Source organism: Lissotriton vulgaris, chromosome 3_2 (assembly GCF_964263255.1).
Source record: "Lissotriton vulgaris chromosome 3_2, aLisVul1.2, whole genome shotgun sequence".
NCBI classification, from domain to species: domain Eukaryota; kingdom Metazoa; phylum Chordata; class Amphibia; order Caudata; family Salamandridae; genus Lissotriton; species Lissotriton vulgaris.
In genome coordinates this window covers 14,669,537-14,813,715 of record NC_141690.1, presented here as the reverse complement: position 1 = coordinate 14,813,715, position 144,179 = coordinate 14,669,537, and the positions used below count along the sequence as shown (strand labels likewise).

Sequence of the window (144,179 nt, the reverse complement as noted above, 5' to 3'; positions counted from 1 at the left end):
TCTCACTACACCATCCCAGCTCAGAACCTGGCTATATGCAAATCAGTCTGTCCCTGGCCCAGTGCATCATGGGAACAGGGCAGACTAAACTACCAAGCCAATTCTTCACCAGAAAGGAGACAAGCTACCGGGGACCGGTTTCTGGCATTTCAGCCGTCTTCGGCCCGGCTTGCTTGAATCCTGATGGTGCAGTGAGAAAGGGACTAATGTCTGAGTATACCCTGCCACACCTATAGTGGCCAAAAACGATTCAGAAAAGGGGGTGGTGATGAATAGAGTGTCTGAATTAAGCAGACCACTCTTACCCAGTCCAAAGATCAGGGCTTGATCCATCACCGTTATTTATCTCACTACACCATCCCAGCTCACAACTTGGCTATATGCAAATCAGTCTGTCCCTGGCCCAGTGCATCATGGGAACAGGGCAGACTAAACTACCAAGCCAATTCTTCACCAGAAAGGAGACAAGCTACCGGGGACCGGTTTCTGGCATTTCAGCCGTCTTCGGCCCGGCTTGCTTGAATCCTGATGGTGCAGTGAGAAAGGGACTCATGTCTGAGTATACCCTGCCACACCTATAGTGGCCAAAAACGATTCAGAAAAGGGGGTGGTGATGAACAGAGTGTCTGAATTAAGCAGACCACTCTTACCCAGTCCAAAGATCAGGGCTTGATCCATCACCGTTATTTATCTCACTACACCATCCCAGCTCAGAACCTGGCTATATGCAAATCAGTCTGTCCCTGGCCCAGTGCATCATGGGAACAGGGCAGACTAAACTACCAAGCCAATTCTTCACCAGAAAGGAGACAAGCTACCGGGGACCGGTTTCTGACATTTCAGCCGTCTTCGGCCCGGCTTGCTTGAATCCTGATGGTGCAGTGAGAAAGGGACTCATGTCTGAGTATACCCTGCCACACCTATAGTGGCCAAAAACGATTCAGAAAAGGGGGTGGTGATCAACAGAGTGTCTGAATTAAGCAGACCACTCTTACCCAGTCCAAAGATCAGGGCTTGATCCATCACCGTTATTTATCTCACTACACCATCCCAGCTCAGAACCTGGCTATATCTAAATCAGTCTGTCCCTGGCCCAGTGCATCATGGGAACAGGGCAGACTAAACTACCAAGCCAATTCTTCACCAGAAAGGAGACAAGCTACCGGGGACCGGTTTCTGGCATTTCAGCCGTCTTCGGCCCGGCTTGCTTGAATCCTGATGGTGCAGTGAGAAAGGGACTCATGTCTGAGTATACCCTGCCACACCAATGGGGGCCAAAAACGATTCAGAAAAGAGGGTGGTGATGAACAGAGTGTCTGAATTAAGCAGACCACCTATTGGCTAGGTAGTTTGGTCTGCCCTGTTCCCATGATGCACTGGGCCAGGATCAGACTAATTTGCATATAGCCAAGTTCTGAGCTGGGATGGTGCAGTGAGCTAAAAAACGGTGATGGATCAAGCCCTGATCTTTGGACTGGGTAAGAGTGGTCTGCTTAATTCAGACTCTCTGTTCATCACCACCCCCTTTTCTGAATCATTTTTGTCCACCATAAGCGTGGAAGGGGATACTCAGATGTGAGTCCCTAGCTCATTGCACCATATGGATTCAAGCAAGCCGGGCCGAAGACGGCTGAAATGCCAGAAACCGGTCCCCGGTAGCTTGTTTTCTTCCCAGTATATGAATTGGCTTGGTAGTTTGGTCTGCCCTGTTCCCATGATGCACTGGGCCAGGATCAGACTAATTTGCATATAGCCAAGTTCTGAGCTGGGATGGTGCAGTGAGCTAAAAAACGGTGATGGATCAAGCCCTGATCTTTGGACTGGGTAAGAGTGGTCTGCTTAATTCAGACTCTCTGTTCATCACCACCCCCTTTCCTGAATCAGTATAGATCCAACTCGCCTGCTGTTGCTGCCCGGGCTGTTATGTCATTGCGGTTAAAAGCGCCCTGAGACCTGTCGGTGACTTGGCGCTATATAAACCGACATTAACAATAACAATAACAATGTGTGTGTGATATAGGCCCTCATAATATCTGCAAAATGTATCTGTTTTGCTATCTTCATTATATAACATTTGCCCCTAATCGTCTGAAAGCTCTGCAATCCCTGCTGCCTGACATTCGGGACGCATGAGAGCCACCAATGTGCTCTCAGGCGTTCCCAATCACCATATATCCTAGCCCCATTTATGTACTCTGAAATCCTATTTGTATGCGTAACAACATATATTATCACATTTTGTCTCATTTATCTCCCTACGATTAACATGCTGTGTGAGAGTTCCCCATGGTCCATACAGCAGTAGAATTCTTAAGGGTCTGAAATCGGGCTCGCCTGCTGATCCGTGTTTAGCTAGGCTGCTAGCCTCAGCCGCTAACATCATTAATCTTGAGGTCAACTACATTGTTAATATGTCCCTATCAGAGGGTCGGGTGCCTGTTACTTGGAAGCAGGCCATGATTCTTCCTCTTCTAAAAAAGCCTTCACTTGACCCTTTGTCCCCTGGAAATTACCGTCCAATATCTCTTCTGCCAAGTTTGGCAAAAGTATGTGAGAAGGTGGTCACGAGACAACTTACGGTCTTTGTTGAAGATGCTGGCCTGTTGCACCCAGCGCAGTCTGGCTTCCGAGCCACCTATAGTAAAGAGATTGCGCTGATAGAGGTTTCTGAAGCTATCCGAGAGTGTCTGGTTGCTGGCGGGAGGGCAGCTTTGATTATGCTGGACCTCTCGGCGGTATTCAACACAGAGCCTCACTCCCTTCTTCTTGCTCACCTTTCGGAGATTGGTATTGCCGGTTCAGCTTTAGGCTGGCTCACTTCTTGCTTGGCCGACCGGTCGCAGCTGGTCTGGCTTCCACCTTGTGTCTCAGCATCCCAGCCAGTAGTTACATGCGTCCCGCAGGGATCATCCCTTAGCCCATTGCTCTTTAACATCTATGTCACCCCGCCGATATATTTAGCGGAAGAGCTTGGGGCTAAGAGGTTTGCTCTGCCCAGCACTGCCTCCTCTCAATATTTCGCTGGTTGGCTCAGGCCCAGCTAAAGTGTAATGAGGAGAAATCCGAAATACTTCTCTATGGTAAATTTCCACCTAACTTTAGAGAGTTATTATGGCCCGCCGGGTTTCCCCTGCCCTGCATGTCAGACACTGCTGTAAAAAATCTGGGCGTTTGGTTTGAGGAGAACCTAACCTTTGCTACCCAGATTAAGAAATTGGCTGGGTCTTGTTTTGGCAGTTTGAAAACCTTGAGGAAGTTTCTACCTCTTTTCCCAAAGGATGCGAGGGAAACTGTGGTCCGGGCACTGATCCTTTCTCGCCTGGACTATGCTAATGCACTGTATGTCAGGACCCCCGGCTATTTGGTGAAGAAGCTCCAGGTGGTGCAGAATCCTGCAGCCCACCTCCTCCTGGATCTCCCCGGAAGGAGTACTGTGCGCCTTCATTTGTGCACCCTGCATTGGCTTCCTATGGAGGTGCGGATTAAATTTAAGGTCTTGTCAATTGCCCATTCTGCCTTGTACGGTCGGGGACCCAGCTACTTGAGGAAGAGGTTCTCTTTTTATACGCCGTCAAGACAGTTGCATTCCGCCTTCCAATTGTTGGTTCAGATCCCTTGTTTTATCCGTCAAAGGCTGGGCGGTTGCTCTTTTGCTCGGAAGGCGGCTCTTGGTTGGAGAGCACTGCCTTTGGCTATACGTAGCATTCAAGATTCACGGATCTTCAACAAAAAGATGAAAGCTTTCCTGTTTTATTTCCTAGAGCTACGATTTGTTTTAGGATTTGCGCCAGAACACTCTTTGGAGTAGCTGCGCGTGCTACAAATGCATTTAACAATAACAGTAGGTAGACCTCTTGACGTACATCAGAACCATCTTACCAATAATGTAGATGCGAAGGTCTTATGATACGTTGGCCCCTCTGCCCGCCACAAACTTATTAGAACATTCTCAATAGCAGATCTCACTACATGACACGCCAAACATTCCCACCATCTCCGAAGCGGTACCACAAGACTAGTACACACCTCTCCTTATTCTTTAATCCTCCAGCAATATAGTCAACTGTCTACTGTGCTTCTGAGTAGTGAGTGACTTCTTCTTCACTCATGGTGTGTCGGGGGGGTTTTCACCGAATTCCGGTGCTCTCTCTCTGTTTGAGGAAATGCACTCCCTGCCTGGGATCTGTGAAATAATGTACCTTACCGTACGCCATTACCCGTAGCTTGGCAGGGTATAACATACTTGTTAGAACTGGCTATTTCTGGTAGGCTAAGGCTGATGCCAAAGCCAAGCAGAAACCACCATTCTAGTCAGGGCAAGGAAGTCACACGCCAAGATAACCCCTGCTCACCCTCTAGGTAGCTTGGCACGAGCAGTCTAGGCTAAACTCGGAGGCAATGTGTAAAGCATTTGCGTCAGCGCACAACAGCAACAACATACTAGGCACACCACAAAAGAGACTCCACACAAGGTTATTATAAAAATAACTTTTGTATTGTAAAATCATATCAGATAGAGTCACACATATACATTGTGCCAACTGGCACGGGCAATATTCACATGGGATTATTTACAAGACAGGGCCACATGGGCCACTGTCATAATCAGCACTTAGTAGAAATGAAATAATGTCAGAAATTTGAATAAAGGAATATAAAATCACTGTAGCACAAAGTAACAGTTAGAAATCACAGCCAGTATCTACTAGCAACAGGTAAGTACCACCTACGCAACCCTAAACACCTTAGGAGCATGTCACGCAGGGGACCAGGACCCCACTAGGACCACCTGTACTAAAAAGAACAACCACCTAAGCATAAAATACATTTAGGGGTATACCAGAACACATTACCCATGATGCAGGAAACACATTCAGAGGAGTAATAAAGAGAAACACATGATGCCTAAAACATTCAGAGGTGTTAAGAATAAAGCACATGATGCAATAAAATACATTCAGGGGTGCAGCGCAAGAAGACACATGATGCCTAAACATTCAGAGGTGCAGCGCATGGAAAGAAAGACACATGATGCCTAAAAACATTCAGAGGTGCCAGAACAACACAATAGCGCAAAAACACACAGTAGGCAATCACTATTACAAACATAGGAATCACATTGCGCATAACTTACATATGCCACCACCTGTGGCAGTCCCTAGGCCAACTGGCCTGGATGGGGCAAGGATGCCCTGTGTCCAATGTCAAGGCGCAAAAAGTACCAAAAGCCTAAACGTGGCAGCTGCCCACAAAGTGCTGGGCAGCTGAAATCAAAAAGCTGTGGCAGGGCTCTCAGTAGCCCCTAGAACAAATCTGCGCTACCTGAGCCACACAGGCTCTAAAACAAATACCTCTCTGGAGCCCTCTGGCTCCTTAGCAAAGATGTCCCCCCTGAGCCTAACAGGCTCTATTCGGCGTTGGGGCGACCCACTGCCATCCGGGGCCGCCCTGACTCGTGCCTTTCAACAAAAGGGGCCCTCGAGCCTCGCTGGGCTCGTACATCCCAAGAAATGGCCGCCCTAGAGCCTCTCTGGGCTCTCCCACGTTGGGGCGACCCACTGCCAACCGGGGCCGCCCTTGGAGCCCTCATGGCTCTACACGCACAAGGAGCGCGAACTCGCGCTACTGCGGGGGAGGGGCGGACACCGACAATGTGTCCCGGTGCCCCTCCCTTTCTCTTGCCTCACTCACCGGACTCGGGTGCGGGGCTCCTCTGGGCGGCTTCACCGGCGGCGGGGGCGGGCACCGACAATGTGCCCCGCGCCCCCTCCGCCCTCTCTTCACTCGTGCTGCAGGGCTCCCTCAGCTCACGGGAGCCCTGTCGCCCGCCGCCATGATTCTTCTACGGTCTCCCTTCCAGCGCGGGAGACCGGCCACACCAGCAATGGCTTCCCCCCCGGCAGGGGGAAGCGGGAAACACCTCCTCTCTTCCGCAGGGCTCCCTCCGCTCATGGGAAGCCCTGCAAAGCCGCCATGCTTCTCCTCCTCGCCTCTTCCCTCAGGGCGGGACTTCCGGCCGGCCGCAATGGGATTGGCCGGCCGGCCGGGCACTTCCGGGTCGCCACGGGCAGCGCGGCGGCCCGATTCAAGCAGGCAGGCGGGCAGGCATTAAAAATATTGGCGTGGGCAGCCGAAGTTAAATAAAAGTAAAAATAAGCGAGGTGGGCACTCGCAAAGTAAATAATCAAATAAGCGGGGTAGCACCCGCCAATCCTCACGCAAAATGTGTGCAACGAAACGCTCGAAATGCAGCCAGGAGCGCTCTCAAGCGCTAGGATCACAGCACAGCGCTCCCAGGTGCCAAAGGTCCCCAGAGCAGACCCCTACAGCAAGAAGGGTCCACAGGAAGCGCTCTCTGCAGGAAAATCCATCATCCCTCTAGGAAATGCAGCTGGCAGGGGGACAGCCAGGAATAGTCCCCCAGCAGTCCATCAAATGTCCAGGAGCTGGGCCGGGCCCAGGGATTCCCCTGAGCCCCAGCAGCAGCATGCCCCTGGCAGATTCAAGTTAGAAACAAGAACATTTTGGAAGGGGACACAGCCCCTTCTTATACAGCCAAAAGTCTTTGAAGTCCTTTGAAGTCCTTTGAAGCAAGCAGTGTGAGAACCAGCTAGAACTGGTTATAGGGAAGTCCCTTCAGTATCAGGGACAGAGGTGACAGTCGCCCAGCGGGAGGTGGAGCCAGCTTTGTAGTTAGGCAGGCAAAGCCCTTCACTATCAGGTGCCATCTCCTCCCACTTCCCTGGCAGCAGATGCTGCCTTTCATCCATGGGCTGACTCAGACAACCTCCTGGGCTCTCCAGCCCCTGTCACCCTCAAACCAGACAGTTAATCCACAAGCAGGCCCAGGCACTCTGGGCCAGGCTCACCAGCCAATCACACGCCAGCACCAACTTACACAAATATGCCAACTTCCAAAAGTAGTACTTCTAGACTAGACACAGTCATGCCGCATATATCATTTTGCAGCATTCATTCTCTCGAGTTCATACATACCAAACTCGCCCCTGCACTCCCCACACATCAGGAACTACCATAGGCATACATATTCCCCATTCATTCCTATGGGAGGGCAGGTCACTCACCACACATACAGAGAGCTCAAGCACTTTACACTGTACCACAGTGAAAAAGTGCGCCAAGGCCTAAAATCACCAAGACCAGGTTCCATAAACAGGATAGGAAAAAGCAAAAAGTCTGGGGGTGAACCTGCCCAATGGGCCGGGTCCAACACAACCCCCTTCCAGCCAAAACGCAGGGTAGACCAATCACTCCACTGATGGGCTTCCTTGCTTTGGGCGACAAAACACGGACACGGACCCGCACAGCAGGGACACCTTCCGGTTTTACCCAACTCTGAACCCACCTGGTTACATCCAAACAATAACTCTCTGACACAACTAGGATACAACACTGGTACTCCCTAGTCCTCCACGGCCAAGACCAGGCCATAGGCCATCCAAATTACAGGTCCTAACCAATCCACAGAGCGGGGGGTAGTAACCCCTTGTACACAATAGCCATTCTCCACTCTCTCTCAGTGTAGCTACAACTACCACTGATCCTTCAACCTAGGGACCACACCCTCAGGCTGACCAGAGGTCACGGGCAAGAATGCCCCACCCTACCTCTACTTCTGGGTTTCCGCACCCTCACAGAAAAGCACTTCACCAGAACACAATTCTCCTACCAGATCAGGACCTCACTCCATCACTGGTCTACCACCTGGAAACTATTTCACTTCTGAGGGACAAAGCACACAGCACAGTTCCTCTTCAAGCAGGTGGGGGGACACAGCACACAGCAAAGTCCCCTTTCCTCTACCTTAGTGGAAACAACAAACTGCAGGTGAGCCCCAGAACACACAGCAAGGGCAGCCCCCTCAGTCTCTTCAGCTGATCCACTTTGGCAGAGATTCCTCTTGACCTAGAAGTTTCCTAATCTCCCAACCTAAGATCTAAACCCTCAGGTTACACGGGGGTCAGAAGTAAGGACAACGTCCCTCTGCACCCCCTTCCAGTTCCATGACTACAGACCCAGTATGTCTCAGGCTAGACGGAGCACACGCCAGCGGCGTATCAGCGACACACTCTCCTCCAGTACTCCCTATCACAGGGTGATTCTCAGTATGCCCCAGGCTAGACAGAGCACACGCCAGCGGCGTATCAGTGACACACTTTCCTCCAGTACTCCTCCCAGGTCAGGCCCCACCCCAACCTGGCTTTCCCCCCTCCTCGGGGAACGACCTCCAGAGGCCCCACAAATGGTCAAGCACTCTAGACGGTCAAATGCTCAGCGAGCCAGGACTTCTGCACCCTCCACTTAGGAGTGGTACTGCCCAACACTAGGACCGCCGGAGTTCTGGTTACAGACACTCCCCGTCCTCTAGACACAGGAAGATCCTCCTCAAATGACCTATGTACAGCTTAGGCCCCTGACCTGGCGCTCCCTTAGGGAACCCTCCAGGCCCTGAGATAGGGTTTCAGGCCAACGTGGGACACACCGTCCCACACTCACTCCGCCTCCACTGAGACAGGACGTGAGCCCCTACACCCTACCCTTTCTACCCTAGCTGGGATACATAGTAACCTCTTCCCCTTCACAGGATCATCAGATACACAAGCCACTCCTTTTAGAATCACCTCCTAATGCCTCTGCAAGACATCTAGCACACCGCCAGACATCCACCTTCTTGTCCAGTGCCTCTGCAGGACCTCCTGCTTACCACCAGAGGTACACCTCACGTGCAAGCTCCTTAAAAAAACTCACACCAACTCCTCCAGTTCAAGACACCACTCATCCACACACTCCCCCTCCAGACTGGTGAGACAGTTCCTCACTGCCCCTGACTCTCAACCTGTACCCCTTTTACTGAGCACCAGGCACCATACTCTGGGAACTGGGAATGGGACTTCACACGCACTGGACACATTTAAGCTGCCACCACTGGATCCTACCACACTGGGGAATCCAGACACACACACTACACTCAGGGAACAACTACCCTCCTGAGCTAGTCATTTCTCCTCACATTCCCTCTCTTCCATCTACCCACACAGGGACAGGATTTGGGATTGGACACTGGACCCAGCAAGAGATTCCTAATCTATGGGAACCTCCCCCTCTACTGGCGTCCTGCCCTGTCACTTTCTCTCATCTGCCACTAAACATAAAGCGCAGTAACACATTTGAAAATGACACTCTTGAGGAACAAAATCAAAAACAATAATCCCAAACATGTGACTATCTGAAAAAAATTGCAGAGTTTTGTAATGTAGCCAGTTGTCCCTATGGCACTGCGCAAACACAAGTCCAAATCCGCACCGCTGACCAACAATGTTAGAACTGGCTATTTCTGGTAGGGTAAGGCTGATGCCAAAGCCAAGCAGAAACCACCATTCTAGTCAGGGCAAGGAAGTCACACGCCAAGATAACCCCTGCTCACCCTCTAGGTAGCTTGGCACGAGCAGTCTAGGCTAAACTCGGAGGCAATGTGTAAAGCATTTGCGTCAGCGCACAACAGCAACAACATACTAGGCACACCACAAATGGACTCCACACAAGGTTATTATAAAAATAACTTTTGTATTGTAAAAACATATCAGATAGAGTCACACATATACATTGCGCCAACTGGCACGGGCAATATTCACATGGGATTATTTACAAGACAGGGCCACATGGGCCACTGTCATAATCAGCACTTAGTAGAAATGAAATACTGTCAGAAATTAGAATAAAGGAATATAAAATCACTGTAGCACAAAGTAACAGTTAGAAATCACAGCCAGTATCTACTAGCAACAGGTAAGTACCACCTACGCAACCCTAAACACCTTAGGAGCATGTCACGCAGGGGACCAGGACTCCACTAGGACCACCTGTACTAAAAAGAACAACCACCTAAGCATAATATACATTTAGGGGTATACCAGAACACATTACCCATGATGCAGGAAACACATTCAGAGGAGTAATAAAGAGAAACACATGATGCCTAAAACATTCAGAAGTGTTAAGAATAAAGCACATGATGCAATAAAATACATTCAGGGGTGCAGCGCAAGAAGACAAATGATGCCTAAACATTCAGAGGTGCAGCGCATGGAAAGAAAGACACATGATGCCTAAAAACATTCAGAGGTGCCAGAACAACACAATAGCGCAAAAACACACAGTAGGCAATCACTATTAAAAACATAGGAATCACATTGCGCATAACTTACATATGCCACCACCTGTGGCAGTCCCTAGGCCAACTGGCCTGGATGGGGCAAGGATGCCCTGTGTCCAATGTCAGGGCGCGCTGCCATGCAGCGCCAGTCCAAAAGTACCAAAAGCCTAAACGTGGCAGCTGCCCACAAAGTGCTGGGCAGCTGGGATCAAAAAGCGGTGGCAGGGCTCTCAGTAGCCCCTAGAACAAATCTGCGCCACCTGAGCCACACAGGCTCTAAAACAAATATCTCTCTGGAGCCCTCTGGCTTCTCAGCAAAGATGTCCCCCCTGAGCCTAACAGGCTCTATTCGGCGTTGGGGCGACCCACTGCCATCCGGGGCCGCCCTGACTCGTGCCTTTCAACAAAAGGAGCCCTCGAGCCTCGCTGGGCTCGTATATCCCAAGAAATGGCCCCCCTAGAGCTTCTCTGGGCTCTCCCACGTTGGGGCGACCCACTGCCAACCGGGGCCGCCCTTGGAGCCCTCATGGCTCTACACGCACAAGGAGCGCGAACTCGCGCTACTGCGGGGGAGGGGCGGACACTGACAATGTGTCCCGGCGCCCCTCCCTTTCTCTTGCCCCACTCACCGGACTCGGGTGCGGGGCTCCTCTGGGCGGCTTCACCGGCGGCGGGGGCGGGCACCGACAATGTGCCCCGCGCCCCCTCCGCCCTCTCTTCACTCGTGCTGCAGGGTTCCCTCAGCTCACGGGAGCCCTGTCGCCCGCCGCCATGATTCTTCTCTGGTCTCCCTTCCAGCGCGGGAGACCGGCCACACCAGCAATGGCTTCCCCCCAGGCAGGGGGAAGCGGGAAACACCTCCTCTCTTCCGCAGGGCTCCCTCCGCTCATGGGAAGCCCTGCAAAGCCACCATGCTTCTCCTCCTCGCCTCTTCCCTCAGGGCGGGACTTCCGGCCGGCCGCAATGGGATTGGCCGGCCGGCCGGGCACTTCCGGGTCGCCGCGGGCAGCGCGGCGGCCCGATTCAAGCAGGCAGGCGGGCAGGCATTAAAAATATCGGCGTGGGCAGCCGAAGTTATATAAAAGTAAAAATAAGCGAGGTGGGCACTCGCAAAGTAAATAAATAATCAAATAAGCGGGGTGGCACCCGCCAATCCTCACGCAAAATGTGTGTAACGAAATGCTCGAAATGCAGCCAGGAGCACTCTCAAGCGCTAGGATCACAGCACAGCGCTCCCAGGTGCCAAAGGTCCCCAGAGCAGACCCCTACAGCAAGAAGGGTCCACAGGAAGCGCTCTCTGCAGGAAAATCCATCATCCCTCTAGGAAATGCAGCTGGCAGGGGGACAGCCAGGAAGAGTCCCCCAGCAGTCCATCAAATGTCCAGGAGCTGGGCAGGGCCCAGGGATTCCCCTGAGCCCCAGCAGCAGCATGCCCCTGGCAGATTCAAGTTAGAAACAAGAACATTTTGGAAGGGGACACAGCCCCTTCTTATACAGCAAAAAGTCTTTGAAGTCCTTTGAAGTCCTTTGAAGCAGGCAGTGTGAGAACCAGCTAGAACTGGTTATAGGGAAGTCCCTTCAGTATCAGGGACAGAGGTGACAGTCGCCCAGTGGGAGGTGGAGCCAGCTTTGTAGTTAGGCAGGCAAAGCCCTTCACTATCAGGTGCCATCTCCTCCCACTTCCCAGGCAGCAGATGCTGCCTTTCATCCATGGGCTGACTCAGACAACCTCCTGGGCTCTCCAGCCCCTGTCACCCTCAAACCAGACAGTTAATCCACAAGCAGGCCCAGGCACTCTGGGCCAGGCTCACCAGCCAATCACACGCCAGCACCAACTTACACAAATATGCCAACTTCCAAAAGTAGTACTTCTAGACTAGACACAGTCATGCCGCATATATCATTTTGCAGCATTCATTCTCTCAAGTTCATACATACCAAACTCGCCCCTGCACTCCCCACACATCAGGAACTACCATAGGCATACATATTCCCCATTCATTCCTATGGGAGGGCAGGTCACTCACCACACATACAGAGAGCTCAAGCACTTTACACTGTACCACAGTGAAAAAGTGCGCCGAGGCCTAAAATCACCAACACCAGGTTCCATAAACAGGCTAGGAAAAAGCAAAAAGTCTGGGGGTGAACCTGCCCAATGGGCCGGGTCCAACAATACTGTATAACAGCTGGAGCTCGCTTAGTTGCCTCTTGGCCGGCAGGAAATGCCTTTGTGCATCTTGGACTTATTGAGTAAAATCCGGGTATAAGAATAACTCAGAGCCCTCATAGCACAGTGTTTTCAGTTCCTACGTTTTGAGGAAAGCAGTATCTCGATCTCTGTAGTTTAGGAGTCGTGCTATAATTGGATGTGGGCTTGCACCTGGAACTGGCCTGAACACCTGACAGTATCATCACTCAGGGCCAGTGCCCTGTAGGTCCAGTGTGAGGAAAAACAGCACAATGACCCCTCATGCATTTTGCGGCCTTCTGAGTACACCTACAACACAACGGCAGGAGTCATGAAAATCTGCCACGCGGTTGTCCAGGTGGCGAAGTCAGGGCCCACCCAGTACTCCTGCACAGGTCCACAGCGCGCCACCTCATTTGACCCAGTACCCAGAGGGTCGTGCAGCCCTCTATCTCACCTACAGGCTGGAGGCTGCCAGTAGGCAATCTGTGTCCCAGCACCCTCCGGGCCCACGCAGGCCTCCTCACCTCAGGTCATGTGCCGCAGTATTCAGTGCCCTCACGAGTCGCACTCACTTAAATGTCCGCTCAGCAGGGCACCAGGGGTTCAGTGGCACACCCTCCAACTTTTTGCCACCTTTGGGGTACTCTGTTTGTCAGCTTCTCCACACCATAGGCCGCAATCCACGTCCCAGGGCCGTGAACGTGCTCTAGTGGGGCTATCGTCTGCCTCACTGTGCCACCATTCCGCCCTTGCCACTCACTCTGCGGAACTAGGTTCTTGTCCATGGTGGGTGCCCCAGGCAGGTGGGCCACCGCCCACACGTGAAGCCGACGCCCTGCGCCACAGGCCTAGGGAGCAACAGTGACCGCGAGGCCTTCCCGACAAGTGGAGGGCCAGTACAGCGCCTGTTCTATGCATGATACCAGGACTTCTATAGCGGCTTGCTGGAGTATCCGCACCTGCTGGCCTGTGATGGTGCAGTAGCTAGCCGCTGTACTCGTTAATGCCGGAGTCGTGCCAGACCATTGACAGCAGACGGGACTCACCGCCGTCACATGCGCGGACCCCCACCATGATTTAAGTGGCTTATTTGTGCATCTGGTGGGCTTGCTTCTTGAACAGGGGATGTCAAGCTCTCAATATGCTTTAGACGCCTTTTGCAGCAGGATGATGACAGATGATAGGCCGGGTTGTCGGAACCTCATTATTTGGCGGCCATCTTGGAGCCAGGCAAGCTCTGCCCACCAACTCCCCTTTTACTACATATAAGTCACCCCTAAGATAGGCACTAGGTAGCCCTATCGGCAGGGTGCTGTGTAGGTAAAAGGTAGGACATGTGCCTTTATTGTGTGGCATGTCCTGGTAGTGACAAAAAGCCTATTTGGTTTCTCACTTCCGCGAGGCCTACCCCTCTCATGAGCTATCATTGGGAATTCCCGTATAGGTGAAGTGGTCATTCTTGATCTGAAAGGAGTAGTGTTGCCATGTTTGGTTAGTTTGGAATAGTGGTGACATATACTGCATACCGTGTAAGTGGATTTTTCATTACTATTGTAGAAATGCCCCTTTTATCAAGTGGGCATTTCTGTGTGCTTATAACTATTTGCTTTGCAGCCTGACGCCAATCCACATCTGGGCCTGGTTGACAGCTACACTTTGTGAATACTTTTCTGACAGCCATCACACAGGGAAGGTTTGGTGTAAAAAGGTTGCATCCACATTAATCTACATACTGATGGCCTTCTTGTGCTGGGAAAGAGAGAGTTGGGGTGCACTTACATTTATATCGGCTGTCTCCTGCCCTAATACAAAGGGCTTGTTTACCCCATACGGTACGCCTGGAGCCAGGGTTGAATTAAAAAGGGATGTTGTGGACTCTACAAACTGCACATTGCCAGAAGGACCTGCTATGCTGCAAGGAAGAACCGCCATTGGACTGACTTGCTTGTTGTGCTGACCTCTAGGCTGCAAGAAGGATTGCCACTGTGGAGAGGTGTGGGGCAGCGGCCAGGGCAGCTGACTTTGAAGCACAAGGTTCACGGTTCGATACCTGGCTCCATGTGACTCTGGGAAATAGCTCACTTCATTTCCAAGACTGCCCCCAGTGCCATGAGACACGTAAGGGTGAGTAGTTAGCGCTTTACAAATACGGATTTACATTTTGTACTGCTCTGCACTGACCTTGCTGTGCTAGCCTGCTGCTTGTTCTCTGTTTACGTGCCCCCCTGTTGTTCTCCTGGTGTTGATATTTATAAATACAATGTCAATGTACGCCATAATATATATCTGTATAAGAACGAACTTGCATCGCTGTTGTCGAATCCACCCAATATGACCTCCCCATCAACCCTGAGTCAGAAATATGAGGTCAGGCAGGCCCGGCGATCTAGGCCTGAAGAAAGTGATTGACGATCACGGGTGCGATGACACATAACCCTTAGGCAAACGCACAAACAGGAAAACCCAGATAAATCCCACAGACAGGCAGAAACACCACAATGGTCTGAGGAGAATGGCCCCCAAAAAACATGTTTTGCGGGAAGGGCAAGAGTTCCCAAAACACCATAAAGTCAGATGCCACACTAATTTAAGAACACTCCCCAAATCAGAACACAGTATGCACAGTACATGTATTGATCAGGCAGTCCCAATGCGAGACTTCTGGACACATACCCACTGGTCTTACATTGTGTCCACACAAGTTTGAGACCCACCTACACTTCTTATCAAAAGACCAGATTTATGGTGGAGCGTGGCCGGGCTGCGAAGCATGATGGCCGCAGCTTAGTGTAGCTCCGCGCCTTCCCTTCTCCCTTTACCTATCCGCTACAATTATACGTGGGCCTGAAGTGGACATTCTTCGTCGGAGGTTTCTGTGACCTGATCCCGGAGCGACGGACCTCGGAGAAGCACCGCCGATTCAGATTCGAGAGCAGGATCGATCACTGCCTGTACACAGAGGGAAAGCCGGGGACTCGCGTGGAGGGGTGAGCTGACGGTGAGCCCAGCAGTACCTACTCCTCTGTCCTTCCCATCAAGTGCAGCTGATCGGCGGCCCGTGCTGGCGTCAGGGAGCCGTCGGTGATCCCCTGGCCCCAAGACATCATCTGCAGCTCGAAGCTCTGACCCACTGTGACGGAGAAGGCCACGACCAGACGCGAGACCGAGGGCGATGGCGTGGATCTGCCACTCTGCAGGGCTCCTGGAACCGGAGGCAATTGATTTTGGCCCTTATTAACCTGAGAGCATTCGGTGGGTGAGAGTCGGGCCCACAGAACCGGGACAGTAATTTGGCTGGGTTGCGGGCTGAATTCAAGGGCCCCTTCCGATCCAAGGGATAAAGACGGTCCCGATCCCGAGGCCTGCTCGCATTATCACAGACCTCGCCGGTGTAGGAAAATCGAGATCAGGTGTGATCTCTGAGGCAGACCTGGACACCCCGTAACATGCGGGATAACCAAGACGTCACATTCCCCAAATTGACCTGGACTTCGGGACCCGAAAAGCCTTGAATAAATGACTGGGGGCTGGTGGGGGGCCCGAGGCGGTGTGAGTCAACAGCGGCTGGAGAGAAACTTAATATCCCCGATCAGTCCATTGTCGTCACTGAAAGGGCTTTGTGACCGCACGTTCCCCCAACTGCGCGGGGATACTACATTAAAGGGGTGAAGAGTCTAACAGGAGTATCGACCTGCCACGTCCCACTGGAGGGGGGATGCATCTATTAATTTTACTGGAGACCATCAGATTGTCCTACTGCTCCATATTGAGCCCCATTGAGTGCTAGAACCAGTGTCCCACAGAGACATACACATAGATGCACATCACCACAGGTTCTTACCTCAAATACCAACCTCGCTCTCCTCAAAATGCATCTCCATTCTGGTGAGACTACCCCAGACTTCAAGCTGAGGGTGGGTGTAGGCCACGCTGCCGGGTGTGACGCCCATCCATACTGTCACCACCAAGGCAGTGCAACGAGACGCAATGGCATCATCGAGGGGAAGCAAGCCGGTGCAGCAGAACAGGCTGGACCGCTATACTCTTCCCAGAACCTTGTTGCCTGAGTCTTCACCCGTGAGCAAAGGTGGTGGAGTACAATCTGACACAGATCCAGAGCCTACACTCACAGACGTAATGGCAGCAATCGCAGGGATTAAAACGTCTCTGGAACACAAGATGGACGCACTTACTGTGGAAGTTAACTTGCTCACGGCGGACCACAACAAGAATAGTGAGAGAGTTAAGGAGGTGGAGCTCACAAAGGCAAGTCTGGTGGAGGATACTTCTCAGCTGCAACTTGATATCAAAGAACTCCAGACCTTCCGGAAGTATGCAGAAACCAAACTAGATGACTACGAAGGGCGGCTGCGGGGCGCAATAATGTCCGTATTTTAGGGGTCCCGAAAAAATCAGAGGGACAAGGCACTGATCTTTTTGTGGACGACCTCATCCTCAAGCACCTGCAACCCAAGGGGCTTGGGAAATGTTTTGTCATTGAAAGAGCCCATAGAGTTTGTGGTGGTCGTCCGAAACCGGGGGCCCCCCCGCCTCTAATCCTGGCCAGAGTCTTAAACTTTAGAGATCGTGATGTGATTCTTCAACATGCCAGAGCGGGACCTCGATTCTGGTAAGACAACGCGTAAATAACTTTCTTTCCGGACTTTACCCAGATGGTTCAGAGACAAAGACACTCCTTCCTTGGGATAAAGAAAACGCTAAGAGACAAAGGATACAATTATGCCATGCTTTTCCCAGCCAGGCTGCATGTGGAGGCAGATGGTAGGGCCTGTTTCTTTGAACACGCTGAAGCAGTAGCCGACTGGTTGGAAAGCCGCTGAATGACAGGCAGCACCTGGCCAGGGGTAATGTACTGAGTTGGGGTGATCGTGGGCCAACTGACTTCATTGACAAGGATGTTGATTGTAATATCTGTTAGACAGTAGTGGAGTCTTAGGGCCTGCTTAGGGGCACTATAAATTGTGTAAAGCTTTCTTGTTCTAGGTAGAATGCTGCCTCCTATTTTGGGGGCATCCATTGTAACGATAAACGTGATAAAGAGGGGGGAGACACCACGCACCTCACTTTACTACTTTTAGTTAACGTGTGTGGGTGACAGGCACTCTGCAAGTTGTAAGATGGGCAGTTTGAAGCCAGGTGGGCAGGGGTGCAGGGAGGGGGGAAGTTGGGTGTAGATGTCAAATTTTGACAACTTTTATTTGTACGGGGCAATTGTTTTATTGACATTGTTTGAAATGTATTCAGAGTTGGTTATATCGACAACACCATCATGAGCCACCGAGCAGGAGCGGCTTCTAATTCTCAACAGAGATGGGTACACAGTGGGATATAGGGGTTAGATTCCTCAGCTGGAATGTAAATGGACTGGGTGTCAAGATCAAGCGTAGCATGGTCAACCAATACATCAGGCGGCAGGCCCCTGATGACATCCCCCTACAGGAAACACACCTTATTGGGAACACATGCCAGGCTCTGAACAGGGGAGGATATAGGTTGGTGGCACATGCAGGCTTCACTATAGGGTCGCGAGGGATATGCATATTAACCAAAAACGTGTTCCCTTTCACTGTACAAGCCACATGGTCGACACACGTAGTAGATATATCGGGGTCTCGGATAGGTGGGAGGGCAAGATGGTCACATTCGTCTCAGTGTATATTCCCCCAGCTTTCAAAACGACGCATTCATAGACCTGGGTTATATACTCTTGTCACTCCCTGTTGGCCTCCTAGTGATAGGAGGGGATTTTAACGCAGTACTGTCTGGAACGCTTGACCATTATCCACCGCAGGAAATCAGACCCGCACAGAAGTGGTTACCGGACTTTCTCGAGTCCATGGGGCTGGTAGATGGCAGGCGGACACATAATTCAGACAGGACCCAATACACGCTCTTGTCGGGAGCTCACCACAGTCTATCTCGTATTGACTATATCCTAGTCCCGGCGGCACAGGCATTCAATAACCGGGAGGTACGCCACTTGGGTAGAGGTATCTCGGACCACTCTCCGGTCTGGATGAAGGTAGTCCTGGGTCAAATGACAGCTAGGAAGATAGCCCCCATTAATTCATGGTACCTAAACGACCCGGAAACCCAAAAGAAAATAGCCCAAGCTACAGACAACTACTTCCAAGATAAAGAGGGGACTGTTGATTCAGCTCAGACGTTATGGGAAGCCTACTAAACAGCTATTCGCGGGGAAACTCTATCCCTTTTTGCGGGAAAGAAAAAGGATAGGCAGATAGATTTAGTGCGAGCAGAAGACAAAATACTGAGAGTGGAGAAAGAATTAGATCAGGCTGTGACACCCGAAAAACTACATCTCCTTAATTTGAAACAAGACAACTTGAAAAGTACAGCTGAGGACAGAGCTAGGGTACAGGGCAGAGACACGCAGAGCAGAATCTATGAACATGGTAATAAGGCGGGGAACCTAATTACGTGGGTGGATAGGAGGGAATGGGCGGCCCGTCTGGTGCCCGAAATACAAGGCAAGGACACCATCCCCATAACTGACCCGCAGGAAATAGCAGACCATTTTGCTGGCTACTATCAAACAGTTTACCGCGCGACTGGTATCCACACAGACGAAGACAATAGTGAATTGCTTAGCGATATCAGACTTCCTGCCCTCTCAGATGAAAATAATGAATATTTTGAGTCCGCTCTCACAGACGGTGAGGTGGCGCAGGCAATACGGGGGGTGAATACGGGAAAGGCATCAGATTCCAATGGCATTCCAATGGAATTGTACAAATTGAGACCGGACAAGATAGCCCCATACCTTCATTCGATGTTCTTAGAGAGCGGTGACAAGGGGACGCTCCCCTTTGACCAACGAGTTGCAAATATCATAGTCATCCATAAGGAGGGTAAACCCAAAACCAGCTGTGCGTCCTATTGACCAATATCGCTGCTTAATGCAGAACCTAAGATCCTTTCAAAACTATTAGCTACGCACCTGATTAAAGTAATTGATACACTAGTGCACCCCGACCAGTCCGGCTTTATGCCACATCGAAATACCGCCCTCAATTTACACCGTTTGCATGGTGTTCTGGGCAGAGTGTTGACCATCCTAGAACCCACCATATTGGTATCTCTAGACGCCACCATGGCATTGGATATGGTCGAATGGCCATATCTCTTGACCGTGCTAGACAAATTGGGATTTCGCCCCATCTTTAAGAGCTAGGTCAGCCTGCTATACTTCAGCCCCATGGCCCAGGTTGTTTTCAACAACCGCAAGCCTCCAACTTTCCAACTGAGCCGTGGCACACGCCAGGAGTGCCCCTTATCTCCACTCCTCTTTGCATTAGGCTTGGAGCCCCTGGCGGCATGAATCCGTAGAGATCAAGTGATTCGCGGGATGCAGTGGTCTCTGGGTTGGGAAGATAAAATATTGTTATACGCAGACAACATTCTTCTGTATCTGACCTCCCAAGAGCCTCCTTGATCGGCCTCCTGGACATTCTTGCGGTGTTTGGGAGGCACTCCGGATTCACCATAAATTGGTCAAAGTCCATGGTTTACGTCCTATAGGGAGAACCGCCCAACCTCCCGAGTGGCTGCCTGATACAGATAGCATTGGACGGCTTCCGCTATCTCGGCATCTTCATCACGCTGGGCTCCGCTTTGCCCGCAACCTGGTGCCGCCTATACAGAGGCTGAATAGTGACGTCAAGGACTGGAAGTCTCTACCTCTCCCGCTGCTAGGTAAAGCGGTCCATTTCAAAATGATGGCTCTACCCTGCTTCCTATATGTCCTCCAGAACTCAATGAATCCAGTTCCCACATCTAACTTCAAAGAAATAGAGAACCTTCAAAGAGATCTTTTATGGGACGGTAAACCCCGAATATCCCTAACCAAATTGATCCTTAATTGGTACGACGGTGGCATCAGCCTCCCAGATGTTAGGAAGTATTATTGAGCGTCCCATTTGGCAGCTATCAATCAATGGTTCTATGGTCGACCGGATGACCCTGGGTATGCCATGGACAGATGGCTACTCCCAGGGGGGAATATAGCAGAGCGCTCTATGCCAGGCCCCGCAGGTACCCTCTCACAGGACCAACTGCATATTCGGTCCATGTTTGGCATGTGGCAAACAAACAGCTGGGTTGGGACTTTGACAAATGTGACCTGATGAGAATCTCACAGATCAAAGATATCTGGGGTAAGGAGACTATTCTTCCTTTTGCCTCCCTCCAACAGCAGTATCGCCTGGCAGATGGTGAATATTAACGGTATCTTGCTTTGCCTTGCCTTGCTCACACACGTCACGAGTAAATCCACACTTCCGGAAGCCTCCCTCTTGGAGGACAGACTACTGGATGGCCATCTCCCTGAGAAGACCAATCCCTGATTTAGAAAAAACTGATTAATAATATGGAAGAGCCATTACAATCGCTGAAGGAGAAATAGGCTAGTGACAGTCTAGAACTGGACGAGGAAGACTGAGGATGCGGTCTCCTCCCCGAGAGAAGTAGCAGTCCAGGCAAGGCTACGTTTAGTACAGCTGAAAATTCTGCACAGGATTTACATCATGGGCCAGGCCTGGTATGCATGGGCACAGCAGAAAATGGGGAGTGCAGACATGGGTGTGGGGAGATCGGCACATTTATACACATCATGTGGGACTGTGTACACGTACGGTCTTAGTGGCAGGCCATACATCACACTCTACGGGAGGTACGCAACATTGATCTGCAGCACGAGGCCCGCAGATGTCTCCTGAACATTTGGGAACCTACGGATCTCACCTCCTATACCACACAATGGGCAACTCTGGCATTAATGATTGCAAAAAGAAATATCGCACAGCACTGGGGGGGGGGGGGGGGGGGCGTCAGTCACCTACGCTGGGAAAGTGGGAGGAGGACCTAGATTGGTGTATGTTCAGGGAGAAGCCCGTCTATGTTGCAAGGGGGTGCCCTGGGAAATGGAAGAGTGTGGGGGCCATGGAACCACTACTAAGGTGATATCTGTACTCCACTGACTCCCTTGCATGAATCTGAGACTCTTGAGACCCCTCGATGTGTCCTACATTGTACAATGTGACTTCATTTACTGTGATCCAGATTGGAAATTTGGAACTTGTACGGTTTCCTGCACATGAATGTCAATGGTGAATTATGTTGATGATGTTTAATAAAAATAACTATAAAAAATAAAAATAAAAAGCTGAAAGACCAGATTTTTTTAAATTCTTTTTATTAATGCAAGAACAAAAAGACACAATAACATCAGGTGAAATAGCAATTGTCATTATTGCGAGGTTCAACTTGTCGTTTGTACAGAATCTCACAGAACAATACATACATGATTGGCATCATGGGGAATCCTGCACTTCTGCTTCTACCTGCAGCACCCAGGGTGTACATATCTCACCACGATGATTATTCCATACCCCCCAGATCTTTCCCATCTCTCCAGACAACCCCTGGCTACATGTACTGCCCTCTCCCTAAACATGCACCAATCCAAATCTTCCACCCACTTGGAAATTCTGGGTGGCTGGCTGGCTCCCCACAACTGAGCAATATTTCTTTTCGCCACCATGCACGCCAGTGTCACCCATTGTTTCAAATACACGCTCAAGTTTGTGGGTTCCCACACATTCAGTATACATCTCCGGGCTTCCGGTCGTATCTCCTCCCCCAATACTTCTTTCATCTCGTCATGAACCCTCGTCCAGAAGTCTTGTATTTCAACACAGTGCCAAAGAATAGCATGAAAGTGCCAAGTTCTCTACAACCTCTTCTACACTCACCACTCGCCCCATATGCACTAATCGAGGCCCTGTAATATACGATCTGTGTGGGATCTTCAGCTGTACCAATCTAAGCCTCATCTGATTCGCAACCACTTTAGGGGAGGAAACTGCCTCTACCCAATCTTCGTCGTCCAACTCCAACCCGTCTGCCCCCCACATAGCTCTAATACGTCCCAGCGGATCTTCCATATTGTTTACAAGTAAAAGACCAGATTTATGGCCTCATGACTTGGGAACAACGTATACCAGATGGTTCTTTGCTTTCCTGGGATGCTGTGAGCACACTTACAGATAACAGTCTGTCCAAATGTAAGTATTGGCAAATTAAAAGCTGGCATCAAGCCATTGGTGGAGAAGTGTGGCTCAACGGTTAGAGGTGGCAGACCCGGAGGCAGAGGTCGGCCCGGGACCAGGGTTCAATTCCCGATGCGGCCGGGTGCAGGACCAATGTCAGGGGGCCCGATAAATCTCACCTCTGTGCCACTCTAACCATGGGGTCCCACGCTGCAACTCTGGGCAATAGCTTGCTTAATCTCCACTCCGGCCCCATCACTGCCGGGGATGCCGGGCTGCACCTTGGGGATGCCCAGTAAAGGGACCATCTCACAGGGAAAGCCAGGACGGGTTCCCCAGTGGTACAGCGCTGGGACGCCCCAGGGTAACCACGCGCTCTATAAATACAACATTCATTCATTCATTGGGATAGCTGTTGGCATGTCTAATGAACTGGAAAAATCTTGAAAAAGAAAGAAGTGGCGACTCTCTATTGGCTATTGCTGTTCCTAGCGGGGGCGAATTCAAACTGCCCTCAGAGCTGTGGGGAGAGAACTTGCCTGGCGTTCAGCTTCAAGCTTCATGGCAAGTATCTCACTACATTTTGTATACCACAATACAGCCTGCAAATTTAAGAAGGAACCATATTTTCTGTATTCACAGGGTATACTGGTCTCCTTTAAAGTTATCTAAATTTATGAAGGGTCCCGTGCCAAAGTGTCCAAAACTTTCCCAGATCAATGTTGATGACGTCCATATGTTTTTAACCTGACCAATGTTGCCTCCTTTTTGACCGCTGTAACTAAAGGTATGGAAAGTGTGTTCGGCTTAAGCATCCAGGTAAGCGTAAGCTTGGTGTTTTTTGGGTTGCTCCCATATCATGAGTCATTGTCTCGGGGGGGGGGGGGGCGGGGGGGATGGGAATACGTTTTTATATCTGATTTTACTTGCACAGAGAGAAATATGTAAATTGTGGGTCAGGAATACACCGCCGACGTTTTTAACTGGCTGATCTCCATTAAATATACGATGAATTTGCTAGAGTTACATCAGAAAAGGTTCATAATAGCAGAAAAGATTTTTGGGTCCCATGTGAGGAATGCTTGGGTAATCTTTGATCATTGGGGTTCTATCAGTCCAATGATTATTCCTTTACACTGATCTACTTTACCCCTCTGGCTATTCTGCGAGGCGTCCAGAGAGATATAGAACAAGCCAGCAGAGAGGCTCTGTGTAAAGTGCACCCATCTAGATACAAAGTTCTCCAGTTGGTGCCATTCATGAGGGGCGCCACAGGAGTTATAATCGAATTGCTCCGAGTATATCTGATGGCGAATGAGGACTAAATAAAAAAAAAAAAGTTTGAGGCCCACCTGCACTTCTTATCAAAAGACCAGATTTATGGCCCCATGACTAGGCCCAGATTTCGGTCTCCAAAGGAATGTACAAATTGCTTAAACGCTTCATGTAATGTATAAAAAGACAGCCAAAACCAATGTGCTGAGAGAGACTTCAGACCCTGACTCTGTTGCCTGTTTTCCCAGCCACTGCATCATTTAATTGAACCAAATGTTCCTGTTTTGCCAAATGCATCTTGTCTTTCATTATTTCAAGGTCTAATCATATTCGAGCAACATTTTTTGTGAGTTACATAGAAGAGATTGGTTTTTTGAGCCCGAATGCAGCCGAGGGACAAAGACCCCCCAACTCCCCCATATGGATTAATATTTGTGCAGCAAGAACGGTGAGCAGGCGCTGCAATTGACTGGAAGTTTTGCTGAATCCAAAGGGGTGGAGGTCCATCCTGAAGCTGCCATCAGTGCTGCTTATACCCCACGTGATGGGAGTGGACAGACTTTACTTAACCCATGAAATAGTCCCTGAAAAAAGCAAAATGTTTCATTCACCTGTACCCATGTAGGATTAGACTCAAAATACGAAATAGTAGAGTAGAACCGCACTGAATAGTAGTTACCTCAACTGGTATGAGATCAACCCCACTGCACTCTACTTTCTCACCGAGCCTAGCGATATTCAAACTGAGCTAGACAGGATGAGCTGGCGGGGCACCTTAGGGGAGAACACTGTTTGTCCCTGAGATTTTCCAGAAAAGAGGTTCTTGGAAGTAGCAAAACCACTGCACCAATGCACAAACACGTCCGCCCCCGCCTCAGTCTGTGGCCCCTGGGTGGCCCTTAGCGTGTCTGGGGCAGTCTTCTTTAACCCCTCCCATGCTTGTGACGGAACTGGAAATGAGTCTAGAATTGAAGGGTTGAATGCCAGCATAGTTACCCCATGTCAAGAAATCTGGGACACTGAGACAGATTGGAACACGTGGCTAGAAGGGAAGGGGGCAACCCCTAATTGTACAGAAACATACGCTCTATTCCTTGTGTTTCAAGGGCAAAGAAACAATCCAGTTTGGCACAAATTAAAACTGTGGTGCAATACTGCATGTACCAGACATGAAATGGGGCACCTCCGTGCTGATGGATTTCTACTGGCAATGTGGGGAGTTTGCCTTCGCTCAGTTTGTCCCTGGATGGCAGGCCCTCTGCGCCCTTGTAACCATACACACCCGACCCTACTCATCCCTGGGGAAGACCTCAGTCAAGAACTCTGTGATGGCCTATCGCACTTCTTTCATCGCAAAATTGTAGATATTTTCTCCTCTTTCACACCGTCAAAGGGGCATGGTGAGGTGATATCAGTCCAACCTCCTCTACCGGCCTGCACAACCACATTTGAAGCGTTCAAATCCATCGTAAGGGATTCTGTCCCACATAGAATGCTAAAATGTAAATCCGGCTCTCCCCTAGATCCCGTCCCGGCTCAAGTATTCACGTGTCTGGGGCCACTCATCACCACCCCCCTAATTTCTATCTGGAATACCTCCCTATCCTCTGGCCTATTCCCCTCGGAATGGAAACAGGCAATGCTAATCTCCATATTGAAGAAAGTGGATGCTGACCCGTCGGTACTTAGCAACTACCGACCCATTTCACTCCTCCCCAAACCTGCCAAAATTCTGGAAAAAATAGTACATGAGCAATTGGCTGACTACCTGGAATCTAACACCCTCTTGCATGACACTCAATCTGGATTTAGATCTGGATACAGCACAGAGACGGCCCTCCTGGAGGTATCAGAGACCATAGGAGAGAGCGTGGACAGAGATGAGGTGGCCATGCTGGTGCTCCTCGATCTGTCCGCAGCCTTCGACACCGTGTCTCACTCTATACTACTGGAAAGGCTACATGACTTAGGGATACAGGGCACACCACTGGCTTGGATGAAATCATTCCTGTCTGGAAGAACGCAACAGGTATGGTGTCGCCCCTACTTGTCGAAAGATAAGATGCCCCTAGGCTGTGGAGTCCCTCAGGGGTCGGCCCTCAGCCCTCCCTTTTTCAATGTTTATATGTCACCGTTGGCATGGGTAATCGAGGCCTTTGGTGTCAGAGTGGTCTCTTACGCTGATGATACTCAGCTGATTTTTTAGAGACCACTGACAAGGGACTGGATAATTTTAAATCTTGCCTCACTAACATTGTTCAATGGATGACATCTAATATGTTAAAATTGAACACCGAAAAACTGAGGTGCTATTTTTTAATCTGAAATCCCCACTTCCGCCTTCCACATGGTGGCCGCCTGAGTTGAACCCACCCCCCATCCCGGCCAACTCAGCCCGGAGCCTTGGGTTTTACATTGACAATGAACTATCATGCAAAACGCAAATCTAAAAGGTTACATCTGCCTGTTTTAGCAAATTAAAAATGATGAAAAAAATCTCCCCCTATCTATCTAGGGACTCGATGAGGACGGTCGTGCACGCCCTCATCACTTCACATCTGGACTACTCTAAAAGTCTTTATGTAGAGGCTCCTGCATATTTACGTCACCGACTACAGATTGTCCAGAACGCGGCGGCAAGACTGATCTGTCACATCCCCTATCGTCACTCCATCTCCCCGTACTTAAAGAACTTGCATTTGGTTTCCTACAAGAGGGGTTTTTCTGCTGTAAAAACGCAGTCCTCAAATTAGATAGAAGGAACACATGAAAGCAAAAGGAACAAATGATGGTCTGGGCATACCCTTCCCACTTAGGGTGACCAAAGGAACAAATAAAGCAAAAGGTACAAATGATGGACGGGATGCTGAACAATGCAAATATTCACTCTCAGTCACAAAGATCTGGGTTTAATCCATCATTCTTTTGCTCACCTCGCCACACCAGTTTGAACCTAGCCATATGCAAATCAGTCTTGACCCTGTTCCTCATGGGAACAGGCTAGTCCAAACTGCCAAGCCAGGTCCTTCCTGGACCAAAAGCAACCACCTTGAGACCGGTTTCCAATCATCACCTCTCCGCAGTCAGGCTAGCTTGAATCCAGTGGGGCAGAACATGGGACCCACGTCTGGGCATATCCTTTATACTTAGGGTGACATAAGCAAAACGAACAAATGCAAATTTAGTGGCCATGTCAATGGAAAATTTGTAATTAACTTTACCATTATGTAAATGACGCTAACATGCTTTAGTATTGGATTTATGACGGTATGCTCCAAAATCCATCACTGGCTACATACTACAACCCTACCACTCCCAATACGCTTGCTACACTAGTTCTTTATCAGGCACTTTAATTTTTCACAATCCCTAGGACTTCAGTGATGCAACATTGATGGCAGCCCTCCAATTCGGAAAACTGTTCCAGTAGCACTGCTGCCGGACCGCCCTTGCCACACCTTCCGGACTAACACGTACAGGCAGGCGGACTCCCTGGACACTGAGCCTGTTCGTCAGACTTATCTGGCTCCTAGGAGCCCTCTACAAGCCCTCAGCAACGCTGCGACGAAAGGAGAAGGTAGGATTTGCCCATTACGTGGAGTTGCCGGTGTCAGACTCAAGACTTTCCCATCATCAATCTCTCCGAAACTATGCCTCACCGCAGACTGGGCAGCAGAGGATAAACACCTTGCCAACACATACTAGACCACAGAAAGCCCGTTCCGTATGCGGCTGAGGTATCACTTCCGGGTCAGTCGACCTCGTTTCTTGGCGGTGGGACGGCCTCTTCGGGAAAGGCGGGGCCATCCTTCTTTCTAACCAATCACTGTGTGAATTGGGTGGATCCGCCAGATAACCCCGCCCAATACCGCCCCCTTGCTTGTCTATCTGTATAAACTAGCTTACCGAGTACCTCACTCTGTCTTCACTTTTTTAAGTCGTTTAGAGTCGAAACCAAGGCAGAGGCAGTTGGATTTTTAAAGATCCTACGTCGGGAGGCGGGAGGTAAGGCCCACACCTCCCGCCTAATTCGGGGGAGGGGGTTTCAGCATGTGTGTTTTGATAGTGTCTTGTATTTAGAGGCTGCTTGCAATGGGGGTATTGAGGGTTGTTCGTGTGAAAAGTGCTTCTCCGGAAGGGCTCGCAGTCCATACATATTCTGTATATCTAGGCTGGCAATGCCCTTAGCTACAGACACACACCTCTGTTCTTCAGGGCAGAACGTTTCAGAAGTCCGGTGATTAATCGTCCAACTGAACGAATGCCCTGTTCTTAAGATTGTTGTTGAAGTTACATGCTTTTATGTTGGACTTTGAAGGGTACCAAGTATTTTGTTAAATGTATGCCCCTGGGATTGTTTCACTTGTATACCTGTCTACATTCTTCCATTTGTAGCCCCCGTCGGTCTACATTCGTGTTTTTGCTACTGGTTTATAGCATGAAACTGACTGAACACTGTAAGAAGCTTTGGCAGCACAACTAGATGCAAACGTTCGCAATACATTTATGTTGATAAAGATTAAGTTACAGGGTTTGGCACTAATGTCCACTTTTCTGTATTTATTTTCTGGTTGTTTGTCCATCCTGTTGTTTATAAGTTGCAAATTGTCCCTACTTGGATTTCATGTTATTATGATGCATATACAGAAGCGGGCTGTTTTGTGAACATACTATTTTATAGTGTTCCAAACCTCACCATAACAAATTAAACCCTTTGAGCTTTGTAATACTGGCAATTGTACGTAGTTTTAATGCTACGGTATACAGGACCATGCTCAGAGTGTCCATTACCCAGAATAATCAAATGTATCTTACAATTTATCTAAACGTTAAAGGGCGAGTTGACGCTGCCAACATTCACTCAATCTTCTGCCTTGGGGCGGTCGGTTATTTTAATTACGTTGGTTACCGTGGTCTAATGATGCTAGCTTTTATCTGTGAGTTTTGATTTCTTAAACAATTTACGCCAATCATGTACTGGGTAAATTGTATGACCCAGATTAGTAAAGAGATAACTCTAGATGTCACTGCTAATCTTGCCTAACTCTAGGAGGGTTGCCCGCTTTGACCATCCCATGGGCAAGCTTTTAACCTTGAATGAAAAGTTTCGCTGTCGCACAACACTACGTGATGCATGCTTTGTTGTACTGATGTGAACGTCTACCCTGTTGCTTCTCGTCGGTATTCTAATGGACCACCTGTGACTGCTAGGCTTCAGGGAGAATATTGAGTTTGCAGTTTTTCAAAGAAAAGCAGAAAAATCCAAGCGCTATAGAAAGTATCCTATTGTTTTTTTAGAGAGTAAGGAAACGGTGGGGTGAATATTTTAGACTGTCTTAAGGAAGAGTTGTGTTACTGTAAGAGTGTTTTTTTAAAACCACATTTACGTATTGTTTTCAGTTAGATCCATAAAAGTTGTTTAAGCCTAATGTTTCGAATCTTATAGTCATTTTTTTTTCACCGTTAAACAATCACAATTTTTGTTGCTACCTTTCAGCATCACACAGGTAGGCAGCCCAAAATATGCATTGTTCCATATTATATTTGGTTATCACCGTATTCACCTGTATACAACCCTTATTGTAATCAATCTCAGTGCTGTAGACTAGAGGAACTTTTCATCATCGATTGATTCTGCACAGTGAAGTACAGGCAATGAAACTTGACCTGGTGCCTGCCACGTTGTAGTTTGAGAAAGATAAAGTAATGTCTCTCGGCTTCCGAACAGGGTTTCTGGAGAGTGGAACACTTTATTGGGCCACAATAAACGGTCTATGCTTAGATAGTTTCACCGGCCTTTAACTCTTGTATTCGCTGGGAGGTAGCTGATAAGACAAGCAGCTGAGGTAAAATGCGGTGACTCATGGTGGTTATAAAACAGACATTTAAGGACACTCCATGTTCCAGAAATGTCCCTATCAGTGCAGCGCTACACAGGCAGGTCTGGCATATTAAGGCGGTGTTTTAATTCACACCCATAAAGCACACGTCCCCCTCCCCCTAGGCTGCTGCAGTTGTTGTGGGAGGAGGCCAGCTGCCCCGGGTCAGGGAGGGCTGTGCACATGTTGCTCTGCTCTCCCCGGCTGCAGGGCCGCTTCCTGCTCTTTGTCCCAGGCTGGGCCTGCGTCACGCATTCCTGGCGGCTGCACGCGCGCCTTCCTGTTTGGGACTGTTCTCTGCCAGGCCCTCGCCCGAGCCGTGCCCTTTGTCCCTGCCCAGCAACTCCCAATCCCCACCCAGAGAGCTATCTGCCGCCTCCCGGCGCCTCCCAGCGCTCGTGATAGTTTAAGATAGGAGTTGCCTTACGAAATCAGTGAACCTTTTCACCCCACCCCCGCCTGCACTGGATAAATAAAGCCAGTGTCTTTTCCACTTTAGAGAAGTGCGCACAGCATGTACAGTACTGAGTCTTGTATAAGTTTACAAAAACACAATAGAGTTGCCAACCTTCACTTCTGTTCTTTCATATGATAGGTTTGAGTGCCGAAACTTATCTGGTGTTTTGGAATAATGACAAACAGGATTGGGACCTTATAGGGGCTATTTTATGGAAATGTTGAGGATGAATGCTAGAGAGCAATGGAATGGGATGTGGAGGGAGGACAAAAGAGATGCAAGGAAAGTTTATGGGACGTCACATGACAACATTTTCTCAAAGAGGTAGCGACGGCCCCTTCTCAGCCGCACTAAAGTTGTCAAACCTTCAAAATGGTCTACTAAATAACCTGTATTCATATTAAACAGTATATGGGAACGCCACAGGAAGTTTCGTTTGTGCTAGAAACTTTGCCTCGTCTAACATTTTTGTTTTTTCTTGTATTCTGTGGATTTCTCTTATTATTTTGACAAGCCATCATTCAGTCCTTCCCTTGTTATTTTTTATGCTCCTATCCCTCAAATATTTAGTTATCCCTCTTAGGTTTTCCCCTCTGTGATCCAATGACGCTTTAATGTTGGCCCTCGCCACTCTGCCTTCATGTGTCATGCCAGCATCTCACAACACGTTCCTTTCCATAATTCTGTCACGCACCTGCCCTTTCCTGGCTTGTCTTTCTTGTGGTGGCATTGCATTTATTACCTGTCTCATACCAGTTTCCTGTACTCCATCTTTGTGCCTTGGCTTTCTAGTAGCTCTTATTAGCCAAGTGTAGCTTTAGATCCTCTGGCATGCCTTGGTTACTTTTGTCCGGTCAATTATAGTATATATCCTCTTCAGGTGCTTTCCTTATGCCACACTCTGGACTCTGTGTTCCTGATAGGCACCATAGGGGGTAGTAGTAACAATTTGACAGTGAGGGAAAAGGAAGGGACACCCTCAGTCCCCCGGGTCAGTCTTTGTCAAACAACAGGAGAGTGTCAAAAAAGACAAAAGAATAAGCACAAAAAACAGAAAAAATCAACCTATGTGATTCACATTGAAAATCATTAGCAGTTTACTTGGAAGCCCTCACTCACCACCCTGGGTGACATGCTTCATCATCGGGCCCACCAGGAAAAGCAGAGTGCCTCCCTGGTGTGCTACAACGCCAGAATACTGTGGAGCTGTTTTTTTGTGTGACAGTAATGTGAAAAGTTTGTGATGTTAAAATTGTCAAATGACTGTACCATAAAAAAATGTTGTTCAATGGTCAGCCTGACGAGGTTAAAATATGTGTAGGGAAATGTGCCAATTAATGTATTGGTTATTTCCACTTAAAGTGGGGTCACTGATAGGCACCGGCCATGCACACATGGCTTACCCTGGACTTTAAGCGGGATGAAATAAGTGCGAGCATTTAAAGGGAAGTGGCCCATCTAATCAATGGCATGGCTTTACATGTAAACAACATTACTGTGTTTGTCATAGTTTACCATCCAACCGGTATTTTGGAGCCTCTCTGAGCTTTCTGTTTTGCCTTCAGATATCCAAAACTACTACTGACATACACCTAAAACCAGCCAAGACTTCTGGCTTTGTCAATGGTAATTAGATGTTTAAGATAAATTAGTAATAGCAATAATTTTGTTCTCAATGATTAATATTAGAAATATTTCAATCCTGAAATTGTGAGACTGAATTAAGCATTACTGAGGACTGTGGAAGGGGTTGGGGTCTTCAGAGTGACTCAGTCTCTTCTGTTATGTTCACTGTGTGTTGGAGGTGTATGCCCTTTTTCCTCCACATCTCCTCCATCTGCATATCTTACTCCCCATCTATTTCCTCTTCACCACCCTCTTTTCACTCTTTAAAGGCCCTTCCTCGCATCTTCTTCACTTCTCCACCCCAAACACAACGCTCCCACTCACCTGAAAACACTGCAATTTATTTTACTTTAACCATGTGCAATATTTTGACAACTGTATACCTCCATCACACACATTTGGACTGAATCGCAATTGCAACTGAAATATGTGACCATTGTCTGGGTGCCCTGCAGAGTGTTCGGGATGACAATGCATTCTGAACACCTGCATGACCCACTGACAAGCACCGTCAAAACAAGCACTGCATTCAGCCTCCAATCCAGACTTCTCAATTATTGCCCATTATGAGCACATGGAGAACTCCAGTTCAAAGAATGTACTATTGAAGAGTTTTTTCAATCTGCTACGCTGAAAAAATAACACACCCTGGAATTAGCTAGCACCGTTACGGAATGCAAGATTAAGTACATACACGAAATAAAAACGGTCACTAAATCGCTAACGTGGATTAATTTAACTTTTTTGCACTCAGTGTTCGAAAATCACTCAGTGCTTTTACCAGTAGAGTTAAGGACCATGATATAGGGCCCGCAGTTTCAATGCTAATTTTTCATTACTACTGGGTCCGAGACCTGGGGGGGGGGGGTGGGGGGAGGGTGAAGAGGGCGGACTTGCTTAGGCCTCCCTCCTGCACGTCTGGGCCCCATTCCTTTCTTGATGATTAGGGCTGTGAAATACATGTTCCACGAACTGTATATGGAAAGAGACCTTACACAAAAAAAACACGAGCTCAGCACAATGACACAGTGGTCGAGAATGCTATTTAAGTATGGAAACGGCCAGTGACGTTGTTTCAATGTTTGGAATCGAAGTTTAACATTCGTTGCACGCATAGGAAACTTTCCAAATATCTTCAGGGGTAATTAGCGCTTTATAAATACAATTTCTATATCTCCAGGCGCTTTTTTCAATATCATTATGTGCTTTGCACCCATGGGCTCTGATGACGTGACAAGCCTTCCTGGTTGCCTTATTTGTGTGACATATACCAAGAAGTAATATGTGCCCGCCCCAAGCCCCCGGGCCATTGCTCCTGGAAGAAAAGGGTGAAAGGTGAAGCTCACCCCCGCCCCTCCTCCCCTGCTGGCTCGGAGGAGCCGGGCCTCTGCGGCTGCATTGTCCAGACAGAAGACTCTTTACTTCAGAGCGCCTGGGAATAGCTCGGGAGGGGCTCGGAAGGAGCGGCGTTTGGAGGAGGGGGAGGGTATACCTCCATGATGTTTGGAGGAAATGGCTCATCCCCTCCTGCCCGGGAGCACTGGGACCCAGATGCTATCGGCCTCTCACAATGCCTCCCTCCCCCGCCAGCTTCCTGTGCAGCCAGGGGTGTGTGCAGAGGTGATAAGTGGCCTGGCAGATGTGTGGTGGAGGCTGCACCCGGCGCTGGCAGCGGCTGCCAAGTCCAAATCTGCTGACCGGCTGGAAAGTAGCAGGGGCTGCCATAGAAACAGTGTCAGGCGGCTCGGCTCGCATGTGTGCAGTGTGCCCCTGTTCAGGTTACGCAGTCCGTGTCCTTCCCCAGGCTCACCAGAGGAAGCGGCTTTCCTGGAAGAAACCGGCGCGCACCGCGGGGGTAGGCATTATTCCAAGCCCGCCGCTTACGTGCCCACGTGTGCACCTTTCATCTAGAAGCACAACATTTGTAGTGGGATCGTTACAACTCACAATAATTAAACGAAGCTGTAGCAGTTATGTATGTAGTAAGAATTCTGAAGTGCACTCAGAATCTTGCACTTATTATTATTCATTTTTTTGGGGGAGGGGGTGAAGGGATGCGGGGTTAAGAGGACCCTCTCGCCAATGTTCAGCCCGCGAGGCAAAAAACACGAGGGGTGGAGTCCTTAAAGAAGCAGGTCTTCTATATTTTTTTGAGTGACATCTGATCAGTAACAGGGTGTTTTTCCTGGTCGTTGTTACTTGGAAAATTAATATTTTCTGGTCTTATTTCCTTTTTATTTTTTTTTGCATCTCGTGATTTCTAGTCGGACAAGGTCAATACTTCTTGTATTGCTTTGACCCCAGTATCTGGTGGTTTTCTCGGGCAGGTAGGGCTGCGTGTTAGCAGCTTCGGTTTTTGAGGATGGCAAGCAAGTTTGACAGGTCAGGCTAGTGCCGATCCTTCAACACCTGCTGCATTTTTACCAAGTTTAATATTTACCCTCTGTGAGCATGATATTCACGTCCATTCACCAAAATGCCTGGGGTAGTGGAAGTGAGATCACACACCCTTTAACTTTCACTCACACACACTTGCTTATATATACACAGACATTCACACATTCACACTCTCATATAAACACAGTCACCTGCAAGCACACACACAACATACATTTTAAGGCATTTTTTTACATTCCTCAGCTGCAGAGGTCATATTTCAGATAATTGAACTCCATTTTTACAACACTAATAGTGAAACCTATTATATATATATTTATTCACTGAAAAAACAACAAAAGTTACAGGGATGTTATAGTTAGGGAATAGAATTTTAGAAAAACTTAGAAATTCAGTAAAAAAAACAAAGGTTTCAGGGATGTTATATTTAACTAATTACAAAACTAGAGAAATTCAGCAGTTATAGTTACCAGAGCTAACTATAGCTCACACCCCCACAATGCACTGCTTATGAACTCACATATTACATCACTCATGACCTGGTCAGTGACATCACTCATGACCTCTTAAATGACATCATTCATGACATCATCCAATGATTGTGAGTTTTCTAAAAGTGTCTCTCTCTCTCTCTCTCTCTATATATATATATATATATATATATTCTCCACTATTAGTGTAATAATAGCATTGACAGAACACAGAGAGTGCATCCCCAGCTGACGAGCTGCCCTAGCGATCCCTAAATGAAGTCCATGGAGCATGATGTTTCATTTAACAATGATGCAAGTGCGCTCTCAATTGCACATAGTGAGAAGTCCACCCCAACACAGGTTCACAATCTGCATGTAGTGCCATACCCACCGATTGTTTGTTGTTGTGTTATGGCATGTGCCATTGCCATTTTTTTGTATATATTTGCCGCAGTTGGACCCAAATCATAGCAGATTTGTTATTGTAGCAGGCTATTAACATTATGATGTGGGGTCTAGTAGAGAGCAGATTACAGACACCAGGTTGCCATTGACGTAGGAGCATGCAACAGGAATTTTATTAGCCCACTGTACAGTTGAATGTTTACATTTCCTGTTATGTCACGTGTTGTTATTTCATTTCCTGTCACGTGTGCGGCGTGCTGCTATAGCAGGCTTGGATGTTCAAGTTTGGCTACTAGGTGTACCTGGAAAGTTAGCAGTAGGTAGTGGTTACTGTTCGAAATGTATACGCTGCATACTTATGTTTCAGAGATAGGATGAACATTAGGTCACTTGTAATGCTCGTAGTAGGCTAGTATTTTGTTTGCACTGGTGATACAGTAGTTCTGTATTTCCTAGGCATTGTTCTCGGCTTTCCAAGAGCAAATTTGCTTTCTTGCCCTTGATAAAGGGCACGCAGTTGGATGAAAGGGGGAGCTGGGTTGGAATTCAAGGGCCATGTTCTTTTTGTAATTCTCTGTTTGGAAGACAAGCATACCTGTAGGTATTCCAGTTGCAATATTGGGGTTTTGAAGCCGGAAATAGAACTGTAACAAGCAGGTTCTACTGGTTTATTACAAATTCTAGCTAAATTCGATAGATACCATCTGCGAGGCAACTGGGCAACCGGAATTTCTAACAGATTCAAACTAGGGGATCTCAAACGATTTTTTATATAACCACCTTCACGTACATATTTTTCATGACCGTCTTTATTATCTAATAAAACACTACAGCCTTAGACTACACAGAGTGTTAGCAACATGAAACACAATACTGAAACCAGGTTATCATTTGTTACTCAAAAGTTTCGGTGACACTGGGTTTTAATGGACCCGCAGTGAGGAAGCGGCCTCAAAAAGTAAAACTGAAAAGCCAAACGAGAAGAGTCCATGGTGAATCAGTGTTGAATTAAGTATCAGCTGGGAAGAGCGCTGCTGGCTTTAGTGTGTGGCGTAATAGTGTGCTGTCCATCTTGGCTACGTGCATGTTGGCCCCCGGCCTGTTCGTTTTTAGCGCACGTCTGATTTGTAAACTCCACGTACATCCGCTGGGATTTCTCCCCAGCATTTTAAGAGTTTTATGAAATGGATGGCCGAGGAATCACTCCTTCTGATGCCAAAAGAAACGCGTGTTTCTGCTCCCATTCCCGCAGAGTTGGGATTGGAAGGCGAGGGCTGTCATACCATTCGGAGTACTTCACTTGTTTTTCCACTGCCAGATCTGCTCCCTTGCTAGTCTGCGCTCTAATCCTGCACCGCGATGAAGGAGTCGGAGACAAGAAGCCGGGGGGAGTGGGCCCGGGCAAGGCAGGGGATTGTCTGCAGATGCTCGCAGAGGCAGCTTGCGCTCATAGGCTGATGAACATCAGTGCAAAGTGGGAAGCCTGGGTGGAAACACCCTGTATGCTTCCCCCTGGTAAAGAATCTGAGTGCACATCCATTGAACATCCCTGTCCCTGTAAACAGTAGTGAAACTAGTATGACGTCTCCTGGTGGTGCAGAGATACAGTTTGCCTATGTCATCAGGAGCATCTTTATTTTTAGGTCGAGTTTGCTACTGCCTGTTATAGGCATAGTGTGGGCGTATCAAGAACCTAGAGGGGCTTGGAGCATGCCTGCCCATTTCTTACCACTGGTTGGCTTTATTGTCACTCTCTGCTTCTTATTTGATGTTTTTTCTGTGGGTGTTGCACGCCTGGTTGTCTGGCTCTTTGCTACTGCTCTCCACCCTGCCCTTTGTGTTACTTCCCTCGACCCACACCTTTCTGTTGTATGTAGCTTCTCCTCCCCACCTCCCTTTATGCTGCCTATCATCCCAGATGGATTCTATGTTCCTCACCCCCACCGCCCTGTTACTTTTCCAACACTCCAGCCTTCCATGTTGCTAGCCCCCACGATCCTGCAATTTAAAAAACATACCAAAAAAAACCTTCATTGCCTCATTTTGTAGGTACACGCTTAAAAAATGATGTGAACATCCCGTCACTATGTTTTAACACTTTTTTCTCTCTTTAGCAATGTTGCACAGAATTCTGGATGCTGTACAGCATGTCTACCAACCATCCTAAATGAGTGATCAGTTGCCTTTGCCAATGCTTGTTTAACCTTTTAGGCAGCATCACTTTGCATTCTGGGACTTGCAGACCCCGGATTAAAGTGAGAAAATAGAAACAGCTTGTCCCAGGTTGTTAAGTGAAGATGACTAAAGAGTCCCAACTTGATAAAGGCACCCCACGTCAGTTGGCTCCATTTGGCAATTCTGGTTGTGGAATGGCAGTTTTTTAGGGCCAGATATGCGAAATGTTTTTGCATTTCTTACTGGGCTGAATCGTAATTTCGGCCTGTTAAGAAATGTAAAACCACCTTTTCATATGTACAAAGGCAAAAAAAAGTTGCAATTTGCGATTTCTCCCCAGTGGAAATCGCAAATTGCGACCACGATTTAGGAATGGTAAATGGGGAAAATCTGTTTGCGATTCCTAAACCACATGTAACAAGCATTTCCGAAATGCAAATTGGATGTTTAGGAAATGCTATTACCATGAACTCAAAGTCAATGGTAACCAGGTGCTTAATAAAAAAAAATGCATTTAAATATGCTTATTTTAATGTGACATTAAGCACACATAGGCCCTTAGGGCCTATGTGCTCCTACGAATTTCGGGGTGCCTCCAGGGGTGGGCCTTAAACCCAAAGGCACCTTTGGGTTTGGATTTCCTAAATTGTGATTTCCTGTTCGGAAATAGCAATTTACGAAATGCATACCTTTCCAATTTGGCCTATAGTTGGGAATGAAATAGCATTTCCTATTTGTGATTTCCTAATAGTGATTCCTACTTTGTAGGAATCGCTATTAGGAAATCGCAAACTTTGTACATACCATTTAGGAATCGCTATTTAGGAAATTCAAAATAAGAATTTCGCACATTTGGCCCATAGTCCCATGCATGAGGCACTTTCTAAACCCCTAAACGACCATATATCCGTATGAGGGGTTAGTTGCATACACATTTTCAGGATTAAAACTGAAATAGGTTTTGATTTTGACTTGCTCTATTTGGTTAAGTGGATATCAACATTCTGGCATAGATCCTTGTCTCCCAGTCTTAAGTTTTACAGACACACCTGCCTCCACCTAAACATTATGGGCCAGTATGGAGACCACACTTGCGTTTTGTGAAGAGATGTAGTTTAAGGGCTAAGCTTCAAATATTAGGAGCTAGTGAAATGCCTCTCCAGATGACAGCTTCACTCACGAATATGAACAACTTCAGGGCACCAAGAAGTTATTCAATTTGCACTGTGATCTACATAAGACAACTCACACACACACACAGAAGAGACTAGACTGCAGTACTCCAGTTACAACGGGTACAGCTCGCCATATTCAAGCTTACCATCGCTGCTGTGATGGTAGTGTGTGTGTTTACCATTATTTTACTTTTGCAGTTTGATCCAGAGACTATATGACCCTGCTAGTCTAGTCCATTTCAAGTCTTTCATGCTAGCATCTTCATGGATCTCACTGTTCATGGGCTCATGGCTCACTCTTCATGTGCTCATGGGGTCTCTCTATCATGCTTCATGTACCCACTGTCTTCTTGAAAGTTAACTTCTGGCCAGTTGTTGTTCCTATGACGTCCTTCCTAGAGGGTCTAGTGCTGTATTTTGTCTCTAGCTTATAGTAGTGCACTGAGATAGTGATGGATGATATGCCATGACTTTATTGTTGGGGCGGGGTTTGTCAATATCATTATTCACTATAAGCTCCCCCAGGTATTCCTCAGTGTATCATTCGCAAATTGATCAACTCACACTCCGTTCACTCCTCAGGAAGAAGAAATTAAGAAAACAGACAAATGAATCTCTCTTTAAAATGTCACATCTGCCACATTACATCAGTGTCCAATTATGAATTAATATACAATGTACAATTGATCAGTGCAGGGAGATTGTGAAATTAAAAGTCAACAATGCATTTCAGTTGTAAGAATGTATATTATATACTTTCTTCAGGACAGTCAATCTTGTTTCTTCATTTTACTTTTATAACATGCAAGTCTTCAAATTCAACATGACCATATACTCTAGCACATGACGGGGTGAACTCAATAGAGGGGATGTAAACCAGTCCTTCAAAGAATTGTGCTCATGACAACGTAGAAGCTTCTCAATTTTTAATCTTCTATACTTCAGGCATTCGGAAATTAGACCCCCAACGTCTCACTGTTTGTAATAGGACGGCTTAGCAAAATCTGACTTGCTGGTCAGGGTGACTTTTGGGATCCCTTAACAGGACAGGCCTTCCAAGTGAAATAACTCAAGATATAAAGTAGCCTGTAGGCTTAATTGTTACCCCTCTTAATTATTAAAACCTTTGCCCCAGCAGTTAAATGCTCTGACGGAAGCTCTCTCTTGTTAAACACCATCTACATCAAAAAGATGTGTCAGTAACTCCATGCTCTCTAGCACTTTCAAAGGTGATGTATGTGATGTTGAGGCTGGGTTCATGTGTCATTCTTCATGGTCTAAAATAGGTGGTCTAAAACGGTTTAGTGATGATTACAATTTGAGTGAGTTTTCGTTCCACCTCACCCGCATTACCGGTAGCACTGGACAGGTTGTCATTCACTTTGTCACACGTGTGTGTCACACATGCACTGGTAACGAAACAGATTTCTTTGTCAATGGAGACTGAATAATGATGCATGAGGTTATGTGTTAGCAGATTTCTTTGTGACAGACCGAACTATCTTCTAGCCATTCTCCATCCATAGGGGGAGAGGGTTACTATTTGTAAAGGCAATAGAATAAATACCCAGTAGACTGGTCAAATGCCAGTAAGCAGAGCAAAGCCCCTCTTCTCCGCATATAAAGTCTTTACAAGGGCGCTGCACGCATTGCCTGTAAATACTGATGCTCACAGATTAGGAACAGATGTTCTAGCAAGTGTATGAATACAATTATAGAAGAAGTGAAAAGTATTCAGACAGGCAAGAATTTTCTTTAAAAAAAATGTTTTAGTGAGTTCCATAATAACAATAATCTTGCTACATTTAAACAGAGCTATTAACAAATTTGAAAAATCATTAAGCAGTATCATTTCCTAGTATAATAAGATAAAAGAAAGAAGGCAAACAAAGAGAAAGAAGGAAAAATTACAATCTTACTCATCAAAGAAAAAGTAATGCATCTGCTGCCCTTAGCCCCTTTGGTCTTAAGTATAGCTGCTTGAAGTTTGTGAATTTGACTAAACCTAGACCGCCATTTTAAGACAGTAGGATGTATAGGATCAATCCTGGCTCTAGCAATGTGAAGTCAAGCGGTAACAGTTGCGACCACTGCAGAATCTCTGGGGTTAATAACGCATTTATATGCCATCATAACAGCTTTCTTAGCGAACTGCACATCATACCCCAGACAAGAGGAAAGGTATACAGAAATTCCAGTTCAAAAGTTGTTAAGCAAGGGACAGCCGACAAACATATGAACAGTGTCAGCAGAATAAGTGCTACACCTGGAACAGCTTGTCTTATTATTCAGAGTTGCCCAAGCCCATCTGCTTATCTTCTCTGGAGTACAGTAAAGCATAAATATTGTTTTTAAAAAAACATTAGCAATATCAAATGCATCAGTGATATAATCGGCAGACCTAGCAATGCTGAGCTGTTTGCACCACTTTGCCGTAGGCAGAGGCCGCCCATCTTCCTGATTTGCAGACATAATTTTATAAAGTATTCTGGTTGATAGTCTACCTAAAGTTGTATAAAAGTACTCTGAATGTCTGAATCGTCCTAATCAGTGAAGTTTAACTGCCTTTGTAGTAGATATGCTTGGAGAACGGAAAAAGTATGCATCCCTGACGAATCAAAAAGCTGGCACAAAGTTTTTAGACCTGATGTAAACCACTGCATCATTGAAGATAGGTGAAAAAACGGGATTACCCTACAACGGAGAATACAGATCTATACGTGGTACGGCATATTTACTACAGATTTCCCCCCAGATCCGATGAATGTCTTTAGTGATCTTGATCCGCACTTGTTTAAAATAATTTGGGTCTGACCTCCTACACAGAAATAACCCAAAGTCGGGGCCAAAGGCCAGTTGGTAACCCAATACAAGAGAGTCAGGATCAGAACTTACTTACAAATTCAGAATATGCAGTCCAAAAGCTGCCCAGAAGTATAACTTAAAAACAGGAAATAACACTCTGCCGTCATTAGCTGGTAAGTTCATATAGCGTATTGCCCACCTAGCTCTGTTATGACCCCAAATAAAGCTGTCTATGACCTCCTCAAGTTGCGTAAAAAATCTGTTGGGTAAAAGAATTTTCATTATTAAGTGGAAAAAGTAGGACTCTGATAAATTTGATTCTTCCATTCGTCTTGGGTTACACAAATTTAGTTGTCTAGCTATTGCCTCTAACCAACTGCAGAAGCCTCTAGTTATCTAAACCGGTGAAGTGCATGTGGATCGTAAAACTCTCGATTACCCACTCACACTTGACATTTCCTAATGAAGTAATTAGTTTGAGTTAAGATATTTACAACTGTGTGGGCATGTGAATATACTTCTCTGAGCCTTCCTGGCTGCACAATTCTTGAAGACTCAACAATCTATTAGAAATGACATAAACTGAGGAAAATGTCACCATGTCCACACATTGGTTCTTTGGAAGGCTACAGCCTAGTTTAGGACTTAAAGGCAATTATCTTTTCCAAAAGTGTATCCAAATGATAAGCTATATTCTGCAAAATCTCCAACTGGTGAAAATGCAGAAAACTCTGAGGAGTCTTAAAGTTACATCTCAACTCAAATATATTCATCAGTGAAGAATTTGTCACTCAACTCTTATTCCTTCCCTACGATGTGTGCTCGTCTAAAGGTTGTACCTTTTTAGGACAACAGGAGCAGTGCTTTCCACAAGGACTTCAAGGAGCTTTCTTTAATGTTGAGTCTTGTAAAAGATGCAAGGCTAACACCTGACCGGTGCAGACTGGCCTGTTGGGAAATGTGTGGCATTACATGTCCTGAAAAAGGGCCATGGTCTGAATACTAATCTTATACCGGTCGAAAAAATCCCACTTGCCCCCTGTATGCCACTGTCTGCTGCCTAGCCCAGTCCAGCAGTAACCCAATTGTGCATTAGAGACACAGAACCGGAGAGTCAGTGACCCGAATGCATGACACAGAATTGCTCCTCGCATATAAAGCAAACTTGGGAGTACGAGTGTTTCTACATAACAATATCTCTTAAATTTACTCCGATATGTTGTGTGGTAGTAGCTTTTCTCAGCTAAGAACCCCCATTAGATACGGTCTAGTCCAAATTAAAATGGATTTGTCACCTATAAAAATAGCATCTGCCAGTTTCTCCCCAGCGGTTTAATCCCTTGATACTAGATTGTTAGCCTTGCTATGCTCAATTAGCGGTTGCTGGATTTAAATGAATCTGCGAAGTTTGAAAAACGTTTAGAGAGTAGACACATGTCAAAGTTTCTCAGCTTTGCAAAATGTCACCTGCGGGCATAATTCCTGCAAAATATATCTTTGCGAAAGAATTTCCCCCATTTGTTTTTTTTGCAGGAGTTTTGTCTGCAAGTATTACTTTTGCTAGGCTTTTTTTCCTACAGATCTTTTTAAACGTCACAATAGTGCAAACCTTGTGGCATTCTCTAAGTCTAATCAACTACACCTTTCCTAGCTTCCATTTCCTTTGTAATTGCCTTTCTAATCTCTTTCTCTACCGGTAGTTGACAGCAGTAGGACTTGACTATTATTAACCGCCTTTTTGCCGCATTATTGTAAATAAAGATGCCATATTAGACTATGGACCAACTAAGCACCGTGAATTTGAGGGTGGGTCAAAGGCTTGGTTATTGATGTTACATTCCAAGGTCCTGCTCCAGAAGCGAACTCTTTAGCCCAGTGGTATGATAAAACCTGCCTGCGTTCAGAGAAAAATATATCTATAGAAAGAGTCTCACAGTTGGGGAGCCTCGGCTGAGAACACGACCCTCCCCCCCCCCCCCCTTCTGGGGTGCACTATAAAGACAAACCGTGTAAAAAGGCCACAAGCAAAACCCTTAACTCCAGGAAACGTTCCCAACCCTGCGAAGAGTTTAAAGGGGACATTGAGTGCTAAACCGTGGGCTACTTCCTACTTTTCTGTATGTATGGGAAGGAGTAAAGCATTGATTCTAACGTCTTTCGACATTTATTTACACACTAACATTTTGATTTTGAATGCAAAGTTAATTAAACCGTCCGCTAAACCAGGCAATCGTTGTCTATTCACTAATAAAAATCCCATAAAGCAGGCACTGGTTGTGGTTGTGTAAGCAGAGCCCATCTCGAGGAAGGCAGTCCCGCACAGCTGCTGGATCGCAGCCCTGGCACTTGCTCACCTTTGCACCTGTCCTTATTTGCATACAAGACTTCATCACTTCACCTACGGTTCGGCGGCACGGGGCGTGGCGCGAGGCTTATCGAAAGCCGTGTCCTGTTTGGACATGTTCGAGCGCCTTGGCCGTCGTCCACGCATGGAGGGACTGGGTGGGGCAGGAAGAAAGTTAAACGGCGTGTCTCGGGGTGGCGAGAGGGCTGGAGCGGGCGCCGCCCGCGCCGCTGGGCATGCTTTCAGGTTTCGATCCACCGCTGCAGAAGCCCTTCAGAGACTTGAATGCAGCCTTAAAGCAACTTAACTCACTCCAGTGCGTCTCGTTTAGATGGCTTGCCGTCTCACCCAGCTGGTAACTCCCCAGAACGGGCTACCACTTTTTACATTTGGACGTGCTTTCTTTTATATGTGTTCTCTAGGGACAGTTATACCAACAACCTAGGACAGTCTTCAGCCTACACCAGTGACTTCTTTCAGGACAGGTTGCCGAACATTAATTAGCACAAGATAAATGTTGATGATTAGTTTTTTTTTCAGTGTGCTGAGGACGTTTTCACTTTGCCCCATCTATGATTTGGCTCAGGGGGCACTGCACTGACCTGCGGGCATAGTCCGCCCATTTCTGAAGCTATCCAGCGTGACCGTGCTCCACCATACCTGTCATACATTAACCACCTTAACCCCCCTCTCCGGCCCTTTCTCCTTTCTTTCTTGTCTTGTGCACAGGTGCGTGCAGTCGCACCCATTGATCCAGAGGCGGCGCTTCCCCAACCCTTCGCTCAAATTAAAGCCGGCAATTTATATGCTCTGATTTTTTTGTTTCTGTGGTCACCCACCCCTATCTTCAGTTGCTTTTGTAAAGGTGGCCCAGCGGGCTACTTGCACAATGAGCTGTGAGCAGGAGGTTGGAGTTGTCTGGGTGCATTTACGGACTGCCTTCTTTTCAGTCTCTTTATTTCCATAATCTGGAAAACACCACACAGCCATCAGCTGAATGTTTCCACGCCCAGTACACTGGCCCACTGAGCGTCACCAAAATGTTGCCTAATCCAATGCCTAGATTGTCAACATATTTTAAAAGGTATTTTAAGCTCGAATATTTCTACAGCCAGTTTTTGCATGATGAAGCCCACTGAAATAAAGTTTTCATTGGCCCTATTTCTCTTCTCCTTGATGACACCGTTTGTGTAAATAGCACTGTCACTGTTCAGCAGAGCAGTTCACTCATGAAAAGAGTTGTTTTGAGTTACATTATGCAAATACAAGTTTGCGGCCCCACACACAATCCATATAATATAATTAGTCACATAGTGGAAGTCTTCACTTCCGGGATTCAAGTGTACAAGCTGCTTATCTACCCGAAGAGTTCGCCAGAACTTGCCCTTTCAGCCACCTTTGCAAAGTTACTCAAGCTCATTAGCGTTGCTTGGCACACTTTTGTTGTGGTTCAAGGTACTACATTTTTACTGTGATAAGTTCCTCAATCTTTCCTTAGAAGTGCCTCCCCAGTCACAGCAGTCTAAGCGTAGACGGAAGTAGGATTGCTCCCCTGGCATTGGGAAATCCCCATGGGACTTTTAGATTGTTTTGGGGCACAACATAAGCCAGTAGCAACCATTCTAATTCTAAAGCCAAGACTGTTGAGTTTTAGTCCCATTTTTTGCAAATTTAGAAAACTGATCATGTGTAAATCACTCTCTGTCAGTGCCTCACTTTCCTTCCATGCCTACATTGATTAGGATCACTTGCAATTTGATTGTTAAACATGAGTGGTGTAGGTCTGTGCCATCTAAGTGTGCACCAAAGCAATGTAGCTGGTAGAGTGGGACTCCGGAATAGTATAATTAAAACCATAATTTAAAGAGATACATAACAACGTACTACAGTGTAAGTGGGTAGAGTAATGCTCCTCTCACATACCAACGTTCATAGATGCAACAAACAGAAAACATTAGAAAGACCATTCACCCCCTACACTCACAATACACAAATAATGGTCAACATAGTGCTGGCTAACAATACAATCTAACACAAATTATTTGGTGATGGACAACTAGAACTAGGAAAGTCCTGCATCTCACTGCCGTCGACACAACACATACACTGTCAAAGACTGTATGATCTCTGCCACAATCTGTTCACCCAGGGCATCTTCTGATAAAGCAGAAGGGCCCATCACTAAGCTTTACACCGATTATCCTCCGTGTTACAACGGCCTAACAAAAATTACGCTGGTCAGAGAGCAAGCCCAAAACGATCGTACTCCCACAACGTTGAAAGTACAAAAAAGCCCCGCAAAGAGTAGACACGTACTGTACATATCTTGATAATAAAAAAAATCAAAACAGTCATTTACATTTCTACTAATATATGAACAGGCTACATATGCAATTCAGATTGGAGGGGTTCTTTCTCAGGGGTATGGGATCAAGTTGACCCCATGCCCATCAGTACTGTAGCTGGACTGAAAGAAGTGACCGTCCTCCCCATGTCTGTCTATGGTAGGTATGATGAAAGCAATCGCTCTCACTCTAAGGAACAATCTCTGCTAATGCTGTTAATCCTGAGGGCTCCATGTCGCCGGACAGGTATTATTACTTTCAAGTTGTCTTTCTAGGGTAACCACAAGGGGCCATCAGCACAGCATTGCATAACATGACTTTTGGGACGGAGTGACAGATTTTTTGGGACAATGCTTCCGTAAAGGGGTTATGCCTTGAATTTCTCACGTTTTGTTTTCGTTACACTAATGTCCCTCCTCTCACATTCTTGTGCTTAAAGATCCCTTATTGCTTGGTAATCCGATGTCCGTTTGGTGGTCTCTCTGTTTTTCTGCAGGTGTTTTATTTGTTGCATAGCATACCAAATGAGACCGGATGATAATCAACATTCACAATTTGCTGAACATAACAGGGCTTGCTCCCTCAGTCAATTGTCTTGTTCCCTAACGGTCTTCTCACTTGCCTCTAAAGCCCCTCTAGGTTTTCACAGTTGGTTTTATTTTACCTACTGCATCTCACAATTGTTTCACAATTACTCTTATTTGTACAGTGTCTCTCCCGGCCACCTTGCGCCTCAGGTCACTTAACTGACAGCTTCTCCTGCTTCACAGCACTTTTCACTTGACCTGTAGCTTCACTTACAGCTGCACTCTCCTGCCTTCCCGCTCTGCCTACTGCCTTGCATTGCCTTCGCTGACCTTTCATCTTCTCGTGCTCGCCTCAAAGTTCCTCCTGCTTCCGCCCCTTCTCGTTTCACATTACTTGTAGATTCTGACACTTGCTTCATAGCTTCTCTCGTATACCTTGCTTGTCCACCATACTCCGTGATCTTTCAAGAAAGGTAATCATTTTTTGACCTACGCATTGCATATATTGGGGGAAATGGCAACATTCTAATTATTATCTATTGCCATCACTATTGCATTAATCCAGACTAAGGGCCTGATTCTGATGCAGTTTGGAAAGCATTCCCACCTAGGGCCTGAATCTGATGCAGTTAGGAAGGCCTCCTAATGGCATTTGCTCCTTCCAAATCGGATCGGTAACGTGTCTTCCCGACCCAAGGCCCAATTGTGATGCAGGTAGGAACATATGCTCCCATTGAAGTCAATGGGAGTCCATCCAAATCGTATCTCGAAGCATCCGGATGCATCGTACTCCGCCGGTCGGACTCTCCTGATCTGAGTGGGTCTGCAACAGTTTCCAAATCGATTAGGTCGGGAAGCTTTCCAACCCGCATCAGAATCAGGCCCTAAGTGTTTTAGCAAAAACAACAGTTGATTGACAGAATGCAGAACAATGTCATACATTCACGCCAGTACAGAGATCTGGGCCTAAATCTATCGTTTTTTTGCACTCCACACCACTCCAGTTCAGACATATATGCAAATCAGCCTTGACCAGGTGCCTCATGGGAACAGTCCCCGAGTGGGACTGGTATGCTCAGACGTGAGTCCCATGCTCTCCACACCACTGGAGTGAAGCTATCCTGGCTGATGACGGCTGATAGCCAGATACCGGTCCTAGGATGCTTGATTCCGGTCCAGGGAAGACATGGCTTGGCAGTTCGGGTTGGACTGTTCCCATGAGGCACAGGGTCAAGGCTGATTTGCATATGGCCATGTCTAACCTGGGGTAATGTGGAGTGCAAAAAAGCGATGGATTTAGGTCCAGATCTCTGTACTGGGGTGAATGTATGACATTGTTCTGCATTCTGCCCATCAACTGTTGTTTTTGCCTAAGTGTTTTAGAGCATGCTTCTGAAGGGCTACTGGAATAGTTGAATAATAATAAATGATCAAACAGGCTGTAAGAAAGGTCATGCCACACAGTATAGTGCTATAGCATTAACTTAAAAGCAAGATCTGCTCTTATCCCTTGGTCAAGTCCACTACACTGTGCTTTTACAGACTTTGCCAATGCTCTTGACCCTCTGTCTAGATCCAGATTATGGTTAATATCACCCAGTGTGGCATCACCAAGTATTCTAGTATATATTGGAGCTCATTTGCATAATACCTAAGCAGTTGTTAAGTAGCTAACAACCAACACAACATTTGTCATGATACACAGCCATTCTGGAGTATAGCAAAGTTGAGTTGTAGTACCATCTTTTTAAGTAATAACTTTCTAAAATATATGTATATATATATATATTTTTTTTAAATCACTGAACATTAATTAGTCAAATGGACTTCACTTGGGAACAGTCAAAATCCAAGCATTAGTTTATGCAGCTGACCTTATGAGAATGTACTATAGTGCGGTAGGACTATAAAGATCATTGACCACTTAAATATGCTCGGAGTAACTGCTTAACCATCACAGCAGAAAAAAGTTGAATGGTTTCATTTGGAAACCCTTGTTACAAAGATCATAATATATTAACAACCACAAACTGGGAAAATTGTATGAATATAAATTTCTGGGCCTCCTCTTTTAAAATAATTTAATGTGAAGATCACTATTTAAGAGAATATGTAAATTTAAGTCCTTCAACAAGTTAGCTAACAATGTAAAACATATTTGATCAAAACGGTGGAAGAGCACATTTAGCGCCACATGGCTCCCATGTTTGGTTTCCTGCATAGATAAAAAATAAAGTGTGAAGCTGGAACATGAGGCAGTACGACTTGAGGTTTAAATTATTACAGGAGATGATAGTTATTCAATCAGCCTTATGTGGCTCTACATTTGATTCAATAGCTAAACCTATTCTCAAAGAGCTAATGCCCACCTGATTGACAGAATATGTTGGCTTTGCGAGTGTCACTGGAAGAGCATCAGTTTATACATTATTACTATATTGATGACATTTAAGAACCAAACAAATGAATCAATGGCGGACTAGAGAGACTGCACCTCAATCAAAGTTCACAAAGAATGTGAGCCTGTGAACTGCTTATTCGGTACTTGCAGTTGTTCTCTACCACTGTTCAGCAGATTAGAAATAGCAACAAATGGAAAGGTGCACCAGAAAAGAACTGTAGTCCAAAAATATCCAATGTATATTTTCCAAGCATGATTTTATTCCTTTGTTCCTTTATATCCATATCAATAACATCAAGCCAACGTGTTTCGTTCAAACTACTTTTAGAACTTCATCAAGGCCCTTATACATTTTGTTTTTAGGAATCTCTACTTAGAATTGGTAAAATCTTTATAAATCTGTCCAATAGCCATCTAACAAATGTTAAGTCAATCCATATCATAAAACATAATGGTTCTTGGTGATCTTTGTAGTGATATCCAAAAAATGAAGTAATTGGTATGTATAATTCCCTGGAAGGTACCTTAATAAGTAGATTATTAACTTTCAGTCTCCCACGAGATGGCTTCACAGGGTTGTGTGAGTAAGCTCTAGGGTCTTTCTTGCTTACCATTATTCTCTTCATTGTAAGTGAAATATAAGTGCCCTTAGAAGGCAGTCATTCCTGGTCAGGTGACAATCTTCACATACTAGATTGTGGGGACAGGCCTATTATTTATAATAGTAATGACTTTTTCTTATATTGCACTTCCTACCAAATGTCTGCAGTTTTTAAGTACTGTAAAAGCAGGATCCACTACCACCCAATTTAAGGGTCTTCTATTTACTGACCTGAAGGATTGGGGGTTGAGGTTGTCCTGCTGGAATTCAAACTCTTGAGCTGCTAATCTAAGCAGAATCAACTGTAAGCTTTAATTCCCCAAGCTTTGCTGCTAGTCACTAAATTATCTTGGAACTAAATGCAATTGTCAATACCAAAATTCAGCTGTTTATGGAGCACTGTGGTTATTGGGAAAATATTTCACGTATTTCCTTGAGATACAAGAACTCGAGTAGCTGTTGAAGTAGTTTCTAGTGACACCTTCCAATTTTGTAACAATGGTATTGAAAATTTACACATCTTCTCCTGTAACGAGGTACAATTCCTACCCCCAAATTCTAGGAAGGTTGTAAAATAAGTGCATGGAAGGTTTAGTCGTAATACACATGGTTGGTGCGAAAACATTTGTCTGTGTGAACATTGAGGACTTCTAGGACCTAAACTGTGGCCCAATGTGGACTGCCAACAGGTAGTTGATGCTCTGTTCACTAAAAGGATGATGAGACTGGAGTGGTTTACCCGGGGACATCCAGACTAGTGTCTAAAAATCCATGCTTTGGATTACAGACATCTGTAAAAGATAGACGTGTATAGTTCAAGGATAATCAAGCTGTTTTAAAGTATGCTGCTGTCGGCAATTAACAGCTTTTGGAGATGCAGTTTATATAATCGAAGCTGTTAGTATGGCAGAGTCTGTGTAGTGCTTCCAGGCAGACACGAGTGCCTTCTCAGGTCAACTTGTTTGGCTGCCCTCTAAAACAAGCATTGGCAAAGCCAATAGATTTGACATTTTATACCACCATCCTTTTGGCTTTGTTAGTGCTTGTTTTCTTTTACATGTTTTGCAAAATGTTACTATTGGAGAAGGTGCACAGCCCTTGTAAAATAAAAAAATAGCTAAAAGCAAAAACATTTTTGGGTTCTCAAGCAATTTATTTATAGTGTACCTGGCATGGAAGGGAACTATGCTGTGTGTGGATGTGCTCCTTGTGAAGTGGATGAAGGGGGCGGGCAGAAAACCCCTGTAAATAAGTGTGTACACATATAATGTTTATTAAAATCAAAAGGTCTTGACTAACACCAGACCTATTAAGAGGCATTTTAAGGAATTTGCATTTTATCTCTTGTAAAGTTTCCCTGCAAAATAGTGTCCAATTTACTGAAAGAACATTAAACGATAAGCTACCAAATTATTAGACCGTACTAGTCTATTATCACACGCCAGTTGCACAAGAATTAATTTCCTCTGCTAAATTGAAAGAGCCTTTTGGCCCTTCATGAAAAAAGCCTGTTATACATCAGCGCTGTGCCAGTCCAGGCACTATCATCCAGTTTTCACAACCTAACCTGAATGTCACGTGAGGACCTGCCTGGTGGCACACGTTTTGGATAGCCTGGCACTTAACCACCCATGTAGTAAACAATGATTGCATGTTTACATTTTTTATGTGCATTTTCTCCCACTCTGTCTACCCATATGGGTGAAAGGATTATGTCCTTCTGGTGTCCTCAAAGTCCAACTGCCCACTCACTCGGACAGACCAAATCAAATCTCGTAGAAGGAACTTGTATGTGCCTGTCTTTTGCAGTGCAGCATTTTTTATTATTTTAAGATAAAGGGATAGAAATCTAAATATGTACATAAAACTAATGTGGTTTCTGGACTGCTGCAAAGTTCATAGGGGTCAGAAATGACTGCTATATGCTTGTGCCTTCACAGGTGCCTGGTCGACCAGGTTCGGTGTACACCTGGCCAGGGAGGTATGCATCTGGAAGGTGTTGTCTTAGCTTGTCTGTAGGTAATCCTTCTTTCCACCTGAGGGTTGGGTTTAGTTAGGTTGACACTTTTTTTAAACTTGTCTTTATAAGTATTGTTGCGCAAGAAAGAACAACCGAAAAACACGCCCACAGAGTGTCATACATATAAATGATGACCCATCTATTTGTTGACATAGGAGATCTTGGCTTAACATTTACGTACAATAAGTTTAGCTGTTACATTCTCTTGAAAATTCGTGTAACTGTGACAGTGCTCGGACGTCTGTCTATCCCAGATTCTGGCATGAAACCATTTTTTCTCAAATATAAGAAAGGAAAACGACAATGCAACTAATTATAAGTAAAAAAAAAAGGAAAGAAGGTGTGGGGTGGCAGCGACTGGCTCCCGGTCTCATCGTGTGCGAAAATATTTATTCACTAGGGCTCGGGTGTCAGGTGCCACCTTTCCTTGGTGTTTGCCTATGTGTGTGTGTGTGGGTTGTTAAGTTGATACTTATTGCCTTTTATTGCCCACTTATGAATTAACCATCTACATTTTGTTCTTTTTTTGTCTCTTAATCTGGTATGCTGGAAACCAGGATGAATGATATTGCTGTAATCAAGACGAGAATGAAACCGTGCATCAACAACTGTAGGGTGGTTTCATAAGGTTATTTATGGAAGTATATTTGTTGACTAGTTTCATTTGGAAAAAATGACTTTTACCACTGCTTCTAATCTGTGAATTGAGGCATGTGTCTACATCCCGGAGGAGGACTCCTAGGTTTCTTGGTAGGGGACCATTTGGCCAATATTGTATGAGTGGTCATAAAGACTTTAATTGCTTGAGGGGAAGTTGAGGTTGTAGGAAAAATAATTTGGGACATTTATTTTGCATATGTTATAGTTCGTCCAGGTTTTGTGACCTGAAGTCCATTACATATAGTCACAAACTTATTGAAAACATCGAACACCCTAAGGTGGATTTGAGTGTCCACAGCGTAGGAATGGAAGTGAAGGTGATTGTCATGGGGGATATCCATGAGCGCTCTGATGTGTATTTTAAATAATGTGGGAGGGGCAGAGGGAGCCCTCTTGGAACCAGTAGACAACATGGATGGTTGGCGAGAACAGTATTACTATGTTGAACCGAAAGCATGTGAACCATTTGAGAAATTGCTTTGATATCTGGATCACTGACTGTAGTCTGTGCAGTAGGATTGTCTTCTCTTTTGTTTCAAAGGAGGATGGCAGGTCAAGGAAGATGCGTTTGCTCACAGCGTTTTGTTAATGTATTTCAAGGATATCATCCCATACAGTGAGTATTGCTAACTGCTCCATGTTTTGGTCGGAAGTCTGATTGGTGGGAATCCAGGAAATCACTGTTTTCTACCTAAGCTTGTAGTTGAGCTGTGACCACCAGTTCCAGTACTTTGGAGGTCCGTGGGAGTATAGGGATCGAACAGAAGCGATTAGGGTCAGCATGATCAAGTTAGCTTTCTTAAGTAGGTGGGTCAGGAGTGAGCTTTTCAGGGGGATTGGGACTTTGCCACATTTTAAGGAGCTGTTAACACCATCGGTGTGTTGCAGATTTCCTGCGTGCGCTGAAAATGATTAATTCCCATTGTTGTACCTCATGACGAGCTGAGCTCGTTATGAGCATCGAAGGGGTTATGGCAGTCACAGGAAACAGTGTTTCTGCTTGGATGCAAGCTTTCAGAACAGAGTGTGAGTACCCTTTGGTCTGGCTGGCTCTGAGTGACTGCAGTATTTATTTATTAATTTGAATGAGTTTTATATAGCACAAGTTTGATCGTTTAGTAGAGTGAAGATATCATGGTTGTCTGCGGGAGTGAATGTGAAGCATTTGCCATGATTTTGTAGTGTAGTTGGAGAGGTAGAGGTGATGGGGTGCAGTGTCAGGTTTGTTTTTTGCATGTTGTCCTTAAAAACATCTTAGTATGTGCAGAGGACTAGGGTGTGTGCATTATGGCTTTCAATGTGCAGTGGGGGAATTCCCTGGGGCTGTTTCTCTTAAGTCAACCTGTCGGCAATGAAAGCATTTTCCGCTTTGTGTTTGACTTTGTGATAGGTTGTGTGAGCATGTTTCAGGTCAGCAGTGGTGGTATGGTTAAGGCATTTGCACCATGCATTTTATTTGCTTTTGCAGTCTGAATTGGTGAAGTCAGTAAACCAGTATTTGTTGCATTCAACGAAATCCCTTTTGGATGGGGGCACATTGAGGATGAAAGTGAAATGATCCATGCAAATCGAGCAGGGCGTCATAGGTGAAAGGAGATGAGACTTGTGCATTTGCGTTGGGGGAGCTAGTGATAATTCATGACTTTCAAATGAATTGTGGGTTAGAATGGTGCAGACATTATTTTATCATGGGCATGCTTGACTACTGATCTCGCATTAGTTAAAGAGCAGTGCGGTGTGTTATATTGTGTGGAGCAGGTTGATTTGCCGCATAAACATGTTTTGTTATGCTGGGTATAGAAGATTTTGGGGGTTAATAGGGTCTTCCTTAATGTTATACCCATTAGTGGGCTTCTGTTTTGCAGGCCACGCAGAAGTCGGATTGGGTGCTGAGTTTGGTGCAGTATATTGATACCATGTCTATGAAGGTAGATGTTGGTAGTCCGTCAATAATGTAGGTTTAACAGCACAGCTTCTCTCAAAATGGCTCAAAAGGCGGGGAGAGAGAGGCCGCCATCAATGAAATGCAAACAAAGACCAGAGAAAGAACAGTCACTAAAAGTCGTTGCATCTAATGTAGCGACAGCTTGTATGCCATGAAGAGACTGAACGCCACTGCCTCCTTGCAGATTAGCCTCTCTTTGTGAACTGTTTCCCAGCAAAAGATCATGAACTTAAAAACCTGTTGCACCAGTTGTCTGAAGCGTAAAAGCATTATTGTGGACAAATGAGTTCCACGAAAAGGCAGTCCTAGAATATGTTGAAGAAAGGTCGCAGAGAGGCCATTGCCTTATTTGTGCCTCCCCCTAATTAATGAGTTCCTCTTTCTCCAACTGTTGTCCAGGGAGCCCATCCTACTGAGCTGGGAGATGCTTTTACTGCATTTAGAGCTGAAACACTCCAGCATGGAAGAGTGAGCTAATTCAAGTGGAGGGTGGAAGTGTTGGCCCTTAACCCAGACTGTACTTGCACCGATCAATGAAAAAAATCATTAACATTACTTCACCTGACTAAACACTACATATGTGATGATGTGCCTCAATGCAAAGAGCTCTGTCATGCATACACGTGTCCTAAAGCTACTTGTGGCTTAAGTGATTACATTTTTATCTTTGAAAAATGTTTAATAAAATAGTTTTTTTTGGAAGACACTACTAGAAGATCAGTGTTTATAATTTAGTTTTTCAAGAAATAGAGCAGCAAAATCCCCTAACATGCAGATTCTGAGATGTTTACCATGGTTAAAAGCCGTAATGCTAAATCCCGGAAAGGTATTCCCACAAAGCGGTACTCAAATCATTTTTTAGGTTACAGGCTTTTAAGACCAGAACTAAGAACCTGAACTTAGGTGGAGCTAACATAGCTAGCCCTACTACATTAGCGATGATTGATGGTAATAAATAGTTCATAGGAAATTGGATAAGATGGACTGGAATTTTTCCAGAACTTCGTGGTCTCAAGAGACCTTCCCTTTCACTGATGAAAGATAGATGATTTTCTACCCAAATGGGAACGATGAAAGAAGACCTTCACCTGAGGCCTTTGTTCAAGGGTGCTGGCATTAGTTCTGGTGACCTGGAACATCCAGCCTGAAGATTTCCCCCACCATTTGCAAAGAGCTGCTTTGGGAATGCTGGTAGCCACAGGGCCTGTGCAATACTAGGTGGTTTAAGCCTATGAAGGTTGCATGACGTCCCAGTCAAATGCACATTTTGGCTCTGGGAATCCTATCCCCACTTCTTACTTCGTCTTTTTAGAGCACTGATGGTGTAAACTCGCAGCATTTTTAACGTGTTAACTCAGAGACATTGTATTTGGTCCGCTTTGAGTGCTTACGCTTTTGAGTATTTGTTACTAATATGAAGCGCATATTAAGGAGCCATGGGAAACCATTAATATAAACCGAAGTTATGTTACTTATACAGTCTGTGAGGTGTTAGTGAGTATAAGCACATTTGCTACGATGGTAGATTTTTTTTTAATCCGTCCCGCAGATGAAGTGCCCCATTTTTCATTGGTGTTACTCACTGCTGTCCCATCTGCCTAAGATGGATAATACACAATGAACCCTGGTTCAAGTACCCACCTGTTGTTTATTTCTCCTTTTACTCGGTGGGCATACATTCAGGTATATCTCACACATATCTGCAGGGTATTTATCGATATGTATAGTCACTCCTGCAAACAAAGGGTTCTTGACATAAATGAACATGTCCTGAAGACTGCTTGATCTTCTTGAACCCAGACCGTTGCATGGTGACTCGCAGCCAATCATGGCAGGTCGGCAAAAGAAATCTACGTCAAAATGGTAGGATTCTGTCTGCTGAGGGATTAAATAGGCGAGCGTGGCTGTTTTTGTTGCTTCTGCAATCTGCACACCTGGAGGCACCAATTTCACCAGTCTCCACACCTGGCTACTGTATTCTACACCGTGAGCTCCTCGAATCATCCTTTCATGCACATGCAGCATGTATCCCTTGACAAAGCGAGCAAAAGCCAATTGCCTGCCTGCTTTTCACCTGTAACCTATTTTAAAGCACTCTTATTCAAATTCCATCTTCTTACCCTCCTTATTTTCAATCGAATTTGTTGTTGCATTTGTTACTCGTTTGGTTAATTTGTAATTTATTAGCAGATCTACATTGTCTTGTTGTTTATATACTATCTACCCACTTCACTTACATAGTTGTTCTGTTTTCAAAGACATTTGCTTTTCTTTGCGTTAGGATATTGATTGCAATTTTATTTGTCCTACATAGACTATTATCTGGCTTATGTGCTGCGTTTAAAATTGTCAGTTCTCCTTTGTTCTAACTTCCACATACCATTCTAATGTTTTGATACTTTACATTTCGTAGTCTCTTTTTTTTAATTAAAAATGTAAATTTTAGTTTCAATGATTGTTTAGGTTTATGTTTATTAGTGTAAATGTATGATGGGCCACCAAGAGGTGGAGCTGAGCCATAAATGACATAACTGGGCATGTTCTAAAAGGTTTTCATGTTCACCAGAAGTACTTAGTAAACAGGAGATGTTTTGGTCACCATTGTTTTTTTCCGATTAGAATTTCATTTCTATAAGACGTTTCTGGTTGGTTTATCCTTCTTTTAGCCGGGGTATCATCTTTCATATATGATTACAAAATGTGCTTTCCTGTATAGATGATGTTTCGTTCTGCCACATAGGTCTTTTTCCTGCACAGTTTCCAGCTAGCATCTTTAATGTGTGATGCACCTAATTCTAATGACTAGCTTAGTACAGCACAAACCAAAATAAGAAAACTATGCAATTGATGGGTAATTATGTGAACGTGTTTGTGAAGAAATTCCGAGTTATTAGCCATTGTTGCACCATAATGTGATGTAACTTACATGGTGGTAAGTCATGCATCAGTGACCATACACATTTACTTTGTTCAGTTTAATATTAATAGTCATATTTTTTGATTTCCACCCACTGTTTCGTTCATTATAAAAGTGCCCTTATGTGTGACTAATGAATCCTAGTGGACCCCAGCTGGTTCCTATTTTCCAGAGATTGTTGTTATTTACAAAACTAGCTAGGTGTAGGCATTGTTTTCAAATTTTAACTAAGGACTGTGTTGCTCAAATATGGATTTACCTTGAAAAAACAAAGACCAGAGGCCTTTGGAAAACAGGAACAGTTTTGTGCAAACACGGCGTCCGGGAGGTAGTACAGCACACAGAGACGTGTATGAGGACTGACTTGAAGTACAATCGTTGTGAACATCTTTTTATACATTTCTTGATGCATAATAAAACAGTTCATAGATCCTGTTTTGGGCGAGGAATGTAGGCCTAACCATGGAGCCATAAATTAGGAAAGTTAGGGCAGGTGGGCGAACCTTTGGGTACGCTGCTGCCAAACTCTGGAACCAACTCCCTTTGGAGTTAAGACAACTTAGTGATTTGTGTGTCTTTATAAGTTAAATAAATAAAAATAAAATAATGAATTGCTCCCACCTGATGACAAATGCATGTGGGTCTCATCCTTACGTGGACACAATGAGGGCCATTGGGTAACTTATCCAGATGTCCGGCATGTAGAGCGAGTGATCACTGCATGTGCTATATGTGCTGTGTCCTGGTTGGCGGAGTGTTCCTAACTTCATGTGGCATCTAACTATATATTTTTTGGGAACGAGCGCCCCTCCGGCGATGTGCGTTTTATTGGGGCCAGTCTCCTCAGACGATTGTGGTGTCGCTACTATCTATGGAACTAATCTGGGTTTTTCCTGTTTGCACGTTTGTCCTGCTGGTTACGTTCAACCCCACCTGTGATCTTTCAATTAGTAGCCTCAGGCCTCTGACCATGTATTTTTGACTCGAGTTGATTGAGAGGTCATATCAGGAGATTTCGACAACAGTGATTCGATTTCCTTTATATACATACATGTGTATCAATGCGTAGATAGACAGGAAATGCATTTGATAATATTGATGTCTATGAGCTCTCTCTGTTGGGTGACACAGCACAAGGGCACCCCGTGGTGGTGATCAGTAAATGTGGTGATGGCTGGATCACAGCAGTCATTAAAAATAAAAGCCCTAATGTCACAGAAATCATGATACTCCAAATGTGTATTGGAATTTGCTTGTACACCCCCAGCGCATACCTTCCATCGTGCACTCACACAGGGACCATGTTGTATTTCGACCTCACAGGTATGTAAAACCATACTTAATGTGATGACACTGCTACCTCTGTAGAACCTGGCAAATAATACTATCAGTCACATCAGACTGCCTTTGTGTGGTAGGAATCTTTGTTGGATCTTTAATTCCTTCCGTGCTCATGACGAGCTCAGCTCGTCATGAGGCACGGTGGCCGTGTGCTCATGACGAGCTGAGCTCGTCATGACACGCGCAGGGCTAATTCCCCCGTGGTGCTGAGCGTTCCATTAAACGGGCGTGGTCATGACAAGCTCAGCTCGTCATGAGCACAGCACCACCGTGCAGCGTGACGAGCTGATCTCGTCACAAGCATGGTGTCGCTGCCCTTTACCCAGCACTGTGGGTGAATGAGTCCCGCGGTGAAGGAGCTAAAAAATTCTTCCAAGGAGCTACACCCATTCAGTGTGCTGTGGTCCAACATTCCTCTACTGTGATAGTGCATGTAATGACTTCAAAAGCAAAAGACACAGAGTTGATGGATGGAATGCAGAACAAATTAAAACATCAAAAGATGGCAGTGCCCGTGCTCAGTAGGAGTGCATGCCTTTTTAGGTCTCGCCCTGGAATTCGCATCCGAAGGATGCGTCCAGGGTCGGAGACTTATAGCTGCCTGACACCGGGGAATGAGGGACACAAAACTGTGACGAGCGTGGATTGAGCTGCGTGCACGCGCGTCAACATTCACGCATGCGCACATCACAGCCGCGCACATCACAGTCACAGCCACACCTCCTCCCTCCCCCCCCCTTCGCCGCCGCCGCCGCACCTACACACACACACACAGAGCAGGCTGTTCACAACACATGCACACGCAGGCAGACACTAGCGCACACATACAGACACACACTACACCTCCCCAGGCGGCCCCCCCCCCCGCCCGCCGCCGCCGCCGCCCCCCAGCCGCCGCCGCCCCCGCCCCCCCAGCCGCCGCCGCCCACACACGAGAGTACACGCACAGACAATCCCCCCGCCCCGCCCCGCCTGCAAGCTCTCACTTACCGGCTCGGTGTGCAGGTTCCTGGGCCGTCTTTTGGCACGCCGCAGGGGTCTCCTCACCACTCGGGAGCCCCGTGTTGCCTCTGTTACCATGCAGTCTGCCCTCGCTCTTTCGCCCGGTCTCTCTGAAGCGCCCCGGGACTTCAGCGTGAAGCCTGCATGTTTCGGACGTCCTCCTCGGCAGTTACTTCCTGTTTCTTTGACGAGCCCCGCCCACGTCCAAACAAAGGCTGCCTGACTTCCAGAGTGCGCCCGCGATGAAGAGACGGCCATTTTGTCAGCACACAAGCACCTAGCACTGTGTTTATTTGCATACTGGACTGTCACTGTGCTTTCGGTAACGACGTACAGCTTCGGAGACTGCACACGTTGTAAGCATATTGTGGTGCACGTACAACAGACAGCTGAGTGCATAATCAATCTATGTGAGCAAAGAACATGTTTTCATAACCCTTGCTATCCTTTCCATTTAATTGTTTTGTTCCATTATTTGATTACATTTCCTGATATTTGACAAATGATTTCCGTGTACATGCAGAGGATTAAGCAATTGCAGTGAAAGGACACGCTTATGATGCTATCGCTAATTCTGTGGTTTTATGTATGTCCTGGTGAAATTTCTGTTACACAGTGTAATCTCAGTTAATTTCTGGCATTTGCTTTACATTTGTGATGAAATCATGGCAATTACGTGATTACACCGTGACCAGATCAAGTAAAGAAGCTTCTGTTCGGGTCAATATCCCATGGCATAAACACAGGAAACAAGGTTTGCAAAGAGAACGTGTGCAGATGCTGTTCGTGCACGCGTGATTTTGCGACTTTTTCTTAGTGCAAAATATGTCCTTGTATCCAAGAATGAATGCGAGGATGTACATGGCAAAACAGCTGCCAAATGCTGGACCGATGTTTTTTTGTTATTTCGTGTACTTATTGAAGAATTCCATGTATTTTTTGCAAAAGAATTTACGCAAATATCGCACACTCCTAATATTATATTACATTTCCTATTAATTATCACACACCATTTGCACACAATTGCTAAGGTTATTCTTTCTGAAGGATTTATCTTCATGTTGGGTTTTTTGTTTTCATTATGACGGAAATGAACCTCAACTACGCAGCTAGGGCATGTTTAAAAAAAAATTATTTCTGAATGCAGTGCACATTTTGTGCCTTGCTTCTCTTGGAGCGTGGGGACGCAGAGCCTACATGGAGTGGCTGTATAAAGGACATAGCACCACTTTTTATTGAATAGAAGGTCAATATTTTATTAAGCGTAACATGAGCATACGTGCATAGAGGATGGGCTGGTGGAAGGCTGGGAGAGAATTACAGGCAGTGATGCGGAGAATTTCCCCGTGTTCGTTGATTACAGTTTCCAAGCAGCTGTGAGCACCAAGAGATTACGGTGCGTCCGCTCTTGTTCCTTGAAGACTCTTACTCTAGCGCTCTCTAGTTTGCTGTCTTGCCTGTGGGCATTTGTCCCCAGCCAGATTGCATCTTTAATCTGTGTGGTTTCTGCATGTCGTAAACTCTATCCCAATATTAATAGCTTTTTCGTTTTTTTTTCCTTTCTAATTTACATGCGCTTAATTTATTTCATGCCAGCCTTTTAAATCAGAAACGCGCTCCGATTAAGGTCCATTGAGAGCTTTACATTACTGTTGCATGTGTGAGTGCAGAGTGCGTGCAGAGTGACAGTGAGTGCAGAGTGCGTGCAGAGTAACAGTGAGTGCAGAGTGAGTGCAGAGTGAGTGCAGAGTGACAGTGAGTGCGGAGTGACAGTGAGTGCGGAGTGACAGTGAGTGCAGAGTGACAGTGAGTGCAGAGTGACAGTGAGTGCAGAGTGACAGTGAGTGCAGAGTGCGTGCAGAAACAGTGAGTGCAGAGTGTGTGCAGAGTGCAGAGTGCGTGCAGAGTGACAGTGAGTGCAGAGTGACAGTGAGTGCAGAGTGACAGTGAGTGCAGAGTGACAGTGAGTGCAGAGTGACAGTGAGTGCAGAGTGCGTTCAGAAACAGTGAGTGCAGAGTGCGTGCAGAGTGACAGTGAGTGCAGAGTGCGTGCAGAGTGACAGTGAGTGCAGGGTGAGTGCAGAGTGCGTGCAGAGTGACAGTGAATGCAGAGTGAGTGCAGAGTGACAGTGAGTGCAGAGTGAGTGCAGTGACAGTGAGTGCAGAGTGACAGTGAGTGCAGAGTGACAGTGAGTGCAGAGTGACAGTGAGTGCAGAGTGACAGTGAGTGCAGAGTGCGTGCAGAAACAGTGAGTGCAGAGTGCGTGCAGAGTGACAGTGAGTGCAGGGTGCGTGCAGAGTGACAGTGAGTGCAGGGTGAGTGCAGAGTGACAGTGAGTGCAGAGTGACAGTGAGTGCAGAGTGACAGTGAGTGCAGAGTGACAGTGAGTGCAGAGTGCGTGCAGAAACAGTGAGTGCAGAGTGCGTGCAGAGTGACAGTGAGTGCAGAGTGCGTGCAGAGTGACAGTGAGTGCAGAGTGCGTGCAGAGTGACAGTGAGTGCAGAGTGCGTGCAGAGTGACAGTGAGTGCAGAGTGACAGTGAGTGCAGAGTGACAGTGAGTGCAGAGTGACAGTGAGTGCAGAGTGACAGTGAGTGCAGAGTGACAGTGAGTGCAGAGTGACAGTGAGTGCAGAGTGCGTGCAGAGTGACAGTGAGTGCAGAGTGCGTGCAGAGTGACAGTGAGTGCGGAGTGACAGTGCGTGCAGAGTGACAGTTAGTGCAGAGTGCGTGCAGAGTGACAGTGAGTGCGGAGTGACAGTGCGTGCAGAGTGACAGTGCGTGCAGAGTGACAGTGAGTGCAGAGTGACAGTGAGTGCAGAGTGCGTGCAGAGTGACAGTGAGTGCAGAGTGTGTGCAGAGTGACAGTGAGTGCAGAGTGCGTGCAGAGTGACAGTGAGTGCAGAGTGCGTGCAGAGTGACAGTGAGTGCAGAGTGTGTGCAGAGTGACAGTGAGTGCAGAGTGCGTGCAGAGTGACAGTGAGTGCAGAGTGCGTGCAGAGTGACAGTGAGTGCAGAGTGAGTGCAGAGTGACAGTGAGTGCGGAGTGACAGTGAGTGCGGAGTGACAGTGAGTGCGGAGTGACAGTGAGTGCAGAGTGACAGTGAGTGCAGAGTGAGTGCAGAGTGAGTGCAGAGTGACAGTGAGTGCGGAGTGACAGTGAGTGCGGAGTGACAGTGAGTGCAGAGTGACAGTGAGTGCAGAGTGACAGTGAGTGCAGAGTGACAGTGAGTGCAGAGTGACAGTGAGTGCAGAGTGACAGTGAGTGCAGAGTGCGTGCATAAACAGTGAGTGCAGAGTGCGTGCAGAGTGCAGAGTGCGTGCAGAGTGACAGTGAGTGCAGAGTGACAGTGAGTGCAGAGTGCGTGCAGTGACAGTGAGTGCAGAGTGCGTGCAGAGTGACAGTGAGTGCAGAGTGCGTGCAGAGTGACAGTGAGTGCAGAGTGACAGTGAGTGCAGAGTGACAGTGAGTACAGTCACTCAGCACCACCACATTATCACTCAGAACCACCACAGCACCACTCAGAACCACCACAGCACCACTCAGCACCACCACAGCATCACTCAGCACCACCACAGCACCACCACAGCACCACCATAGCACCACTCAGCACCACCACAGCATCACTCAGCATCACCACAGCCCCATTCAGCACCACCACAGCCCCATTCAGCAGCACCACAGCATCACTCAGCACCACCACAGCACAAATATGTTCTCTCAATGTTTCAAGCTTTATTACAAATGTCACAAAAAGATGTTAATATTTCACTTCTGTTCTTGGATTTCGTTACAATAAAATACACTGAACATAATCTTCACAAAAGTTATTTACAAAAGTTTAAGCTATTGCCATTATAAATTACAATCACTTTTATTAAGTATTAAAAAAAATTAAAAGCCATTGTTATTTGTAATATCAATACATCTAAGTCACGTAAATACAAATGTTGCATTACAAATGCTATAGGTGTCACATTTGCGAAAGTTATAACTATTGGCATTGTAAATGACAAAGCTATTAATTTAGCTATTTTCAAAACCAACACATAAATGAACATTTGGTGAATTACCATTAAAATATTTGACTTTTTTACTAAGATATTATTGTACTCTTTTATGCAAACAAAATTTAGATACTGCATAAATAACTTTAATAAAACATATTTTATATATAGCTTTTTATGTAAAAAAATAACTATAGCACAAAGCAAAAAACAATTGCCATTTACAATGCTAATAGCTCAAACTTAAATAATGCGAGACCTATTGCATTGCAAATGCTTGTTTGAATCAGTTAAGACACTTCCAGGGCAGGGAAATACACGAGTCCAAATGCAAAAGTACTTAGTACGACTACTGTGTCAGTAGGTGAGAAGTCTTATCTGAAGGGTAATAGAAGCAAATGTGTTTCTTCTACTCAGCAACTAGTTACTACCATGCTGATGGATAAAAATAAGTGTTTTCTGTTCTTAGTGCAATAAAACTATAACTTTTCTGTGTTAGGCTTACACATGCTTTTACCACATAGCAGAGCTATAGATGGCATGTCCTTCTTCTGTTATTCCCGTCACATGGAGAATATCATTAGTCATTTAAGAAGACTTCCAAGACCAAATGCGGGGCAGTGGAGTTCCAATTATATAGTTTATGGCATTCAGGATTGCTAAAGTGTTTTAGATCTGAAAGAAAATTACCTAAAAATGACCAATATCCCTTGATGTGGAACTATTTTTACGTGCATTTATTTCATGTCACAAATCGATTTCAACCCGCCCAAGCTATCTTGGCTAGATTCCACTTGATTTCATGGGCCATGAATAAACCGGTGTCCTACTGTGATTGAGTGCAGTGGCATGAAATCATTGTAATTTAAGTGAATAAACTGAAGTAGATTCCCAATATAATCGGCAAATTAAATTAGATCACCTATATTTGAATACATGTTCTTAAAATATAAAAGTATTCCTAATCATGAGCAGGCGGGACACTGGTGCAGTTACCTTTGGATTGTTACATATCTGTAAGGTAGATCTCTTTACTGACATTGTCCCCATGAAGTGGGGTGTATATTTTATAGTGTCTCGGAAAGTAAGATAGTTACATAAAACTAATGTAAAACCCACAGATCGCTCTTCATATGCAAATATGGAATTAAAAGTAAAGTATTTCAGTAAAATATATTTTTTTCAGTAAAATATATTTTTTTTCTGCAGGGAAACATTTTCCTTCTGGAGAGAGCCCTTTATCTACACCCTGTACAAATGTGGGAGCGGTTAATTTCTCCTTCCTTCCTTGGAAGTGGAGTTACTTCAACCCGTTGGCTGAGCTTTTCCAGAGTGGAAAGGGGATGGAAGGAGTTTGGGAATGCCCGCAAACAATGTTGTGGGTGTTTCCAAGCTTCCAAGGCAAACCACGGCTTAAACTACCCACTCTCACCCCTTGAATGGGATTTACGAGTGTGGATCTTTCTGCAGTCATGGCAGAGAGATCGGCACTGGCATACCTGCCAACTAAGACAGAAATTCCACTGTGTGAGGGGCGGGGCCTTGGAGGGGCGGGCCTCCTGCCACAAAGCACCTGAAAGGCACTTATTCCCTCGCCCCCAATCACCTTCCTCCAAAACCAGAGAAAAAGCTTGCTGAGGCTGGTGCCGATGTCCTGGGGTGTTTGCACACACCTCAATGGATATCAGAAGTTAAAAGCTTCCGAAACCGAGCTGGAAATCCACTGTAAACCATGGATTCCAGCTCGTTTTCCCTTCCATCGTTTGATATCGGCTCCTCACCGAGTGACCGTTAACCAGCATTGGCAAAGCCAGTAGTTCAGACGTTCATTTTCCATTTTTCTGGTTGCGCTGAATTTGCATTTCAACAGTGGCAGGAACAGGGAAGCTGCCGGCGTGCAGAATCTTACGAGCTACCCGGTGTCCAAATATGTTTGCTAGGACCATCAAAGGCCATTCCTTTAAAGGAAACATTTATTTATTATTTATTTAAGTAGCTTATACAGCGCGCAGCTACCCCCGAAGGGGTGTCCCGGCGCTAAGACAGAAGCTCAAGAATACAGGCGAGGATCAAGACAAGTGCAGGACTAAATTCATGACCTGGAGAACAGCCACGTTTTTAATTTACATTAGGGGAACAACCATTTGGCATACATATCAATGCATTTGTTTCCCTCTTAAGTGCAACGATACAACTTACAGGGAAAACAATTGCACAAAAAAAATAATTTGGGATGCAATGCATGCATTAGATAAAGAATTGAATGCAACAAAAAGAGTAATGATTGAGTGTACTTTTCCAATGTAAAATAGTGCAGAATGCAGTCCTATGGAAATACTTCCTGGGAAGCAAAAGGATGCACCCAAGCTGCCAACAGAGTGACAGTGAGACTAACTTACTCCTTTTGGTTCTTTCAAAAATGATTGACAATATCTCAAGTCATTGGTTCAAAGATGCTCACTCACACAAGCCAGTGGTATGACTCATACTCCACGTTTCGTGTATTTAACTCGATAGGTTGGGTTTGCCAGACCTAACAACGTGACACTAGACACAGATTCAAAGAGTGCCTATAATTCATGTGCATTAGAGACTAATACTGTAGGCCTCCCAGGAAGGAGTTTATAAATAAAAGACAAAAAATAATATATGTTCCTTAGTGCAAAGGTAAACCTCAGCTAACAGTAACAGTTGTTAACCTCCAGCTGCATGATGTACTGCAAACTAAAGCCAGGAACTGCACAGCAATTATAGTTGACGCAGACGGAATCAATTATTTTTTTGCTTGTGGCACTCTTCCCTTCTAGCAAAAAGTCCATGTTTGTAGCCCCAGCTAAATTACAACTCTTTGATCCTTCCTAAAATTGGTGCCGCCAGGGGCGGCTCTAGGCTCATGGTGGCCCTGGGCAGGGAGCCTAGGTAGGGGGCCCCGGAAGAGGGGGTCCGGGCGGGGCGGAGCCCGGAGGCCAGTAAAGAGAGGGGGGGGGGGGGTGCGGTCAGGGTGTTTAGAAGTGGAACAGAGCCGGAGGCCGCCAAATCCCTGCCAGGGGCCACCACGCGAATATGTATCCATCCTCAGAGGATTATTATATTAAGGATATATAATGGCGTGGTGGCCCCTGGGGGTTGGTGGCCCTGTGCAGGTGCACAGCTTGCACATGCCTAAGGCCGGCCCTGGTGCCGCAAGGCAGCTGCCTTACCTGTTGTATGGGCCTTGGATCCATTATCGAAGCAGAGCATTAAGCTGGTGTGAGGGCCCTTACTCAAACAGCATGACCTGCAGGCAGTGTGGCTCAGCGAGTTAGCTTGCTCTTGACATCCGATTGTGATTTGCAAGTCTCAACCCGTCAGATCCAACTCCCCCTTAACACTCTTCCAGTGTTGGTGTATTGAATACTTTCAAATGAAGTGGTATATACAAAGTTATAACCTCAGCAGACCATAACCAATGAAACAAAAACAGGTTTAAGTGACGTTCACTATTCTCATTAGGGCATAATATGGGCGACTTTGTAAAGTTGACCAAAATTATGGAACATTGTCTGCACAACTTGTCTAACTGTGAAAGCAAGACCAACAATGAATGACTTTGAAAACGGGCTTCAGCCCTCTGCTGTGCCGTTTCTACATGTTTGCTTTCGGAAAGTTGAATTAAGATTACATTTATTCACGTAGAGTCCATCTGTTGATAAGGTCACCCAGCCCCATTCAATCTGCTCTTTGCCCTCGCTTCTCTGAACGTGTCCTTCTCCACCACCTTCCCTTGAGATTATAGATAAAATCAGGACAGCCTTCCCACATGAGGTGCTGAGTTAACTCTGAATGTTGTTCCTGCACTCGGGCCTGCTTCTAAATCGACTACACTGTGGCTTCCAGATTGAGCCCTGTAACATGACTTCTGCTTCCATGCAATGTACCCTCACTAATTTTTTTTTGTAGGTTGAGTCTACCCGACAGCACAAGGTTGGAAAGAAATATTGTGGGCTTTCCAACGACATACACAGGCTTGCAGCCCGCCCATTCCTTACTTTGGATTAGGTTACTCTTATGTGGCTGCTTCTTATTTGATTTTTTTGTCAGTCTTGTTTTTGTTTAACTGATAAAGTGTAGCCACTTTACCATCTCTTTAATTGACTGGCTGTCCTCTGCTTGCTTTTAGGGGATTACTTTTTAGGACTTGCTTGAGACAGCGCATGCGCTTGCAAGAAAGTTTGTTAGCTTATAGGTGGCTTAGAGCCCACCAATTGCTTACTGTCGGTTTGCTTCCTTGACACTTTCAGCTCCTTGCTTCATAACAAAAACAAAAGGGACAGGACACAGCCATCATCAGGTTTTGGTGACAAGGCAACAAGTAGTCCCTTTCTTGGACTGCAGATGTAATATGGATGGCTTTTGTTTGAGCAACTGTGTGTGTTCTTGGATGTATTACTTAACTAATGAGATGACTTTATAGTTGATGATTTTTGGCTTTTTGTTTATGAAGAGCTTGCTGTTTGGATGACTTAGCCTCCCGTAAAGACACCATGTCATTTCCTAGCTATCCTTGCCTATTCATTTGTTTTATCACTGCCATGATTACATGTTGTATTGCCAGTAAAAATGTGCATGCACATGGGCCATCTTAAAAATGTAGGAAACATGCAGTCTCTTTGTCAAAAGTATCAACAATGCAATATTTTGCTGTGTATACCTTGTTATGTTCATCTCTTACAAGGCATACTCCATTTTCTGATTCCTTTTCATAATACTATTCTGAGATGGGACAGCTTAACTCTGCTCATACAGAAAGATTAGCAAAGGGCCCCCATTGCCAGTTTCCATATTCTTGAAGCCCAAGATGTTGATTTGTGTTGGGAATTTCAATCTACAACATCCTGTGGCAACAGAGATAAAGGCACCCAGCTTTATTAAAAACTTTCTCTAAACAAAATATTTAAAAAAAAATCTATTTGCTTTGCTAGTGCTTGTTTTTTTGTAAAGACTGTGGCGACGACCACTATGCCTTCCCTATTTCCTGTTAGTTTTGGGTGGGTCAGACAGAAATTGTGTGAATAGAAAAAGCTCAGGAAGGGAGGGGACTAGAGACAGCGACTGCGAAGGTGTGCCAGCAAGGGTGGGGGCACAGACGGGTAGTGTTTCATGGAAGTTGAGCGAGGATGCCAAGTTATGCCAGAGTCTGCAGCGTGAGACCAGGAGCTTGTAGACCGCAGTGAGCTATGTTTCTAACCATGCATGACGCTGCACAATGCTGATGCAACTACCTACTTCACAAGAGGGATTGTGGCCTGCAGCTTTTGGCCTGAGGCTGGTTGTGGTGTCAGGATACACATGCATGCAGCAAAAAAAACACAATGGACTGGAATGTTGTCAATTGAATAGAAAAGGAGAGTACCCTGCTCAAGATATAAAGGCCCTAGTTAGAGGGTCCAAGAGATATACATAGAGGGGTGGTTAACCTAGGGATTGACACTGAACATCACAATCACATGGTCAAATCAAATAGACTAAACAGTTCATATTGAAAAATATATTTTTTATTTTTTGTTTTCTGATCACACAGATATAAAAAGTTTCTTGTTAGAGTATAGAAATATATTCTTTAGTATATCAGTAGTGCATATATATCATAAATAAGACAAATATATATATAGAGACAATAACAGAAGGGAAATTTGTCCTACCCAGTAACGGCCAATACTTAACACACACCATATCATTCACACTCAATCCTTCCTTACTCTAACTAGTCAAGTACCATACATCATTCATTCTACCAATCAATTTTCTACTCCTTGCAAGTATAGCACAACGATGGTTCATGTGCTGGATATGTCAAGGTGTTAATCCAGATAGGTGGTTTTAACTACGGGTCCTGATGTAGTGTGGACGATAGCCGTATTTCTGGAGACATACGCCGACGCGCGTTTCGGTGACAGGCCGGTAAGGCCGCACCTTCGTCAGGGCAAGGGGCAGTATACTGGGACGGGCACAAAGATAAAATTCTGATTTTAGTTTTATTATTCAAGACTATCAGGCATCAGGCGACTTCTAGTAGGTATAGGGGCGCCGATGCTGCTGGTAATATCCGAAGCCAGGCTTCAGGCCGTTCAAATTCAGAGTCGGTCGGCACCTTGGCGTGGTATTTTTATTCCCCCTTCCTGTTTAGGCGGTCCTATAGGGTCTGAATGATAGTAGGCAACAATGGAGCCGGGAAGGTTGGCTCGTAGGGCTGGAGTTCTCCTTTTTAATATTAAAACCGGCGCTGAATGGCACTTTAGCCTCTGGCGTTCCTTATATAAAAAAAATTCTTTTTGTTCTTAAAAGGGGGTTCCAGTAGTGCTGTACTATGTCATTTCTAATCTCCGTTTATCGGCCGACAGACCGGGTCGGCGGAATCCCAACTTAAGGAAGACTGCCCGCGAGACGAAGGTACAGCAGCAGCCAGTCCCTCACTGAGGCAGCTCTATCCCTCTGGGACTACATCGTATATCTATACTACCCATGACAGGAAAATGACATAGTACAGCACTACTGGAACCCCCTTTTAAGAACAAAAAGACATTTTTTTATATAAGGAACGCCAGAGGCTAAAGTGCCATTCAGCGCCGGTTTTAATATTAAAAAGGAGAACTCCAGCCCTACGAGCCAACCTTCCCGGCTCCATTGTTGCCTACTATCATTCAGACCCTATAGGACCGCCTAAACAGGAAGGGGGAATAAAAATACCACGCCAAGGTGCCGACCGACTCTGAATTTGAACGGCCTGAAGCCTGGCTTCGGATATTACCAGCAGCATCGGCGCCCCTATACCTACTAGAAGTCGCCTGATGCCTGATATTCTTGAAAAATAAAACTAAAATCAGAATTTTATCTTTGTGCCCGTCCCAGTATACTGCCCCTTGCCCTGACGAAGGTGCGGCCTTACCGGCCTGTCACCGAAACGTGCGTCGGCGTATGTCTCCAGAAATACGGCTATCGTCCACACTACATCAGGACCCGTAGTTAAAACCACCTATCTGGATTAACACCTTGACATATCCAGCACATGAACCATCGTTGTGCTATACTTGCAAGGAGTAGAAAATTGATTGCTAGAATGAATGATGTATGGTACTTGACTAGTTAGAGTAAGGAAGGATTGAGTGTGAATGATATGGTGTGTGTTAAGTATTGGCCGTTACTGGGTAGGACAAATTTCCCTTCTGTTATTGTCTCTATATATATGTTTGTCTTATTTATGATATATATGCACTACTGATATACTAAAGAATATATTTCTATACTTTAAGAAGAAACTTTTTATATCTGTGTGATCAGAAAACAAAAAATAAAAAATATATTTTTCAATATGAACTGTTTAGTCTATTTGATTTGACCATGTGATTGTGATGTTCAGTGTCAATCCCTAGGTTAACCACCCCTCTATGTATATCTCTTGGACCCTCTAACTAGGGCCTTTATATCTTGAGGCAGGGTACTCTCCTTTTCTATTTAATGGTTTTTCCCCCCTATCTCCTGCCATATCCTTAAGCTACCCACGGGGAACCCCCTTCTTTGTTCACTGGAATGTTGTCAATAACAATTACCAGTAGCTAAGTTTAATTAAAGCACCCATTCCTCACTACGGGGAAAGAGGGAGTCAGAGAGCTTTTCTCGTTTTAATTAGTGTATTTAAATGGTAAAAAAGGTAAAAGAGTGAGCATCAGAAAACTTTACAATATTTGATTAGTACAATCAGCATGAACTAGAGGTAGAGGTAAACTTGAACATAGTGGAATACAGATGAGTGATATTTATTTATTTTCGAGTTTTCCATATCTCAAACTTCACCCAAAGGTATCGGAGCACTTTTCAGATTTTGCAGAGCAACATTTACAATGAATACATAGGAAGAAAAATACAGTGTTAAAAAAAGATATACAATAGATGGTGTAGTAGATGGGCGATATAGTTTGGGGGTAGTGATGATAGTTTTTTTCCAGAGGTAGTAGGAGTAAATGCACAGTTATTTCCGGAGGTAGAGATGTTCAGGCTCTTTGAAGGTTGAAGGGCAAGAGTATTTAGGGATGTTGATTACTTTAGGAGGGAGGGTTCAAGGATTTGTTGAAAAGGAGTAATTTAAGATTTTTCTAAAGTGTAGGAATGACTGATATGAATTGATATAAGATGGCAAGAACCGGGAAACAGTCACCAGTAAGTATGATAAGGGAAAGGGTGCTTGTATTTAGAAATAAACATACAAACGCGAAAACAAGACCGCAAGGATAAAGATCCTAAATCAGATCAAATATAGTAGAGGTATTGGCAACAAAGGAGTTACCGTAATAGACAGGCATGATTGTTGGCTGTGCTGTAAGTGAAGTTTATATTAAAGTCCCACACCATCTAAGAACCTGAGAACTTATTGTGCCCTATAGAAAGTATATGGTGTATCAATCATTCAATCAGTATTTATATAGCACGGCTTGTCACCCATGAGGGAATCCAGGCACTGAGCTGTGGGTTTCAGTCTAAGGGCCAGGTCTTGAGTCTCTTCCTGACATCTGTCAGCTAGAGTGATGTTCGGAGGTGAAGGGGGAGGGTGTTCCAGGGTTTGGCGGTGAGATGGGAGAAGGAGCGTCCTCCAGTGCGGCATTGGCGATGCGCAGTCTCTTTGCTAGGGCTGGGTGGGCAGATTGGAGGTTTCTGAATAGTTGGTGAAAGTCAGGGCGGTGGTTCATGTATACAGGTCCTCAGTCGTGGAAGGCTTTTTAGGCATGGGTCAGTAGCTTGAACTGGCATCTTTTGGGGGCCAGTTGAGTTCTCGCAGGGTGCTGGGTGATGTGGGTCCTTTGGAGAAGTTGAGAATCAGCCTGGCTGCTGTGTTCTGTATTGTCTGGAGTCTTCTTATGAGTTCGCTGGTGGTGTCTGCATATAGTGTGTTGCCATAGTCCAGGCGGTTGGTAATGAGGGCCTATGTTACCTTTTTCTCTGAATTGGAGGGGAGCCATTTGATCATTCTGCAGCTCATGCAGAGAAGGTGGAAGCAGGCTGAGGAGAAGGCGTTGGCCTGTGATTTTGTGGAGAGTTATCTGTCTAGGATAATGCCACGGTTGTGGGCATGGTCTTTCAGTGTGGGGGTTGGTCTGATGTCGGATGGCCACCAGGTGTTGTTCCAGAGGGAGGTGTGGCGGCTGAAAATCATCACTGGCGTAGGAGATGATGTTGATGTCATGGGTTCCAACGATGTCTGCTAGTTGCGACATGTAAATGTTGGAAGAGGGTTATACGAAGGGATGAGCCTTGAGAGATGCCGCAGATGGTGTATTTGGGATGCAAAGTGAAGGGAGGGATGCAGATTCTCTGGGTGTGTCCCAAGAGGAATGATGCCATCCATCTGGGAGCATCGTCTTCGATTTCGATCTGATGCAGTTGTTTGATGAGTGTGTGATGGAAGACCGTGTCAAAGCAGCAGAGAGGTCAAGAAGGATCAGGTGGCTAATTCTCCTTTGTCCAGTGGGGTGCAGATGTCATCTGTTACGGTGATCAGAGCTGTTTCATCCTGTGGTTGGCTCCAAATCCTGATTAGGAGGAGTCAAGCAAGTTGTTTCTTACCAGGTGATTGGTGAGTTGGAGGTTGATGTTCTTTTCCAGGACTTTGGCGGCGAATGGGAGTAGCACAATGGGGGCAGTAGTACTGAAGATTGCTGGGGTCTGCTGAGGGTTACTTGAGGAGAGGTCTCACTGTGTGTTTCCAGACCTTGGAATAAGTGGCTCTGGTGATGGAGACTTTGAGAATGGGGGTGTGCTGGTGGCTGATGTTGTTGTTTCCGAGGTTCAAGAGACGGTGGGGGCATGGGTCAGCGGGTCCTCCTGAGTGGATGAAGTTCATTAAGGTGGTGGTGTTCGGTATGCTAAGCTGTTCTCATCTGGTGATCGGGTGATTGGTGTCCGTCTTCGCTGGAGTGGGGAGGCTCAGGAGGTCTGTGGGTTTGGGATCGAAGTTTCTGTATATGGGTGGCTATTTTGTTGTGGAACTGGTCCACTAGAGCATCACAGAATTCCTGTGAGGAGGGTATCAAGTTTTCGGTGGCTAATGGGCAGGTGAACTCTCAGGTGATGGAGAAGAGTTCCTTGGTTTGGTTGGTGCTGGTCTAGATTCGGTTTATCATGGCCCCCTTTTTCATCACTTTGGGTTGGCGCTGGTAGTTGTTAAGGGCAGACTTTAAGTTCTCTTGAGCGATGTTGTTTCTGCTGGTGCTCCACTTCCTTTCTAGTCGTTTGCATCTGTGTTTCATTGTGCTGAGTGCTAGGGTGTACCAGCTGGCTCGTTTAGCGGTTTTGCTGATTTCGTGGGGGTGACTTGGTCAGCTGTGCTGGTGATCCAGGTATTGAAGTTCTCTACTGCATGATTCAGGTTGATGGAGCTGGGTGTTGCTGAGCATCGGTCCATTGGTGCTTTGTGACTTTGGTCCTGCTGCAGAAGGGGGCACTGTGGTGGTTGGGGGTGGTGCAATGTCGTCCAGTGATGTTGAAGTGGACGATGAAATGGTTGGATCAAGTGAGTTCTGTGGTGGTGCTAAATCTGACTTTGTTGCTGGAGGTGAAGATAGGATCCAGTGTGTGTCCTGCTCGGTGCCTGGGGACTGAGACCAGCCATGTGAGGCCTATGTTGTCCATTTGTTCCTGGAGGTCAGTGGAGTTGGTGTCTGTGCGGTCGTCCAGGTGGTAGGTGAGGTCTCCCAGGAAGATGTGGTGTTCGGATTTGATGGCAAGTGGGGTGATACATTCTATGATGGCGTTGCTGAGGCTAGTTTGTGGTACTGGGTGTTTGTATGAGAGGGTGCCTTTGATGGTGATTTTGCCGCCTGCATGGAGTTGGAAGTTCATGTGTTCCATGATCTGCATGGTTTTGTCTTCTGTGGTGGTACAGATGATTGATTCCTTGTGTACGATGGTCGATGCCACCTCCATGTCTGTTGACGCAGTCCTGGTGTTTCATCTTTTAGCCGTTGGGTGTTGCAGTGTACATATGTAAATGTTCTTATTCCTTTTGATACATTGTCAGAATGAATATGTTTTGACCCTGGCTATGGTAGGTTCACAACAGGAAGTCATAGTGTGTTAACCGCTCTGGCCAGGTGCTTGAGTTCTCCTGGAAGCTTACCTCCTTAATCTCAACACTGATGGCCAAAGTAGGGGGAAGCCATCCTTGAACACATAATCTTCTGTGCTTGGGTCCTTCAAATGAGGAAAAGCAACTTGCTACAGTTTTTGTACTTGGTTAGGCTTTGTCTGGGGGTGCCCTGGCAACCAAGAGGGAATTCTTTTTCTGGGGAGATGCTGAAGGATTACAAAAAGGGGATAGAACCACTTGTGCCTTAAGTGACAACACCTCCAGGTGCTATAGCTCCCACCTCAACACTTTGTCCGTTAAAAACAAGGCAAACCAAGGACAGGCAACAGCACTAGCTGAAGTAAAGTGTTCCTGCCTGTCTATGCCTGGCCTACTTCTCTTGCTTCGCCCCTTAACCCCATTCAACAGGTACTCCATAAATGCAGGATACTGATAGCAAGCTGCTCTCAAACATACATGAAGGGACACATGTCTACTCTAACTCAATAGAGACTAGATCTGCTGAGGTCAGTGAGCATGCAGCCCTCAAACATACACAAAAACACACATTTCTACTCACTCAGTAGAGAGCAGGTCTGCTGAGATCAGTGCCCTGGGATCAATGTCAGATCAGGACTGTTGCAGTTGTCCTTACAGCCACCTTCCTTTCCTTCTAATGAGAGGCACAGGCATCCTGGGTTAGGGCCACATTCCTTCCCTCACTCTGAAGAGACTAGGTCTGCTGTGGTCAGTACTCCAGTTCAGTGGTGTCGAGAGTTGGTTCTTGAGGGCCAAATTAGTGCCAAAGGCCAAGGATGGCCTCTGGATCTGTAAAGTAGTTACAGAATGTTTCAGTGTATGCACACATAACTTAATATGGAGTGTAGGAAATGAGGGGGATTGGACATCTATTATTGGGCTTGATCTGGGATCCAGGATAGACCCTGTGAAATATGCTGAGTTTTGCCAGTGTATTGGCCCAACACCGCTGTCTAGTGTCTGTTCTGAGTAAAAAACCTGCAGCACTGAGTCAAGTCAAGAATTTGTATAGCGCACTACTCACCCAGAGGGTCTCAAGGCGCTTGGGGGAGAGGGGATCGCTACTTATCGAACAGCCAAGTTTTGAGTTGTTTTCTGAAGGAGAGGTGGTTCTGTGTAAGACTGAGGTGGGTGGGAAGGGAGTTCCAGGTTTTGGCCGCTAGGTAGGAGAAAGATCTTCCTCCCATGGTGGTTCTTCAGATGCGTGGAATCGTGGCGGGGCTTGGTTGGACGATCGTAGTTGGCGGGTGGGGGTGTAAAAGGTCAGGCTAGAGGAGGGGGGATCAGATTGGGACCTGTCCCCCTTCTCTGTTTGTTCTGGCCCCACCACCACAACCGTTGAATTTGCCTGGAGGCATAACCGAAAACAAGCATTTACAATGCAATAGGTCTTGCAATTGCGAGATTTTGAGCTATTGGCATTGTAAATGGCAATGCCTTTTATAATATTAAAAGGCATTGTCATTTACAATACCAATAGGTCAAACGTTGGAAAAAGCGAGTCCTATTGTATTGCAGAGCGTGGTGTCTGTGAAGTGGGCAACGCACTCAAATTAAAGTTTAAAATGAAGAAATGGAGCGCAGTGTCCCTGAAGCAGGCGCTGCACACACCATTAGAGTTTTTTTTTTTTTATTGAAACTGAGCGCGGATCCCTAAGGTGGGCGCCGCGCTCTGCATGCATGTTTATTTTTTTTAAAAAAACGAAAGCATGGTGTCCCTGAAGCGGACGATGCGTTCTTCTTAAAAGTAATTTTAAAAATAGTGTTGCCATTGTACGCGAGTGCTGTGGGGGTATGGGGCGGCCACTTTTAAAGTTAGAGCGTCACTTTAAATCGCACGCACACAATATACAGAGGCAATCAATCATATAAGTGTGTAGATCAATGTACAGGAAATGCCACATAAGGCACTGAGGGCCTGATAACAATGTCGAGGGGCCTGTCACCGACGGGCCATCGGTGGTGGTCGGCCCCACAGGCCATTGGTACAACTACTACATTGCAATGCTTACAGTCTGACCACAGCGGTCGGAGGGAAAGACCACCACCTCCTACAGAATCCTCTAATCCCAACTGTGCGGGCGCTGGTCTGAATAGTACTCCCGAAAAGAGGCGGTGCTGAGGCAAGCACCGCTGTTGGGATTACGATGTCCCTTTCCAACAGCCTTTTCATGCTGGTCCGTCTGCCATGAAAAGGCTGTCGGAAAGGGACTGTGGGGGTCCCAAACAGGGCCCCTCCCCGTCCCTCGTGGGCTAATGGATTTGCGCGGGGGCATATGTAGTGCCCCCACGCACATCCATGCACCAATGAGTGCATGGCACACAGTTCAGCAATGTTCAAACTGCTCTTTATACACTGCAGCTTGAGCATGGCCCTTTTCCTGGGCTGCAGCACAAGCCGTAGTGTAAATGAGAATTTCCCAAACGCCACAACAGTGGTCATAACGTAGTTGGGCGGTCGGGCCGCCAACTTCTTGTCTGGCGATCCTCTGCCCACCACAACAGTGAATGGCGGTCTGACCACCCCATGTTGTAATCGGGCCCTGAGTGTTACATGGTGTAGGAGTCACATATTGTCCTTACTAGTAGGCATTAAGAGTGCATAGTGGGGTTAAACCCAGTCCGGATATAAAACATAACGCAGTGGTAGGTATTGTCTGTACTAACAATACTTCATATCCCACCCCCCCCCCCCCCAAAAGGAACCCTTTATAGCAAACCCTAGTTTGATCATAGATTGAGACAAAAATAAGGTTCTAAACACATGCCTTGCAATTTGCATGCAGCTCCTTGATGCTGGCTCTTTGTTTACTGAGCAATATTAGAGTTGCAACTTATGAGCTGCAAGTAACACTGATATCATCAGTAAGTCAATTAACTACCTGAGTTATTTTGCATTACTATTATGCTCTGAAAATTGCGTGGCACACAAAGATCTATTCAGCATGTATTTTAACCACCTAACTTATTTTAAAATGCTGACCCTTTGTTGCCAACTAAGTAAGCAAGAGCAGACGTACTATCACAGTTACACTTTCTTTGTGGCAGAGTGTCACCAAAGTAAATGTATAAGTTGACCGGCATCAACCTCTCGCCATGGGCACTTGGTGGGACCCAGGAGCATTATGACGCAAGTGGATGGCATCTTGCCTTAAAAAAGCATTTTATGTTTTTTTCACGTTTCCCTGGTAATTCAGGTGGTATAGGCGTTATCCCTGCACCAGCAGAGAGACACCTTCATTCTCCCAGAACAGAAGCCAGTCTCTCTCTGTCCTTACAAGACATCAAGTTGGCAGGTGTCAATAAGTTCACATTGTCGCATTACATATACATTAAAAACACGAAAAAGCTTATTTATCTTATGCAATTAACAATCATTGACAAAGCCAATAGACCTGACTTCTTGTAGGTATGATGTTACTTGTTCCATCATATATCTGGATGCAATGACAGAAACAGCAAAATACAAGTCGGGCGGCACACTATGCTAAGCACCAGGGCTGGAGTATGGGTACCACGCGGATGGACGGCGTCCCCTACTTATTTTACCAGGAGCTTGATTACTGGAGCAAATGGAGCCACACATTCACTCTTTGGCCTCTCTGGGGCGAGATCGGAGCTCATTCAGAAGGCTGCTCACACGCTGGCTTCTCTGATGCAATCGCATCTAAGGTGAGAGCGAGGGGAGGCAATGAGCCTGATGGTGCAAGCCACCTTTTGTGACGTCACTTCCTGTCATGACGTCGGCATACCCCCACTTTTTTTTTAGGAATTGTGCCCTGCTAAGCACAGATTTTAGCTTACGAGTTTATAAGCCACGCCCTTAATTACACTGACCACGCCCCTTTGAGAGAGTGGGTGCAAGTACTCTCCCTTTTAAATACAAGAAAAGCAGGTACTCAGTACTGGACAATACCTGTCCACTTAAAGCACTGGGCCTTGTTCAAGCAAGGAAATTGCCCCCTCGATCCCCTGGTTTGGTTGTGAAAAACACTAACTAACTTGAATGAAGTGCGCCCTTCACAACTCTGGACCCTGGTGCCACGGCACTGTTTGATTGATTGATTAACTGATAACCACGCCCCGGGCTCCTCCCGCTGGGGTGATCAGCTCAAAGATGGCCTTGCAGCTGGTGAATTGTCACCGCTGGCTCTGCAGCGCGAGCCCGCCTCGTGCACTTTGTTGTCCTGTGTTTGTTTGTGCGGCTCTGCGGGGCGCTGCTGCCACCTGCTGTCTGGATTCAGCTGCGTCTGCACTGTCTTATGGAGGTATTTCACCAAAGCTCTGTGTGTCTGCGCGTCCTCGGTGAAGGGATCTGCTCCTCCGCCCTCGCGGCTCCGTTGTATACAGTCGCTTTGCTGGCGGTGCCTTAAGAACGACGTAATTCAAAGAGAAACGCCTCTCGAACCCAACGAGTATTCGTTGGGGTAGGGGGTGGGGGTATTAGATGAGTCACGCCCTTAGTCTGGGACAGCTCTTCCAGGGGGGCTTCTGACTCAGAAAACGAATGTCAGACGCCGGCACGGCAGCCCCACATGGAGTCTGGGAATGCTGCATCGTAAACCATGAATCCCCCTCCTTCCTCAGTCTCCCACAGACACATCACTGTTCTAGGACGACAGACATCTACATAGACCTGTGCATATATGCACAGCGCTAAACATGGACTCCCACATGCACACCACTCCTCGTTTACAGCAAACACACCTACACAGATCACATATCACACCACTCCTCTTGTACAGCAAACACAGCTACACAGATCACGTATGCACAACGCTAAACATGGCCTCCCACATGCACACCACTCCTCATGTTCAGCAAACACACCTACACAAATCACATATCACACCACCCCTCCTGTACAGCAAACACAGCCACACAGATCACATATACACAACGCTAAACATGGCCTCCCACATGCACACCACTCCTCTTCTACAGCAAACACAGCTACACAGATCACATATACACAACGCTAAACATGGCCTCCGTCATGCACACCACTCCTCTTGTACAGCAAACACAGATCACATAAGCACAACACTAAACATGGCCTCCCACATGCACACCACTCCTCTTGTACAGCAAACCCAGATCACATATGCACAACGCTAAACATGGCCTCCCACATGCACACCACTCCTCTTGTACAGCAAACACAGCTACACAGATCACAGATCACATATACACAACGCTAAACATGGCCTCCCACATGCACACCACTCCTCTTTTATAGCAAACACAGATCACATATGCACAACGCTAAACATGGACTCAGCACACTCGAGAAACAGCCTCATGCCCATACACACGGGTGAATGAATGAATGAATGAAGGGGAATTTGTGGAGCGCGACTAAGCCCAAGGGCATGTGGGTTACCCCCACATATAAACACAAGAACCACTCGCACATCGGACACCACACACAGCTAACCAGACTCATCATAAATATGCAGGCACCACACATCCCACTTTTTAGCACATACAGCTCAAAGACCACCAGCCCCCTGCGCCTCATGTCAAATATTCGTTTTTTTACTGTAAATAGTATTTGCTGGTGTATTTCATCCCTCATTTACTTTAGGGGCACAGTCTATTCTGACCATCCACTCTTTGCACGCTAAACACAGAAATTGTTTTTAGAAACGAGTTTTTCTCTGCAGATAAGATCATAGCAACTCATGAGAATAGTGCTTTTGGAAAGGTGTGTCTAATACTTTTGATAGTTGCCAAACCAAACACTGTTTTCACGCTGTGTTTCTACAACACCAGTCCGTCCATAGGCAGATTTAGGAAATTGTCCCACAGAACGACGAAGGCTGACTATTCACCCTAAGAAAGCACCACCCACTAATCACCCCAATAATGTATATAAAAGATATTCTGGTCTTGGAGAATGGCTGATCTTAATTCCACTTCTCTCCTCGTGTGTATATATAAAGCCAGTACAAAACCTGCATTCAGTACCTTATAAACAGCCCTCATCATATGCATCCAACACAACTCAACCCATATTTAGGCTCGCACAGATCCAGCAGGAGTCTATAACGAACTAAAATACAACACATCATATTACCTTGTGCAAAACACTGCACCAGATACAAATGCTGTGAATTCAATGACATTCACATACCACCCAACATACAGATTAGAAAAAAGCAGATGATATTGGCATAAACATACCACGCCCTCATGTGCACAATGTTGCATCAGAAGACACCAACCTGGCTTGTTATGCTTGCATAAAAGCACTTCAATCTATCTCTGCTTAAGGGCTATTAATTCACCCCAATCAAGAGAATTATTTCAAATATTTCGACACATTTATCTACAGATACAAACTGTGTCTGGCACCTGCTTTGGCCTGCTAAAAATGTTAACAATCTTCCTTCCCCAACTGCCGGTTGCGCACAGGAAAACAGTAGTCCAGTCCCTGATTGTGTTAAGGCTTGATTAGGTCAGCATCATGTACCATGGCCTACCGGAATACTTAATAAATCGTCTGCAGGTGGTCCAGAATGCGGCGGCTTGAGCTATTCTCGTGGTTGGGCCCAGATCACGAATATCCACACATCTGAAGTCCCTACACTGGCTTCCGGTTCAGAAAAGGATTCAATTTAAAGCTTTGGTCCTTGCTTTCAGGGTCTTCCATGACACAGGCGCCATCTATGATAGGAATAGGATTCAGCATTATGTGCCGCAAGGAGCACTAAGATCTTCACGACAACTTCTGATGTCAATTCCCAAGTTTTTCCGCGTCCGACTAGGCTGCCGTTCTTTCCAAGTGCTGGTCTCTAGGTTATGGGACTGCCTGCCTCTGCCTCTCTGGCAGGTCCAGGATCTGCTCTCTTTTAGGAAACAGTTAAAAACCTGGCTGTTCCAGCAGTAACAGTGTACAGTGCTGGGCCGATACTGGCTGGTCTTCTGTTGTGTGATCCTTAGCGCCGGGACACTCTGTGGAGTAGCTGTGCGCTTTACAAGTACCCATTTACATTGCATTTCATTACACCCATCTACACACACAATACACAGCAAAGATCTATATAGATTTATAGTACGTGCAAGCTCGGGGCCAGAACTATACACAGAATCTCAGATTGGACAACCCAGTGCAGTAGGCAGCTAAGCAGAATATATATGTGTGTGTGTGTATGTGTGTGTATATATATATATATATATATATATATATATATATATATATATATATATATATATATATATATATATATAGGTGTGTGTGTATATATATATATATATATATATATATATATATATATATATATATATATATTCTCCGTCCATCTCCTTGTGCTTACTTTGTTCGCCCTATATCAGATAAGATACCATAAATGGCGGTGCATGGTGTCTGAAGGAAAATAAATATATTCATGCACTTAACTTTCTGGATCTGTGTTCGTATTTCCGTCTAGATTTGTAGTTTTGAAGACGAAGTTCAATATATATATATACCGTCCATCATCTCCTTATGCTTGCTTTGTTCGCCCTATATCAGATAAGATACCATAAAGGGTCCTGTAAAGCTGTTCAAAGAAGCCATCATACTGAAAAAAGCGTTGAACTGTGCGTCTCTCTCACTCTTCATCAACTAACAAAGATGTCCACATCCAAGGGTCAAAATGAGCTCAGAATTAAACCCTTCTGAGCTCATTTTGACTCTTGGATGTGGACATTTTTGTTAGTTGAGCTAATATTTCCACAGAAACATGCTCGTTCCCAGGTGTGGGACTCCATTAATGTCAGCCGCTTCTTGGAGGCAGGGCAAGAAAGTTGATGTGCTCCATGTTCTTAGTCGCATTCAGTGAGGGGTCTTAGAGGTTTACAGCTGTAATGTTTATCCAATTTCATAATAGTCCTCTGGAGTGTCAGACTTCGGGGCTTCTTGTTACTTACACTTGGAGGGTGGGAGGGCGGGGTAGGGGCAGAGAGCTGCTACCAGGCACTATTGCTTAGTAAAAGGGCAGATGTAAGAATTTATTATTGATGGTACAAACAAATATTTTCTTGAAACTTGTATTTTTGTTTTGTGTAAAGATGTTTGATAGCAACTTTTAGCTTAAAACGGTGCAATAATGGCTTGGCCCAGGACAGGTGAATGAATCTCTTCTGATACAGGCCTCTTTTTCTGTTCTGTTTCTAGTGAAGAAGACGACGGGCAGAGGAGTCCTTTTATGAAATGATGATGTTTGACCCCGTCCCTATCAAGCAGGAGCCGCTGGAGCCACTCTCGGTGGTAAGTGGCCCCAAAGGAGGCATGATTCACTCTACACTGGTGCGAGGGACTGCCCTTTTACCACACACCCAGCACCTCTGCCAGCTGCACCCTGCCTCTTACCCCATTAAACTCATGTCTTTCATGGTTTCCAGGTGCCCTGACCACTGCTATGTTCTTTAACAGTTATTTTCCCAATTCCTCTGTAGTTTCCCCCCGCTTGGGGTATTGGGGATGCACTGACCAGGAGGATGTCCTGTCGCCATGATGGTCAAACATGCCTTTTAGTATACCTCTTCCATGGGGACGTTCTGTACACCTCGGGAAGGATTTCTAGTTGGTACTGTATGTTACATGTAGATAATGCAGATCGCTCAAGACTGCTTTGCGGTGTGCAAAGCGCCTAGTAGTGGCAGCTCTAAGCCCACCTGTAGGAGCATTGTTAGATAGTGCAGGCCAAACATAGTGGGTAAAATAAAATAGAAAAGGCTTTCAACGCCAATGTGCATGAGTAGAGAAGCATCCACAAGTGCACCTTACCCCGCCGCAGCCCTGTCCATGGGTTATATATATTACCAGACTCACTGGCATTATGAGATTTTAATGGCATTTTCTGCATAAGTACGGAGTTGAAGCATTTGCCATATTATCCATCATTTGCTGCATAGTCTGCAGAGTTTAATAAAAAATTGTTTCTCACTCAAATGGATCAAAAGTGACTAAAAATGTGGCAACCTGCACAGAGGAAGGTCTCTGCAAAGGTTGACTGCTCACCTTTCAGTGGCTTTTTGCTGCAGTTGTCTGTTAAACTGGTATTAATGAGGTGAAACCCTTGCCCAGGCAATGCTGGAAGTCCATAGAAGAGTGAGCAGCAGTAGCATTTCGAACAGAAAGGCTGTGCGTGAGAACAATATCAGAACATGGGATCATAAATGGTTTCACTGGTAGCAACATCTGAGTGTGCAACTGATGTGCGCCTCATGGGCACTGTCTGTGTTAAAGGAGGCTCAGCAAAGACAAACCATTATTATTTCTTTCAAACTAATAATTTAAGTAATATGAATTTAAGGAAGTGTGATTTTTTTTTTTTTTTCTTCTGTACTAGTAATGCTTGCGGGTCCAGTTGCATCAACAACATCTTAAGGAGATGGTCGTTATCCTTTGATGTCATGGGGGAATCTGTGAGAGGGAAGAACGCAGAATGAAACTCAGCCCTTAGGGCCTTTTTGGTAGTGTGGAGTTTCCTCTTTCTCATGTTTGAAATGAGTGGGTGAGATGGCGGAGTGTTTACTTTTAAGTATAACCCTTTGTGTTTGTGGGACATTCCACAAACATAGAAAAGGGACTGCAATTTTGCATCAGCCATGGAGGCAGGATCAGACTGGGACAGAAAATAGGCCCAGACACCAAAATGAAAGTGGGCCCTATTCGAGAATCAGATGGCTAAACTAAGTGGCCCACATTTGGTACATGGGGCAGTTTTGAACTTGTTGTGTTTTGCAGGGTATGGTAGTTCTTCTCCCTGCAAAACATTTATTCAGTGTGTCTTTAGGCTGCAGGTAATGTGTGTGGTAATATTAGGGGACAGATTATGACACCCTGACACTGCCCTAACCATTACAGGACGTCCGGACGCCCTATCTGGGGGGGGGGGGGGGGGGGGGGGGGCGCCCTGCAGCACCGCTAGCGGGCTCCCAAAAATACTTTGGCCCCCCACTCAATCTGTCCTAAATTAGGCCCAGACCAAGTCCGATGGAGCAGAAGTGGTTTACTCGACTAGGCCGGAGAGCAGACAAAGCGCTTCATGCCAGCTCCCCGTCCACTCGAGAGGCGCTGGAAGGGGTTCTCAGACTGAAGTGCGGAGTCAGCATTCTGGCGGGGCCGGCGACGAGCTTTTGTAAAAGGAGCTCCTTCCTGCGTGCGTGCGGTTGCACCCCCGCCAACAATGTTTGCAGAGGCCTCCAGGGGTCACTGGCAGGCCTCGGAGTGGGTTGCTCTGGATATGGCTCTTTGGAGTGCGTGTCAGAAATCTTTCAAAAATAACAGACTGTAGCGCAACGCTTTCCTTCCAAAGTCGTGGGCGTTCCAAGAAGGAAACTATTTCCTTTGCAGGGGAGCGTCGGTCCGTCTCCAAAAGCCTCTCTAGCTGTTGCTGTTTGATAATGCATTTGGCGTGTTTGTTTTTCGATGGTTATACTCAGCCACCCCCTCTATTTTCATATTATCAGACCTGAATCCACTTCTCACATGAGCTTGTCCTGGTGGTGTAGCGCTATATACAGCTGCCTCCCCTCATGTTTGGGAACTTAAAATTGTTCTAAGTAAAGATAGGTGGGCTGAGGGGCACGTGGGGTGATACATACTCCTGAAGCTACACAGGCCGCGTCTCGTAACGCCCCCTGGCTTGTCACATCACGGGGTGCTGGTCGGAGCTGGCAGGGGCCCCACGTATCTGCCTCAGTCTTACCTGGGGTTCAAGGAATCCCCGAGTCTCTGCTGACCAATCACCTTTCTCGCCCCTCCACTGAAAGGAGTTTGTGAGACGGCCCCCTCGCCTGCACAGTTTGTTTCTACATGGGACCACAGCGCACAGAAAAGGTGCACCGCTTGAGGCCAGTTCTAAGATATATGTTTAATATGGGCAGGATGCGAGGGCTCTTACATCAATATTCAAAATACAGTTCCACTCTGAGAAAGGATTAATATCCTAGTATGTTGTCAATAGGGCTAATACAATCGATAACTTTTCTAACTTACAAATGTGAGGGTGTGCATAGTGTGTGTGTGTGTGGGGGGGGGGGGGCAATGGGCAGTGCGGGGCACCAGAACACGAACTTCCGCGCTACCTGTGAGCACAGCCGCGTGTGGCCCAGCCTTCAAAGCCCAGCCCGTTCTCAGTAACCCTTGGAGGTGCCCTCGTCGCGCTCTCGTCATTCAGCACCCTGCCCTGGCCCTGAAGTCACCCGTAGCATGACATGACTTGAATGGTATCTTCCGCACGTACCAGCTGCCTATTTGTCACGTTCGCCTTCCAGATGCTGTGACGCGGCGCGCTCCCTCTGACACGAGGGAAGGTTATTCGAGCCTCTGCATTTTTGCACTCCTTCCAGTGTTTTATATTTAAAAATCTGGCGTTTGTCTGGTGGGGGTCGGAACGCGCAGGCTGTTGGCAGCACACGTGCTCGTCTGCAGTCTGTGAATCATCACGCCTTTTGCTTTTTCGTGCCTGTAAAGTTCACCCAGAGGTGAGGAAATGTTTGCGTGTTGACGAACAATACACGGCGTACCTGCCTGCCCGGTGCGGTCAGACCGCACCGCCAGTTTGTCGAAACAAGGCTGGGGCCTCTGGGATGGGACGCACCTGCCAGGAAGTGGAGAAGGCGCCTTTTCCTTGTTGTGTACAAGCTGGACTAAAAAAAAACACACACGCAATGGCGGATTGAAAGAAAGCTGTACATTCCAGCCACAAGGAATACGGACCTGGAAGGCACGGTACTACAGCGAGGACATATGGGCATACAACTTGTTTATGCTGAGAATGGTGCCGCAGTCAAGAGTAAAACACATTTCAGAAGGAGCTGGGATAGTTAGGGGCTGAAGTGCACTGCAACTGCAAGTCTCAGGTTTGAGTCCTATCGGGATCATCTCAGCCTTTCATCTTCTCAGATTTTGATAAAATGAGTACTGTTGATTTGGCTATTAACATATGTTTTTGATTTTGTGTGCTATGCAACAGTCCTTTAAAATAGGTAGAATGCCGCTTAAAAGCGCGATCCTCTATTGGTGTATTTGTGACATAGAAACAATTGTGTTCACAACTGTGCGCACTGTTCTTGCAGAAGTGGCAACGGAAGATATTGGTACAGCGTGACTATGATTTGTCCGGCTGCTGCTATCCGCATTGGAGCGCGGTGTAAGTGACAGCCATTCAATGATAAGCGGGAAGGAGGCAGGCAGGCTCTGTTGCATTGTAGGACACCACCAGAAAACTGACCAGAAACTCACGCTTCACAACATGCCGAATTTAGACGAAGTTACAAGGCGAGGAAAAGTATTTGTGGTCGGGAGAAAAATATTTATGGCTAAAATATTGAACACCGTTCTGATTGCACAAGCTGCACGGTCATCTACTCTGACCTTGGCAGTCAAGCCAATCCCTCCACCAGAGTGCCCTGGCATGCACCCCACCTCCCGTACAGCTCCTAGCCGGAAGGGCTGAGCGTCACCCAGCCGAGCTCAGCCCTTCCTGCAGCGAGTAGTGGAGGGCAGCATTTGACTGTCCGCGGGCCTGGTGTGGTTGGCATTTTTGGTTATGCCCGCCCATGGCAGTGACACCCGGTACCCGTGGGGTGGGGCTAATTCTTCAAACCATAGACAGAGTGACTGAAAGAAGTGGTGAAAACAAAACAAACTCACAATTTACAAGTAAATGGTCTTTTAAAGACCTTTTAAGTACTCGGGTGCGGCTGCAATTAGATGGTCGCCAGCCCGCAAAGCTGTGTCAGCCCGTGCTGACACACACGACGGGGTGGGGGGGGGGGGGGCTGAAGCCCCGTGACACCAATGGGTGTTGCCCGCCCGCCTGGTCAGTAGTAGGGTCTGAGAAACATGGCTATGACACTGCTTACAACCATTGTGTACCAAAAAGCGGACTTTAAAAGACGTTGTACACAGCAATCGGACCCAGTCCCCAAACAGTAACAAAAACCAGTTGTAACAAAGGTCTGAGGATACATCGACTTACTGAAGGTCAGCGAGGGAGAGCAAGATCAGATCTCAAGCCAGCCTGGCCTCATCCCTCATTAAAAACCCATACCGAACATGGCCCTTATCTGCACTGTAGTTTTGTCTCTGCTTTGTTTTTAAAGAAACAACCTTTCCTTCAGTCATCGCAGAATGAATGTGACATTGTTCTGCGCCACGGTTTTAATAGCTTGGTGCTCCGCCAGTGAAATGCATTCGGAGTGACGGAAGTGAGCGCCCCACCCAGTCTGCCAGTTTTATAGCCCAGAGCTGCTGCCGTCTTGGGCAGGCGTTGCTCCTGAGGTGCGGTGGTTGGAACGGGTGCGGATGCTTCAATGATTTTTTTCCCGTCTAATTTAGCAAAGCCACTGGACCACTCCCTCCAGCTTGGACGACCCCGCCTTTCCACGAATGAAGCCATCCATCGAAAGAGCGCTTTCCGTCCCTCCGCCCCCTCGCGGCCGGTGTCTGCCCTCTGCCGCGTCCGCCCCTGTGTTTAGGAAAGCAGCCGTGGGCGGGAAAACTCGTGCCTTCAGGGACCCTTGATCCCCAGCAGCCTGCCAGAAGAATAGCAGCACGCAAAAGCTTTTCCTGTTTACTGAGAAAACTAAGACCTGTTTTTCTTTTCGGAAGCCTTGAACGTTTAGTTCTCTTACCCATCCCAGAGCTTGCTGTTCTGGTCACCTTCGCTTTCTTATTGTCTTCTTTCCTTGAGGCGCCGCGAAGCCGCTTCGGCGCTATGCGGTCAATATTCTACCAGGATCTGTCAAGGAAACAATAAAGCGAGGCGGTAAGTTGAATGCTTCTGTGGAGAACTGTGCACAGAACAAGCCTTACTAGGAAAAAGGAACCTCGGATTCAGTACATCCTATGAAGCGCTCTTTTCAGAGATGACCAAACCTTCAAGAACTTAACGGAGCGCGAGATCTCAGACCAGTCATTTCCTCTAGTTCAAGCACATACTGAAATCTCGTCAGTCCTGATGCCTCATTCACTTGGTTCCTCAGACACTAGTGACTGACTGCGTCTTGTGTTGTGCTTGTCAGTTCTGTACCTGAACCTATGCAGGGGAGCACCTCTGTCTGCATCTCTTCCAGAGCATGGCTCTATGATTGTCCGGTCAGTCTCGCCAGCACCGTCTTCTCTTCCTCCCATCCCTCGTCAGACTCTACCCGCTTTCGCCATCTCCCTTCCCAGCCAGTTCATGCACTGCCGTCCTTTCCTAAAGGCATTCCCTGTGCTAGAATGGATTGTAGTCCTTTACCTCCCTGCTAAGAAGGATCTTTACCACCAAGCAAGGGCTGCAGTAATGTTGCCACTTGATTGTGTCAGATTATAAGAACCAATGAGATTGTCACATTCACTTCCTACTATCTTGTTGGTACAGTAGGCTTTGCATTTGGATCATACTGGATGTTGGGAAGATTCCTCATGGCCCTCATCGCACATGGGACGACCCAGGGTCCCTTGACTAATTCATATTCCCCTGCAAGCAGAATAGAGCTGCAGGGTCTGTTAGCAGCAAGGTAGGTACATCTACTTATGGCCAGTATTTTTTCTGGGAAAGGTGGCAACCCTACTAGGAGGTGCACAACATGGTTCCTGTTTACATGTGCTCATGCAAATGCAAACAAACTGTGCACAACCTGTGCCCTGTGCAAGGAAGGACGTATGATGAGTGCCATTAGCATAACAGCAGCCTCTAGTCCAGGATCATAGCATTAGCATGTGTCAGTGTCTTAGCCGCAGAAGGAGGACTGGCTGACTATCATCCCTGAGTCTTATAAGGGCTTGGCAGTCACCTGCACTGAACCATCAAATTATAGCAGTTTGGAGTCCTCTGTCGTGGACTATAAGAAAAGGTTTCCATATCTACAAACATCTGTTCATATACTTGAAAATGAAAGTAATAGCACATCCAAGTTAGCAAGTGTGGAACCCCCAAAATGAAGAAATCTATCATCCTAGGTGCACTGAAATAGTTACTGGTGAAAATAATGAGTCTGAGTCTTACTTTACAATGTGAAACGGTTGCTACCTGTGGTTGAGACGTCACTTTAGATCATCTGCTTTCTTTTAAGCCTGTAACCATTGAAGTTTTAGTGATTTGGGCAACTGATGTTGTAAATACCAGTGCCTGCTGATTGTTAGGAGCATGAGTGACATTTTTAAGGGAATTTAGCCAAATAATCTCATTTAAGGGACGAGTAACCAGTTGCATAAAACTTGCCCAGTGTGAATTCAGACAGGTGTGAAATCCAGAAATGTGAAAATGTTATGTTGGTACCTTGGAGGGTCCCTTATTGCCATATACTGTCTGTCAAGATGAAATGAGTTGAGTTGTAGAGAAATGTTCACCCTGATCGACAGATATAACTTATGGAGGGACATTCACACAGTGTGGGCTAGAGAGGACAACTACCCCCATTTGTAATGGTAGTGGCTCTCAGTGGCTGCCTTTTGGGAGGAGGGATTTGATTTTGCTGCCGTATTTCCGAAAGCAGATGGCGAGTTAGTATTGATGCACTCACCACTGCTGTTCTACCAGTTTCATGGTTACGAGAGAGGGAGAACATATGACGAGACTAATCTAGAGGGGTGAAATTAGTTATTATGGTACTGCAGGCTTCCTGTAGTTTATTGGGATGCTTTCTAATATACCCTTGTTTCTGAAAGTAATATCCTACAGTTGTGACAGGCTCCATTCAAGGCCATTATCTGCCTGAAAGACACTAGCAAAAAGCAAGATGTTAGTGGTCAAGTCTACTACTATTGTTATTGTTTCAGATCTTTATCAGGGAGTTTAAGTTGTAATTCAGGCCATCGTAAATAAGCACTTAGGTTGGATAGTTTCACAAATATAGACTGATATCCAAGCCTGAAAAGTCTAAATTATGCAACACAAGGCAATTCGATTTACTTTTTGTGTGTGTGTGTGCGCGCCCGCACGCAGGGATTCTTTCATCCAATTTTCTAATGTTAATATAAAAAAAGCCAAATAATTTGTTAGACATAGACGAGATCATTGTTTACTGCATTGACATAAACTCCTTTATTTTGAAGCATGTCAACTTTACATTATATGCTTAGTGTATTGTTACATTTTATTTTATTTGTTAATACTATGTCATACTTTTGAGGTTCTTGAATATAATTTGTTATTAAAAACACCAGTCAAAGATGCATTATGGAAATGCCAGCGAATTCTTAGCATCCATTACTAAATCCTCGTTTGCAACAACATTTTTTTCTGTTAAACCAATATTTCCTCTGAGGTGCTGGTGGATAGCCAGAGCTAATTTAATATCTTTCATTTGCACACCAAAGGAAAGATTTTGAACTATTTCACTTCCACTGCATTGTTGAACCAAATCATTCGTCGCTTTAGATAACTTTATAAAAGCATAGTTATTTAGAGTTTAGAAAAAAGTATACAAGTTTTTGTTTCAAAAAAGGTCCATACTTTTCATCTTTTGTGGCACATTTGCAATCCATTGAACCTATTGACTGTTAATTGGATCACTTGCTCCACCGAAACAGCATGTTTCAGGACGCCACTGTGTCAGTTGTTCTGGAGGTATCAGTAGTTTCCGAGTGTCAAATCAAATTAACAGTATGTCCGTTTTAAGGTCTATTTTATCTACAGAACAAACCCCAAATTGAGCCATCCTAAAGCTGTTACCGAGACGCTTTTTGGTTTCCAAAATTAGATTAAAAAAATAAGGTCTTTGCAATGACAAGTAAACCTCCATTTGTCGTAGCATGACCTACAATTACATGTTAAGCATGAACTCTAGAACTGTCTTCTGATAATAGTAGTTAGAGAACACCTTTCTTATCAGGGGCAGTTGCTAATTTACAATTTTTTTTGTCTCCCCAAGCATATGCCACCTTGGAGAATATTCTGCCATAAACTGGTATCCTGACCAGCTGGCCATTCCCTACCAGCAATAGTGAAATTGGTTTATATAACTATTTTATTATTCTCATTTCTAATGCTCTTACTTTTTACTTACAGTCCTACCAAGCCAGCTACATGGATCAGCTGAAAGCGAACCAGTACAGCGTCATTTACCCCATGCCGCACAGCATGTTCAATGGTAACTTTTATCCTCTGCCAGATGGACTGCCCGGAGGAATCCAGATGGAGCCCGTTGATCTCACAGTGAACAAACAAGGTTCTCCACACTCCTCTGGAGGCTCGCCCTCCCCTCTGAAATTTCAATCCCTGAACAAAAGAGACTCGCCAGGATTGACTCTGTGCTCGCCCAGCCCTCCCATTAAAAAACTTGCGCCATCACCACCGGCACTGCATCCGTACTCCATGCCCATGTCACTGAATCCAATGTTGGCCTCTATTTCACAGCAGGCGTTTAGAAATCGTGGGGTCCTTCCGCTGCTACAGCCGGTCATGGTGCAGTCCATGCCTTTTATGTACTCTCACCATCTCTCACAGCCAATCATGCTGCCTACCATACTTCCGGAAGACTTGGAGGGTCCAAATTGCAATAAAGGTGAGGGTTCTTTCTTCTTAACTTAGCAGCTCATTTAAGCCGTTTGCAGCAGATCAAATACATCTGTATATTTGAGGAAAAAATTATTTTTAGTTGGCAATAATAACGTAAAAGTAAATATCTAGTTATTTTGTTATTTTCATTTTTTTTCTCTTATTAATGGATCCTGTCTCTTTATTCTAAAATAATAAGTATTTGAATGAATGGTAACACACCTTGTTTAATTGACAGGTGAAACATTTAACCAACACAAAACATCCCTTATCTAAGGACAGGTTTTGGCATAACTCACTGAGTGTTTTTGGTGTAAGACCGTAACACATGCATTCTTCTTCCCGCACCCAGGGCCTTTGTTGGACACGTATGAGAAAACATCGTTGATGAAAACAATTAAGGTGGAACCAGGGCTTGAGCAACACCTGAATGACCACTACCCAGAACAAATGTCACCACCAAGAATGACCCCACCTCCAAAACTGATACTTCACGAGTAAGTAAATGGAAATGTGCATGTCCTGCAACAAGTACATCTGCTTTCACAAACCTTCCAGACACCTCCGCTCTCCTTTACTCCTATTTGCACACATCCTACACATATGGAAAACCAGATCCTGTCATTGAGCCTTCTCCTACATCGCTCTTAAAGCATGGAGTGACCTGACGCCACACGCAACAGCCTCCTCCTCACTTTTTGAATTCCACAACAAGCTGAAGACCTGGCTTTTCAAGTCTCTCTAGGCCCGAAGGTTTGCTAGACTCACATCTGCTCAGTGCCAAGATACCCTCCCCACTGATAGTGCGCTCTATAAATTAGAGTTACCATGTACAAATTCAAGTCTTACTTAAAACAGACGTAGAAAGCCTTGGAATGTTTTGTTTTTAAAAGTAAGCATGTTCTTTCTGCACTTCATGTACTGCCTGCCCGTTCTTTTTTGCTGTATGAACATATTTAACTGAGTGCTCATTGATACATCTCATTTCAAATTGAAATTAGGAGGGATGGCCTTTTCATGCCCCTTCCTGATTGCAGTTCAGAATGAGTTGCAAAACACCTTTCATAACTGAAATAATTTTCTGAATTGCATACGTGTTTGTAAGTTCTAAAATGTCTTTTTGCGGCTGCAACCACTGTGATTTTGTGAATCGCAGGGCTTGCAGCCACAAAAGTGACTTGAGACATTGGGCCTTTAGGTTGGTAAGCTGGCTCACAACTCCACTGGTTAAGGATTTCATTTGGTGCCTCCTAAGCACCTGCACAGTACTCTGAAGCTGTACGGTTAGACCTTTAGTGTTGTATACAGTGTTGAGTTAAATGTTGGAGAGTTCCTATGCATATTTTCAGCAATAACACGTTTGTATACTTCTGTATACAAACGTGTATTCTGTGATTTATTTTTACATTTTTTTTAATGCATTGTTTCAACTGTGAAGCAGTCTTTGATGCTTGTAGCCTTGTACCACAGTTCTGAAGATAAAGCTGGAGTGTGCATAGGGGCAGACTTGTTCCTGAATCAATTCCAAAAGAATTCTGTCAATGTAGTGTGTGAAGAGTGATTGGAAAAAGCCAGAAAATCCACATAAACAAATAAAAATTGATTGAGTGACTTAAACACGATGGCCCCTCAGCGGGGCAATTTAGGTACTATGTAAGCATCTGGTTTGTCGTGCATCTTTAATTTCTAATGGCATACTGAATTGACAGTCGCAGATCACTGGCGACAAAATCTTTGTAAGAGTTTGTGCGGTTTGTTCTACCATCAGAGAATTAGTGACCTATATGAAACCCGCCATTTAAAGTAATCGCTGACTCCAGTTAGGCAAGAGCATAGTTCTGTCATAATATAAACTCTAAGCTGTTGTAGAGCTGTGCAGCAAAGATATGATAGCAGATTAACAAATAACAGCCACAGTGCTGCACTCTTGGGAAGGGTGTGGATCTCAGTGATTGAGGTCATGTCTGTGTGTACCAAATAAATACTGAACCGATACACCCATCTCTCATCGCCAGAACAAAAGAGGCTCCTTTCCCATATACTGAGGAATGTTGATATGTCTAGTGTTTTCCATCACATATTTTATTTCTAGTTCATTGCTCATGTCTCCGTCTAGTAAAACACATTTAATTTCATACTCTTTGGCCTTGATGTTACGAAATTGCCTTAATTGTGCAAGTGATTTGCCTCTGCATACGCAGTACCAAGAAGATTTTTTTTGCACTAAAGTTTACAATATAGATAAAACCATACAAAGTTCCATGTTTCGCACTGGCTATTCTGTAATCATGGAGGAAACAAAAAATTTAAATCCATAAACTCTAATCAATATTTAAACTCATGTTTCTATCCCCAAATCATGCCAGCATGTTCTTCGTTATTGCTCCCTTTCTGGAATTGTGGTGGTGCCGATTATGAGGCCTGTAGTCATCTGCTTGTGATATTCCTTTACAACCTTTGACCCATTACGTTTCTCTGCCGCTGCCGATTCCTCACTACCCAGTTTCTGCTGAAACATGACAAAAATGCCAATTATTCATCTGAAAATGTAAAGAATGGAGCAGCTAGCGTAACAAGAGTATGTTGTTGTGTGTCATTGTTTCATTTTCCCCTCCCCATTTTCTGTTGAGCTTCTGTATCTCCCCGGTGCAACGCTGATGTGTTGCCAGGGGTTGCAACTGTGGCATTCTACAACATTTTGATCGAAATCTTTGTTTACCAGTGCGACCGGTAGAGACTCTCCATATTCAGCTATGCTGTGCTGGAATCCTCCTCCCCCAGATTGAGCAGAGATACGAGTCCATTGTCTGCGTCAACTCCTAAAAACCTCCCACCAACTACACATCAAACTGCTTGGTTTTTAGTGTGATCTGCTGGTCACATGATTAAATGCGGATGTCACAAACTCAACATTTCATTGAATACTGGCCACCGTTATTATTGAGCTGGACGATCGCTGTTATTATTGATCTCAAATGGATATATTCGTGCTCTTGTTGAAAATCCGAAGAAAGGCTTTGATGGTCATAATGTGGGTTCCTGATGCCTCTACTATGAGGCTGAAGCAAATCACGTTTAGAAGCCCCCCTTCATCTCTGAAGGCGCCTCCGTTGGGCAGCAGGAATAACTTGGGTGCCTTGTCACAGCCTGCAACAGGGAGTGAGTGGGTGAACGGTTGTTGCGCTACGCCACTAATGTTGTTTTGACATACACACTTAACATTAGCTAGCATTTTGGAAGTGACATCAATTTAAAACTTGTACAATTCAATATCATACCCGAACAGATGAGACATTTAATTGGACTAACCTTCCCTAAAGACTGGTATGCTGAGGAACCACGAGTTCTAGGTCTGCTTGGGTAATGTCGTCGTTCAGAAGCCAACTGGTCCCACCCATGTTGACCTTAGTTTACTCATTAGAGGGCAAGGCACTGACGAAATAGTATTTCCTTTTGGAGAATAGCAAATATCCTTCTCATTTTCTGAACTAAACTTCAAAAAAACACTTCCAAAACCACAGGGTACAGCGAGAGAGGAGGAAAGTATTTATGAAAATAGAGTAAAATTAAAGCACACTGTGGTTTGAGCTAAGAATTTCATTTGCATATAGAAGAGAAAAAAAGAGGCCATGCAAAGGAGATTTGTTATAATTATATAATAAGTTGTTTATTCAGGAAAATAGTTAAACAGTTGAATGCTGCGTCAAAAGAAATATAATAAAAACGAGAAATGAAGCTCATGGCAACAGTCTAATTGTGGGAAGTTATGGATAACTTCAAAGTAAGCACACTTTCTTGTGTCTCAACGGGTAAACTTGTTTGGAGTTTGCTCTGTGAGACAGGAATGTTATCGCAGCAGTTGAGATGTTTTTACTGTAAATAGATTATTTGTATGCGTTGCGAGTCCTGCTGGGTTCCTATAGTGTTTCATATTAGTGAACATGGTAGAAACCTGCTGTCTTTTTAACACAGTATATTCCTCAAACTCCCGACCCCTTGATCCCGCCTCAGAGCCGTGGGTTAAAAGTACATTACAAAAAAGCATTTCTTATGAAACTGTTGAGATAGTGGAGGAGCACCAACAACTGAAAACTGCAAAACAGGGCTGGCAATAGACGGAGTTAAATGAAGCAGACTCGGAGGCAAGACGTGAGGCCCTAGGTTTTTGCCAGGCTTGCTGCCGTCTTTATGACTTTGGGTGCGGCCGGGCGCCGACACCTTCATCGTGTGTACCTATGGGGCGAGCAGAAGCCTGTGTTGTTTGTGAGGGTGGAGTGCCGGCGTCGGACGGCGTGCGGGCGTGCCCCTCCGCCGAGCGCTACTTTTAGACGTTGACGTCAGCGGTGCAGGGAGGCCGCGCCCGGCCCCAAGCAGCCAACAACAGGAAACTCTTAATTACCCTCTCTCAAGGAGTGGCAGGAACAATACCGCCTCTAAGCTGTGCTGTGTAAGGATAAAGTTATGATGACTGTCAGAAGAGACCCAAACCTGTTTTAAATTACCCTCGGTTTTGAGAAATACCGCAAACGTAAGCAGGAGCCGGCTGCCCTGGCCGAGCGCCTGCAATTGACTGCGCGCGCACCGGGGCAACGGAGGTCTGACCTCAGTAACTCCATAAGGACAGTAAACCAGGCCGAAACCTGGCCGCAAGTGGAGCGTGCATTCCGGGAGGAATCTTTGGCGTTTGAAAGATGGCTCTTGGCTAGTCAGTGCAGAAATCCCCCGTGTGGCGCAAGACGCTTGGAGGCCTAGACTGTTTCTTAATATTCCTTTCCTGGTTTCAAAGGTCCACTTACCATGTATGGTTGGGTCCGTATTTTTGTGCACCACAAATTTATATTTCATCATTCCCAGTTTCCCGCAACAAAACACTGACGAGAAACGATGTTCTGCGCGTCCTCAGAAGCACTTTAAATCGCCAGCTCTCAGAGCAAACCTTGGCAAAGCCAATAGGCCTCACCTTTTCTACCAATTGGATTTGCAAGAATGTTTTGCCTATGCCGTTCAAGCATCAGCAAAATGAAAAAGATGTGCATCATGATGCTGTGGTGGGCATGGCACACGCGTGTGCGTGCATAAACAATTTGGCAGCCTCATTTTTTACTATTTAATTTTTACTTGCTGTTCCAAGATAGCAGACACCACTTGGAGTGGTAAGTAAAAAAATGCATTTATTTGTGCGCAAACTTATTTTTGGAAACTGCAGTGGTCCTACAGCAACTGACAGCTGGCAGCATTTCAGAAAAAATATAGGCATATAACAGTTAGTTTGGAAACAATTACTGCCCTTAGGTAATAGCAACAACTATTACTAGTAACACGAATGGTCCAAAACTGCCTGGTTAGCCAGATGAAAATATGCTGTTTACTGTCCCATGTACAAAGAGGCTGCAACAAAAACAAGAAATACTCCAAATTCCCTACCTTCAAGTAATATTTCCGTACAAAATTTGATCTGTTATCTATTTCCTAAAGCTAGACAAACCAACTTCCAGATACTTCACAAGTGGTTTAGTTTACTGTCCTAACTCAAAGCTTATAAAACAATTATAGGGTTGGAGGAAAAACCCTGCTTGACTCTAGGAAGCATCTGCGATATTCCAGCCTGCAGGAGCATGGGCATAAAGCACAGGTCTGTGTGGTATCTTTGTAACTCTGAATTGAGACACTTGCAGCCAGATTCGTCAAAGGAAATTCGGCTCGCAAAGGGCCAGATTCTGAGAATCTGGCCCTTTGCGAGCGCTATTTTTGCATTTGGGATTCATCATCCCAAATGCAAAAATCGCAATTATAGAAATCACTAAATTGCGATGTATTGCATTTAAGGAATCCCAATTTGAGATTCCTTAAATGCAATTCATGAACCGTTTAAAATTGCGAATTCGCAACCTGGGGCCGCCATTTACCGCGAAGTCTAACTCCTTGGTAAATAGCGAAAACTTAGAAAAATGCACTTTAGTGCATTTTTCAAAGTTGTATGTTACACACACACACACATGTCCTTTGGACATGTGTGTGCGCAACACCAGTGTACATTACCATTCCAGGGGTGCTATAGGGTGTCCTTTGGACACCCTGGCACCCTTGAAATCGCTTCCTTATTTGCGATTCGCTATTTGCTAATCGCAAATAAGGAATGACTCCCCATTCATTCCTATGGGCCTATGATGGGGAGTCATTCCTTATTTGCGATTAGCAATTAGCGAATCGCAAATAAGGAAGCTGTAGGAATCGCAATAAATAATGCGATTTCTACATGAATCCCGTTTTGCGAGTCATTAATAGCGATTCCTTAATAATCGCTATTAAGGGCTCACAAAACATGACAATGATGAATCTGGGGGTAAATCATCTATTTAAGCAGGTAGCGGAATATCTCCATATCACGTATGTTGCTGTACACTATTCTTACTGCTTGTATTACACTATATTTTTTTACTATCTTAACATGAACATTCCTTTAATTGTACACTTGAATTCTACAGGAATCATCCTTCGGTGATAGTTCAGACAGGGAAGAGGCCAGCTCCAGCAGAATCTCCAGACACACAAAGAAAACGTCGGATACACAGGTGTGATTATGATGGTTGTAATAAAGTGTACACTAAAAGTTCCCACCTGAAGGCGCACCGGAGAACACATACTGGTACGTACAGATCATTCTCCAATCAAAAGGCTTATTTCTTTTGTCATACTCACATATACATGTAAGCATGTCTTGGGCAAGTAAGCCATGAGTTAAACTCTGTTCTGGAAATTATTACTATATAAACAGAATGTATTTATTGTCACCCTAGATACAGTTCCCCTTTTTAGTTCCTTTCTGCTGTTGATTTTTTTTGTCCATTATGTGTCTATTGTTTCCCACCTTTTAATTTCCATGTTTATCATTTTATTTTACATCTCTCTTCATACTCTCTACTTCTTATCCCAGTTTATTTTCTTGAGTCACAGCACTTTTGTGCATCTAAGTTCAAATTTGGAGCATTAAAATGGTTCTATACAGGTACAAATGGCAGACTCCGATTTATGGAATCCGGATTGGTGGATATTTAAGTTAACTACTTTGAAAAATCTGCAAGGATGGTGCGTTTTCTGCAGTCTTATATTTATGGGCAAGGTATGATGGGTGCCAATGCGCACCCCTTGTGCCTCCCCTTAAGCACAATCACTTAGTAAAGGAACCAGTACTACATATAAGACCCTGAGGAAATAGGGAAGAAGAGGTAGAGAAGGGAGACACTCAGAAATAGAACTCAAGCTCTGAAATGCTCCAATGTTCCCTCGAGGCAAGCCCCCTAACTCAAGCAGAACACAGCACATTTAGTATGAAGAGCAGGTTTGTAACTTAGCAATTGCAAATAAGTGTATATAAATATGCTACAATACCCTCCGCATGCTCCGCAGGATCTACAAGTGGATCCTGACCAAAACAAAAAGAACAGTGACACAGGCCCTCTTCAGCAGCAGACTGGACTACGGCAACGCACTCTATGCAGGAATACCAGCCAAACACCTACAACGACTACAACACATCCAAAACGCCTCCGACCGACTGATCGTCAACGTCCCCCGCCGCAGCCACATAACCCCCCACCTGAGGGACCTACACTTGCTCTCCGTCGACTAGAGGATGACCTTCAAGCTCCTCACCCACGCACACAAAGCACTCCACAACGCTGGACCAGTCTACCTGAACAGACTCAGCTTCCATACCCCCACCTGCCAGCTCCGCTCCGCCAGATCTCGCCGCTGTCCCCCGCATCCAACGAACGACCTCTGGCGTCAGATCCTTCCTACCTCGCCACCAAGACCTGGAACACCCTTCCTACCCACATACGGCAGACCCAACACCTACTCGCCTTCAGAAGACTTCTCAAGACCTGGCTCTTCGAGCAGTAGCAGCACCCCCCTCTCCCCTCAGCCCCTTGGGACCCTCACGGGTAAGTAGCACGCTTTACAAGTACTCTGATTGAATATGATCATAAGTACTTCAACACTGTAGGTTAGAGGAGGAATGTTGCCGACAGTGCAAGTAAAGTACCTCTATAGCAGACCCAGAAGAGGTGAACCAGGATGGAACAACAGGACAAAAGAAACTGGAGAAAGTGGATCAGGAAGAAGGGTTCAGGAGATAAGCAGAGAGGGAATTAGAAGGAACATCCCAAAACAACAAATGGGTACATAGCAGGAACCCAGCTGCAAACTGCTACCACAGCTAATGAGGACCGAAAGGCACACAGTTGTCAAGAGAAGATGTTTTGATTTGAGCTGTTTCTTTACTGTTGTGGTTCTGCCGAGAGTGATACACCTCCACCAACTTGGATAGGGAAGGTCTCGCACTCCAAATCAGTTGAAACACAAAGATGGAACCGAAAGAATGTCAGCAGTCTTGCATGTAGCATGCCAGTACAGTTTCCAGCACAAGTCTGCTTTCCATATTCCCCAGGTCTTCGAGTAATGTGAGTACTACTTGTACATTGACAAGGGAGATCACCAGGAGGGTAATTACAGCGATAATCCCTTTAATCCCTGGCAGTTGGATAAATACATATGACCTGATAAAGCAGGAATCGGAGGCCATTGGAAATATGGCAAATACAGACTAAGTCAGAACACTACACAGCCTTTGCATCACACATAAAAACTGACCTCAGCCTAAACTGGTATTATCCCATCTTGTGAGAATCTTTGGAAGCAATTTGTCGATATTGAGGGCATATGGGTGATTTAGCTGCTCTCAGCCATATCTATTTCAGGCATCCATGGCAATTTCCCGGTTTAGGTCCTTTCTCCCAGTTGTTCATATTGATTAGCTTGTTCGGAGATTCTAGCTTTCTCAGTTGCAAATATAATCTGAATATACCTTTAGTAATTTGATATTTACAAAAACAAATTGATTGGCGTCTTAGCTGTAGATGCCCTCTCCTGGACTTCTTTGTTGTCCACTAAGTGTAGTAATACTGTTAGACAAACTGTCAAGCATAGTTAGTTTAAACCTTTCTCTACAGATATCTCGTCTTTTATTTGCCCAGTTTCCAGCATCTTGCCAAGTTGATCCTGTTCTGGTTACTTGGTTACAGTAGTCCTTCAGTACTGTGGACGCCAAAAGCATTGATGGAGTGGTTCTCAGTGTCTGCATTGACTCCATAACAGATATTTGAAAAGTAGTCCATACATTGTAGAGCACAGCTTTAACAAGTTAAACAACTTGGCCCAAGCCCGGTCTACAGAGTCCTTCAAATGAAACATCTGATTTCCTGTGTTTACCACTATTCGGGTGGCATCCACGTGCCTGATTTTCCTTTTTTGCCCCATTCAGAATTTCATGATTTATACCAGGTTGATTATCATTGTTTGCATTTTGATTTCCATTTGAGTTTCAGACGTGTCATTTAGTTTGATTTCAATAATTGTCACATTCTTATTTAGACGTTTGTGTTAATCTAATTCTATGTTCCTCCCAGTGAAAATTTCTGATTTAATTCCAGTTTAATTTGTGTCAGTTTTATTTTCACGTTTCTCTAGCCAATTCTTTGGTACCAGAGTATATTATTCCCTTTCACACACTGAGACACTTTTTTTCCTTGTCAGTTTTTTCCTAAAGTTGTCAATTTGAAAACAAAAATGCAAAATGTTTTTTCACATTTCCCGTGTTTTAAATGAACCATCTCGGAGGCAATTCCTTGGATGTTTATTAAGGCTGGCATAATGCTAGTAACTGTTCAAAAAATTCAGTTAGGATATTTCCTTTCGAGATTCTAATTCAGGTTCAGAAAAATATAGTGCAGGTTATTGCTTTAGTGATGTCTTGCATACCAATGCAGTAGGTTAAACCCTGTTTTATTTATTTATTTAAAAGGTTTTATAGAGTGCTGGCTAGACCCAAGGGTACCCGAGCGCTTTACAATGGTTGGGTAATGAAAAAATTGCAATATAAATTTGTACAGAAAGGTAAAATGCAAGACAATTAAAGCAATCTACACAGTGCAGTTTAAACATGGGAATGAGGATAAGGAATACCATTAGGCCATAGCATGTATTAAATAATTAAACTAGTATGGATGGTCTGGGCTGAGGAGGGGGCGGGAGGGAGTATAAAAGTAGGGGAGTAACTTAGGAGCGTGATGGGAAAGGTGATGGCATGCAGGAGTAAGGGATTATTACAAGGGAACTAGAGGGGGAGAGTAGAAGTATATGCAGGAATGAGAAGAGGGTGGGGAAGAGAGTCCGGTGAAATGTAGCGGGAACCTAGTACATTTGGGATCAGATTGTGAACCTTATTAGGTGGCAATGATTAAAGACCTCAGTATTTGTTGAGAAGGTGCAGCTTGATGTCTTCTTTGAAGCTGAGGTAGGAGGGGTTGCAATATGGAACTTTAGGGAGTGAATTCCAGATAGTAGGTGCATTTCCAGCGAAAGAGCGTGTTTGTCTAAATTTCTTGTTTAACATGGGAGGGGCTAGCATGAGAGCATTGGTACTCCTCATTTCTCTCGAGCAGCCCGCTTTGTGGAGTTCATCTGAGAGATCCAATAGGGTGCGGTGATGAAGGGCTTTATGCGTAATGCAAGCAGTCTTGTAGGTGGCTCTGCCTTCGATGGGAAGCCATTTGAGGCCTTTGAGGGCGGGGGAGATGTGGTCAAACCGCTTACAATCAGTGATAAGCCTGGCCGCGAGGTACAGACTGATTTGATTGGGGCTAAGTGGACTTTCGGTGTTCCCGAGAGAATGGCACTACCATTGTCCAAGCTACACAGTACCTGTGATTGAATAACTAATTTGAAGTCCTCAGCAGGAATGAAGGGATTAATTTTCTTGAGGTGCTGGAGAGTGAAGAGAGCTCCTTTGGCCTAATTTTTTATGTGTGGAGTAAGACGATTCTGGTCAAAGCTTATTCCGAGGGATTTAACTGCGTTAGAAGTGGAAAGGGAGCAGCTGAGAGCTTTAAGGTCAGAGATCCAGTGTTGAATGGGGAGCCGGTTACTTTTAGGAGCTAAAAGAATGATTTCCGTTTTTTTTTAGAGTTGAGTTTAAGGTGATTTTGATGGAACCAGTGTTGAATCTTAGTCTAGGCATCATTGAGGTGCAGAATGTCGGCATGGGAACCCCATATTGCCCTCTAGACAGATAGCTCAAAGCTGTTTTTCCCAGGCTTTAAAATGAAAGACTTTTACACAGATACTGTAATTTTACAGGTGGAAAAACACGCTATTACGCTTTCAGAAAATTGATGACTATTTCATGAAATGCTGTTATTTTTCATATTGCGTGTCACCAAAAAAGTGACAAAGTTTCAACTTAGGAGTCCTTGTTGTCTGTGCATTACTTCAGTTCCAGAACCCGAATATTATTTGAAAATACACGTTTAAACTGTAAGCCATGATGTCATAATCTCCAGCACTCTACAGACTCTTTTTTTCAGTGTCTCTAAATCTTCTTAATTTGAATCGTAAAATATTGTAGCATTGTAATCATTTTTGTATGTTCTTTCTTTACAGGGGAGAAGCCCTACCAGTGCACGTGGGACGGATGCACGTGGAAGTTTGCACGTTCTGATGAACTAACGCGGCATTTCCGGAAACACACCGGGATAAAACCCTTCCAGTGCCCGGACTGTGACCGCAGCTTCTCACGCTCTGACCACCTTGCCCTCCACAGAAAGCGGCACATGCTTGTGTGAGGCCCCCACATCATCCCCAAAACTCTTATTTTTTTATACAAATGGTGGATTCAGCTGGCCTGAATTCCAGAGTTTGGATGCCAATGAGATGCTTCCGTATGGTCAGTAATAATTATTACCCCTCATTGCTCATACCACGGGTCAGACCTAATGAATGTGAACATTTTTCTGAGGGTTGCTAAGCAGTTCCTCCCTGGAGTGTACCTCAGTGAACGAGGGACCTTGTACAATAACACTTTACTGCTTTGTATGTACAACACATTTTCTGATGTAAGTAATCAGTCTATTTTAATTAACCTGTAAATGTATTTAAATGCACACAGTATGTAGACTGCTAATTCTTGCCACAGACTTTCTAACCTATGGCCTGTGATGGATTTAAACCCATCATATATCTGAACGGTGCAATGGACAGATGGTTATCAGGCGGTTGCTTATCTAAGAGAGGTTAAACAATACGTTTATGATGTTGCTTGCCCTGGCCTAATGGCGGTGCTGTTTGGTGGGGAGGAGGGGAGCTACTGTCCCGACCGACAAGGCGACCCAAAGCAATGGATTTTTCTACCTGAGGAACAGCTTGTGAAATTTTAAGGGCCAACAACATTTTGCTGTCGGAAAACAATAGTCTCGTGGCTGGAGCTTTGGCACGTGTGGAAATGGGTTTTCACCTGCTCTCCTCTAAGAAGTGCCACAAACCAGGGTGTTACACAAATAAATGCTGGACGGAATGCTGAATAAATCATACATTCACCCCCAGACCCTGTCAAGATATATTTTGCTCACCATGCCACACCAGTTTAGACCCAGCCATATGCAAATCATTCTCGACCCTGCTCCTCATGGGAACAGTCCAGGCCGAACTTCCAAGCCAGGTCCTCCCAAACCAAGGTGAGGCAGTTTCATGGGGCTCACATTGAAGCACAGAGAACTAGTATCACTTTATTTTCTAAGAAATCATTTGGTGCCAAAATAAATTTTCCTAACGAGGATCTACTAATCAACCGGACACTCTGTACAGAACTGGTATGTGAAAGTGCCTATTTTAAAAAAAGTGAATGACAATGGCCCCTTTTACAAATAAAACCAACATGGGGCATTTCTGGTACATCAAAGAGGTACCATATAGCATAAAGGTGGCATTCCAGCAGGTCCGTGCCAGATCGCTCATCACATCGCCCTTTTTGACAGCTATTGTGGCATCCAAAGGAATAAACACCATATTTGTGTGTGTGTGTGTAAAGCGGATACTGGAAAAAATGTGTGATTTATGAATAAAATGAACAAACACAATGTTTTTCTCCATACGTTGGCTGTTACCATTGCATGGTATCATTTTGTACTGTGATAATTTGGTTACGTTACGCAAATAATGCAGTGTGTACATTGAAAGCCTTTCACCGTGAGATGCTACTCCTGTAGATGTAATTCTGAATGAACTAAGTGCCTATACCCGCCTCAGAAGTGCAATTACTGGCCTAATCAAAAGAATGACTGATCCAATGAGAGGGGAAGGACTGCCTCCTCCTGAAATGTGTCACTCTGTTGAGCAGCATGTTTGTGTTGTCCTGAAGTTGGACATATAATCTGAAGTTAATGTTGCAGTCACACCCATTTCCAGTTTCTCTTTAAACACTGCCCTTGGGTGTGACCCAAATGACAAACAATGACTGAATCTGTTGCAGGAGAAAAGTTCATCCTAAGTGGGTCTGATTGTAAAATGGTATGCACTGCCTCATCATGCTGGGTGAACCATCATAAAGATATTTAATCTTTTATTAAGTTTATATCCGTCCCAGCGAAATAACTTATGACACTTTAGAGTCAGCATTACAGAATGTTTCTCCTAAATGTTGTTCTCAGACCCCCCCCCCCCCCCCAAAAAAGAAAATCCACACGACTGACTTGCCATTATCACTCAGCAATGTTTTTCTCACAAAGACATGATGGCTGTGTATAAGGATGACTTTTATGTGTTCTCGACATTACCTATTCACTAAAATTTGAACATAATACATTTCCAGATGCACTTTTTGTTTACTTCAGACCACCAATATCAACCATGTTGACATATGGGATGTAAATGGTCTAATGTAGCACTGAGTGTAAACAAGTTTCCAAACCACAATTTCTGCGCAGTGTGAGACTCTTTATATTCTTACACAAATTTGACCTTCCAGAATATCTATTGTGATGTGAGATTTAACAATAACTTGGCCATGTTGCTAAACTTTACTAGGTTTAGTTATCGTTTTAGTCCATCATTTGTGTTTTTTTGTATCATCACTATTGAGTTTCACCTCACGAGTTGACAGGGGCTATAATTACCAAGCTTTTACTGAGTTCTTCTCTTTGTTGATGGATGAGGACTGATCAATAAGAACAAGAAACATTGGATAATCTCAATCAGTCATAAATAATTGATTTCAAAATTCCCTTAGAGTAGTAACGACATGGGAATCAATAAGAATACATGTGCATATTTACTAGTCGGCTGTACTGTTCACAGAGGCAATGCTGTTGGATGATCACGCATCCCTGGTGCGTCCTGTCACATGGCTTTGTTTTAAGTGTTGTTACTTTGCAAATCGGTACCTGTTCATTTCCACTTGCCCAAGTTTTTTGTGTACATGAGTTGTTGAGAGGGAAGGTTCTGTGTCTTATTTGAGAATTCCAGGTTTTGTATGACGTGACTTACTTAATCTGGTTTGAGATCCTGCTGCAGTATGCTTCAAACTATTTATTGGAATTGGAACAACAAAAGAGCAAAGCTGTGCACTCATCTGAAAGGGTAACCTAGGCTGGGGACACACTGCCAAGTCCTCAAGCCTTCCCTGTGGATCAGTGAGACAGATGCTCACTGCTGACCTCTTGATTTGATCTGCAGGTTACAGGTTTGAATCCAGGCATGGCCGAAAAAGCATTCAGTCCTTTAACTCTTTTCAAATTGAGTTCCAGTAATCCATTTACACTAGCAGTACCTGTTATTTACATATCTTAAAAACGGAAGAAGCGCTAACTGGAGGAAGTCCTTGTGATGCCCAGTCAAGAACCCTTGTAGTTGTAGGTGTATCTTGAAGGCTTGGTTCAAATGTTTTTCTCAGGATCTAATTCTGGCCTGATACATTTGATAATAGTCCTTTTGCAACATGTCCTTTTAAAAGGGACTGGTTTCTGTAGTTGCAATTTTTTGGTCGATTCCCAGCTCCTTGCAGATTTATCAGCCAAATGCAACAGTAAAGGTCCGGGCTAAGGCCTGGAACCTGCCACCTTAACCTTTAGTAGAAGAGCCAGCTTAAACCCATGAAGGCATTCTTCTCCTTATATAGCCGGACAGACTACGTTTAATGGACAACAGTATGGGCCTGGATTCACTTTAGTTTGTGTAACACACGGGTACATCAATCAATCAGTATGCAGTACAGTTGGTTTCTATATTCACCTTTAGATTGCATGGTGTAATCAAAGGTATGATTAATGATTTAAATTCAAAACTGCGTGAATTTGCAACCACCATTGTCTAGGTATCGGGGCAGAATGATGCCCTAGAGTCAAGCTGTTTATCGCGTTATCGCTTGTTCTTTGGTGCACTTTGAAGCAGGCGAGAGGAGTGAGTAGGCTGCATGTCACACATTGGAATCTCCTTTCAGATTTTCTTCCTTTCGAGGCCAGTTAAATTTGCATCATACATTCAATCAAACAATCAATCAGGATTTGTAGAGCGTGGCTTCTTCTCCCGTGAGGGTCTCGAGGCGCTGTCTGAGAATTCATTGAGTTGGATGAAAATTGTTCATTGTTTTGAAAGGCAATTCTATTTGTTGTGAACTATATACAACTGGTCATTCTTATTCTACAGTATTGTCTCTGATAATCTGGTGGCACTGGTTTTGCGGCTAGTTTGTTCTTTGGGCAAGAGCTCTCCAAATTGAGGTTTGGTAATGCTATGCTTCTGAATCATTTATTTTAACTTGCAGCAGGTAAAAGTACTTGCACATGCTCTGAAATATAGATGTGGTAAGATTTGAAATAAAGACAGGGGACCATAGCTGGAACAAAAAGAAGATGGGGAGTTTTGCGGACTCAGGCCTTCATGAACAGTGGCCTGGAATATGGGCCAGTATTTGTCCTTTTCTGGAGGTACCCATACCAGGGGAACTGGTAAATCCATTAGTAGGGACATTTTAGCCTTTTATGAGTTTGACCGTTATTAGTTGGACCATGAGGATTCACTTAAAAGTGATGAATCACAGGGAATATCATTAATATCAAGACCCAGTAATTCGTTATTTCCCCCAGATTTCCGGTGTTTTGAGGAGCTAAAATCTCTTAATGAAAAATGTGTGTGGTTTCACTTTAACTCCAGTGGGACTGGTAACTGCTGTAATCGGTTGTGTCAGAACCGGGGCCAGTAACTCTATATAGGGCACGAGTCCTAAAAAGAGAAGTGGGGGGACGCTGTCACCAGAAGTGACATCACAACAGGAAGTGACTTCACGAAAGTTGCGCTCCGATCTCGTCCCAGAGAAGCCAAAGAGTGAAGCCCAGCTGTTTGGCTGGGGAGGGGGGAAGGCGTCCACCTGGTAAAAAAAAGTGGGGGGACGCCGTTCACCCGCGTGGTACCCCGACTCGAGCCCTGACTCTATAGCTGCAAACTCTGCTTGTTTCTTTGAGAAGTACTATTTGATTTCTTGTCGCAAGTCTATAGGCAAACCAACCTGAAAACCATACAGAAGGCATGGAGGAGCAAACAATGGACATGTTGGCGAATGAATCTCGATTTGGTCTTTAGCATGAAATTCGATGTGTGGACCGCATCAGGTGTATAGATTAGCAGTCTGTGCAATATGATTTCATATGGGTAACTGCAAGTAAATAGCCAGGACTAATTGTGTCAATTTGGAACTCATGAGCACTTAATGAATGTCACTGCTTACAAAAAGTCTGACGATTAACCATTGAATTGTTCTGCTGGAGTCACTCAGTAATTTGTTTTGAAAATAAAAATACACATTCTCCACTGACTATTGTTAAATCACATAATTTGTCAAAGTATCTACATCTACGCTCAGACCTGTCGTATTTAATTATTTATCGGTTACATATTGATTCAGTCAAAATCACAGTGCCATGTTGTATCATTTCCCTAGGACAGAGCTACAAATATGCCTTATGTTCTACAAATCCTAGCACTTTTATATTTATACACATTGAATTTGAATAATGTTAGAGGGTCAAAATAATCTACCTGCTTAGCATCTCTTGAAATATACCTACATCTTTAGCAGGGCTATAATATTTAGTTTTCAAATGTATGAACTATGCAGAAAGTTTATTAAATTGTAATATATATTTTATAAGCTGGATAAGACTGAATGGGTAATTATAGGTTTCTAGCATGCGTTGGTATATTTTTGTAATGTACGGAAATATTTTTTCAATCTTAATAAAAGATGTGAATGTTTCATGTACTTTCACTGTTTCTACTTTGGTAGTCTGATGGGAACGCAGAAACGACACTTTGTCATATCAAACTGTGAACATAAATGTGTACTGTACAGTCGTCCAATTCATATATGCAATATATATGTATTATAAACTTGTTAATAAAACCATATGAATGCATCTGGTGTGTGCACGTTCATTAAGAGACTGCAACAGGCAAAATATTTTTGACACCACATCATATTTCCATTTCGATATTGTTTACTGCATATTCATTTTTAACTTTGACCCATTTTATTCTCTATAATTGATTGATTTCATGATCCTCCAGATAGAGTATAACAAGCACCTCAAGTGGGGCTCTTAATACAGGATATCCACACTTTACTTTAATCGGATAACGGTAATTCTATTTATTTAAGCTCTGATGAGATCTAAAATGGTAGTTTGCGGACATTACCGCACCAACTTGTTTCCTGTATGGCATAGTGCGACTGAAGCTGTGATTCACCCTGTCTCCTCTGACTCTCCTGACTGCAGATCATTTGTTGGGGCGTGGTGAGTAGGCCGATTACAAAACATCATAGCTGCAAACAAGATGCCTAATGAAATGCCCACTTAAAATGATTTCAAGGCAATTTTAAACATAATGAATAAATTACCACCGCTGTAGTAGAAGAATTGTATTTGAAAAACGTGTGACAAAGTTTCTCTTTTAAGTAATTGCTGGTTTTGTAGTGTGAACCACTTATAGATTCACATTATTGAAAATGACCCGCATAACTTGTACCATGGTGTGCGAGATTCGTCCCGCAGATGAAAAAAGACCAAGTTTACAAAGCTACTTACTCTGGGACTATCAGGAATCGTGTGGCTCATACTACGAAAAAGTCTAGTCACATACTCTTGAACTTCGGATGTAAAAATGTGGGGTGCTTTAAATCATGGCCTTTAGTAAGAACTAGAACGTATGTGCTATGATGTATTCCTATTACATATACTGGCCGTAGGCAATACACATAACCACAATGGCTTACTGTGAGCTAAAACAAAACATCATAATCCTTGAAATAAGTGTCCTCCCTCTAGAAGATGCTGCAGTGAGTACACTGACAATTGTGGTGTCGCTCCAAGCCTCCGCCTGACTCTTCCATGCTCCACCAGCATACCAGTTGATCCATATAGCCCATACTTGGTTCACTTTGGGGCCGCTGTAAAAATGTATCTCCTAGGCCTCCATCTCAAGACACCGGTGTTCAATCCTATTCCCTGAGTCACCAGTTTTGTGGTACTCCTTAATCCGTGCATTGCTCCGTGTAACCGGCTGGCGCACACTTCTCACTACCTCATAATGATGTAATGACTTTTACTGCAGACACATTTGGTGCTGTTGCTGATAACAACTTATGATGACATGATTTATGATGTACATTTTATATGGGGTAAAAACATTGCATATACTGGGGGCCTTATGGCGAGTATTTATTTTTCAGTTAGACAAAAATCAGGTATATCGAAGAAAACCTGTCCATAGGGAATTAGATAGGATACAGCAAAAATTCGCTGTAATCCCTTGCCTAGAAAAAGTAATTTTTTTCTAGAGACACTTCACCCACCAAGGTTGCCCCTAGGTGGCATGCTTCATCAATGAGTTTCCTCTGAATCCTCTACGGATTGAGGCGTGCTGGACTTGCAAATTATGTAGGAACACTTTTTATTGTAGGCTGTGTAGTGCAGTGATGTGAAGTGGAAAGGGAAAGAAAATCTAAAACTACTGAACTAGTTGGCCACTCTTTTATTCCCGCCCCTAGTTGGTATGGTTAAAAATCAGGGGTGGTTTACTGATAAGAAACCTGACCTTAATGAGTCTGGTTGTCTCGGTAATGTGTTTTTGCCAACATGTTTCGAGCTGTTCCCCTAATAGCACTTCATCAGGACTCCACGTGGTCCAGCCCTGTGTGTACCACTCCTAGTGAATCCTGTTATAAAGACACAAACCATGCACACCTAATATGCACTGTATAGATGCGGTTCTACTGATTAATCTGTGTTTCTGTAGATGCTATATTATTGCATCATGGTCAAAGCCAGTGGTAGAGGGGCTTGTAGTCACACTTTTGTCAAAGCTGCCTCTGGTACAGGCACCTACTTCTCTCCCTGGAGACCGCATTATTTATTATTCCCAATAAAGATTGGCCTTGGTTTGTTCTGGTTGTTCGCAGTTATTGTATTTTGACCCAATGCCCACCATTATTTGACCTTTGGCTAAATTGTTATCTAGTAAATAAATGCTCTAAATTTTCTTTGATTTTGTTGCAACTATTCTTTGTAAGCACTGTTTGTCACTAAACTATTCATGAGTCTTATAATGTATTCATCTTTCTTGGAACAATACCTATGAGAGCCATTTTTATTTGTTATGCGTTATAACTACTCAGAAGTGATAGCCTGCAACATGTATGCACTGAGTAAATCAGAATCACATTTGACTGTGAATGGCCCTTCATGAAAGAGACTAAAGCAGCTATAACTGTGTCCAAAGTGAAGAGCGCCTCTACAAGATAAGAAAAGCTATCATCAGAACTCACCATTTAAATAGCAAGAACAAGAACCGCAACAAGCACCTAAATATGAACTGAAGAGCAGCAGATATTTCCCCCATATTTGGTTCTTCAGATTTGGTAGAAAAAGCACTCAAACTTTAACAATGAAGGTCTAAAATGCTGTTAACACGGAAGATGACATACTTACAGCTTTCCATCCCCAAGAGGTCCACATGAATGGACACAACCTTTTAATAATCAATATTCAATCCAAAAACACATTCCTTTTCATACAGAGATAATTGAAGATTGAATGCATGAAGAGTGATCAGCAACCAGAAGTCTTATTCAGCCCCAAGGTCACCTGAACATCATTTGAAGATTACATTTTTTATGAGCCGAGGACAAACTTATTGATATTTCACTCTCATAGTTGAGACAAAAACATATAAAGAGACTCCTCTTTTACAAGAAGATGCTCACATTGGTTGGATTGTGGAGTGTGTGGAATAGATACAGAGTTAAATGCCCCAAGGAAATAGGAAAGTGTATGCATCTTCATCCGATCTGATAATTTAATGTTGTGCTGCGGACGGCGGCAGACATACTCCATATTGAAAGGGAAAAATGAAGTGGTTCATTAGTGCTGACTTTTCATCAGACCCAGACATTCATCACTTCTCAAACAATGTTAAAGCAAGTGAGGAAAAAAGCTTTTTCTGAGGTCAGGCACTTCAAAGTCTGCCAATTATAGGAGTGACAACCAATACAAACCTGCACAAAGGGCTCTTTTTAGATACGTTGATGCACAGAGACTGCTTCTGAACTTGTGGCAACAGCTCACAAAGGCTCTCCTTAAAGTAGCTTTTGGTTTGTTTCCATACTACAAAAGTAAAACGCCTGAAGAATTGTGTGTTTTGTTGAATTGTACTGCAGCATTTATACAGCGCTTTCTACCTTATGTGGGGTGCTGAAGCACTTGCCTACATGGCTAGAACGCTACACCGTGTAGAGTGTGTGGTTTGAAGGATGTTATCTTTCTTTCGATCCTATGTGGGAAGTGTTTCCATGTCATGCATGATGACCACCGAGGTGCGGTTATCGTAGCTAAGTAGCCATTCTAAGCCTCACTTCCACCACAATACCCTTGTGACGCAGAGTTCAAGGCTATAACGAAATCACAGAACGGCTATACCCTCAAAATAATTGGTGCAGGATGCTGTCAAATTGACACTAAATCCACTTCAAAAAATTCCTACGAACATACTAACAAGAGGCAAGTCTGTCAGAAAAGAACATGTTTCCCCAACTACTAGAAAAGATGAAAAGACCCATGGAAAGGACGCTGCCAAGAAGGACCACTGTAAGTGAAAGAACAAGAAGTCTACACAACCTTCTTCAGATTACAAATATAGGATACTGTGTCCTCTTCTAGACCTAACCTGCTAAATTAATAGGCCAGGGTGTAAAACATTCACAGGCTTATGTTGTAGGTGTAATACCATTAATAATGTAAGGTGACATAGTGATGGCAATTATTCTAGAGAACACCTAGTTCTATTTATTAATGCCCCAAAGACTCAGTAGATACCTACATTTTATAGTAATCAGTTAATAGTTTTGCCATTCATCATGAAATCTGCCCCCAAAGTATTGTTTAAATGAGCATCAATAGTAACTGATCTTCTAAAGAGTGAGATGTGCAGACCTAAATAGATCATTGGTGGGACAGGGGACACTGTATAAAAATGCTAAGGGCATACACCACACACAGTGGAGTTTGAGTCAACGTAATAAACGCACACTTGTATCCCTCTCATGCAAAGACATATCAAGGGCAGACACTTTTCCAATGCAGAAGGGAATTGCATTCTCTATAGAAAGTTCTGCTGTGCCAGATGTTACAGTCTAAGAAAGTAGATATACTTAAGGGGGATAACTTTGTATTTGCTTCCAATGCCAGTTTGCATGAGATCACTACAAATGTGCCCATGAAGGGAATGTGCACAATGAGTGCAATTTAGTGGTTGTTCCAGATGGAGGCAGTGAAACCCATTCAATTCTGAGACTAAAAATCTAGTGTCTCAACTAGGTAATCCTGGTTAAATCACACACAAAGTTCTAGGTTTGACAAGGTGCCCAACATACTGCCACCAGCCCTCCTATTACCTACAAGCCTCGAATGTTGTTTATTTTCAACTATATATTATATTTCTGTATTTATGATTATTATTTTATAAATACATGTTATCTTTATTCTTAGTTGTTATAGTGTGCCTTTAGTTTGTATGTTTATATACTCATAAATGATATATTATATAGAACTTGTTGTGTTGTATGTATAATATGGTTGACAGAAAATCTCTCTTGATTTCTTTGCGAATTAATATAAAACAGTGTATTTAGCTCTCACGAACAAAGAGGATCTTTTTTGACTTCTAAATAGCTTGGGGCCCGATTCACAAAAGAAATCAGAGACAAATTCGTAACTTTACGACTTTCGGTATTCATAAAAGGCATTTAGGAGTAGTAAAGTTAGGATTCCTAACTTTACTACTCATAAACTGAGACAAAATCCTAACTCTACGACTTTGGGTATTCACAAAAGCATTAGGAATAGTAAAGTTAGGAATCCTAACTTTACTACTCCTAAATGCCTTTTGTGAATACCCAAAGTCGTAAAGTTTAACATTACTACATTGTTTTCTTGCCACCATTGGGTTCGGACATTTATTACTGTGCTCCTGTTCGAGACAGTTTTTGGCTCCTTTCAGTTTGTAATTGACCCTTAGCCTCGCCAGTATTGTTATCGAACGTGTTCCCATCTTTGCATTTCAAGATCTGAAAACTCGTCCTTCGGATTGACGTGCTTGACCTCCCCCTTCAGGGCCTATCTTTCTATCCCTTCAGCTTTGCCATAGAATGCCCAGCTGAAGGAATGGACGCAGTTCTGCCCAAGAGCCCATGCTTATTACCCACGGACCGACCTTTACCAGGTCTGTAAACTGTGCTCGCCTCCTGACCACAGGGAGGAGGACTGTGAGGCCTGCCTATCTTTTCAGTCAAAGAAAACTTTACGAGACCGAAAGGCACATCGCAGGCAGATGCAGCAGCGAGGGGTCGCAATATGCCCAACATCTTCGGACACCAGGATGTCGAGGAGGAGGAACTTTACAAGGCCTCTGCACCTGAGGAAGAGGCTTTATCCAAATTTGGAAAACGACCTCCAGATCCAGGACCTTCTGCTGGGTCAGTATACTGGCAGCACTGACATCCCCGTCCTGCCACCAAAAAACATTTGGTTCCGACTGAAAATAAAGCTCACGGGCCAACACTGTCAGTAGGCTATGGTCGACACCGAAAATCTGAGTCGGATGCCCCGCCCTCTGGCTCGGCACCAAAACTGCATCAGAAGCTAACCACTTTGGTGCTGAGCCAACCAGCATCATCACTGGCACCAACCACTTTGGCGTCCAAACATGAATCCATCTCAGGTCAAAAGATTTCCAGACCGGCACCGAGATCTGACTCTGGTACTTCAGTTAAACCAGTTCTCCACAAGATGCAGGAGAAACTCTATGACCATTGGGATGAAGGCACTATTTGCTTTTAAAATACCCCTCACACACTAAGAACCTCTTAGTGTCATGCTTCATCATGGGGGTCTTCCCGTCCCTCTACGGGGCGGGGCGTGCTGCGACCTACGAGCTACGCGGGAGCACTGTAATTTTGTGGTGAAGGACTATGTGTTTGTGCAGTGACAGTGGAGGTGGTGAGGTGTAGGGACCTAGAGGAGTGATTTTAAAAAAGGTTAAAAAATTCCCTGGCTAGTGGAAAAATAATTTTATTCGCTTCCCTAGCTGGGAATGTTAAAAAGGGGTTGTGGGGTAGGGCTGTTTAGCAACTACCGGGTCGACATGTTTCACAGACAGTCCCCTACTGTCTGATCATCAGGACCAGTGGTGGTCCCTACTTGGAGGTACTCAGTTCTAAGTAGTATAGCCTAGAGTCCTACAAACTGATAGCAAAAATCGGCTAACAGCCTGCTTATTAACTGCTCTGGAGTCTGACTCCGTGCTGGAACATGAATTGTAATGGGTGGTACAGGAATGTAGTTTAGGATAAGACCCTCCCTGCAACCAGACCCTTATAAAAATAGTTTCCAGCGCAGTTAATAAGCAGGCCTGTATAAACCAGTGATCGGCCACTTGTTTGTATATATATATATATTATTAGGACTGGTGCCCCATAAATGAAATATTTGGAGGCATCTTCCCCCCTCCCCTCTTTTGTATATGGTGTCTACATGAATGTTTTTCACTTTTATTGTCTGTAATATGTTTTTGTATTGATGGTGTAAAATGTTTTGATATTTTGTTTTTGGACATATTGAAATGGGAAAAAAAAAATTGTAAATAAGTAAAAATGACCAAAATGACAATGTTGCCCGCTTAGGATGATTGGCTAGGTGTGGTGTTAAAATACTAAATGAACCTATCTGGCCATCCATAGACCCATGAGGCATGGCACCTCTTCATCAGGCGCCATAGGGCACAGGATGGTAGTTGGTGGAGGTGCATTGCCATGGATTGGTTGAGATCAACAATGTCAGGAAGATGCAGCTGTCCTTGAGGCTGTTTGCTAACAACTTTCCATAGGTTGTCATTACGGATATTTCAAATCATGCCTTTTACTTTTCAGAAACACCCAATTAATCAAAACTGAATGAAGTACGGTGTATATAAAACAATGAAAAAATGCCCACTTTGTCTTGCTTACACGTTATACCAAGTCTCTAGTGCCACCATCATGAAGTACAATTTAAAAGAAATCTGCACTGAGGTACCATTTCATGTTACAATTTTTTAACCTTATGCAACTTGAGTTTTCAGCTTCAGGTATACTCTGCAGGGGTAGAATTTTGGAACAGTCTGCTAATTTCAGATGTTTGTGGACATTCACCCAGAATTAGTTGCAAGCAATCGAGAGATACGTTTACAAATATCAGTGATTTGTATATTAGAAACAGCCCACCTTTCATCTTCCTGAGTCTGGTTTGTGAAATAAAAAGCTTAAAGAAATATGACTTCCATGATGGAAAATATGATGATTTAACTGTCTTCAGAGACTCACAGCAGGCAGGATCTCAGGCGGTACATTGCTTATGTGAGTCTTTGAAATATTTCAAGAAATGTCTGAGTCTGTATTGTTTCACCTCTAACGAAAACTGGGAGTTTTCACAGCTGTTATGGTATTAACCCCTTCGATGCTGATGACGAGCTCAGCTCGTCATCAGCCACGGTTGGCGTGTGCTGATGACGAGCTGAGCTCGTCATGTAACGCGGTTTTGCGAAAAAAGCCGCACAGCGCAAAAATCACCGCAGCAGCGATGCGGTTAAAAAAATAACATCAAATGTGTCAGAATATGTTCCCTATTTCTCACTTTTATTTAAGACCTGCCATATATTTGTAGCATGATTCTTGGAGGTGCATCTCACCGATTCCCCATTGGAAGCTGTTTATGTTCCTGAGGTTATTGTGGCTAATATGTCATTAAACTACACATGTGTAGTCACCCTACAATTGGGATAATTTGCCATAGCCTAAAAGAGATGTTGGAAGACAGATCTAAAGTAGTTTTTTCACAGTTTAAGAGAAACTAGGTTGTTTTTAAGCCTAGCTTCCTCCAAATGCCAGATACATAGCCTACATTAGGACAGTTAATGCAATGTGGATTTTCCTACTCGAAACAAAGATACTTGATTTAGTCACTCCCTTGGGCACCAACTTAGTAAACAAATGATTATGTGAAATGATGAATTGCACATTAGACATGGGAAAAAAAACTATGAATACTCCGTATTTTCCATACCCTCAAAGCCTTTTTTTCCTGACTTCGCCTTTTTAATCATGTAATAATATTGTGGACATCATAAGATGAACAATCAAAAAAAGTCAAGTCAAGTCAAAAATAAAGTTTATTTAGACCATTGGTCTTTAAACCACATAAAAAAACAACATTTTGTATAAATATTCTAAAATAATTACAAGTTCATCATCTCGCTCTATTCAAGGAATATAATACTTCTTCTAATTCTTTTCAAGTTCGTTAAACATAATTCCATACATATGTTATATCCACATTCAAATATCGCATATATAATCCAGATAGTATTAAAACCCTATTTTAAAACATTTAAAAGAATAAAATTTTAATCCCTATACATCAGTGGTTCCCAAATTGTGCGCCGCGGCACCCCGGTGCACCGTAATTAGAAGCCATGGCCGCCGCGCCGCCGCGCAGGATGTGGGTCGTGGAAATTACAACCGCAATTCCTCCCCCTCCTTTGGGATGCCAGGTCACGTGATCCTCGCCCTCTGCATCTCAATGGCTCCATTAGGGGCTGCGCTCATCCGCCCCAGCGCCTTACCTGCTCCTGCTGCCCCAGTGGCGAGCTGCTCAGTACTGGACTAGGGTCTCTGTAATTACTGCCAATGGGCCCAGATGAAAACAAATGCCGCAAACAGCGGCTTCTCGCAATCTGACCATTCGCGTTGTTCCCATGCATGCACTTGTGCAAAATAAATGTTTGCGAATTTGGTAGAAGGAAGAACAGTATTAGTGCAGTAATTACTATCATAACATGGTCTTGTGACCCTTCGTAAAGGCACACTAGCTTACTTTCATTCTTCCAGCTATACCCGTTTCCACAGACACATTGCACTCATTCAACTCGTTCATCCATTATTTCATTCACACATTAAAAATGCTTGTGTGCTCAATCCTACCCGAGCCTCGTCCCTTAGGGGTCCCTTAGCCTTCCTCACAGGAGGTGATTCTGAACTATCGCAGGTGTAGCTGACCTTTGACCCTTGGTAGGTGACCTCGAACAGATTCTCAAAGTGCTTATTTTAATGTCCTCTAGAGCTAGGACCAGGACTACGCCTATGCCCTGATGCAGCCACACTCTGCCAGCTTCTGTCTGCCTCACTCCTCGTTGATGGGTTGTCACTCGTAACTGCTGCATGTTGGAGAGTGTTGAGTGTTGTCTTTCAGTTTTGTGTTCCTGCTCTGCTCCCTAGAGGACGTCCTCCTGTGACGCCCTTGTGCGGCCTCGTCATCCTACATATGAGGGCCTCAATCCTGGCCTCATAAATCCCTCCCAGTCTCCACTGTCTCATGTAGGCACACTGCGCACCGCGGAACACGCAAAGCTCCTTATATAGTGCTGTATAAAGCGCCTACTGGTTATAAGTCTTCAAAGGCCCGTTTATGAATTCATGGTAATGAGAAAAGCCTCTTGCACTGTGCTCTTTGTAATTTTACTACTTCATCTGATTCAATGCTCCTCAAAAGCAGCACAAGGCCCCCTACCAAGTATTGTTTTGCAGTTTTATACAGCGCAAACTCCACCCGAAGGCATCCGAGTGCTATGCATTAGCACTAGTTGCGTTACAGACTGACACATTAATTTTTAGGCACGGTGAGATTAAGTGATTTGCCCAGAATCACACAGTGTTGCGTATCCCTGCTGGGACTCGAACCCAGTTCCCCAGCTTTAAAATCGGCCGCTCTAGTTGTTTAGCCACAACCTCTCCAGGTGACCCGTGAAATGAATGTCTGATGGTGAAACGTGGGTCCCTCACCACTGTTCGGGGCCCTCAATGCTATGTCATGCCACCTTGAGCCTATGACTGGATGTTTAGACTCCAGTGGCAGAAAGCACCCCCCAGGGGCAGTGTAAAGTATTAGGATGGGAGGTGAGCAGGGCAGGGTCCCTGGGGCCTCTGGTGTGTTAGTTTATTTTATTGTAGCCCTTCCTTGGGGAGAGCTCATCGCTCCTGCCCCCCCCACGTCCTCCCCACTTGCAAGTGGAGGATTGGTTTTTGAGCGCCATGAGACCCCTGCAAGTCTGACAGAAATACATTTACTGAGAGACACGTCCTTCATTCGTGGTGAAAAGGGAATCAGCAAGTTACATTTTTCCTTGAAGACAAATAACTCTTTCAGAGATGGGCATATCGTTTATTCTTCCACGACGATTTACTTAAAAACTATTATTATTATTTTTCATTAGAAACTTTATGATGAGACTGAAAGAACTATGACGTGTCTCTTTGGAGTTACCTCAAAGGCAGTGAAGGGACTGCTACAGAGTTAATATTTTTGTTTTTCATCCGGAGGCTGAAGGCAAAAATGGAGAGCCCGATAGGGACCCATCTTGACACCTGCTTTTTAGGACTGCACCAGCAGGACCCAGCCCACGTAAAACACTGGGTAGATGGGATCTGGTCAGCCATCTTGGGTTAATCAGAGCCCACCCCACGTAAACTTCTTGTAATGCCACAGAGCTCCTCGAGCCTTTCTCTATCCTGGTTACTTTTAGTGGGAGTGCTTTATGCTACTCTATGATGGTGTTGTATGCATTGAAATTTATTTTATAAGATCTTTGTGATTGCAAATAAAGTTTTATGATGGTGATGGCTACTCTCTGAATCCTTCATCATGTCTAGGCTTGATTCTTCATGTAGACCAGTGGTTCCCAAATTGTGCGCCGCGGCACCCCGGTGCGCGGGTAAAAAATGGTGGGGAGCCACGGCCAACTGCCAATTAGGTCAAGGGAGCAACGGGTCAAAAACAGTTTGGGAACCACTGCTATACAACATTACTCAACCTCACTTACAGCCAGCCATTCCCTATTCCATAAGAAACCGTTTAGCAGCTTGCATAAACTTCGCCACAGCAATTGCAATTTCACGATTTAGCATATCAGTAAGGATCTTGATTGCTTGCATACGCAACCGAACACCATATTTTAAGACATTTGGTCGAAAAAACAGCTGGACTAACTATTGATGACAGTCCATTAAAATGTGTAGACAATTAAATTTCATGCCCGTCCTACATGTGTATCTACCGTCAGGTTGCATCAGTTCCCTTTTTATTTTGTCATTTAACAGAGCAGGATTAATACTGATTCTCAGCCTTAATACTTCCATTCTAAACCATTGGTTTGGGAAGGTGTCTAGATAGGGGTACCAATTTCCTTGCCTCCAGCTGTCTATCATAAACTGCACAGATTCTTTCTTTCTCAGGTACTCCATATCGTTCAATCTAGACATTTCTTTCCCTAAAGATTTAAGTGCACGTTTTGTATAATCAATATACAGGGTCTGGGGATCAATTTTCACCTTCAACTTTTCAATGATGCCATAGTTTCTTTCTTATTGCTTTGGACCAATTTAATTCACTAAGCTGGATCTCCATCACAAACCATTGTGACGCTTTCCTTTCTTCTCTTGCCCCCAGCCGTTTCCATAATCTGAGAAGACCCACTTGCGCCTGAGCATTCCAAGAGGTCATGCTTAGCTCCAATCTAATAGCCTGAATCATTGATGAGCTAGGCAATGACATTAACGCTTTTGAACATTTCCCTTCCTCGCTGTCCCAGGTACTTTTCCCACCTAGGCAGAGAATTTCTGCTCCATACTGCAATTATTATTTTATTTATAGAGTTTTATATAGCGTGGACATGACCCTTGGGTATCGGAGCGCTTCACAGTTACATGAGGTACATTTGGAATACAGTGAGAATAGCAGCATTAATATATATAATATTCCGGTACATGACTTTCTTATCGGTTTCAGCATAAGACAATTTTTTTTTTCTAGGACCTGATTAAGTGACAAGATGTAACAGTATTTCTATACAAATGGGTCTGATGTGCTTTCAGTGAGTTCTACATCAACATTTTTTGTGGGGGATCTTTGCATTGAAGGCCCTGAACAATGGTCTGAGATAGCACCATAACTGTGATTAAATTTTTTCAACCCACATACAAAAGCTAAGGCTTTTACTTTCTGTGCCTCCAGGCGCGTAGCACACTTTAGAGACTTGTCGAACCATATTCCGAGATATTTATACTCATTTACAATATCTAGTTTGGTTTGCCCCAAATACTAGTTAAACTTTTGATCTCTCTTCCCAAGGCACAGAATTTTAGTTTTATCCATGTTTACTGTAATATGTTTAGTTGCACAATATATGCTGAAAGCGTTTAGCTTCCTTTGCAGAACCAACTCTGTCTGATCAAGAATTACTAAATTGTCTGCATACAGTAGACAGGATAAATGCTGCCCATTTACTTTTGGGCTTCCACTTCTATCCTTCACCAAAGAAGAAAGCAGATTTGTAAGAAAGATAGCAAAAAAAAGCAGGGCCAGTACACAGCCCCGTCTTAGGCCATTATTAATTGCTATTTCAGGTGTCAGGCCCCCCATTGTCTCTTTAATGACCTTGGGCCCAGTTCTGATAATGCAACTCCTGGATTATTGCTAAGAGCTCACCCGGGACGTTATAGCTTCTCAGATTCTCCCACAGACACTCCAGATCTACCAGGTCAAAAGCCGTTCGGAAGTTGACAAAGCAGCAGTGTAGTCTACCTTGCTGCTCTATGGACTTCCGAGCCACTGCCCATAAGGCAAAGCAGTGGTGAATCGTTAAGTGTCCGTCCTTAAAACTTCCTTGTTCTACTGGTCCAATCAACTGTTGCTCTACCCATTCCTTCAATCTGTCAAGGATTATTTTAGAGAATACCTTCACTCCAACATTCAACAGATTAATCAATCTGTAATTCTTTTTTTTTTCCTGCACATAGTGTCAACCCAACTGTTTGCATTCTTTGTCTGATTTGCATGTCTATAGTATCCTTTTTCTTCCTTTGTAGGTCAACTCTAAGGCACTGTACAACCTGTTCGATTTTGTCCTCAAACCATGCAACTTTCTGATCATAGGCATCTTCCAAATTTAATTTCTGTTGAAAACTTGCCAATTTCTCTATATGTTCATCTGTTAATCTTGTAGACTGGTGTTTGGGGTATGACATATTTTGAGGGAGGACTCTTTCGTGATGACTTATAGGCCCCATTAATAGCTCACAGAACAGGGCATTATGAGCACTGTCTTTACGCTGGATTACCTTAAACTTTTTTACAATGACATGATTCCATGCATGTATAAACACAAAATCTATTGGGCAGTGTTGATTACCTATTCTAAAGGTCTGTGTCGCTGGACGGTCAGATTCCATCCTGTCATTTAAACCGAATAACCCTTTTGATATTAAGAATTTCCCAAGGGCTTCAACTTGTTTAGTTGTAGTACTATTGGGAAACTCCAAACAAAAAGAGAGTGAGGGAGAGAGGCACTCTTAGTCTCCCAGGAGAATATACTCAATAACAACAAAAGAGTGACTGTTAGAAACACACTAAAAGAAACACACAGATGTTTTTAGAAGGACCCTCACCCACCAACCTGGTTGGTGATATGCTTCATCATAGGGTCCCCACCGGATCAGCGGAGTGCCGTTCCGTTGTGTGCTACGACGTCTGCAATTGCAGCGGAGCGGGTTGTGATTTAGTGCAAGTGATGTAGTGCAAATTAAGAAGTAGCCAAATATTCCCTGAAAAATACTTTATTTTAGGTAATCTGGTTACTAATAAAAACAAATGACGGATCAGTACCAACTGAACAATGGAGCTGGGAGATCCGATGGAATGTGAAAAATGGTCGACATGAACATGTTTCTGCTTGTATATTATAAGCACGTTCTGCTAAGCATTCATCAGGACCTTGTAAATAGTGAGACCATGGTGGTATACGCTCGCTAAGGCGTACCCTAACCTCTGGTCGTGTGTGAAAAACTCACGGTTTTACCATGAACAATGGTCTTTAGGTAGTTCTCAGACCAGTGGTAACCTGTAAGAAAGAAAACATGGGGACAAGTTGCTCATAATTTTATCACGTCATCAACTTTCTCACAAAAGCAGTTTACAGGCATATCAACATTGAGTGTTTCTTTAAAAAGAAAAGCACGTCCCATCCGGGACAGCTGCTCCATTCAAAACTGTGGTGGTCTGGTCGGCTCATTCCTGCCCATTGTACAAAAAAGGCCAACCACCACTATTTTTAGGTAATTACCACTGCCCCCCTTCTCTTGTGATAAGGCAAAAAAGAAATACACCCGGCAGGTCTTTGCCTCGTATTGTCAATGGCGGCTCAAACATTCATAACTGTAGCCCTTATAAAGAAAGAAACAAACAACCCAGACGCCATACGTATATTAGGCAAATGGTTGCCCTGTGTTTATAGTAGAGCAATGTACTTATAAAATCGTCGGCTATGGAGAAAAAAGGCTTACTTGGGTCAAATGCACAAATTACTTCATGGAACACGGACAGGGGGCCCGATTGGAAGTTCTGTCGGACAAACAGTTGCAAGTTTATAGTCTACCGATTGTCGAGAGAAAGGAGCCCCTCTCCCCCACTAAAAATGGACTACACTTACTTCCAAGTTTTCAGGGTCCCACCAGGTGCCTAGCTGTGCACGTCTGGCTCCGAATATTGTCGTTCTGCCGGATAAACCCGGAAGAAAAGGGCATCATTCCGAGTCACGTGTGACGGCGTTGCTGGGAGCGTCACTTCGTAGCGTCACTTTTTCATTCAAAAGCTAGAACGCTAACCTTCATACTCATGATGTTTACAAGGCTAAACTAATAAAGCATTCTCAAAAAACTTTATTGAGTATACCTCAAGAGTGCAAACAATAATATTTATATTGGTTGGTTAAATGACAATCGATCAAGACCCGATCTCATTAAAAAGTGAAAGCAAGAATGGCCACAGCAATGCGTGACACTATCTCGCCGGCCAATACTCGAAAGGAAACAAAGTTCCACAATCGCAAAAAAAGAGAAGGAGAAGGGGGTCATATATGCGAGTACGGCACTGGAAAGCCTATCCGTATTAGCTGGCAGGTCAGAATGCGATGTCTGATGATGCATGCCCTTATTAATTGCGCAACTAATACTTCAAGCTATATCCAAGGGCCAAGTTTGACCACAGGGTACAAGTAAAGTCAGACTTGCCCATAACCCCATGGTGCGATATGAGACCTTATTCAGACATATGGGGGTTCAATTGGTAGTCCTTGTGTATAAATCAGGACAGTGGGCCGTAAACATTGGAAAATTCTGGAGAGCAATGACTACTGTTACAAAATATATATGAATATCCATATACATTCATTTGCATGTACTTCCAAAGAGTTCATGATTATATAAGATCACATAAACATGAGGCCTGGAGCTCAAAATGGCTTCCTATCTGACCTTGACTGGACAAGCTTCAACAAGCTATTCTGTACACCCTTACAGGTCACCTACCTTACTTGTCTTGACTACATGATATGCAAATGTTACACAGTGCAGAGCCTGCCTTTCTGGTCTGGTCATATCTGGCTGTTTTGCATGGTGCAGACATTGCACATCCATGTCAGCCATATTTGGCTTGGTGCCTTATTCTAGTTCAGCTGAAATGGCACTTCATACGGTATAACAGACCTAGAAACTTGTCACTCAGGGAAGAAGCGGTCTGAGAGCCCCTAAGGTGGCAGATCTGACTTATTCCTTGCTAATTAGCAATGATGCATGCTTTTGGTACCATTTAATAATTGTCACTCTGTTTCTGAGCAACCTGCTATGTCTGTTGAATTTCATTCATGATATGCTCCTGGGAGGGTGCCAGTATTTCCCCATCAGAATGGTGTCAGAAGAAAGTGGGACATATTGGAGGACTGTGATGTCACCAGTTGATAAGTGAGATGTAAGTTAAATAACTAACTTGCCTTGCTGCAAATGACCGTTCAGTCTTTCAAATATGTATTTAACTCATAGTATTAATAAAAGGGACATTGACGGGCATTTAAAATAGACAGGGGACTGTAGAGAATGTTTTAAAAAAATATTCTCTGTATCAATAAACTAATTGATATGTGGCATACACTGCAGGAGAGCCTGGGTTAGAGAATAATTTATGTGTACCTACACATATAAGAAGTAGTGAAGCAGGTGACTGATAAGTAACTAAGTTACTTTATGTCAATAAATATTGACAAATGGCTAGACTCTTTGGGAGTTTTATAAAATCCATTTCAGGAGATCCTATGCTAGGAGGGGGTATTGATTTTACCCACAAAAAGAAACCCTCCCAGAATATAGTGAGTGGAGCTTCTGATTTGCTGGTTGCACCGGAGCACAGGGAATAATTTTGAAATATGCATAGTTATGTCATGGATGAATCACTGCATTTGAATAGGGTATTGATCTTCAGTACTGAATATCTATGTTTCATGATTTATATAAAAAATTAGGCGCATTAGTGCATGAGAGAGGGAAATTGCCCTAACACTTTTGTTTTGATGGAAATATTTTGAATTTATCTTTCAGGGTACGCGCACATTGTAAGTTCAAAGCAGACATCACAAGACAGGATCTCAGATGAAAATACTGGTAAGCGCACTAGAAAGCTGTTTAAAAAAACCATCAAGAGAGAAAAATTCAAATGAAGGTAAGAATATGAAGTGTAGAAAATATGGACAGTGAAACAAGTACAACGTAGGGTTGGAATGCCCTTTTGAGTCTGTGCAAAACTACTGACTTGCGTGTTTAAGAGTTTGCACCAATTCTTCTAAAATATTCTCATAATGAGAGGGTTTGGAAATGTACTCTTGACAGTGGCAGACATAAAAGTTCTTCCAGTGTTAGGAAAAAGTGGTTGGAGGAAAAGTGAACTTGGAAACATTTAGATTTTCACATGAGCAAATCTACACATGCAGGGTTGCTCATGGAAAAATTCAGTTCACAAATATTTTCTAGGAGTACTATTTCTTGGCCTATATATGCAAGGATATACACCATGCATGCACTTTTTGAGACTTTATTTAATAAGTGGGCTTTTAATTAGGCCTGGCGTTAGCCATGACTTTTTGTGTATATTAAAAGTATGCCCGTCACTCTCTCTCTCAGCTGGCATCACTGTAAGTGACTGTATTCTGCTCTTGCACAAGGAGCATATTGACCCACAAAGTAGTTTTGTACAGTGCACAGAATTCCTGTGGCAAAGAGTACTTTTGAGACCAAAAACTATTTTTGCTTTTGCCAGTGCTTGTTAGAATGATGAGGGCCCAGCAGCTTCAACACTGATATGGGTTTACAAAAACAATGCCTAGAAGAAGACATGCATTGAAAAATAAAAATAAAAAGACGGAGCATTCTACATAGCCTCACTGTAACTACCATTGTGGTGCAGTCAGAATATGAGGCTTCTTGGCAGCTGTGAACCCAGGACGTGTCAAAGGGCACAAAAGGTCAGCAGAAGTAGATTTGTAGGATTGTGGGGGAATGGTTTGGTAGAGATGGACCTGGTTACCTCAGTGTGTATTTAAAACAAATTTTTACATGATAAATGTAAATGACTGTTCCTAGGAAAACGCACTATATAGAAAAAGTAGGCCTCAAAGAGATAAATATTAAAAGGCATTCACATTAATGGGTGGCTGCTCAGGATGGCTGCTCAGAGGATGAGCTGCTGTAAAATAAAAAATGCTCTTAGATTTAAACTGGTTTGGAATATTTAGCACTGTTGAAAAATATTCTGTGCAAAGTATATCAAAGTATATGTCCAGATTTTGAATGTGCACATTAAAATGTATCTCCAACTGGTTAAACTATGTTGTTGCATACATGAAAAGTGTGTAAATTAATTTATATAACAACACCAATATTACTGTCTCTTAGTGACAAACTTAAAATGTAGTATGGCCTAATGGCTGCAGTGTCAAACACAAAGGCTTTCAAAAGAAATGCAGAGTAGCTCTAGAGACCTGCATTTATGCTTTTTTTTTTTTGCTTTCATGCACAAGAATACTCGGAGAAAATTATAGCATTCTGAAAAGTGAAACATTTAGAGCCACTTTTTAGGTTACTAGAAAAGCTTAGTACACAAGAATAAAAAAAAATAAAGATCCTACCTTAAAAGAAAGATATATGGGCGTGCTGGCGCGGAGCAGCAATATTTTTCAGCCATGCTTCTCGAGAGATACTTTCAAATGTGATCGTACCTTTTAAAATATCACCACGGAGGCACGGACCCTCAGTCTTGCTTCTGGAGAAGTTCCTTCAACAAATAACACACTTAGGGAACCTTGGAAGAACAGCTGCTAATAGGTTAGAAGGTCGAGGTCCACATTTAGAAGCCTAAAAGGGCTCAAGAGCAAGGGGTATTTTGACATTTTGACCTCTTAAAAGTTTTGAAAGAGGAGATGTGTACCGACCAGATTTTTGGACCAGATGGAATCCGCTCCTAGGAGCCCCTCTAACCCAGCCGGAACGTAAACAACTCCCTCCTTAGAACGTATTTACAATGGGTATGGATATATGTATGGACATCTCGGTCCTAAGGATGGGGAAAGTAGCAATAAACAAGCATTGGTGTTCTACAATATCCTATTCACACCTATTAGTCTCGCGGCCACGTAGGCCCAGACTAGTCTACCCTATGGCAGGTCTGATAATGTACCATTACGCACTGTGTTCACTCGACACGCAATCCGGCGCGTCTACACACATGGGCCTGCAGTCCCAGTGTCCTCATTTATACCTGGTCTACAATCCGGCAGACCTACACACCCCTCTATCTTGGGTGCTCTCACTTACACACGGCCTACAATCCGGCAGGCCTCCACACCGTGTCCCTCCGGTGCTCTCATTCACACACGGTCCACAATCCGGCAGACCTACACACCATCTACCTTAGGTGCTCTCATTAACGCCGTATACCAACGACGATCACTTTCCTATGAACCCTTAGGGATGAAGTCTGTGGTTATCTATTCAGGATAGAACTACGGCAATAGAAATTGGTATGGTTTTCCGAATTATAATATGTACCTTCTGCTCTTGGCATCAAATGTTCCCTATCTCTTCAGTCACTCCTTACCTGATCGGGATTCACATCCGTTCATGCAAACAACGTCTGACTAGAAGAATTAGATTACCATGATTGAACAAGAATACAAGGCACATGTCGGTTCGCTAAGAACTGGGGCATTTATTACAGTAAAAATAAACACGATACTACACAATATATATATATATGCTGCAAAGAAAAGTAAAGGTTAAGATGCGCGCTTCGCAAGGAAAGGGGCAGAGATCACCTGGTTAATATGAAGTCGGGGCTCGGCAGTCATCTAGGTTCCCGTCTCGTCTCTCTGTGTCTTGGCTCGTCTCAGACTCACACCTCAGCAGTCATGGGTACACGTCTGCACCGCTATGCTCAATCTCCTCTGCTTCCCTCCAAGCCACTGGAACCTTGCTTGCTATTAGCTACCGTCTCTCTCTCTCTCTTACTCTGTGCGCTCCGCACTATTTCTCCTTCAGTCTTTCTCAGAGAGTCTCGGTTTCGGAATCTTTCTCGGACTTCAAAATGGCGATTGTCTGCCTCGGAAATAATTAATGGCATAGATGCTAACGGCTAGCTGCCGCCTACAGACTGACTGACTCATTGCCTAACACTTTCGCTAATATGGAAGCTGTCCCTTCATGGAAAGTTACGGCCAGTAACCTGCCGCCCACCAAATTCTTGTACCTCCCCGTACCAAGGACACGTTCCCAGCTGGCCAGCCTGGAGTTGTGTCTTCGGAGTGGAGAAAAATACAGTCTTTCGATAAGGGCCAGCCTGAACCGGTTCTCTCCAAGCGAACAACACCTTGAAACTAAAACATTACACTTGACCTAGAAAGCCTCTCAAGCTACCAGGCAGAGGGCAAGATGGAGTCTGTCCCGTTTAAGGCCTACAAGGCCCAAAATATGCATAACTCCATAGAAGATATACTAATACTCTTGCAAAAGGACGGATCATCACTAATACTTATATATCTATCCCCTAGCTTAAGTTTATAAGCCCTGATCTAAAGAAAAGGGTACGAAAATGCACTAATGTGCCTTATGGATAGGTCCTACTTATAGTCCTAATCCCTATACTACAAGGGTAATAGGCTGGAGTCATTCTCCATCATCCTCCCTCTAAAAGAGGGTCGAAAAAGTCGGCTATTACAAGATGGCAAGCAGGGAGAGAATGAGAAGTTTACGTACTTTGTTTTTGGCCAAAGCAAGAACTATCTATGTTACTGCACATCCTGCCTGATGTTTTAATGAGAGGATGAGTAGTCTACATTGCTTTATTAGCTAGTCTGTGTAAATAAGCTGACCGTGCTTATTTGAGCTGATGTTGCATAGTTTGGATCTTGAAGAAAATGTACCCACTAAAATGCCTGTAAAATTATCAGTTTGGGATTTTCCTGTTGTGGGTACTTTTATTAAAATAAATAATTTCAGAAGTGTCTGCAGTCCTGTACAAGTAATGTGAAGTTTGTCCACACAGGGAGTTTTGAGCATTTTTTCCTGAGGTTAGCCACTGTGTGTGTGTGTACAGGGCTGAAGGGGGAATATATTCCATTTCAGCAGATTTGTTTCTATTCATGTCCACTGTTTCTATTCATGCCCACAGCAAATAACAAGGTTCTAAAAGAAAAAGTATAGATATAATACCTGCTTGTAATGTTGAAGAGTAGTTTAAATAACTTAAAATTCCTTTATATTAATTAAATATCCTGATTCTACCATTGTAGGGTACAACACTACAGGGAAATGTACATTTTGCTCTAATGATGTCTAAATATATAATGTGCCTAGGGAAATTAGGGTCCAAATTAATTCTCAATGCATGGTAATAATATTAGGGATATCACATTAGCCTTCCTGGAACCACATTGGACACCAAATATCTGTTTAGGTACCATTAGCTAAAGGATAAATTACATTGTTTTAGGAGCAAATGGGTATATAACTGTTTTTTGAGAAATAATTAATTTGCAGGAAATATACAGGGTGGGTTTATTCCACTGAATAACATTAGCAAGGGGTGCAGCGTAGATACCAGAGAGTAGATAAGAGTATGGTATCAGTTTTAGTGTTGCACAGTGTATCAGGATGAAGATATCAGACATGCCCAAGGAGAATTCCATGGTTCCACTAAAGTGGAAGATGTTTCCACTAACGTGGGAGATAAAGGGATACATATCACAACTTTAATATGAATAAATATAAATTTGCAACAGTATATATATATATATATATTTGTAATAAATGGAATTTATTCACAAATGCCTAATGATAGGTTAGAACAGGGCAAGTACTGCTTACAGCTTCAGTAAGGATTCTCTGTTGTATACAACCTCTGTAGTGCACGTATGGATGTGTTGAGAGATGATGAATGATGCTGTTAGACTGCAGCTTGTTACATATGAAAAGGAAATTGATGGATGTACCCATAACTAACAAGAAGTTTATAGATATAGGGAACGGAGAGGTTTTGGATAAATGTATTTATTATAAAGTTTTATATAGCGCGAACTTGATACCGAAGGATAAAATGCCCTCACAACAAAGTGATATTTAAAATAAATTAAAAAAAATTAAAAAAAAGAGAGGCTGGTGAAAACATGCTGTCCCCATAAAGTGATTACCTTGAACTTGTGGTCCCCTTAGAGCCTGTTGTGCCTGACACCAGTACAATATTATTATTTATACCTGTAGAGAGTATTTTTCTCTCCTCAGTGGGTTTTAGCATTAAAGTCCATCCACTGGGTGGAAAACTCTTTGCCATCATACTGAGATACCAAATCCACTATGTTCACTGTGAGTCCCAATGTCAATGCACAGGCAGTAAAGACAGACTTGGGCAACCTATGCCTGGAAGGCGGTAGATTGTCTTGCAGTAAGCTGATAAGCTCCTTGTGACATCTCCATCACTTGAGGCCTGTGAAAGACTGTGACAAAAGACACTGTAGCTCTGCTGAAATACCTCCAGGAGAGAAGAGAAGACTCTTGGGGAGCCTCGCGGACTCACAGCCGGCATTTTTCTGAGGCTTACCGAGAGGAAAGAGACGCAGAGCCATCGGGCAGTGTAGCCGTGAGGGAAACGGCCAACCGGGATAACGCGCTGACCACAAGCGCACTACAGCCCCCAGCAGCACCAGGGGAGTCGCGCTCGTGACGCGGCAGGAGCGCCAGGCGGCGCTGAAAGGGAGACGCCGCCGGGAGCCTCGCGGACTCACAGCCGGCATTTTTCTGAGGCTTACCGAGAGGAAAGAGACGCAGAGCCATCGGCAGTGTAGCCGTGAGGGAAACGGCCAACCGGGATAACGCGCTGACCACAAGCGCACTACAGCCCCCAGCAGCACCAGGGGAGTCGCGCTCGTGACGCGGCAGGAGCGCCAGGCGGCGCTGAAAGGGAGACGCCGCCGGGAGCCTCGCGGACTCACAGCCGGCATTTTTCTGAGGCTTACCGAGAGGAAAGAGACGCAGAGCCATCGGGCAGTGTAGCCGTGAGGGAAACGGCCAACCGGGATAACGCGCTGACCACAAGCGCACTACAGCCCCCAGCAGCACCAGGGGAGTCGTGCTCGTGACGCGGCAGGAGCGCCAGGCGGCGCTGAAAGGGAGACGCCCCCTCTCGCCTCGTGAGTCGCGCGCGGGAAGCGCCCGGGAGAAGCCCGGGACAAGGGCGGGACAGTCTTAGACAGTCCTAGACTGGCCGGGACTGGACTGGCCCACCCCCCTTACTACCTGCTGAAAACAAGTAAGAAAGCTCTCAAATAAGGCGCATTATTACTTTTCCTCTATTTGTGGAGTTACTTTACATGACTTTTATGCGTGATGTAAATCTTTGAAAATAGTTAGTCCACTTATTTGCATTTTCCTGCTACAGTTCAGTAGGGCTGAGCAGGAGGGGCCTACGTGCACTATACTTTATTATACGGAGAACTCTGCAGCGTAGCCTCTTGTATGTCAAAAATGTCTAGAAAACAGCCCCCCCCTAATACTAAGACTATTGATAACTATATGGTCCAAGTGGTCACTAAAATTAATGATAAAAGGAGGCAGTCACTGGGTCTAAGCCAGTCACCCAACTTACAGCTACTTAGCCCAACCCAAAGTCCTCACCAGTCGTTTTCTTTAGCTCCTGATGCAACCACCAATTTGATAGATATAACAGTCCACTCTGATCACAATCTCGATGATCAAAACAGTCTTCTATTGGACAGTGAAGCAAATGCAGTCCCACCAGAAATAGAAATTAATTCTGACCCTGAGAACGAGATCTTGGCACACGAACATGACGATGTCTCATCTCTTGATCAGGAATCCCGGCCTGTGAGAAGAGATAGAAGAGTTCAACAAAAACGGACAGGTTTACGCTCAGCAAATAGGAGGAAAAAAGCTACACCTGTAAGGAAAAATAAGGCACAATTTACAGAAGAAGGAGAAAATGATGCCCCGGAAAAAAGTCATCTGGTTAATAACTATAACGAGGATGATTTGCTGCAAAAGATAACAGACATCATTGACTCAAAAATTAAAACAATTATCAAGCCCCTAGTTGCCAAGATTGACAAACTGAATGCTGAACTAAAGAAAATGAGTGGGCTTCAGTCCAAGGCAGTGGATGAGGTTGATAAGCTAAGTATCCTGGTGACACAGTTGGGAAAGGCAGCTGAGAATAAGGCAGCTGAGAATAAGGTGAAGAACCCCATCGAAAAAGCCAGTGGCCCGACGACCTCAGTATGTCCAGCACAAAACGCAATAAATCCTAGCATACAGCCCCCGGCTATTGATGGAGCACCACTGACAATAAGTATCCCGCCAGTAGCATGCCTGGAAACAGATCCTCTACAATTTATTGAAGAAGCTTCCCCAGTGGTACTGGTGTTGGCCAATGTCCCTCCGCCAACGGACTTACAAGCGGAAACTCCAGCATCTCTGTCGAGCAAAGCACTGCACTGGTTAACAAACAATATGCGAATGGGCCCAGGAGGCAAAGACCAGCTTGCATGTGATATTAAATCCACGAAAAGGGTGGCGTGGATAGGGAACCGGCCGAAAAGGTTCAAAGGTGACTGCGTTATAGTGACTTTTCGCCACGCAGCCGTCCTACCTAATGTTTTGAATTACATCTTCCCTCCGCAAAGAAGAGCTGGGTCTGTTGTTCCTCTCACTTTAAAATTCTTTTACGGGGAACAACAGAATGTAACCTTTTTAAACACTCCGGGACCCATGTGGGATACGGTCAGAAGCAACAGAGGGTTTAGGGTTCCTCCTCCTCCTAATGATTGGGGTATTGGCTTGAGAAATAGATATGAAGCCCTATCAGGACTAAATGACTGTGATTGACTGGGCAGAACTAATTCTGATTTAATCATTCCCACTGATGATCAACTAGTGGGGGAATTGATAGTTACATCAGATTCTGATACTACTACTGATTTATTGATAAATGTTAACAATATGCAGGGTGACCATGTTGACATAACCAATGATTATCATTTTATTGGTGGTTTAGACCATGCTGAAACTAGAGACTTAAATTTAATTGTATCGGCTGATGTGACCACAAATGTGATCAATGGAAGAGTAAATGATTTCACCCATCAGCAGTATAGGGTTAGAGATCTGAGTAATGCTGAATCTAACAATGACAATGTATCTGCACAACATACTCTTCTATCCTGGAATGTTGCAGGCCTGAAAAGTAAAACTCCTTCACTGGACTGGCAACAATTCCTGGATTCTAAGGACATAATCCTTTTACAGGAAACATGGCAGATACATCCAGACCCGGTTCAGGGCTACCTACATTTCTTTGTCCAAGCTACACCCAGCCTACGAGGAAGGCCTAAAGTTGGCCTGGTAACTTGGGTTAAACAAAATAATGATTACTCAGCTCTGCAATTGGTCACTAATAGCCCAGATATATTGTTGGTCAAACTACAGCGACCGCCATGTAAGGACCTGTATATATTCAATATCTATTCAAGGGGATTGCCAGGGGGTAAAAGCACTGAGGCTGTAGAACAGCTAGACTCCCTCTTAAAGCAATACTGCTTGAATGCTAATGTTATTGTGGGGGGCGATTTTAATTGTTGTTTTGAACCTTTAGACAAGCATGATGTAGATCTTTTGACAGAAGAGGACTACACTTGGGATATCCCTCCGCTTTGCTTAGTACCCATCAGAAAATGGTCTGAGGCTGCATTACAATTAAAAGTCTTGTGTGTTGAGGCAGGGTTACGGGCTACCAACGGTAGAACGAGCTCGGACAAACAGGGTGCCCCCACCTTTTCTAATGGCACTTCACAAAGTCGCATAGATTATATTCTGGTTAACAAAGAGAACTGGGCCAGTGTCATAGACATGCGGATCGAGCCAAGGGTGGAAAGCGATCACGACCCCCTAGTCATGACATTTCAATTGTTTGACCTATCTATAAAAGAAGAATTGAGGGAAAATGTTGAGATAAATCTCTCAAATGACAATAGACGAGTTAGATGGTCAATTTGTGCAGCCAATGAGGAAAGCATATCTGCTATGAGGGACTTAACAATTGAGGCTATTAGCGAAGCAAGGAGTGTATCAATTATGGATTCCACAGTGCTTGAAATTAGTAAGATCCACGATGAATTTTTTAACAAATTAAAACCTTTTTTTGTCAAAAGAGTCACCAAGAAGCAGCGTAGGCCAGTAAAAAAGGAAGATCAGTGGTACGATAAAACCTGCAGGGTTGCCTATAAGGCACTGTCCGAAGCTGTAAAGACAAGAGACAAAAATAAAATAAAGGAGGCCCGAGTTACTTATAAAAAAGTTCAAACTTGTGCAAAAAAGGAATGGGAGGAAGATTACTGGAGGGATCTCCTCAAAGCTAGTGGGGAAAGATCTATGACACCGTTCTGGAACATTGTCAAATGGGGAAGGGGGGCGGTAAGAGGTGAACCCATGAATAATGTTCCACCAGAAGCATGGGTATCCCACTTTGCGACCCAGTTTTCTGTAGAGGAAGGGGAAGTAGAGGTGAGCTTGGCACAAACAGATAACCAAACGAGCTACCTTTCCTTCACCAAAGATGATGTTATAAAAACCTTGAACACTATCCCCAAAGCCAGAGCCCCGGGCCCAGACTCCGTCCCTGCAGATCTATTTTTGCACGACAAAGAGCTATGGGCTACTTATATCCAATTGCTTGCCAATGGCATTGCGAAGGGCTCACCCATTCCTGAGACCTGGAAGGGTGCCGAGATCGTCCCGATCTACAAAAAGGGGGCATGCTCGGACCCAGGCAATTATAGGCCTATTAGCCTGATCGCATGTATTCAGAAAGTACTGGCTAGACTTCTATTGCAGCGAATCCACGGGTGGATAGACGATCAGGACATACTGTCACCCCTACAGGCAGGATTCCGCAGCCATACTAGTACCATTGATCAAGTTTTTAGATTTGTGTTATTATACTGGCGCGTGGTTTTAATTGGGGGGGGGGGATGCTCTTTGCTGCTTTCGTCGATTTAAAATCGGCTTTTGATTTAGTCCCCCGCCACAAGTTATGGAATATATTGCAAGAGCAGGGTATTCCAAATGAAATTCTTCATATACTAGTTAGAATGCATGAGAACAATTACGCCCAAGTTCGCTGGAATCAGCAGGGTAGTGTCACGGATAAATTTCCTATCACGAAGGGAGTACGTCAAGGATGCGTATTAGCTCCAACGCTCTTTTCGCTATACATCAACAGGGTGATTAGGTACTTTGAACATCAATCCACAGACGCCCCAAAGTTGGCAGGAAGACTAATCCCCCTGTTGATGTTTGCAGATGACACCCTGTTGATATCAAAGACACAGCAGGGACTCCAGAGAGCCATTGGCGTTTTTGAAACGTTTTGCAGAGACCATGGTCTTGTCATAAATACAAGCAAAACTAAATTTATGGTTATGCACAAACGAAGACATATCAGAGGGAATGTAACTATGGACGGGGTCCTACTAGAACAGACCCAGGTCTTTAAGTATCTTGGAATCAATCTGTCCTATAACCTAGACTGGAAAGAACATACAAATGAGCTAGTAACAAGACATGCTAAACTAGCAGGAGCCCTTACCAAGGAACTTTACTCTTCACATACCAAACCTATTAAACCGGCAATAAAAATTTACAATGCCAAGGTAGGAGCGGCTGTCCTCTATGGGGCAGAACTCTGGGGGCCCACTAATCTTACAAAGTTAACGGTTGCTCAAAATAAATTTCTCCGCAACATTACTGGCTTACCTATGTCAACCCCCCTGATACCTTTAAACTATGATCTGGGATTCTATAGCTTTGAGGACATGGCAAGGTATAGATCAGCTGCCTACTGGAGAAGGCTATGGGTAACCCCAGAACTCTCCCAGTATGCCCAAGGCTCCCTAGATGTTAGATCCCAGGATAAAAGTGGTAAAATAGCCTGGATGAGAGATGTAAGAGATATATATAGGGCAATGGGACTATCCCAATTATGGGATGATCCTATAAGCAACGTTTTTCCACCCAAAAAGGTATTCCGAGATTTATATTGGAGTATGATAGAGACCAATTGTTTTGGGAAATGTACTGTTCGATCATTTACTTATGATTTTTTAGATCTTAAACACTCACCGGCCCTAGAGCCTTATTGGGACTGGATTACTGTTCCAGGGGACCGGAAGAGGTACCACCAATTTAGGGTGGGGACCCTGCCGCTAAACTCTTTAACTGAGAAATGGCATAAGAGCCACACTTCAAGGTGCCCCTTTTGCAATGACCACAAGGAAAACATTGGTCATGTGTTGTTCGTTTGTCCCGAATATAGTGCCCCAAGGCGATCATGGCTGAAACCGATCTGTGTAAAGCTAGGTCTTAAAACTGCAAATGAAGCACTTAGGATCTTAAGAAATGATGCATCACAGCCCGTTGTTATAGCCATGTCAAAATTTTTCCACTGGATGTGGATAATTCGGGCACGCAAAATGAGGCTGGATTAATTCTAGGTTAGCCATTGCCCCATCTGGAATGTCTACACATTGTTTTTTAAAAAATAATTAATTCTGCATACTGTAATAGTAACATGTGTACTCTCGCATCCTTGCATTAATGAATTAGCTTTTATATTTGTGCTTAAAATTCTGCTTCTTTTTAATAATTTTTTAATTGATAATATGTAAAAATGTAAATATGATGTTTTAGGGTTATATTTATTCATTTTTCTTTTTAACTTTTAGACCAATTAATTCAATGTGGATCTTGTCTCATTGTGGGGCAGGGTGTGGGGTTCTAAAAACAACAATCTTTTTTTTAACTGTAAATTGTCTTTTATGATTGAAAAATATCGAATAAAGACTATTTTGAATTGAATTGACTCATTGTCAAAATGCCAGTGCTGCCAAAATGAGATGACTTACCTGGGTTTTGTGATATTCCAAGTTACCCGCAGCATATCACCTGACAGAATCAAATTGTTTCAGGGCATTCAGCTCCTGCCCACCAAGAAAGGAATGATGTCCTTCCTGGGGATAATGAACTGCTGTCATCAATGGTTAATGAATGCAGATGCTATGACTGTTACAAAATGAACTTGCAAACGGTTTCAAGAAATTAAAAGAGACATTGTGTACTGCACCTTCATGGGGACTGCCTGACTACAAACTGCCTTTCCATCTCTGTTTCAGAGCAAAATAACATTGCAAATGAATTGATGCTGCCAATGATGTGCCGACACAGCTGGAAAAGAAAGGCCTGTGGGACACAACTATGTGACTTTGCTTTCTGCAGTGATTGGGGGTCCGCAGCTGTGATGGTGGAAAGGATGGCTCTCATTGTGTTGGACTATACCTGTATTGTCTAGGTGCCATATTTGGTGCAGTGGTTGCTGTCTGGATCGACACAACATTTTTCTGCTAGCAGGCACACAGGTTATAATGGCACCATGTAAGATGCCCACCTGTTAATTTGTCAAAAGTATTACCTGCAATAGGTTATGCTGATGAGATCCACTCTTTTAGGAAAAGATATGACCCCTAAGTAAGTTGGTGTTGAGATTGTAGAAAACGGCACCCCGCCAAGATTAGACACCATTAAAAAAGGTAGACTATAGGAGTGGTACACTGATGGTTCCTCCTGAAGACTGATAGACACTGATTACAGAGCAGGGTATGCTATAGCAATAGTTGAAGTGCAGCTCTGCCACTTGGAACATCTACCCAATAAAATGAGCTGTATGCTGTGACAAAAGCATGAATACTAGTCAAGGGTAAAACTGTTAACATTTAAACTGACTCACATTATGCTTTGCAGTTCTTATTTGTGGCCAGCTGTGGAAGTATCACAGATTCATAACAGAAACAGGGCGCCCTATTAAAAATGGTCCTCTATTAAGGATCTTGTTAAAAGCAATACTATTGTACACTAGGATAGCGATAATAAAATATGAAGTCCACATAGGAGCTAATACTATGTTAGCCAAAGGTGATGCCATTGCTGACATAGCATTAAATGAAAATATGTTACAGCCAGTGCAGATGGGACTAATGAATAAAGCATTCCAAAAATACAACTCATTCCGGTGACACGTAGCAAAGCCCTTGCTACGTGTCACCGGATTCTGGGTGGCAAAGCCCCTGCCCCGCTACAGAGCCTGGTGACCAGGTATGAGCCCACTAGGACTCTGCGCTCCTCCTGTACAGGCCTCCTGAAGATTCCTAAAATCAGGAAAGCGCGTATGGGGGGAAGGTCGTTCCAGTGGCGTAACGAAACTTGAGGGGGCCCCCCTGCAAAGCACAAGAAGGGGGCCCCCCCACATCCCCTCGGCGGCCCGGCCGGCCCACCACTTTCATTTTTCACAGGAATGTCACCAGTAAGAGGACATATTACAGCTGGATAAGAACCCACAATGCTTTTAATCATATGAATTGTGGATATATATATATATATATATGGCTGTATGAAAATAGAACTTATATATATATATATATATATATATATATATATTGTATGAATAGTTCTTCTATTATCAGACAGCCATTGCCAAGTGCTTGAAGAGATTGTCAGTAACCAGGGCCAAGGCATTTAAAGAGCTCTCATTGTTTAACATATATAGGCCCAGGAATCGAAAAAGGGAAGGTATGTGGACTAGGTTGGGTTCAAAGACAAACATTTTCGGGCACACATTCAGCCACGATACATTACAGTTTAATATTTGGTTTATGTTTAGATTTACCTAGATTTGTAAAGATATATTCGCCAGAAGACGGGTAGCTCCTAAAACAAGTGAAAATAAAAACTCCTCTCCACATCTTGTCCGTCAGGAGCTTCACTGAACTCACTGCACCATGTGACAAGTTTAAGTTGACGTCAAAAAGTAAGAGGCTGAAATGATGGAGCTAATTATTAACATATACCTAGAAGGAGGTGGAACCCAATGCAAAAAAAATGGTCTACTCCTTGGCAGCATAAGGCTTCATTGGATTGGCACACCATGAAAGATTTAAAAATGTAATAAGTGTTCTATGAGAGCTTATGGCTTTGGAGCGAATTTGTGAAATGTTGCTGCAAAATGTACTATTAGACTGCATCTTTTAAAACATGTTCTCCAGAGGAGAACCACAAACCCACCTAGAAAAAGGCATGCTTGCTGGAATTTGGGGCAACACTTTCAAAGGTCTCCGGCTGTGGAGAATGTGAAGCGTGTTTGTTAATGGCAGGGGATTAAATACCCGAACAGGCATAACATACCCACAAGGATTGAAGCTGATACATCCAAACTCTCAGAATTAACCCGATCAGTCTCAGTGGTTGAGCGTAAACATGCGTAATGAAGGTAAAAGGCCAATGCTACTTCATATTGTGCTACTCTTGTTCACCCCATCCCTTGTTTCTGCTTTTCGATCTTCCTTCTAGCCTGTAAGGCTTCCCGTCAGCAGTCTAAGAATTTGGATATTTTTGTGACCAACAAAATATTCTAAGTGAGTGTAACATGCATTCGCCATTGTCCCCAAGCCTTGTCCACCAGCTCCAAATAACTCCTTCCTTTACAGAACGGTTTTAAGGTCCCCACTTTCGAAGGGGGCCCCAGGGCACACACTTGGTTGCAGCCCACCTGCAACCTCGAGCCTGCAGCCATGCCTAGCAGCCCAGGGGCGACTGAACTTCAGGCTCAGTAAGCAGGCAGTTGATCGAGCGCTTACACGAAAAAATAAGTTGTTAACACAATGTTTGCAGGACTGGCTGTTGTCTGCCAAGACCATTTCTGTAGAGGGATATACTGTAAGGAATGTGCTTACGTAGGCCTGGGGAAAATGTTATTATAAAAGGGTGATCTCACATAATTTCCGAATAATTCATATATCTTTTTCTTTTAAGTGTTTATGATTTTTTTTCCATTATTTTTTATCCTGTGGAAGACTGTTTCAAGTGGAAAATACCTCGTAGGAGCCGAGTACTTGCTGTAAGCCCTGGCCTCGAGTCATTTCCTGCTTGCAGTTTTGTAGGAAAGGTAACCTCTCAGTCAGTTGTTACAGGAGACCAGACAACAGCCTTTCACACAAAACGCTTAAAGTTCGCAAACAATATGCCTATTTCGTAATTTTGCCCAACCCGAAGTGTTTCTTTTTATGTCTTACTGTTAGTTAACGTTTGATAGCAACACAATCTACCACCATCCGAGATACTGTAAGGTCAGCACTCCTGTAGCAGAAAACCGTTTGCAAAGCGAAAATTCCTGCAGAACAACTTTCTGCTTTGAGTAAGGAGGGTGTTACTATTTACAGAGTGAATGCAAGGACAGTGCTTGTTTAGTGGGATCTATACCTATAGAAAGTGCTCCTTTAAAAGTTGCTGTTATGAAGGGTACTCAAATTTCTAATATATATGTTCTGATGGGGCGGCAGTGCTGCTGCCCTCCGGGGTGATGTAATGGCTCCGCTTTTCATCATCTGTTTAGTGGTGACACTGTGTATGTTTAAGCTTGGTCTCACACGCTTACATATTTCTGTCCCGCTCTATTTCGGGCTCTTTAGCCCCTACTCTGACACTTTTACTTCAGCTTGCCAGGCCGCGAGCTGCGGCAAGTGCAATGGTTAACTGCCGAAGGGATGGGCTGACCGGGCCCGGCCGCCCGCCAATTCCAGTGCTGGCCAGCAACAATAGGTCACTCCCTCTGCAATTCGCCGCGGTGGGGGTGCATGGCTGAAATAAATCAAAAATGTTAATAATGATGATTGTCACCGTGACAATCACCTGTCACGATTACATTTTTGATTTATTGAAGCACGAGACGGTGCACAAGCCACTACCATCCACCTAGCTCTCACAAACTGAGTCAAATAATCGTCACAGTCTCGACTCCACTCAGTGAAAGTCAGGACTGGAGGGAGTAAACAAGTGTGTGCGCGCTGCGCCCGCGCGCATCCACCTTGTCCCGCTATTTCACCGATCATCGATTTGACAGAAAAAAATAAACTAAACTGCTCAGGCCTCAGGCTCAGGGGTGGCCCCGGGGCCGTCCCCATTTATAATTGCATCAGATCAGAGTGCCCGGGGTGCCCTGCATCAGACAGAGGAGGCACCTGGCAGCACTGCACTCATTCTACCCTCATGACACCATTCTGCCCCCATGACATCTACCTTGAATCTCTGGTTCCATGGACACATACCCTGTATTTCACGGACACCCAAACTTGTCTTACACTTTAGGGGTACACAACACGTCCTCCTAATGAATGCAAGCGTTCCACCTCACAACCTCCCACCTTACCCGCACAGACATCCAACGCTGCGCCAGTGCCACTCACCATCTCCCCAGCCTATTACCAACCCCTGGGGTCCTTTGGAATGATACCTTTCAGTTCACACACCCACCCCCTGCCTTCCAACTGCTCCCCTCCACATTTTAACTCACGAACAAACGTTCTCCTCTTATCGGCCGCTACCACACCCGGGTCGGATACCCCACTTGTGCTCCCACATTCCCCCCTGCCCCGTTCGCCCTATGCACTGGCCATTGCCCATTCAAAGCTCCAGTCCTGAGCTCTACTACGCACACCATCCTGTGATGCGCCACACCGCCCCAGGGCACACCCACAGCGCAAGGCTAGCCAGGACTCAGACAGACAGGAGCCGGGCAATTTAATTTGGCCCCGCCAGTGACGGGACCCGGACGGACCTACTTCGGACAGTCTGTCTGAGCGTGGGCGGCGGCCTGGCTTTCAGCTTTATCTTCTCGTCTTGATTATGGCATGGGCTATGCGCGCCCCTGATGCTGACACACGCCACACCTTGCATTTGCGTGTTTGCGCCACCAGGGAATATTGGTTGCGCATGTGCTGCTGTGCCGACAAATGGGAGGGCATTGTTCACTCAACTCACCAGCCAGCCCTGCCCCCGCATCCCACGCGCATACGCGGCGAAATTGAAAGTAAAAGTCAACTTGACTGGGAGTAAACAAGTGGTGCGCACCACGCCCGCGCGCATCCACCCTGTCACAGGTTCGCCGCCATTCATTGATTCAAGTTCGACTGAAAAAAAAGAAATTGCTCAGGCCTCAGGGGCGGCCCCGGCACCATTTATAATAATTGCTCAGAGTGCCCGGGGTGCCCGTGCCTGCATCAGACAGAGGAGGCTGAGTGACAGACCTGTGCTCGACAGTGCTGCTGAATGATCCTGCTATTCTAAATTTCATTTTCTTGTGTATAATAATTACGCCCCGTCCCGTCCGGGGCGCACACACAACAACCAGGACTGCACACAACAACTAGTGCCTCACTCACACGGATGACGGGCCCGACCCCCCCACCCCCTCCCATTTCGGACTTGACCATTTCGAAGACTGGGCTGCCCGCGCCGCACAATACCATTTCGAACTTAAAACTGCTGCTCACACACTGCCTCCCAGGCAGGGCCCCGGCCGGGGGCCCCCGCCCGCACCATTTCAAAGACTGGTAGGGGCCCCGGCCGGGGCCCCCCCGCCCCACCTGCTGCCAACATTTCAACTCGCAGGGGCCCCTGCCGGAGCCCGCACTGCGCACCATTTTGTCACAGGCAGCCTATTGTGTCTGTGTGCGGCAGATCATGCATACATGAAGGGCCCGAGCGAGGCCCCCCTGAGCGTAAGGCCCCCCCGCAATGCGGGGGCTGCGGGGCCTTGTGTTACGCCCCTGGGTCGTTCAGATTTTTGGCACCGAAGCATTGGAATGACCTTCCGTCTGAGATACGCCTGGAGGCATCAGAACCTCTGTTTAGAACTAAACTTAAGACCTACCTTTTCAGACGGTAGTCGGTTGCGCTAGCTGTCTAACTGCTTACCCCACTTTTATAGCGCGGGGACACGCCTGTAGGCGTACACCAGGCGCTCTACAAATGCCCCTAATAATAATAATAATTCAGAGACAATTGTTGTAAGATAATGTAAAGGAAGAACAATGGTCTCCAACAACAGATGAACATAGAGGGAGGATTGATGATGAATGTGAGCTGAATAATGAAGAGAGTATGGGCCTACCAGGATGGGATTAGATGCCTGTTTCCCAACGCAGTATGTTACTTTCCCTTAAAAGACTAGAGCAGGGACACTCTGATATTGCACAAGGGAGGATGAATGTGCAGATGCAAGTTGCTTCCCAGTGAAAGGGAACTTCTGATATTGCACAAGGGAGGAGGAATGCGCAGATGCATGTTGCTTCCCAGTGAATGGATTTAAATGTTTGCTGGTTTGGGTGGATATGTTTTCAAAATGAATGGAGATGTATCCAACAGGGAAGAATGATGCAGCTACTGGGGCGCAGTACTTCAGTAAAGCCATCTCTCCAAGGTTAGGACCCAACAGGGCATAAATAGAGATAAAAAGGAGATCACTTAGTGACTACATT

The 144,179-nt window shown here is 44.7% G+C and overlaps 1 protein-coding gene across 1 annotated transcript; it reads left to right on the top strand.

Annotated features, from left to right (window-relative positions):
• The first annotated feature begins 27,625 nt into the window (after window positions 1-27,625).
• KLF3 (KLF transcription factor 3) lies at window positions 27,626-109,153 on the top strand. The gene is made up of 6 exons (XM_086963985.1): window positions 27,626-27,739; window positions 82,532-82,624; window positions 91,365-91,860; window positions 92,206-92,350; window positions 98,339-98,499; window positions 103,353-109,153. The coding sequence occupies exons 2-6, from the start codon at window positions 82,568-82,570 to the stop codon at window positions 103,532-103,534; spliced, it is 1,041 nt and encodes a 346-aa protein (XP_086820111.1). The 5' UTR covers window positions 27,626-27,739; window positions 82,532-82,567; the 3' UTR covers window positions 103,535-109,153.
• The last annotated feature ends 35,026 nt before the right edge of the window (window positions 109,154-144,179 follow it).

What these genes read in the sequence shown, in the direction of transcription:
- KLF3 (XM_086963985.1), top strand. Translation starts at nt 82,568, where the DNA reads ATGATGATGTTTGACCCCGTCCCTATCAAGCAGGAGCCGCTGGAGCCA. An exon ending in GGGTCCAAATTGCAATAAAG is followed by an intron (nt 91,861 to 92,205) that starts GTGAGGGTTCTT and finishes TCCCGCACCCAG; the next exon opens with GGCCTTTGTTGGACACGTAT. An exon ending in GCACCGGAGAACACATACTG is followed by an intron (nt 98,500 to 103,352) that starts GTACGTACAGAT and finishes CTTTCTTTACAG; the next exon opens with GGGAGAAGCCCTACCAGTGC.